This window comes from Arvicanthis niloticus, chromosome 8 (assembly GCF_011762505.2).
Source record: "Arvicanthis niloticus isolate mArvNil1 chromosome 8, mArvNil1.pat.X, whole genome shotgun sequence".
Lineage (NCBI taxonomy): Eukaryota > Metazoa > Chordata > Mammalia > Rodentia > Muridae > Arvicanthis > Arvicanthis niloticus.
Genome location: NC_047665.1, coordinates 10,541,325 through 10,663,220, shown reverse-complemented (window position 1 = coordinate 10,663,220; position 121,896 = coordinate 10,541,325). Strand labels below are relative to the sequence as shown.

At 44.8% G+C, this 121,896-nt stretch overlaps 1 protein-coding gene, 1 long non-coding RNA gene and 2 pseudogenes across 2 annotated transcripts; 2 read left to right on the top strand and 2 right to left on the bottom strand.

The window, feature by feature from the left end:
- Positions 1–2,396: 2,396 nt before the first annotated feature.
- Sptlc1 (serine palmitoyltransferase long chain base subunit 1) lies at positions 2,397–48,233 on the bottom strand. The gene is made up of 15 exons (XM_034510552.2): positions 48,123–48,233; positions 45,073–45,180; positions 44,421–44,515; positions 38,919–39,012; positions 38,369–38,441; positions 29,475–29,607; positions 24,747–24,876; positions 21,644–21,733; positions 14,702–14,809; positions 13,635–13,730; positions 12,991–13,087; positions 11,693–11,747; positions 7,058–7,175; positions 5,179–5,252; positions 2,397–3,634 (listed from the first exon to the last, which is right to left on the bottom strand). Exons 1-15 carry the CDS (start codon positions 48,177–48,179, stop codon positions 3,541–3,543), a joined length of 1,422 nt encoding a protein of 473 aa, XP_034366443.1. The 5' UTR covers positions 48,180–48,233; the 3' UTR covers positions 2,397–3,540.
- A 15,655-nt stretch (positions 48,234–63,888) lies between these two features.
- Positions 63,889–74,605, top strand: LOC143443251 (uncharacterized). The gene is made up of 3 exons (XR_013112053.1): positions 63,889–64,634; positions 65,541–65,651; positions 68,112–74,605. It is a non-coding gene; the product is annotated as an uncharacterized LOC143443251 (long non-coding RNA).
- Positions 74,606–81,157: 6,552 nt separating this feature from the next.
- LOC117713994 (R3H domain-containing protein 4 pseudogene) lies at positions 81,158–81,961 on the top strand (annotated as a pseudogene).
- A 9,779-nt stretch (positions 81,962–91,740) lies between these two features.
- Positions 91,741–92,585, bottom strand: LOC117713874 (non-selective voltage-gated ion channel VDAC1 pseudogene; annotated as a pseudogene).
- Positions 92,586–121,896: the final 29,311 nt, after the last annotated feature.

The window sequence follows — 121,896 nt, the reverse complement described above, 5'->3', positions numbered from 1 at the left end:
CCCCGGTGCTAAGGCCACTGAAGCACCCTCACTTACTTCCTAACTAGTAAATGCCAGCACCACATCCCAGAGAGCACCACGTTTCCTGGGTCTCTGCCCTCATTGTTCCTATGGCTCCGTATCAAGTGGAAAGTATCTTTGTCATAGGTTGAATGTGAAAGGTCTTGTACTATCTTTTGTGTCTATTAGTCCACGTGGATAGTGCTGTTCTGAGAAACTTGTGGATGTATGGCTTGGCTGGAGGCAGTGGGTCCTTAGGAGGTCTGGGAGATTGTCTCTGGGGTAAAACCAATTGCCACACACCCTGCTTGCCAGTGCCACCAGCTGAGTCTCCTTCTATGCTGTCCTTGGCCTCTGAATGCCAAGGCCAAAATAAGCCCTTACTGTCTTAAGTTGCTTCCTGTCAGGGATTTGAGAAAAAACAAACAAACAAACAAACTAGAAAAATCTCATTATTGGTTGTGACTCTGTGATCTCTTGCTGCATCTCACAAGGAGCTATTGTGAGGAGTTGCAGGCCCATTCATATACAATGCTGGGGTTGGGTGGGATGTTCCCGCTCTCCTGCCTGCCCGTGTGTGTGTGTGTGTGTGTGTGTGTGTGTGTGTGTGTGTATGTGTACACGCGTGCGCACGTGTGTATGTCTTGACACTGCAGAGAAGCTGTCGTATGGCTGGTGGACAGAAGTCTACTTGGAGCTGAACATGTGGCGTTTGTTTCCTGGGTCCTTGGTTTTGGTTTGTGAGTTTTGATTTCTATCTTGTTATTGTTTTGGCTTGGGGTTTAGTTTGTGCTTTCGTTTCAGTTCTTATTACCACCTGTTTTGTTGTTAACTGTTCGTTTTTCCTTGACGCTTTTTTCTACTACAGAGATGTACTAAACATGACCATGGTGGCATGAAGGAGGGAGCTATACAGAAGCATTTCTCTATTTTACCAAAACGAAGTAAATAGTAATACAAAGTAGGTTTAGGCACATCATTAAAACAACCAGCACAAGGGTAATTAAGACAGTGATCACACAGCAAATGAAGGGTGTGATATGGAAACCCAACACTTTTTTGTTCCAGTACTTCATATGACACCGAGGCTGTTCTCGAGTCTGTTCATCCCGGTGCAGACTTTAATACCATTTATCTGTCTGCTTTCCCATCTGGGACCATTTCCTCCCACAGCAAAAGGTTTTCTTAGCACTTACAGTGAGGCGACTTAAAGCACAGACTCTTTGTCTGGGAATGCTCTTATGTTCACTCCACTACTGACAGACTGTTTGGCTGGATGGATAATTCTTGACAAAAATTTCATTCCAGTGCTTTGAGTATTTCATCTCAATGCCTTCTTACCTGGGCCCCTTCCCAGGAAACTTAGCCTTACTTGAATGCTGGTCTTTCATATGTAAAGGCTTTGGAGTTTATAGTGGGCTGACCGAGCTGTACCTAGTATTTCTTTGGCTCATCTCACCTGGAGTTTGTTGGGATCTGATGACAACTTTTCAGGGTCAGCTCACTTCCCTCCTGGAGAACTGATGTGTGCCAGTGAAATGTGATGCCCCCATAAATGACATACTCATTGTTCTCCTGAAGCCTCGGCAGCTGTGAACACCACAGTGAGACCACGTAGACTTGAGCCTTTAACAGGCTGTCATGAGGTGGGCCTGGGCTCATGAGGCCTCAGTTTCCCTTAAGGATATAGAAACAGCCCGTATTTTCCTAGTTTGCTGTGTACCTGAAGGTAACTGCAATCAAGGCACTGGTCTACCAAGCTAGACAAGAGTGGGCTGTTTCTTTGGTCTTTTGTTGGTGTCTTGCCTGAAGTGAATAGATGTTTGTTGACGTCTCTCCAGAAGCTCACATGATAACTGGGCATGATCTTGGGGCCACGGGGGACCTGAAGCTTGAACTTTATGTTGGCACTGTGTAGGCCCTGTGGTAAAGGACTTGGGATGGTTTCCTGTGAAGCTGGGAAGGGGGAGTATGCCAACAGAAATGGCGGCCAGCATTTCAGGTGATGCTTGCACTGCCTCTGGGCCTCCTCCTCCCAGTGATTAGAGGCAACTGCCCTGCCACTCAGCAAAGCTTCCTTCCCCAGTTGAGGATTAAACCCAGGGCCTGTGCTTGCCAGGCAAGAACTCTCCCATGGGACTAAGTCTCCCGCCCCTGCTCCAGCCTTCTCATAGTCTGAAGCAGACAGTGGATCAGCAGGAACCTAAGAATTTTGAGATAGTAGATAGTAGATAGTAGATAGTCTTTGGTTGGGCAGGGAGGAGGAACTAAGATATTAAATTATGTTCTAAAACAAAAGAAAAATGCACAGGGAAAAAGAATACTGCCTTAGATTTGCCAAAGGTTAAAATTGAGAGCCTGCTGAGCTGAGAAAGGTGTTGTCCAAACAGACTCCCTTTCAGGAATGTGAGCTCTTGGAGTTTATTTCAGTAAAACCCAAGACAAAGCAGATTTACCCCGACAGGAGCGGAGTGGACCCGCAATGCAGCAGCAATCACAAGGCACGTATGAAATACAAACATTATAAATGGCACACATCACTTAGAAAGATGCCGATCCACGGGAAACATGAATGCACATCAGAAAACAACGTTTAAATGACCTGATTCCTCTGCCTGTGCAACAAGAGAAGGAGTAATGGCCTTCCATGTACACGATCCGTGGCACATGTCACAAGCCTTTACACCACTCAGAACACTCGCTAAGGACAGCAGCCAGTGTACAGCTTGGAAATCACTTTTAGAGCATTCCTAGTTTTCTGAGGCATCTGGAATTTATAGAATGAATGAAGTAAGTTCTCATTTTTCTCAGCTTAGAAAAAGCCCACAGTTCTATGTTCCTGGACAAAACCACCATGAAAAAGGACATCAGACATATTAAAAAATACCAAGGGCATGATTTGTATTTGGGGACCAGAATAATAACCCTCTTCCCAAAACTGACTAGAGAATATATAAAAAATATAAAGTCAATTACACAAAAATAAAATAATGTTTGATTCAGATTATTGCTTAGGAAGCAGTATGAATATTAGTGAAGCTCAGATTAGACATGACTATCCATAACTGGAGCACAGAGTCCTAGGATCAACATGTTATATGATGTTTGTAACACAGAGAGTTCTCTGCGTAGCAGCCACCGCTGAGCTTTGCCTGGAGAACCTGGGAAGATGCAGTCTATCAGTCTCCCACAGTAACTGTAGTACATGGAGAGTTCCTCTTAGCTGCCAAGTCCTTTGCTATGGAATTCGGAGGAGTGCTTACTGAATCATTCCCATAGCCAGGAGAGGGGAAACTGAAGCTCCAGTTTTAAATAAAAGCGAATATAAATATCAGACAGTGAAGCATCCTGACAGAGCACATGGCACCGCATAAACACCAGTGAGTCGTGTCATTTGTCATCCTCTAGAAGACAGCTCCTGCTGGATACAACCATCCATTCTGGCTGTGTATTCAAGGGCAGCAATCCGCTCCCTGGCCAGCTGGAGGTCTCTGAGTAGTTCCGTCTGCAGGTGACATGGCAGGATGCACCGGGCAGGGGCTACAACAGCACAGCCTGCGCTGCCTCCCTGATGGTGGATGCAGCCCTCTGCAGCTCTTCCTCTGTCTGCTCCACGGTGACCACAACCCTGATGCTGAGAAAGACAAAGCACAGGGACATAGGGTCATTCGCTTGTGTGTCAGACAATTCTAGCTCTGCAGGAAGCCTATCATCTATCTACCTGCTGCTGATGTCCTACCATGCAGCACAAGGGAGCAGCCGTGACAGGGATCGGCTGCCTGCAAGCCTAACACATGGTTCTCTGTGGCCACAGGCAGAAGCAATGCCTCCTGGACATCCCCACTCACCTGTATCAAGTCCCAGTGTTTTGTTTTGGGGAAGCCACTTAGACTGAGAAACCAAGCCTCTCAGAAATCTACTCTAAGCAGTCCTGGACTCAAAGCAGGAAGCCAGCATTTCTCACACCAGTGACGGCCTGGGTACTCCTACTTACCAATCCAGCTCGGACTGAACGTCTACTTCAGAAGGGAAAAAGCAGACGTCTTCTAGTTCTTAGGACACAGAGTGAGGCAGCCCTCCTGTCCTCTGCCAACTATGGCGTAAGCACTAGGCATGGTCACCAAGGACACAGTGAAGGTGGGCACAGGAAGGAGTCAGAACTCAAGACATCCTGAGCAGCCAATTCAGTGAGCTTACCTAGTTCTGATCTGGCCATCTGTATGTGAGAAGACCTCGACCTACCAGGGACCTCTGCGCCCTCGTCCACCTGCATCTTACACTCTGTGCTCCAGGTTGTCCCTGGAGGTGTTCAGGCCACTGCATACCTCGGCACACTGCAGTGTCTCATCTGAAGATCATGGTGTCTACCAGGGTCCTCCTGAGCAGATACTGCTTGGTCTGGGGGTGGGGGGGGGGGGGACCACACCCCAACAAACTCTCTACAAATCTAATCCACTTCGGCCAGTTTCCTACTGTACTCAGCCAGAGCATCTAACACCTGAGTTCAGGACACTAGCCTACAGTGTGGGAAAGTCACATACAACAAACTAACTATATGTCATGCTATTAAACACTACTAAAAGAATGTTCTTATGAGTGTGCTTTCCCATCATGGTAAATCTGAAAGGAAACTATCGGAAGCTGGGAATTGTCTGTACTTAAATCTCTGAGGACAGGGTGTCACCTGTTCTAGGAAGTCGCAGCATCAGGCCGGTCTCCTCTGTGACCTGACCCGGGGCTATGGTAGTTGGAGTGTTCATTTCTTTTGATCACAGTGCAGGCCCTTTGGGGTCAGAGTTGAGTACTTCAATAGCCTATTTGTGAGTCTACCCCTCCCTCGCTTTGCAGTTCTGCTGTAGGTCTGGTGTCTGCAGGATGACGCCTGCAGACCCGTGAGCACCACTAGCAAGGAGAGCACATCCAGGCTGCTCCCTTCTCCAGCTGTTAGAGTTGCTGAAGAGTCTGTCACCACAGTTCATTGTTGAGTCACCTAGGAGGACACAGTCCTGTGATGCTTTTCAGTTAAAATGAAAAACATCCTGGCGAAATGAACCCAGGGTGTGTGCTGTGTTGTAAGGGCATTCTCATCCTGCAATAATATTTCAAGTTTTCCCAACGCAACATATTTCAAAGAGTGTAAAGCAGGAAGGTGGTATTGCACTTTTAATATTAACCAACCTTGGAGGAGGAAGGCACTTCTCTTCCTTGTCCAAGTAGCGGGCCTGGGTCAATGCGATGCCCTTATTCATGCACTGCAGAGAGAAAGGGTATGTTAACAATCACCTAGGTCATGGTGGGCAGATATGCTGTCTCTCAAAGGCACCTGTCATTTATATTTCCATTTAGAGTTCCAAGAGACAAAGCTTATGTGCCCCTACTGTACTCTCAGGGCGAACCCTTCTTTTGGACTCAGGCTTTCCTATGATGGTGGCCACAGAGCCTATGAGATGTCTGGATGTGGGAGTGTGAGTGAGAACAGCCCTAGGCCCATAGATTTGAATACATGGCCTCCAGCTGGTAGAACTGTTTGGGAAGGATTAGGAGGCGTGGTCTTCCTGGAGAAGGTATCACTGGGGTGGGCTTTAAGGCTTCAAATTCTCCTGCTACTCCCAGTATGCTCTCTACTTCCTACTTGTGGATCAAGGTGAGAGTTCATGGCTGCTGCTGCTGCCACTGCCACTGCACCTTTTCTCCACTGTCATGGCTTCTGACTCTCTGAGGTTGTCTTGGTCTTGGTTTGTCATGGCAATAGGAAAGTGACTAAGACACTGAGCCATCTCTCCAGCCCCCATCTTCAGGTTTGTGCAGCAGTCTGCCTGCTTCTGTCCACTGCCTGCATGTGAGCCCTGTAGCTCTGAACAGCAGTGTTTGCTAAGGCAGAAGAACAGAGTGGGGCTAAGAGAGAACACATATACAGCCATGAAGATGAGTCCACCCACCGGGCAGTGCACAGACCACCATCAGAGGAGGCTTCTTTCATGGGCCCCAACATAGGCCCACAGCATTTTTAGAGCTTCTAATGTATTCACTGTTGTGAGCCTACCAGTAAGAGCAGTCCTGTGGGAAACAGCAGACCCAGCAGTCACAGGGACATAATGCAATCCTTAGTTGTGCTGGCTTCTCCATTGGTTGGTTCTGAACATGTACACCTGTGTTATCTTTTCTAAAACCTCTAAGCACAAACTTCCTTTTACGTTTGTAGATTTCTGGGGTAAGACACTGAGGCAGTAAAAGGGTGGAGGATGCTGTGCCCCTTTAAGAAAGCCTGTCTTTCCTCAGGCCTGCAGAGCTGAGTCTGAGAGGACATGTGTGACGTGTCCTTTTCCAGCCAGTCAAGTATTCTTAGCCTGACCATCATACTGTGATAAGAGATGAAGGGGACAGGTGGCAGAAATGTATTTACTTTAAGGAGCCCAGTGGTATTGTCTCAGGGCAGCAGCAGAGTGGAATGACCCCAGGTATGCATCTCCTCAGTGCTGCGCCACGCACCCTGGATTTCTGCAAGAGTCTGGAAGAAAGGCAGGGTGGCTTCTGGAGAGGCAGCTACCACTGGGAAGATCAGCCAAGCAACTGGCTAGTGAGCCCAGAGTCAACAACTCAGCAGAAATTAGTAAAGTGAGTGAAATATTAGCAAAATTCATAAAGCAGAAATTTAACTAGGATTAGCAGCTCACACCTGCAATTCTAGCACTCAGGATGCTGAGTTAGGATGGCCCATGAGTTGGAAGTCCAGCCTGGGCTAGGTGGTGGATTCCAGGCTATCCTGGTGACAGAATGAGACCTTGTCTCAAAGAACACAAATGGTGAGCGAGTGAGCGTTCTGCGGGGCTTTAGGAGAGAAACTGAGCACAGTTATATTCAATGCAGCAGCAAGTTCACAATTTCAGGAGCTAGGCTCACACGTGAGAAGCACCTGTGAGCTCCCATGGGCGTGGTGAGCACCGTGAGTATGGAGAGCAGCAGCTGTGGCATACCCCACCTTTTGGGATAGGGAGGTGTGAAAACGAGGTAAGTTAGGGTGGGGCATTGGGTGCCTACTGCATAACTGCATACTCACCTGGTCTACGATCTCCTGAAGCAGCTTCATATCTTTCTCCCTAGAGCCCGTGCTCTCTTCCAGCTGTAGGTGAAGTGCTGGGGAAAAGGACTCCCCCACCACTTTTAAACCAGAAACACTAGAGAAACAAACATACATGACATCAATACACTGTGGGCTCTCAGAGATCTCACCAGCCTAACTGTTAGGGCAGGGGTTAGAGCTCAGGGCATCATGCTGGCCTAGCATGGTGAGGCCCTAGGTTCAGCCCTAATGCCACAGATAGGATACATGAATAAATAAATAGCCACGTCAAGGCCCGCTGAACTAAAAGCAGAACTAGGGATGCAGACAAGAACATGGTGGGATTCCATCTTGAGAAGCAATTGGTTTCTTCCTGTCCAGAAACACCTGTGGAGCTGTTTCTGTGTGCACAGGAGGAAGGCTGCTGTTCATGGGATGCTGTGGTCTCTCTTTTCCAGTCTCCCATGGGGATCTGGACATCCTTGTTGCTTGTCCCTCATGGTCACCCTTCTCATAGCTCCTTCATCCTGGGCTAGTGCTCTCCATCTCTTCACCTAATGTACACTGCTCTCTTGTCCCCAAGAAAGCTGTCCATTGTGAGGTTCAGATCATGCAGCCTTTCTGGGGGTGAGGAGGAGGGGCACTTACAGCAGGATGTGTACCACAATTTTCTATTACCTTTCCTGTTGCTTCCTTCAAGTGTATGTGCTATCATGCACGCTCCTTCCTTCTTATCTACGTTTTAGAGTGCCATAGAGACATGACATAATAATGTTATATTCTGACTAACAACACTGTAGTTTGACTATCAACAATAGGTTTAGGTGGCACGACTGTCTTATCTGTGTAATCTACTTTAAATCTTGTGTGGATTAAGATTTTCTTTTTAGATTAGCACACAGAAATCTGCTTTGTCAGGGAAGAAGGCAGGTTTCTCTAGGGTAAAATCCTGTCTTGACTGTTAGAGACACAGGGCAACTGCATGAGTGGTCCTCCCTCAGGTTCACCTTCACTGCACTATCCATCTCCATGGATACAGCTGTGGTACACACCTTTGAGACTGGGCTGTTCATTTGCTGTTTTCATTCAGCTCCTTGTTCTTAGGCCCAGGTTTCCTCAGAATGAAGCAAAGCCCTAGGCAACCCTTAGAATGTTCTTAACTCAGGATTTGACAGCTTTTAGTGACTGCCACTGTGGCCTGGATGATTGTCTCCACTGTTCAGGGGCCCCTGAGCACTACTGGCAGAAGTTCTGAGGTCACAGAGGTGTACCTCCTGAATGACAACGTGGATCCTAACTGCCTCTTCTGTTCCTTGGCCCTGTCCAGAATTCCCAAAAACTATGGACTAGAACCACCAGAACTATGAAGAAAACTATCTTTCCAACTTATCAGTTAATTGCCTTGAGCATTTTATTAATGATGAAAGCTTGGAACAGAGGTACTTATGTGAGGTGCTGGTGGCTAATTTTACTGGTTTACAACCCACCCCAAACATTACTTACTTGTATCTTCTTTATTTGAATGTAATTCTAGACATTAGGCTCTCTCAATAGAGCAAGGTACAGGTTTGAGTTTAACCTTTAGAACCTAGGGCATCTGCCACATGGGGAAACCTACGGTAGTTTTCATCAACGCAGAAACTAAGCAACGCACTCTCAGGACCTACTGTCTTCTGAGTCTTGAATGGGTACAGGAAACAGCACCAATTTCTCATGTTTCAAGTAGCATCTCAGATGACCCACCTTTTCCTCAATAAGCAGATGAGTCATGCGTGGGTAGGGCAGGTGAGAGGAACGAAACAGAATGCCTATGTTTGTGCTAAGACAAGATGGACACATGTTGGGGGCCGACTTTTAGCAGAAAGCGGCTATCAGCTTTGCAGCCATCTTGAGCCATATACCCTGACATGAGATTTAAATTACAATAGCCTACAACAATTGAGAACACTCTGATAATCTTGGTTTAGATACCTTGAGATTACAGGTGTGTGAGATTAAAGGTGTGTGACTTAAGAAGTATAGAGATCAGGGTTAGAGACAAGACCTAAAGGCATGATTAAAGGTGTAACTTAGAGGCGTGGCTTAGAAGTGAGACATATAAAAGGCAGAGACAGAACAGATCAGAATACAGACATTAGGGAGACACAGCAGAGAGAAGACATGAGGGAGACACAGCAGAGAGAAGACATTATTGAGACGATAGAAGACAGAACCAGAGATCAGAGAATATAGACGGAGATCAGAGACTATAGAGGGATCATCAGAGATGAATCTCAGACATTAGGTAGAATCTGCCATCACCCTCGCTCTTGCTGAACCCCCGACCTAAAGACCGGAGCGGCAGCTTGGGCTGGGATACAGTGGCCGCCCAAACGTGGGTCGGCCCGGGCCTCAACATTTTGCTCAGGCCGAGACATTTACTTTTGGCGCCCAACGTGGGGCTAGTTCGGTTCTCAACAGACACAGAGTTGTAGTTTTAGTTCAGAAGCTGAGGCACTTTGCTTCTGAAAGTATTACACACTTGGTAAACCCATCACTTTACCCAGACAGAAAAAAGCAAACACTAGGCTTGGTCCTAGGCTCAGAGCTATCAACAAGGAATCCATGGCCTCCATTGTGTAGTTCAGGAAGAGAGTCAGCTCTAAACGCCATCTCCACACAAAGTGGAGCTCTCCAGGCTCTGATGGAGGCAGCAGGTAGACGGCTTTCCCAAACCCAACCCCAGAGACAAAGGAGGAGCCTCCTCTTCCTCCTGCTCTTCCTCCTGCTCCTCCCTCTTCCTCCTCTCCCTCCTCCTCCTCTCCCTCCTCCTCCTCGTCCTTACTGGGCACTCCTCCTCTTCAGTGGTTCTTGCCCTCTACACTTGGAAATAGTTTCAGTGATACGGCTGTGCTAATGACTCAAACCATCTCTCCAGAGCAGGACTTTCAAACATAAACCTGAGAACCCAAGGCTGCTCTCCAGTGATTGTCTGGTGGACAGGTGAAGCTTGTCATACACCATACACTGAACCTCCCTACAGAGTACTTCTTCCAGGGTTCTAGCCAGTCCCCAAGTAGCTACTTCTCCAGTCCCTCAGATCTGCATCTAGATCAGCTACAGTTTTGTCTCACTTCTGAAAGAGCCTGTTGGTTCTCCCTTCTTTACAGGCAGAGGCCAAGCACTGTTCTTTGTAACTATGAGGTTGTTCTGTCTGCATGTATATCCTAACTGGTACCCTGGCGCTCTGTCACCATCTGATACGTTACTCACCACAGAGAACAATTTTGTTAAGATTCTAGGGCAACAGTTGCAGGTTTCATCTTCATTCAATCTATGTCCCCACCCACTAGGCTTCCTTCCCTTTCTGTTTTGTTTGCTGTTCCCCTCCACACTGCAGACTGGAATTGTTTATCAAGTTCCTGCAGGGCCTTCCTGATGTAGTTATGGAGTGCAGTTTGACCTGGACTATGGAGTCCTTCAGCATGCCACAGGGAAGACACAAAAACCTGAGCTGTTCATGTATAAGAATTTGAAAAAAATCTGAGGCTATACCGTACAGAGCAGGGTGTTGAAGAAAGTCTTCTCAGGAGACCAAGATGAAGACACCTGAAGTCTCAAAAGGAAGCCTGCAAGTTAGGGACTGCAGAATGCAAAGGAAGACAGGGTGGTCTGACCTGAACACCATAAGACATGCCAGCTGAGCCCTGAGGTGGGTCCTGTTGGTTCTGCACCACTGACACTACTGCTAACCCGTAGTCTGGCCAAATGTAAAGGGAACAACCAGCTCTCAGCTTCTAGTGGAAGGTCAAGAGGAGGACATGGAAAGAGCGGGCACAAATCCTGGCTAGACTAGCAACAGAGAGCAGAAAGAGGGGAGGAAGTCACATGGACAGGATTATAAAGACATGAAGTAGAGCTACCATAATGACCCAGGAAAGGGGAGGGCCAGACAAGGCAGAGAAGGCAGGCCTAAAACAGAAAAGGGTAAGCAAGGACCTGAGTTTGAATCCCCAGAACCTATGTGAAAACTGCTAGGTTGTAGTGGTGCATGCTGGGATCCCGGTGCAGGGGAGTCTGGAGAAAGGCGGAGCCCTCGAGTTAGCTGGCTAGCCAGGCAAGCCTGCTGGGCAGGTTGTAGGCTAATGAGAGACTGTTTCTCAAAACCCAAGATGGATGGAAACTAAGAAATGAAAGCAAGACATCCTCCCAATATACAAGCACACACGTGTGCCCGTGAATACACACATCTTCAGAGGTCCTCCCTATATACAAGCACACACGTGTGCCCGTGAATACACACATCTTCAGAGGTCCTCCCTATATACAAGCACACACGTGTGCCCGTGAATAAACACATCTTCAGAGGTCCTCCCTATATACAAGCACACACGTGTGCCCGTGAATACACACATCTTCAGAGGTCCTCCCTATATACAAGCACACGTGTGCCCGTGAATACACACATCTTCAGCTGAGCTTTGGTGCCACAGGAAATGATCTCACATTGTTCTAGATCTTTCCATTAGCTCCCTAAGGAGATTCATGTACAAGAATTATAAAACAATCTGAGGCTACACCCTAAAGAACAGGGTGTTGAAGAAAGTCTTCTCAGGAGATCAAGATGAAGCTAGTTGGAAGCCACACACTTACCCTTGTAGAGACTTATGGATGTTCTGGCACTTTTTCTTTAAAACCGCAAAAATACCTGCATAGACAAAAAAAGAGTTTGAAGGTAGATTTAAGACGTTTGTTGGTACCAGCTTATTAATTCCTTTAAAAGCTCAGATCCTTCGTTTGAAACGCTGTAGATGCTCTGCGTGTAAACACTCAGCTACACATAGCCTGAGGGACTGGGCTTCATGATGTCACCAACCGGCTCCTTCTCACTGGTGCTGCTTGCTCTCAGCAAGTCCAGGGGTGATGGCTTCTGAGCCAAATGCAGGCCCTCACCCTTACTGAGAGCCACCCAAGTCCAGCTAAGATCACTGGGTACACACTTCCTACTCTGCTCTAACTGGAAACCAGTGGGCAGCACAGTAATTTTGGGGGCTGTTTTCCTTTTATTCAAGGAAAGCTTGAGACACATCTGACCATGTGAGCTGACCCCTCTGCTGGGGATCCTGGAGTGCCAGCTAAGCAAGGCCGCTTCTGTTTTCTTGTCACCTAAGTGTGCTCATTACTAGTGTATTGGAGTCGTGCATGTGTGGAGGTCAGAGAAGATTGCGGAGTTAGCTCTCTACCACCTGGATCTGGGATCTAGGGATCGAGCACAGTCTGCCATGTTGCATGGCATGCCCCTTTACCAACTGAGCTGTCTTGCCAGCCCCTTTTGGGTTTTAAAGGCTACACTATTACAGTCAAGGCCACTTGCTAGATTCCCAGCTAACTTTTTGCTTCGCCCAGAATTGTTTGCTGACAGAGAAGGCAGCAAGCAGTGTTATTAACTGATGCTTCCATGGCTGAAGGGAAAGCAACAGAGAAAAGGACATCTACGAAAGCTCTGCACAATCAGCTAACCTCTCCAAATCACAGCAGCCGTTACACTTGGGAAAGCACCGAGGCCTGGCACCGACCCAGGGCCCCTCCTTCCTAGCACTGCTGCTTGGAGTAGCAGCCAGCCACTCTGGCTCTAGCCCCAGTTTAGAGGTGAAGCCCTCCACAGAGTCCTGGGTTCTCACAATGCCAAGCATGGGTGAGCCCGCCCATCTGAAACGCTGGGATGGAGCACGGTTTGGATCTTCATGTTTCAGACTATGTGGCATTTTCAGACTATAGGTTGAATTTTAAACACTTGTACTCAACAAGTTTGGATATTGTTCTTTTTGTATTAGGGACACCTGAATTCTAAAGTAACTCCGTTTTGTTTGTTAAATCATTTCCTTGGGCTGATTCTTCCAGAAAGCAAGATGGTCCCACAGGTAACAGAAGCAGCCTTTACAAGGCTGTACCTGGATTCTCCTCCATGATGTTGAGGGCCTCAATAGCAGCAGCAGCTAGCAGGGGAGGCAGGGAAGCTGAAAAGCAGTATCCTTGGCCAGAGAGCCGCTAAGGAGAGACAAAGACAAAGATGTTCTCTTTGTGGACAGGGACTTTTAGAAGGCACCCAGTCTCCACAGTAGGGCACACCCATCTGAACAGCAAACATACTGACTGAACCACAAGGGTGCACATGTAACAAAACCAAGATGCTTTCTGAAGAGATAAGGACTTTATATATCTGTAAACACTTTGAGCTACCCTTTAAAAAGAGGCTTTTAGGGAGCTGGAGAGATGGCTCATTGTTAAGAGCATTGACTGCTCTTCAGAGGTTCTGAGTTCAATTCCCAACAATCACGTGGTGGCTCACAACCATCTGTAATGGTATCTGATGCCCTCTTCTGATATATCTGAAGATAGCTACAGGGTACTTACATAAAACAAACAAACAAAAACCTTTAAAACAATGACAAAAAAAAACAAAACAAAAAACCTCAGGCTTTTAAATAAAACCTGTGTAATGAACTATGAGTTAAATCTTGTATTGGAAGCTGTGCACTGAAGGGGTGGTGGGGACAACCGTCTGCAATTGTGTATCATTTCTAAGAGGCATCACCTGATGGTCAACCACGAAGGAGCGGCCACAGCAGAAGCCCCCAACAGAAGCAAGCGCATTCTCCATGTTAGCACTGATAAAGTCGATATCATCAATCTGCCAGGAGAAACGGAAAGCTAGTTACTGACAGGCCTGCCTGAGGACGGTGGTTTTCCTCATGAAATTTGACACACAGTTACAGCTTGCCTAGGTCCCTCCCCACATTTGCTGATGTCAGCCATCGTTTAACTTCCTGTGGAACTGCTCTGCACTCTTTCCTCTGGGGTAGTACGGTGCTCAATGCACATAACTAAGGGAATTTGTACTTTATCCATCAACTAGGTGACACAGGTAGCAAAGCACATTTTGGAGAAAAGCCTCCCTGTCACTCTACCCATGGTGGCCAGCAAGGCAGCTATCCCAGCCTGAGGCACCAGGAGCATAGCCACCACAGCATGTGGTCACGCTGGGCTCTATGTCTCCATAGGGAAAGGAAATGGGTCAATGTTATTTCAACTTTTGGGGCCTTTGGTAGCTTTGCTGAATCCATTCTCAGTGGTGTTTTTGGCAGCATGCATGTGTGTGTCAAAATTAAATATCAAATATATTCACACATACTGCCACCTACACAAACACACACACATATGGCACAACTAAATGTATGTACTTCCACAAATTACATGTAGAATTTAAATACTACAACCATCTTTAGAAGGACTCAGGGAAGGAATCCTTTTGTTGTTGCTGTTTGGGTGTGGGATCATTTGGGTGACCCAGGAAGACCTCAGTTTCCCAACTGCTGGGATCACAGGATTATGTCACTATGCCCGGCTACTAAGGCAATTCTTCGTGATCTTAACAAATGTAACACAAACCTAGCTGCCCCTAGAAGAGACATGAAAAGCCAAGTTACATACCCTACCCCCACCCCTGGGAAACCGAACAAAAATTCCAGAAGGAAGAAGATAGGGTCCTGACTGGGCTGACCAGATCCACCCACACATCGAAGTCTCATGAGCTCTGGATGGGTGATGTTTTTTCCTTGACAGCCTTTTGACAGGGGGAGCTTCCCCAGGGAGAGAACTCACATTGATCCCATAGTGCTCGGTGACACCTCGCCCATGCTCCCCAAGGACTCCAAACGACAGGCTTTCCTCCAGGAAGATTCTTGCTTTATATTTATATTTTAATTTAACCTAGGTTTTAACAAAGATCCAAGCAAACAAACAAGCTTAGAATGATTATCATCAGCAGCATACAGAATGTCTTCTGGAGAAAAAAATTAAACTTATAAAAGTACTGACAGTTGGCCCTCAATATCTAAGAGTAAAATTTACCTACTTGCTAAAATCTGTGACTCCAAAATCAGTATCTGCCCATACACCCTTCAGAAGCTCACAATGTGGGTGTGAAGGACAAGCCAGCTACCCGCCAGTGTGTGCTCCCAGCTGAGGGGAGGAGAGGCCACTGTGTTCTAAGTGTCCTTTGCATTGCACCACTGTGTGCTGTCATGCCATTGTGCTTTGCTAGTGACTCCACTGCTCACACTGGCCCTGCTAATGTGCTTTCCAGTGTCTTAGATGCAGAAAGCGGAGAAATGCCTTCTGGAAAAATGTACACTGGAGAAACTCCCTTCAGCCCGAACTGTGAGGCTGTGTGCAGGAGTGCAGTGGGAATGAATCACCATTCCACACTAGACAGAATCACCCACGAGCAGGCTCCATCTTCCCTCTGTCACTGTGCACAGCATCTCTACAGGCTGGAAGAAGAGCGAATACTAAGAAGCAACTGCTCTTTTCATCTCTGAAATGACCCAGCTTAGCAACAGACAGCACAATGCCTCATTTTAAAAAGAAAACTGTTAAGACATTTATGTGTACAGATATAGAATATATTTGTTAAATACTTGTCTGACTACATATAACCCCCTCCCCCTTGAGAAATATAATTTTTTCTCAGTGGTTGTTTTAATTTGGATCCACAGAAATGTACGAATGTAAAGAAATGTTTTATTATGTTTATTATTATGGCTCATTCATCTGTCTTCCTCTTACTTTTATTTATGAATTTGCAATTTAAGAGAGGAATCTTACTCTGTAGCCCAGGCTAGTCTAGAACTTGTATGCAGAACAGGATGGCCTAAAACTTATGTTGCCCCTTCTGTCTGAGTCTCCTCAGCACTAGGATGCAGACACGGAGACATCACTGACATGGTCTGCTAGGTGGGGTTTTTTTGTCCCCCACCCCCCATTGTCAGGCTTCTAAGTAAATCTTTTCCCCTCAAGTTTTCGTTTTATGAAACAGGTTTTCTCTGTGTAGCCTTGGCTGTCCTAGAACTCACTCTATAGAAACTCAGAGAGATCTGCCTGCCTCTGCCTCCCAAGTGCTATGACTAAAGACATGTGCCATGACCACCTGGCAGTAAACATGTATGAAGTTATTAAATAAGAAGTATTCTTAAAAAACTTACCAACAATGTGTTAGGAAGTGATACATGCACATTTGTATGTATTTCCCCAATCTGTAATTTAATTACATGTAATTTGCATGTAATCAGCTGCACAGCCACATTAAAGGACAGCGTCATGAGCTATCTATCAGCTTCTACTACAGTGAGGAGTTGTGTGAAGCTCTTCCTCTGGTTCGCACGTATGTCTGTTTTGTGGTTGGAGTCACACTTTTAACTATTACAGGTCCAGTTGCTAAGTTCTCTAATCACAGACAAGCTCAGAAGGTGTAAGACGGCTGGCTGTCCCACCTCCTAAGTTTCTGATAAGTGAGTACTATGGTCTGTTCCTGATCATCACTGTTAAGTCTTTGGGGTGACTGGGCATTTGGTTGATTTTTTTTTTTTCCATCAAAAACACTAATTTAAGGGAAAGCTCTTCAACATTGACTTTTCCTTCCTTAACAAGAATGAGATATCCAGTTCTAAAACATGTTTACAAAACAGTAACAAAAACCCAGTGCTTGGAAGAAAGCAGTGGAAGAGCACAGGGTCCCAGGTCAACCTGACTGACTCATCCTGTCATCTAAACAATGAGCACTTCCACTCTCTGCTGCCAGCTTCTCTGTATTTGTCCCACCACATACCTGTCCATGGGTAATGCCCTGAAACTGTAACCCTATAAAAATCAGCTCTAGGGATGGCAAGATGGCTCAGTGAGTCGAGCCCACCTGAGTCCAATCCCAGGACCCACATGGTGCATCCTTCAAGCTGTCCTCCAACTTCCACACACGTGCAATGTGACATACACATTCTTCCTCCATACCATATAAATAAATGTACCAAAGGTCATTGAAAACCCTGCTGTAATAAGTTTTGGTTCCCCAATCCCACTATCCTGTCAGTCCTTGACACCTGTATAAAACCAGGAAGATGAAGAAAAACCCATCCCTTGCATCAGTATTTAGAATAGAAGTGAAAAGCTTTACAAATACCCCCTTGAAGCTTTGAGTCCTTATTCAATTAACAGACTCCTGTCCAGATGCAAGGGTTCAACATGAGAGCAACCACACAGGAGAGCACACTATAAAAACTTGGGAGAAATGCAAGTGCATCCCAGTTGGTACAGAAGCTTTTGAGAAAATCCAACAATCTCTCAGGCAAATACATTCAATGTGTTTAGGAACGAGAAGGGTTTTTCTTTTGTTGTTGTTGTTGTTTTTTTTTCCCCCAGCCTGCCTGAAAGAATCTGTGAAAACCTGCAGAAACCTGTCAGTTGAGAGATACAGAAAGTTTCCCCTGAGACCAGGACAAGGGTTCTCTTCTCACCACTCCTAAGCACCGTGGAGGGAGCTCTACCCAGAGAAAGCAGGCAAAGGAGAAAAGACAAGGGAGAGAGGGAGAAGAAAAATTGTTTACAAATTACATTGTTCTTTTGTTTTGTGCATCTCATACAGCCCAGGCTAGCCTTGAAACTTCCATGTACTGTAGAACCAGCTTGCCTCCATCTTAGGCTTGAAAGCCATCTTATAGTAAACACAAGCTAGGTTCATTGCTGTTCATGGTTAAACCTCTTTTTCTCAAGGACTAGTCTATGTCCCACCTGTAACCTTAACTACAAATAGTTCTGTTCTTCCTGTTCCAGAAATGGCAACCATGTCTTTGTTTTAAAAAGTTGTTTATAACCATCTTGCAACCCTACCTTTGTTTTAAAAGGCTCTATGGCTACTCAGAACTTCCGTGTTATGATGACCTCGTTATGACTATGACGACCTTGTTACATCCAACTTGCAACCATGTCTTTGTTTCAGAAGCCTATGTAGGACTGATTTATTATGCTTATTCTGCTCCTGTAATCCAGCCTAGTTTGCCTGCCAAATGCTCCATTTGTAAACTCCCTACCCCTGAGCCTTGTCTTCCTCATAGCCAATGCTGACCTCTCAAATCCCGCCTTAGAAGGAGGCAGCCCAGGCACACAAATAAAAAGGGTTGCTTTATTTGTTTGCTTTAATTAATTTGGCTATAATGTTTAGGTCAGTAGTATTTCTCCTCACATCTTTGGGATTAACAGTAACTGAGGGTGACCTTGAACTTCTGATCCTCTTGGACACCATGCCTTGCACAGACACTCACTCATTGTCTGTCTGTCTGTCTATCCATCTGATCTCTCTCTCTCTCTCTCTCTCTCTCTCTCTCCATCCATCTGATCCATGCTAAAACAGCATTACTCCACTAAAATGTGATAGAAGATAGATCTATAAAAATGGTTGTAGTCCTGGAAATTAGCAGTGAGTGATCTAAAAAGGAATTTGAGAAAGCAATTCCATTTAAACTAAGAATCTAAGTCTCAGACAATCAGTGAAGGTAATGCAGTGGTGAGGCTGTGCCTGCTGAAGGCTGACTAAAGATCAAAGTGAGTAGGACCTGGCCCAGACTGAAGCCTTACCCAGTGAGGTCCTGGGCCATGAAGCAGCCTCCAAGCCATGGCTGGTTTTACAGGGAAGGAGAAGCGCACCCTGAGATTCACACAGGTGAAAGGACCACATCTTGGCCACGAGCAGTAAAATTAGAAAACTCAGGTGTCATGACTTCAGAGCCCCAGACAAAGTCACAGCAAGCACACAACACAGCACCAGCAGAAGGAGCTACATGACACAGATGGGTGACTAAAACTCCAAGTTCAGACAGATCCCAGTGACATGGCCCAGTGAGCTTAGACAGGTGCCTCCATAAAAGGCAAGAAACTCCACAGCCATGTTTGACAGTGTCACACACAAAATGGTCACCTGAACAGAAACCAAAGGAACTCGCCTTAAAGAAGGAAACAAACAAGAGATTTTATGTAGCTTTTTTTCATGTAAAAAAAACATTTTTAGAAATGACACCACCACCAACAAACAAAACAAAGAAAAAAAAAACAGCAACCAACCAAACAACAACAAAAAACTCATCCAAACAACCAAACCCCAAACCAAACATTATGATCAACAAAGCAGGCAAACTGCACTTCATCAAAATCCAAGACTTTTTGGTGTGTGTGAGATGGTCTCACTGTATAGCCCTGGCTTATATAGGCCAAATTCACTGAGATTCGCCTGCTTCTGCTTCCCAAATACTGGGATTAAAGAAGTGTGTCACCACATATGAGCAACACTTAAAAAGTTTGTGAATCCAAGTTCAGTATTAAAAAGTGAGAGCAACCTCACACAATGGGTGAACTGTCTGAATCCTGTATGATGTGACTGGGTCCCAGTTTTCAGATCACATAAACAACTCTTACAATGTAATAAGGAGATAAGTCAATCAGAACTTTGGCCCAGCATTGGAATGGACATTTCTCTAAAGAAGACAAATGCCCATCAAGTATGCAGACACTCAGTTGCCGGGGAAATGCAAGTAAAGACCAAGGTGAGATGGCTTCATACCTGCTAGAACACACAACAGAGAGCAGCACAAAAATTAAGTAGTGTCATGTGGACAAATAGGGACCTCTGCTCCCCATGGCAATCACCACACAGGGGACACAGCTGCTCACATACAATGCTGTGAAAAAAGGCCTTAGAAAAATATTTGTACATGAACACAATAGACAAGCACATAAAAGCTGAACCCACATGAAGTAACAGGACGTCAAAGGAATGGATGTGTTTCACAATATGATGTGCGTCTGTCTAGAAAGCACCCCGTCAACGAAGGAAGCCAAGTACAGAGAGGATGTCACTCATAGGAAATGCGCAGAGCCAGCACAGCTATGGAGACAGTCAGACTAGTGGAGCCAAGGGTGTGGGAAGGTAGATGCTGACTGCTGAACAGACGTGGGTTCCACTACATGTTGGAGCTAGACAGGGCTGCTGCCCGCACAGGGGACACACTGTGCTGTGCTGTGCAGTTTAGTACAGGAACTCATCTTGATTAGGAAAGCAACAGTGGCGATGCCTTCTGAAAATAGCGTATTGCTTTCACTGTTAAAGGCTGGTTTATAAAATACACATTAGTTGTTTTCATTTATACAAAATTTACAAAGGTTAAAACTAATTTATAGGAATAGAAGATATATCAGTGGTTGCCTGGGGTCAAGGATGGGTATAAGGAAACTTCTAGAATAACACAGTGTCCTGGGTCCTGACTGTGTTGGTGACAGAGTATACATCCATACATATCTATCAAGACTTATCCAACAGTACACTTAAAGTAGGTGCATTCTGCATGTCAATTTTGTCTCAATAAAATTTGTTTTTAGAAATTAAGTATTTGGAGCCTGAACCAGCCATCTCCTGTAACCAGGCAAGACTTCCAGTGGGGGACTGGGCCACTAGGTCAGCCACAAAACCATCAACTGCACTTTGTCCTGTCTATAAGATGTGCTGGGTAGAGTTGGTGCAGAATTGTGGGACTGGCCAACCAATGACTGGTTCAACTTGAGACCCATGCCATGAGAGGGAGCCCACCCTTGACACTGCCTAGAGGGCCAGGAACCAGAGGCTTGAGAGCCCAGAGACCTGCCTAGGATAGAACCAAACACAAATGGGAAAACAAAACAAAACAAAACAACCCCCAAACCTCCTAATGATTCTCTGCTATGCTCATAGATTGTAGTCTAACCCAGATGTCATCAAAAGGCTTCATCCATCAACCGATGGAAATATATGCAGAACCAGAGCCAAACATTAGGCAGAGCCTGGGGAAGCGGGGAAGAGGGGTTGTAGGAGCCAGAAGGATCAAGGATGCCACAAAAAGCCCCATACAGAGCCTGGGGAATCCCACAGAAGAGGGGGAAGAGGGGTTGCAGGGGCCAGAGGGATCAAGGATGCCACAAAAAGCCCCATACACTCAATTAACCTGGGTTCAGAGGGGCTCACAAAGACTAAATTGCCAACCAGGGAGCCTGCACGGGACTGAGCGAGGCCTGCTCCATGTTACAGCTGTGTAGCTTGGTCTTTGTGTGGGACTCCAAACAGTGGGAGCAGGAGCTGTCTCTGAGTCTGCTGGCTGCCTTTGGAGCCCTTTCCCCTTACTGGGTTGCCTTGTTTAGCATGAATAGGAGATGCACCTAGTCCTACTGCAACTTGACATTCCACGGCTGGTTGATACCCACGGGAGGCCTGCCCTTTCTTGAAAAGAAACGGAGGCATGGATGATGGGGGAGTGGAGGAAGGTGGGGTAGGGGAAGTTGAGGGGAGAAACTGGGGGGAAGGAGAAAGGGACACTGCGCGGATGGGATGTAAATTAAAACAACCACTGAACATGGGTTCCTCTTTGAAGGCCACATCCACCAGGAATGCTACTGACTTTCCTAATGTAAGACATTTATGACATTTTCCCATATCCTGCTTTTATTTGTTATCGTTTCTTTGTCTGTGTGTGTGTGTGCACAGCCTGAGTGCAGAGCTGAAACACAGTTCTCAGGGCTCCTTTCTCTCACTCCACCTGGTGAGTTCTCAGGTCAGGCTTAACACAAACCCCTTCATCTGCAGCACTAGCCTGTGTGCCCCAGGCATCATGCTTTAAATGTGATCATAAGTGAGAGGTCTAACTGCAGATAATCAGCACACTGACTGATGAGGGACTCAAGAGGGCTGCTCACCAGTTCTGGAAGAGGGCAGATGGTTCCAGTGTTCATGTACAACCCTTCCACGACGATGAACCGCCGAGTCACACGGGCCTTGCGAGGATTCTAAAACCAAACCAGACATCTTAATTGTCATAACTCCAAATATAAATTGTTACTCCCAAGAACTTGCACCTCATAAGTGATTTATTTAAAAAGGGGAGAAAAAAAAGCCATGATGAATTAAAACTCAATTCTTGAGATCCTATTATTTTGACAGAAACACTAGTGAGAAAAAGCAGTTTCCGTTCTTAGGCAGTTTTCAATGAGTAACATCAACCAGGTGACCTCGCACACCACTGGAGGCACCCTGACAGTATGAAAACATCGTCCCAGCCAGGAACAGCTGGGAGAAAGCTCAGGGGACATAATGATGAAACACAGACTCATGGGGGCAAGGTAAAACCATTCAAGATTACACAGCTAGGAATTACACATTTCAGCATAAGAGGAAATGTGAAAAATCCACAGTGAAGACCACTCTCAGCACCGAGGGCATGGCCTGAGGAGCAGGGTGAGCTATAAATGGTGAAGCAGTGGGAGGGTGATGGTTACAGTGTGAAAAGGGCATGGTGTGTGTGTGTCTAAGTCTCTGTGTGTATATATGTGTCTATATGTCTCTGTGTGTGTGTATATTATATTACTATATTTTCCTGTGTTTTAGCCACCTGTAACCTGTCACCATTGCTGACCCACCAGTTAGGTAAAATCCAGTGGTAGAGTAGAGCAGCCTAGCTCAGACAGCATGCATCAATCACCCTATACCTCATGTTCAGCAGGCCACTAACCTATCACACCTAAGAACCCGGCGAGACTGCAGGTGTGACAGACTGGAGAATATTAAGACCAAGAGCACTCACTCCTACTTCCTACTTGGACTTCATACTGTGCTCTAGGCATCATTACAGCAACACTGTAGAGCACTTCAGGACCAGTGGGCACTGTCTGCACAGAAACACTTCTGCTCTGTAGAGGTATACATCAGAGAGGTTGCCAGGCTCCTGAAACTCACAGCTAAATGCTTTCAGGACGACAGTATGTCAGGTCACTGGGGGAAATGGGACACCTATAATTACACTTACAGAATCCTGACGTCTCCCTTTCCCTGGCTCCTGCAGGGCTTCCTTACACACACCAGGCAAGTGTTCTGCCACATCCCCATTCACGTATCTGCTTGAGGTTTCAATAGTCAATGTAAGAGGCTTAGGATGAGCAAAAATATATGGAAGGATTCTAAAGATTAGGTAGTCATTTTATACACGGGTCGCTTTTGTCGTTCTTTTGAAATTCTTTTACTCAGAACACAATTTTATCTTCTTTTAAAAGATTTATTTTTATGTGTATGAATGTTTTGCCTGCACATATGCATGTGCGCAGTGACCACAGAGGTCAGGAGGGTGTGGCGTCGGATGCCCTGGAACTGGAGTTTTATTGCTGCAGATGAACCTGCTTCTGCAAAGGCAGTGCGTGTTCCCAGTCACTGTGGTTGCGTGTTCTCAGTCACTGTGGCTGCTCTACAGCACTTTAGGACATGGCTTACGGGGACATCCCACCTGCAAGCACACGGCTACCTCAGGACTCAGTGCTGGAGCAAGCAGCTACCTTCACTTGGCTTTTTATGTTGCACTGTAAGAATGAGCCAATCTTTGATATAACTTCTGCTTATCTTCTAGAGACAAAATCTCAAGTAAGAGATATTTCTAAAAATACAATGTGAAGTTATGTAATAGCTACTTCTGGGAAGAAAATAAAGTATAAATTACTTAATAAAGAGTGAAATTTAATTTCTAAGATACTTTTTTTTTTTTTTAGATTTATTTATTTATATGAGTACACTGTTGCTGTCTTCAGATACACCACTAGAAGGCATCAGGTCTCATTACAGATGGTTGTGAGCCTCCATGTGGTTGCTGGGAATTGAACTCAGGACCTCCAGAAGAGCAGTCAGTGCTCTTAACTGCTGAGCCATCTCTCTAGCCCCTCTAAGATGCTTTTTTAAAAAATCCATTAAGAAGCTTCATAGATTATAAACCTTATGAAAAGTACACATGAAATCTGAGTACCACATCTCTAACATTTAGCCATGAAAAACTCAGGCAGACTTGTTCCTTAGTCATACTTTCCAAAATAGAATTTATTCTGGTGGTTGGGATATAGAACTTAGTCAGATTACAGGCCATAGTCTTTTTAGTCTATTGAAAGAATTATTCTGTGGGACAGACTCAATTTCAGAATTTCTTTAGCCTTTTCTTAATTGTGTAAGTATGGAACACTGGCTGACAGCGTATTGAGCACAAAAACCGGTGAGTTTATGCATATTCAATGACTGTGTGCATATTCATGAAGTGTCTATTGCACAGGATGACTCCTAAACACAGATGACAGAATTCTAAATGAATAATGCAAACATTTGGAAACACTGAAATTAACACAAAACGGAAGAAAGTGGTTGAGTATCCCCTCAGTTACTCTCGTTGTCAATGAGCTGCGTGGGCAAGGTCCACTTGAAAGGAATGCTTGACATGTGACAACTGGGCTTCCAAGACCATCCGCATGCCATGGAGTCAGTCCTGCTGCAGAGCCAACCAGCTTGACTCCTCAGTTGACACTACCAGAAAAGTAAGTCATAATCCTCCCAATGATGCTTTAAACACACTCTAATGATGCCAGGGAGACACTATCTAATCACCACTACTAGGGATCCTCAAAGCACCCAGGCATTCCCTCCTCAGGGTGGCTGTTCCCACAGCAGCTGCTTGGAGCTTCAGGAGGCTAAGATTTGATGGCATAAATAAGTATATTGTGAATTTAATCCATTACAGCCTTAGTGTGTTCTGCATCTCCTGAAGGGCAGCAGGCTGTTGCTCTCCTCTTAGCCTCCATAGAAAGAAAGCTGCCCAACTGCCTAAATGTGACAAGGCTCTTCAAGCCGAGATACATTTAATAAGCAGGAACACCCTTACTTAATATCCAAATGCGATCCGCAGGCAAGTTTTCAATGACAAATTACCATTTCATCTATAATTTAGCTGCTTAGGAAGTACAAAGAGCTGCACAGTTTCCTTCAAAAGGATCATACCTTTTGATCTTCAATCTCTTGTTCTTTTAGCAGTCGCTCCAGGTCAGCTACATCATTATGTTTAAATAACTTAATGTCACTGCGTGATGCCTGTAATCCTTTCTGGATAGCAAAGCAGGCCGCACTGTCCCTGCAAGGAGGAGAGGCACCAAATTGGGGTTAAAGGGCCTTGTCAACATTCTCAGAAGAAGAATGCTTGCTTGTGTAAGTGGGCCAGCCTCCAACTGTTACCTGGAACACAGCAAACAGGGCGTCTGAGTGCTCACACACCACTGTTAGCTCTTCACCCCGCACATCTCGTCCACATGACTACTTCACTTAATTTCTTCGAAGAAACACAGCTAGCTGCACCCCGACCACTCTGAACCCGGGACCCACACTGTGGATAGCATCTGAGCTTACTCATGTGCTTCTCTTTCTAAGAACCTTGGTGATCTCACCTCCAGTGGCAGCTCTGTTTACCTAATGGCATCTCATCATGATCCATAAAGAAACACTGCTGGGGGCTAGTGAGATGGCTCAGTGGTTAAGAGGTCCTGAGTTCAATTCCCAGCATGAGGGCTCACAACCAACTGTAATGGGATCCGTGCCCTCTAATGGTATGTCTGAAGATAGCTACAGTGTACTCATATACATTAAATAAATTAAATAAATAAATAAATCTTAAAAAACAAAAAACCCAAGAATTTAAAAAAGAAACACTGGCAGTCCAACAGCAGGCAGAGATTCTGGGCAAAAACCACCTGAGCACAGGCAACCAACACAGGGGATAGGTCTAACCTTGCTCACAGGGGAACTTGGTCTAACCTCACTTGTCCACCCCAGCTGAGGCAAGGGAAGAATTTGCCTTTGGCCTTTGAGGGCTATGAGGATGGCAGCCTGCACCTTCCCTGGGAATAAACTTCTACCCCACATGGTAACAACAAAGCACCAGACATTTCTAGCTGGGTGTTGTCAGAAATAATACTGAGGAAAATCAGAACTGTCACCATCACCCAGCAGCAATGAAGAAACTCTGACCTTGGGTACCAAGCTGAAGCAGGGACAACAAAGTAGCCCCCCTCCTCCTATTTCCCCAGTGTCAATGAAAGCCGACCCAGACAGATGGCACGGCAACACTGTCATCTACAAAGTCCATGCTCCAGAAACACAACTGAGTTAGAAGGGGGGAAATATCCCAGTGCTGTTAGTTGGGCCACACTTATAGCTTCCTCGGGGTCCATGTGCCCTGTGGGTAGCAGTTACACAGGTACCCACATAACACCGAGTGGAACCCGTAACAGGGAAATGCCTAGGTTCCAAGTGAGCACCACCTCCATCAAGTGTCTCCCGTGCCACTAAGCTGACAGGGCCCAAGATGACCTAGGAGCAAACTCAAAGCAGCCAGGAAAGAAATGCTTCAATGAGCAGTTACCAACACACCTGAAACAAGTCAGCTAAAACAGACAGACTGAGCAAACCGAAGCTACAGAGAGAATCCTACAGAGATAACAGTCCAAAAAATAAAATAGCCAAGGAGACTCACATCAGAGCAGAGGGAAAGGATCAGCGAGCAGAAAGATAAAACTGAAACGAGTCACGGCATATCAGAGAGAAACAGCTTCAAAGAAGAGAGCAGAGCTCCAGGAAGCTATGAGCAGTGAGCCAACATCTGTGTCAGTAGTCGCAGGAGAAGGGGACCGCAGACTGACACAAAGAACCTGGCTACAACCCTAATACAAAACTTAAGGACAGTAAGCAAACCCCCACAGGTAAGGCCAAACGAAGAACCACAGGGCTAGAGTGAAACACTGCCCTCTGAAGGCTCTTGAGGCCTCAAATGCATGCATAACCCAACTTGCTTTCAGTCATTTAGCACCGTGTCTAGGTGGGCCAGGGATTGTCTTCACTCATTACAGTGTGGTCCAAGACTTCAGTCATGAAGGTACAATAAGAAAAGCAGAGACCTTCGAGTGTCAAACAGGAGAAACCTAACACAGAGAAGGCACAAATTCTGCCAACTCCCTGCCTCAGGTCTGAGGATAACAACCTGGTAACAGAGGATGCCGTGGTGTAAGAGGAACTTCGGTAGGAGACAGGATCGCCCATGCCAGTTGACTGATCATGGGTCATGAGTCAGTCCAGAGTAGCTGTGCTCTGGTGTGTTGCAGTGATGTGCGGGTTTGGGGCCTTTGGTATCACGTAGTTTGGCAGTGTTAGCAGTACAGGTATGGCACAGGAAGCAGAGTACATCTATGCGTAATGATTATTCCACGTTGAACAGAATTCTTCAGTGCATGACTTTATGCCAGTGACATCCAGAAGCTTCCTGGGCCTATGGCTGGGGCTTGTGAAAACTTACTAACCTTTCTAGGTACTTCAGATTCATCCCTACACAACCCACCATCTATGAATTTGACAAGAACTTTGGCTTGGATTGCCCTCTAGTGTTCAAAGAGTGGCAATACAACAGATCACTTCTGGTAAACCTGGTCTCGGGCATGCTAATTAAACCAGCTTGAAAAGATAAGTCATGATTCCTTCAGTGCCCAGGTGAAGTTTCACACCAAAACCATCAAGAGCTTTCAATAACTAGGACCTTGGGGTGGGAGAGCTGACTTAGCCATGACAAGCACTGCTGCTCTACAGAGGACCTGGGTTCAATTCCCAACAGAACATGGTGCCTAGGAGATCACACGTTAACTCCAGTTCCAGGAGATTTGACATCTTCTTCTGACCTCTGTGGGCACTGCACACACATGGTGTGAACATATATACATTCAGACAAAACACCCACGTGTTAAATAAAAATCTTAAAAAGTAAAACTTCACTATGCCAAAATAAGGTAGCAGAAGCTGACTACACAGTAATCAGTGATGGGGAGGACTCATGGGAAGATTCCCGACAGCATTATCAGGAAACCTAAGGAGCTCAGAGAAAGCACGGACAGACTTCTCAGTATTCTAACACAGAAACTGACAGGGAGAGACAAGAACTGTGTAGAGCTAAAAAAGCACACTGAGCAAAACAGAAAGCATGACAGGAGGTGTCAGCAGCAGAGAGGTCAGACATGAGAGAGTGACTGAGCTGAGACAGACCAACTATTTGCAAACATTTACCTGGAGCGGAGGAAAAGAAATGGTGGTGAAAATAACTCTCACAGGGGCTCTGGGGCAGCAGTAAAAAGCAAGTATCTAGGCCAACGGGGGTAACAAGGGGTACGAGGGTGCCAACCAGGTAGAAAACTTCCAGAAAGGACGCACACACACACACACACACACACACACACACACACAACACACACACACGAAGATCAAAGGTCAGCATGAGTCAGATTTAACGAAGATAAAGGTAAGGAAAGGTATTTCCAGCAAACCAATAACAGGAAGAGTCTGTCTCCACCCAGAACTCCTGGAAGAATTCTGAAGGGAATAAATAGTTCTGCATATGCACAGAGAGGCAATGCTGTAAACAATCAGTATGAACCACGCATATCTTCAGTATAATTTAAAAATGGGAACAAAACCCCCTGAAGTGATTAATATTTTAGTAGGTTAAGATAGTCAACAAGGAAAGATATAAAATATATCCCCCAAAGTGTACATAGGGATTGGAAAGATGGTGCAGTGGTTAAAGTGCTTGCTTATAAGCATGAGGACTGAAGCCTGGACTCCCAGATCCCATGTAAAAGCCCCTGTAAGGAGAAGAGCTCCCCAGGGCAAATCAGCCAGCCAGACTAGCCATCAGTGAGCTCAGGGCTTCACTGCGTAAGGCAGAACAACAGTGCTGGCTGACTCCACATCAACCTTGGGCTTTCCATACATGTGCACACATGTAAACGGGAAGGAAGAAGTCAAGAGCAACATCTCCTTACTAGCTTACCTTCATTTTGTTTCTGTCCTCACGTTTAGGATGTATAAGTTCAGTCATTGAAAACAGCTTGTTATAGTGAAAAGATGCTTTGTAAACCTCATGATAAATGCAAAGATGCTGGCAACTACTGACAGGAGCTGCACAGCCAGCAGCTTTCCCCTTACAGTAAACAGCATACCATGCACTCAGGGAATACACCTGAGTTTGTGGACTTGCCGTAGGCAGTCAGGGATATCCCTACCTGGTGGCCCTTATATCCCTTTAAAAACTATGTTTATTTTATTTGTATGAGTGACTGTCTGATCATATATATGTAGATCATGTGTGCCTGGTATCCACGTAGCCAGAAGAAGGCATCGGATATCCTGGAACTGGAGATATAGACAGCTGTCGCTGTTCTATGGATGCTGAGAACCATCCGGGTCCAGTGCAACAGCAGCCAGTGCTCTGAAGCACAGAGCCACTGCCCCTGCCTCAGCTCTTATCCTGAATGAGCACTGAAGCAAGATCAGCAGAGACCTGGAGACTAGGAAGGTTGAGTGATGAGGAACACGGGACGTTTCCAGGCACAGTAAGCAATATGAGGCTGTGACCATGACAGGGCCACAGAGCTGATAGGGAAGGAGATAGCATGCCTCATTTGGACATCATCAAAAACAATCATGGAGAGTGAGACCTGCACTGCCAAGCATCTTATGGATGAGGGTCTTGACTGGGAAAACCAAACATGTAACAAATAAAACAAAACAAAACAAGAAGCCCAACAGATCCCTTCTTTCTTTCAGCAGGTAACTTCCAATGAGGACCTGCTGACCCTGGCAGCACAGTGCTGTTTCAGACAGAATGCGGTCAGAAGCGTAGGTGAAGGCGCTTACACAAAAATGATGTCCCCTCTCTTAGAGTACGCAGGAATCGCACTGGCTATGGTGGAGAAGCCATACGAGTAAATGATGGCTTCTTCAGTCTTCATAAATTTTGCCAGACGCTCTTCCAAATCCAGATGGACATCTATTTTAAGAAAAAAGTTAAAACAGTTAAACTGTCTTGTAACTCTTTTTCGTTTGCTAACAAACGATAAAAATTACATAGTGTTTAATTACTACCCCTTTCACCTTACAGACAAAATGAAACTTAAAATATGTATTTGCATGTGTGCATGTGTGTGTCACAGTCCGTGTGTGGTGGTCAGAGGACAACTTGTGAGAATTAACTGTCTCCATCTAGTATTTTAGTTCTGGAGAATCAAACTCAAGTCTTCAGGTTTGGCAGCAAGTAAGCTTACCTACAGAGCCCTTTTACCAGCCCTTAAAATGGAATAAAAAACCAAAACACCCCCCCCCCCAAAAAAAAAAACCCTAGAAGATTAAGATAACTTTGGTCTCAAAGTTCTTGTAAGACATGAACTGAAAGCAGTTCCCCGTCTCCCTATCTGTAAGCATGGCAGATGGAGATCCCAACTTAGGTATAGACTTAAGTGTTCCAGAACTAGGTGCCGACAACTGATCCCATTGTGATGGGGCAGTGGCAGACCATGAAGCAGGTCACCTCTGCCACCAGGATCCTATATCCAACAACTTTACTTACCTTACCCACTTCACCTCCCCTTGACACTTTACTGAGGCTTTGCCTCTTTCATGAGCGGCCTTTACACCTTAGCAAAAAGATTTGACCTACTCTGCACCAAAATATGCTAGTCCTCATGTGGCCCCTTCTCCAACAGCCCAGGTTAGCACTCAGGTACAGCAAGTGTATACTGGGGAAATTCAAATTCACAGTACCAACAGAAATTAGGTAGAAGCAGCTTAAGAATGCTGGTATAAACCCATAGAACCACAGAGGGTAGGTATAAAGTAAGGGACTAAGGGGCACAGGAAAGGGAAATAGAATAGATAGTTATGGATGGACAGGAGTGGGGGGTGTGCTGGAACAGGAGGATCAAGTAAGGAAGAGGAGGGGAGAAGAGAATGAGGGAGGGAACACAGGGAGAAACAGTTAAATAAGGGCCAATTGAAGGGTGGCACAAAAGCTGAATGGAGTAGAAGCTTTCTCTGATATATACGGATATGAAGGCAATCCAAATGAAATCTCTAAACAGTGGGGGAGAGAGAGCTCCAGCTGGCTATCTCTTGTAACCAAATGAAGCTTTCAGTAACAGGACTGGGTGGCATTTAATGGGGCCAAAAGGATCCCATGGAAATCCCAAACAACCCAGGCTGTTGCTAAGACTATAGGCTACTCTCCACAAACCGATGCAAGGTTCCACTGCTGATGATAACACATAACTCACTGAACACGAGGAAGTCTAGCTGGTCTCTACATAGAACCTCCATTCTTATATTCTAGCATCTTTGGTACAGGAACGTTCTCTTGCATGGTACGAAAAGAAAATGTAAACACCACACCAGTCACAACCCTCCAGTCTACAATGCTGGCCTGCATGTACGATGGTAGCACAAAATTTGTGGGAATAAGCAACCAATACTTGATTTGACTTAAGGCCCTTCCCATGAGATGGAACCCATACACAACACTACTTGAAGGACCAAGCACCATACTCAGATTAATACCTTGCTCAGCCATCATCAAAAAAGCTTCCTCTATAGTAGATGGGAACAAATATAGAGGTCCACATGATATCTATTCTTGTTGTCAACTTGACTATACCTGGAATGAACTAGAATCCAATGGAGGGCACACCTGTGAGAGATAATTTTAGCTTGGTTTGAAGTGGAAGAATTCACTTCTAGTCTGGATCTTTGAGGTAGGAACACACACACTTTTGACCTGGGTCTTGAGGTGGGAAGATGCACCTTGAATCTGGGCCACACCTTCCACTAGAAGCCTATATAAGGCCATGGAAGGAAGCCTTTGCTCATCGTCTGCTTGGCCCAGCCTTGCTAGCACATATATTCCTTCCCTGGCATTGGAGCCTATTTCTTTGGGATTCCAGCATATACTGAAATGAAGACCAGCCAAGAAATCCAGCCTTGTGGACTGAGCAATTACTGGATTTTTGGCTTTTCTTTTCACAGTCAGCCATTATTGATTAGCTGGGTTGTAGCTTGTAAGTCATTCCAATAAATCCTCACAATGTGCACACACACACACACACACACACACACACACACACACCCCTCTCTATGAGTTCTGTTACTCTAGAGAACCCTGATTAATATACATCACAGAGAGGCAGAGACTCTGATTCTTGTGCCATCTCCTGGGCTCCTTTCCTACTGTTTGTCTCACCCACCTCCACTGTGTTAGTGCTTGTTCCATCTTACTCTATTCTGTCCTATTGTATTAGTATCCCTCAGAAGCCTGTTTGTTTTCTAATGACAGACAGAAAGGGAATTGATCTCGATGGGAGTGGAAACCATAATCAGGATATATTATATGAGAAAAAAAAAATCTATTTTCAATAAAAGTGGGAAAAAGGGATGCTGGTATAACAGATACATTTTAATCATGAGTTGACATATTTAGTCATTCTAAAATCACGGTTCCTTGTATCCTTTTAATGCAGTCTGAGCCATTCATTCATGTCCAGGAGGAAGAATGTCAGTCTCTGGGACAGCTCATCATCAACTGGCTCAGTCTTAGAGCATCAAAGTCCCTTAAAAATGAGGCATTCTGAGGGAGCACTGGGTCATAAACTCCTTTACCCTGCCCATGCTCATGCCTGAAGGAGACCAGCGTCACCACATGCTCTGTGCAGAGAGTACTTCCAGCTCAGGGAGGCACACTGGCTCTGGTCCTTACCACTAACAGAGGCAGGAGTAGGCAGGGGAGTGAGGCAGATTCCAAAGCAGTGGAGGAAGGAGTCAGGGTGTGTCAACTGAGGACACTCTAAGTAATGGTAAGGGCAAGACTACTTCAAGGAACTGGAGGGAGTGGCCATGGCAGATTCCAGATCAGCTAGATTCTTTAAAAGGTCCTAGAATTTTGAAAACAAACAGCAGATCCCATTTCAAACAAGCAGAGACACGGCATGCTTGTCCACACTCCCTGGCTACTATGTCTATGGGTTACCTCACTGTAAGGAACAGGATGCCCTTGCTGGAAGGAATACACTGCCAATGGCCTCAAGTCAAATCACAGCTAAACTTACCTCAACATTAAGTAAATGTGGCTTCCATACGACTAAGCTCAGGTTCTTCAGCAAGTCCTAGATCTATGACATTAACACAGATAGAGCCTAAGGCAGGTGGCTGCCCAGAGAAATGTCACCAGGAAAAGGCTTCAGGTAAAATGGCCAGAAAGAAGAAAGCAACAAGGACTTTATAGCTGCTTCCTCCCCAAGTGGCTAAGCAAGGGTCAGTCTGAGGCATATCTTCCTTCCATTTTCTACTAGGGTCTGGAGCATCATAGCCTGTGCCTCTCAGGTCCAGACAAAAGACCCCTTTTAACTACAGCCCTGTCTCTGGCTGGGAGTCTACCATAACCTTCACTGTATAGCTGGCAGGTAGTTAGTCCAGGCTACCAGGTCAAGGTGAATTACTCTCGTTTGAGAGCTCCATTTCAGATGCTATGCAGCCTGTCACTTAGGAAGCAGATACAACATTGTTACTAACACTGAAAGGGCTTATCAGCTCTCCAGATTCCTGTCACTGGTGAGAGATGAGGCTGAGAAGCTGGGCATACCAGGGCTTGTCCCAGAGTCTTGGAGGAAGCCCCGCAGCGATAGGAACTGTGTCAGAGCATGCTCATCACTGTGTGCTTCAAAACCTATGTACACTCAGGTGCAGGGGAGCACACTCACCACTGTGCTCACTGATGGCCACTCACATCCAGCTAGCTGCAGCACACTAGGCTAAAGAATCAGAGAGAAGCCAATGACTTGCCTAGTCCTCAAAGTTTCAGAACCCTTGGCCTTTCTTTCTATCTAACAACAGATTTTGCCTGGCGTCAGTCTTGCAGAGCAGGTTCTGTGAGGGGTCAACATGGGCAAGTGCGGAACTTGTTCCTCCTGATGCTGGAGTGTGAACGAACACACGCCCATCCAAGGGAGGGGACAGCAGGAAAAACTACCAGGTGCTATTGGCTGGCTGCTGACAGACCTGTCTTCTGTGCAGATCCACCCAGGCTGGTGAGGCCCCAACTACAACGGAGTACAAGTCAAGCACTCCAGGTTATAACTCGAATCAGCAGAGGTGAGGCCAACACGAGGAGGTCTACGTTCCACACTCCCCAAAGCCACAGATGCTTCACGACCCTCCAGTCCTTTGTCAAACCTCACCAGAGCCTGAGATGGGAGGCCTGACCACTGAGATACCCCAGAACTCAGGCCACAGCCAGGACCGCAGGAGGTTTTTGCTTGCACCCACCATTGGGTGTACACCCACACAAGTCTGAACCTCTTCCATGCCTCACAGTATCTCCTCTGACAAGCATGGAACAAGCACAACTTCTTCAGAGGGCCACTGAGAGGACACCCTGTTTAACGTCAATAAAGCACTCAGCTGTGAAACCGAGTGCTCTGTCAACTGCCCGGCTCTGAAAAAGACTGTTCAATTAAACTAATATCTAGGAGAAAAGGTTTTACCTCAAAAAAGAAGTCTGGTTATCCCTTATCTTTTAATGGTTATGTGAATTTACAGTAGTTAACACATTTTCTGTAGGTCACTTGTCTGGCTTCATTTACAATGAAGAAACAGCATACCCTGTTGGTTGGCTTCAAAGGAAAGCCTAGGAAACAACTAACTTCACAATAGTTCAAATTCAATTTAAGACATTTTCTATTGAGAACTTTCTATTTTTATGTAAATACTATTCTTTTATTTTTGTGGGTGGAGATGGTGGTCTGAGACAGGGTTTTTCTATGTAGCTTGGCTATCCTGAAGACCAGGCTGGCTCAGAATTCAGAGATCCACTTGCCCCTGCCTCTGTAGCACTGAGATTAAAGGCATGTGCCACCATGACCCACTTAATAAATACTCTTCTAAAAAAAGAAAAATCAAAAACTTTCCTTGGCCACTGAGGTGGCTTAGCATGCAGAAGCCTTTGCTACCAGGCCCAATGACCTGAATTTGGTTCCCAGAACATACATGGTGGAGGGGCAGAACTAAGCCCCGCAAACGGCCTTCTCCCTCCACAGGAGCTGTGGCACATGCCCTTCCCACACATAAGCAAATACGTGAAAATCTGAAACTCCCAAGATACAGGAGACATTAGGTCGGCTACTTGGGAGGCTGAGGCAGAAAGATTTCAACTTAAGGCCACCCTGGACAACTTAGTGAGACCCTGACTCAAAATAACAGACACATGCACACGCACATACTTACTTTTTCCTAAAAGTAAAACCAACAGTACTTATGTATTCAACCGTCAGGATGAATGTTTGGACCCTGTGACTCTTACTAAAATGCTCTGAGCTATGTGCCTGAGGACTGCTCCCCACACCTAAAAATCATCATCTTATGACCACAAGAAAAGCAGCCGTTGATCTAGGAATCTGAAGAACATGTGTTCTTGGCCCTCAGTGGCAGCCCCACTGACTACTCTCACACAAAAAAGCAGGCATGTTAAAGCCCATCCACTGGAGGTTTACTGCTGTACAGTGATGTCTTTTGACTCAGCGTAAGACCAAGAAGTCAGTGAGGATCGTCTGCATTAGACCACTCCCTAGGCAACAGAGGGCAGCACAGGAGGTAAGTATGGCTTCCATGCACCCAAACAGGGAAAGGTTGGAATGAACAGGCACCAATACACCCTCCTGAACACGCAGGACCTAGGTACCCTGAAGGGAAACAAGGCTCTCTGCCCAAACCACACAGAAGTATGTGAGAAACATTCCAATCCTGACTCTGTAGTGGCTTTAAACCACAATTCACAACATGTATCAGCAGTACAAATTAGAAGATTTGCTGTGTGGTGTCCACACATGACATGCATGTTGTGTGCTGACCACTTTAAGAACTTGATGTTCAGTTCTCTCAGTCAGACTTCTGGGAGGAAGGCCACATTTTCCACATTTTACATACACTTTACCTCGATCACTGCCCTACCATCTTTCTGTTACAGTAAATGGTCAAAAAGAATTAAAACCAAAACAAAACACTTATTTTGCACGCATGCACACGTACAAGTGTGCATGTGTCATGATCAGAGGATGACTTAAGAGAGTGAGTTCTCGCTTCCCTTTCCTGCTGAGCCATCTCACAGGCCTGGGAGGATGCTTTAACAAGGAGACTTATTCTTTAAGGGGTTTATGTTCACTGTCCACAAGTTAAGAAAAGACCTAAAAGAGGGATAGAACTTTGAAAACAGATGCCCAAATGTACACCAAGGAGGGAAGAAGATTAAATTAAAAGCAACCTTTGTGGGTTAGGGAAAAAAATTCTAAGCCCTGAGCTATAGAGTTCAAATAAACCCAACAAGTACAAAGAAGAGGGTTCTCACCTCTGCCTCAGGGCTCAGTGCAAAGGGTGTCTGCATACTCAGGGTGACAACTCAGGGCTGTTGCAAAGGTTTGAAATTTAGCCTGAGACACTCAAGTAGTGCCTCTGATTTTCCTGAATGTTAGAATTCCAAGGCAGGTCACTATAATTATTATGAAAATCGCTTCCAGAGTAAAAGGCAAAACTCCCAAACAAACAAACAGAAAAAAAAAAAAAAAAAAAAAAAAAAAAAAAAAAAACTACTAGAAAACAGGCTAAGAAGTCTGGATTGCACATGCATACACAGAGGAAGCAGACTGACGGGTGGGAGGATGGACCAGCCAGTCCCGTGACACAGCCGCCCTGCTGCACACGAGCCTGCAACCCTGCTCAAATGAGCCTTCGGTCACAGACAGAGGGAGTGACTGGTCTATAAAGCCAGTTACAAGTATTTCTAAACCTGTATATTCACTATATGTCAGACTCCAATTTAAACTTACAATATACTCATTTGTGGAGCTGGGGTACAGCTCAGAGGACAACATATGTCTAGAACAACATATGTCTAGAACACTGTGGTTTTAAATCACACCCACCCCATCTACGGAAGCTACTTGCAACTGACACCTGCTTGGCAAAAAATAAGAATAAAAAAGCTACTGTCCCCAGTGGAGCGTCACTTGTATATCACCCACACTCCAGGGCAAGGCTCGTGCCCAGGTATAATTGGCAAACACAAATCAGACTGTTGTGGGGGTGTAGGGTGGGCTTTATTTGCTTTACTTTGTTTAGGCATTTTTTTTGTCTTCCTTTTCTTCTTTTTTGAGAGAAAATGGACATGACCTAGGAGGAGTCAGGGGAGGGAACATAATCAAAATATATTGTATGAAATTGTTTAAATAAAAAAAATTGAAAAAGAAAGCAAAGAAAAATTAGAACTCAGAACATGTAAGACAGTCTTGTTTTTGCAAAAATGGGAGAAATGCACACGTATGGACGTCATCTGCGTGTGCTTAGAACAGTCCACAGCAGAGCTAACAAGAAATGGCTTTGTTTTAAGGGTGAGGTGGAGGCTTCCATAAGAGGGTCAGGTAGGGTAAGGCCTGAAGGCTGAACCTCGTACTGGGTTCCTCAGCAAGGAGAGCTAAGTGACCGCATGTAATGCATGCCTGCTGAGTGTCCCCAGGGAGAATGGGGCCATTCTAACCACACTTTCATAACTCTGGGAAACCATTCTTAAAGTTCCACCCTCTTCTGATACAGCAACGTATTTTATCTGTCCTTCCAGATAACTCCTAAGCAGCAATCAAGGCCATGTGACAAAACAGACTGTGAAGAAAGCAGTTTCTGGGCTAGGGTGGTGGCACAAGCGCACTTTTAGTTCAGAGAGACAAAGAAGAAAAGAGGAGGAAGGAAGGAGGAGAAGGAGGAGAAAGAGGAGGAAGAGAAAGCGGAGAAGAAGGAAGAAGAGGAGAAAGAGGAAGAGGAGGGAGAAGAGAAAAGGGAAGAAGAGAAGAAGGAAGAAGAGAAGGAAAAAGAGAAGGAGGAGGAAGTAGAGGAGGAAGAAGAGGAGAAGGAAGAAGAGGAGGAGGGAGAGGAGGAAGGAGAGGAGGAGGAAAAGGCAACTTCTTTCCGATGGCAAACTCACAGTGAGCCTCGTAAATCAGGTGACAGCCTACAACCCCAGTAAAAAGCAGCCTTCCTGTTTTCTAGTCCTACGCCAAAGAAGCAATTCCCTATTCGTGAGAACAAGGCAAACCCCTCTGCTAGCCTTAGACTAGTCTCTCACACCATCTGGCAGTGGTACTGGCCTGAGCTCTGTCCTCTGATGCAGCCATTTGAGCAGGAGCTCACACACAGACACTGGTGACCTCCACCCTCAATGAATAAAGAAAAAAAAAAAGCTACAGTCACAATCTGGTAAAGTATTCCCACTTCCTCCATGGTATCTGCTGCCCAGGGCTCTCTGTCAGCCTCGCCTTTGGATCAGATGTAGCCTGCTGTTAGTTCTTGCCAGTGGCTGGTAGGAAAGAGAGGTGCAGTGCTGCCTGTCTTGGGGGAACACACCGTTGCCTGTCCTTTCGTCCCATAGCACCGTGACACCAGACGTGGATCCCCATGACTACAAAGAGCGAGCCCCAGCAGTTGGCCCTTTCATCCCACAAGAGCCATGCACAACCAAGAGCCTGTTCCTAGCACATGCACTGGGACTCCTGCAGTAGAGCCTACCCCAGCACATCCTCAGCTCTTACGGCTCCGCCCTCTATGTCCCACACATGCTCCCAAATGGGACTAAATGAAAAGTGCACATGCACAGCTTGACAGTTAGGAATACTTCCAAGAGCTTCAAATTCAAACAGATCCCTCATGGGAGTCTGAAAAAATGCACTTACCAAATGTGCCATAGAACCCTCGAGGACCACAGGTCCCCACGCCATACTTCTTTAAAGACGAAAATGCTGCGGCCTGTACGGAAGCAAATCTGTGATGATTTCCTGTGCACAGTGCACACAACCCTCCCTAATCTTGGTCCCACATGGCTCCTCCTCCCTCCTCCCACTTTCCCTTCCTTCTTATAATTCCAGCAACTTTACTAGAGTTAGGAAACAGACAAAGCCTGAAGGAATGGAGAAATGACATGTCCTACTTCTGAAAGCTCACTGACTACCAGGCTTTTCTGGAAGATGTCTGCTAGTCCTGATCCTAATAGGGGCTGGTGCAGCTTCTTGGATGCTCCGACTTCTACCCAGGCCTGGCTTCCGAGGTTCTCTGGCTATCACTCACACTGAGCCCACCAGTCACTTCTGCCCTGCATGGTCCAAGTCCAGATTTGATTCTGTCAGATACAGTAATGTGAGACACTGTCCCCTCTGACGATCCACCAGTCTCTTATGTCATTTCTTCGGCTAGCAGTGTCTTGACCTGGTATTATAAGCTACTCACCTTAACCCGAGGGTTGGCCAGCAACCCAAGGAAATTAAAGGAGGCAAAGTTGACACACTCTTTTCCATTCACCACGATGTTATGGGTTGGAGGTCTGGGGAGAAAGAGAGGGCACAGTTTACTTCAGCACCCATCTGGGCCTGAGACAGCAGGCCCAGCAACACTGTGGAGCCATCTCTCTCCACCCCTTTCCTTTGTGCTTTCTGATAAGTCAAAGAATGGTAAGTTAAAAGTCAGACACTTTCCCATCAGTTCTTTAATTTGTTCCCTTACAACTTAACAGAGAAAAAAAGTGGGGGATTGTGGGAAAGACAGCAGATGGCTGGGGTTTGGTTCTCAGCAAGATATGGTTGTTCCCACTACTTCTACTCTAATACCAGGAGACTTGATGCTCCCTTCTGACCCCGTGGACACTGCACACACGGGGTGCTTATACACGCCAAACACATATATACAAGTGAATTAGAATCAATGTAAAATCTGTTTTTAAAAAAGGAGAAGAATGATAAATCTTTGATTTTTAAAACTTAAAAGGAGAAAGTAGCTAAATAAAATGTCTAAAACTATAATAAAACAATAATGGAAGAAATATAAAATGATCAAGATCAAAGGCAAGAATAGGCAAAGTGAGTTATGATCTTAAAGTGTTTTAAAATGTTATCTACAGCAGCCCACTGAAAGAATACTCATTTCTGAGTGACTGCTGAGATGACCTTTTAAAGGCTCTCTTGTGCTTGCTCACCCCTCGGAGAAGAATCACGGGAGCCAGCTACATGAGTGCAGATGTGAGCACAGCTGAGGTGAGAGGCAGACCCTCGGGGAAACAAACGATGAGTCCTTAGCTGACAACACAACAGACAGCCAGACAGATGCTGGCGAACTCCTGTCCAAGTGAGGAAAAGGGCTGTGTCCAGAACTGTGGCTTCAGCTACACTGCTGCCTGGCTATCTATAGTGAGCCAGACAGAACTGGCACTCTGCACTCAGGGACACTAATTTATTTATTTTTGAGCAGATCTGGCAACTTAGGAGGAAAGAGGTACACAATTCTGGAAAGGTAGAGAAGAGACAACCTGAAATCAATTCACAGGCATAGACTAGATCATATACTACAGATGAAGACTCAGCATTCAGGAGGCAGAAGCATGAGCTCTGTGAACTGAAGGTTAGCTTGGTCTACATAGTAATTTCCAGGCTAGCCAGGGCCACATAAAGAGATCCTGTATTAAGAAAACAAAACAAAGGGAAAGAAAATGTAAAAAAAAAAAAAACCCACACAAAATATAAAAGAGCACAAAGGGACATAGAGTAGGAAAAAGTCAAAAGGGCAGTGACCACAAGTGCCAAAAGCAGAGTGGGGGAGAAAACAAAACAGAGACACAAGGCAGGTTGATGGAGAGAGGGAGGGAGGGAGGAAGGGAGGGAGGGAGGGAGGGAGGGAGGGAGTCCTGTCTACTCTTCTACTTGTCAGTAGGGCAGACACGAAGTATCTGAGATGAAATGTCTGAGCAACAATGAATGCAATAGATACAAGACACCTCAGAAATAAAGCAAATGTTTGCTTTATTATAAAATATCTAAAAAGATACATGTCATAATACCCAGTACTATAAAACATGGCATTTTCTTTTTTATTTTGGAATAGGGTCTGACTTTGTAGCTCAAGGTGGTAAGGTAGTCTTAAACTTATATAGCAGACTACCCTTGAGTTTCTGAACCCCCATCACTGCCTGCCAAGTGCTATGGCTGATTACAGCTGCATGCCACCACGCCCAGCAACACTATGAGTCATGATATTCAAAATGAGTAAAGTACTTGCAAAAACATAAAAGACACAAAGCCAAACTCAGCAAGGACACGAGAATCGTTCAGAAAGGAACATACTGCCCCAAAACAAGGCAATGAATCAGAAACCACTAAAAAGACAGTCTAAGGAAAGCAACATTCTTGTTTTAAAAAATAAATAAATAAATAAAAACTTAAACAAAATCAAAGTAAAAAGTTGGGAATACTCGGGTTTCAATAGCAAGAATTATGGCTGGTGAGATGGCTCAGTGGTCAAAATGTTCACCACAAAGCCTGCTGACCTGAGTTCAGTCCCTCAAGCACACTCTCTGAAAGTTGTCCTCTGACCCCCACAGGCATGCAGCAGTCACTCTCGCACACACACACATATTTAAAAATAAATATTCTGCTTAAAAGTGTCCAATTTTTTCCAGCACACATTAGAGCAGAGGCTAGAGCTGGACAGAAGAATGAACCATCATCGCCACTCTCTAAAGCTCTAAAGCAACAAAACTCACAGGGGCAAAGCCGTCCTGAGCAGAGAGGAGGCCGTAAGCTGCGCCTTTCCCAGCGAGGGGTACATTCACAGACTGTCCCAGGCCAAGCACAGAGCTCTCATATGGAAGAAGTAAGCACCGTGTCTTTCAAAATCTACAAAATTCTGAATGCCTGCTCCTAAGGTATCAGAAAAGAGGCTGAATGATTACTAGAGAAAAGTAAACACGGATAAAGCGAGTGTTCAACTAAATCAGTGAATCTTTGAATCTTAAAAATGCAAAAAGGCAAATCCCAAGCATGACTCAATTTTAAAAACACAGACATGGAAATGACACTGGACAAAGTTCAGCATTGCTATCTAAACTCTTAAAACCAAGATCAGAAGGAGATATCACAAGATGGTAAGACACTGCATGACAAACACAGAGGTAACAAGGCAGACAATGAAGGCGTTCTCTTTAAGAACAGAAAACAAAGCGGCTGATTTTCTTCCTGTTCAGCTTATCACAAAGCTCACACTGTGTGCAGTGGGACTGTGTGCAGAGGTCAGTTACATAAGCAAGAGCAGTCACGCTATTACCCGCAAGGCCTGGCTCACATCACATATGGACTCCAGACTCATGAAACTACTGGAACCAATGTGGGAAGCATATGGAAAATGTGCAATACTAAGAAAAATATTAAGGAAAGAATGTATGACATTCATCTGAAAGGACTGCTTAAATCAAAATTCTGTTAGGGTTTCCAAGGAAATCTCACAGACTTCAGTAATGACATTGAAGACAGAAGGCCATCTATGGTTCAAAGGGTTTAGAAACAGGCGGGAGGTTACCTCACAGGAAGGTTAACGTCGGGCTCAGTGTGGGGCAGGAGGCAGAGACCAATGGGAACCTGGCATGGTGACAACTGTGTATCTACTCAGACTTGGTAAAGTAAGATAGTAGTATGTGACCCACAAGCTATCAGGTCATGTATCAGTTTTTCTATTGACAAAGCTGAGAAACCATACACAAAGGTGACTTCCAGACCTTATGGAACATAAAAGGCACTTTAAAAATGATAGAAGCCACCTCAAGGTGGGGTGGACACACTGATGGCTGCTATAGCAAAGATGGCCCCCAAAGGCACTAGGCCTAATGGCACAAGATGTCACACTTTGCATAACTTCTTTCATATGAAATACCTAGAATGGCCTAGTCAGTAGAAAGGGTATATAAACACTGTCAGGGCCTGGGAGCAGGGAGGGAGGTGGGGAGAGATGGAAAGTTCTAGAATTAAGATACTGGTGATAGTGGCATACCTATGTTAGCACAATGAAAACTACCTATTTAATTTTAACTTGAGATTTTAAAAGACTCAAATTTGTGCTCTGTGGTAGCTCAGCAAGGCATGTCTTCAAAGACAAAACTAAAATGGCACTTTCATGTCATCTCAGAACTAAAACACACAGGCGTTACCTCAACTGCAGTAAGACTCAGTGTATCGATAAAACATCAGTCCAGACAGGGTCATAGTTCAGCTGGCATACACGAGGCCTGGGTTCCATTCTTAGCACCACAAAAACAAGTGACTGCCATGGGTCAGGCCAGAGAGACGGCTGAGCAGTGATGGACTTGTGGCTCTATTGCGAAGATCAGAGCTTGGACCCCAGCATCCATGCTGAGCAGCTTCCAAACGTCTGCAGCTTGAGCTCCAAGGGGCCCAGCACAGGCGCCTACACATACACACACGTTTGCATATCCCAACACAGGCGCCCAAACATACACACGTTTGCATATTCCCTCTCTCTCTCTCTCTCTCTCTCTCTCTCTCTCTCTCTCTCTCTCTCTCTCTCTCTCACACACACACACACACACACACACACCCCTAATCTTATCAAACTGAAACAATTTAAACTACCTAATGTGTTGTTCCCTCCTAGTTCTCTACCATTGAGCTACATCCCAGCCCATTTATTATCATTTAAATCTGTTTTTTTTTTTGAGGGGGGCTGCTTTGAAGTGACTCTATAGCCCAGGCAGGGCTTGAACTGGAGATCTATCTGACAGCCTCCTGAGTAGCTGGGATTCCTATGCCCCAGTCCTAGCCTCTCAGAGCTTTTCTAAATGATACATGTGATGCTCTTGACTTTAATAAAAATTGTTGAAAAAAATAATAGACAGTGAGGGTCAGCAGAGCGTACATGTGTGAAATAAACACAATTTTAAGTATGAGACATGTTCCAGACTCTGTCTGTCTGTCCTCTAATTGCATAAAGAAGAAAATCAAAGAGAGGCCTAGCACAGTGGGTGCCTAGAACCCCAGTGCTGGGTTTTGTGCAGACAGGAGGATTGCTGGATCAGGTAGCCTAGCCAGAAACCAATGACAGTTTTTCACTCAGTGAGACACTGTCTTGGGGGAAAAGGGTCAAGAGAGGCAGACAAAGACACTAGACCCAGGGCCTGCAAACATTTGCATATGTACACACTGGATGTGTGGATCTGCCTCCCACTTAGGGAGAGAGACAGAGAGGGTGAGGAAAGAGAGGAAGGAAGAGAGGCCAATATAGGAGAGAGACCAAATTTTCAAGCCAACAGATAAGATCACAAGGAGTCTATGAGTGGCAGGACTAGAGAAGGACAGAGGTTCAAGAAAGAAAAAAAAAAAAAAAGAAAAGAAAACCCTATTGGCTAACATGAGTGAACAGACGAGATGAAAAGTCCTGGAGAAAGATGTGGATGAACTGAAGACTGTCAGAGAGAACTAACAAGTAAGCAAGGACAATACCCAGGAGAAAGAGAACATGGCTGCACAGCACTGGGCCCTTTAATGGCAACGTAGCCAGAGTCAGAATTAGCAGGGAAGGAAGAAACAAGGTTGAGAAGGCAGCATCAGGGTTCCTCCTGCAGGTACCCTGGGTGCCGAGCTAGTCGAGGGCCACAGCATGCTGCTGTATCTGCTCTAGGCTACCTGTCCCTAACCGGTACAAAGACCTGACCTGATAATGAATGCTGTGGTCCAGTGTTTAGTCCCACCACCAGCAGTAAAATAAAAACTCAGAACAAGGGGGAACCAAGAAACAAGAGTGCAAGTTAGGGGAAGAAAGACTTGCTTTTTAAAGAAAAACAAAAAGATGAGCCCAAATTAGAGTTTAAAAAAAGATTCCCATGCCATCCCTTGAAAGAAATGTCTTCATTTAACAGGGACACCACACGTTTCCCAGGCTTTGGCCAACAGTTACCCGGAGACGATGTTGTAGTTCAGAGCGGGATGGTTCTTGGAGACCGGAGGCACGAGGGGCTCTGGCTGCCACTCTTCAATCAGTTCTTCCTTCTCCTACAGAAGAACAGGCGTTAGGGTGTGGCCCACTGCAACACTGCCACACTCAACAGAGCAACCCAGAAAGCTCCCTGCCATCCTTCCTGGGTTCAGGGTACTTTCCTCCCTCCCCTTCCCTTATTACAGCTTAAACCTCTTTTCCAAGCAGTTTTTGGGTAAAGTGACAACTTAAAAATCTTACTTCTATGTTCAGAATTTCCTCTTCCCTGCCAAACAATGTATCAAAATTCCACTTCAGATGTGCATAGGTAAGATTATTTCCAACACTGAGCCTCCTTTGTGAAGACACATGGAGACCTCTCCTCTGCGTCTCAGGGACAACTCACATAGCCTGTGTGTAGTCCCTAAAGTATGGCAGCTTCACATGTGACCCATGACCCACCTGAGCAGAATGCTGTCTCCTCCAGTGTGGCTCACATTTTGTTTACTCTGACACTTCTTGCCCCCTGCTCTCCCTTTCATGAAGCATTTTGACACACCCTACAGGGTCGGGTTCCATTCCTAATTAGACGTAGTTTCCACATACCTATAGTGAAACAAGCTTAATTTCTTACCTTGGCTGTAAGATCAGAACGCTCTTGCAACTTGTAAGTTTTAGAGAAAACAAGTCTGATTATCCAAAGTATTAGGATTCCTTCCAGAATAAGGTGGTATGCTGGAGCCTGAGAGGGAGAAAAGCAAAGACAAAGTAAAGAAACCAAAGAAGCTATTTCAAAACCTGCAGGGAACTGGAGCCCACCGCTGTGCTGCCGCCTCTCCTGACCTCCACATTCTTCCCACATAAACCTCACTGCCAGGACTTCCTCAACAGTCCTCATGCCTTTTCCATCCTATTGGCCATTACTCCAGCACATGAAAACCCCTAACACTGTTACCTTCAAAAGCTCCCATTAATGGAAACAAAAAAGATGTGGGACCTGACACACAATCACAAAACTTAAAACAATGGTCTCTTATCTTTCAGATAATTTAAACTTTGATTGGCAGGAAATGACTGTAAGAGAACAGTACATACCTGAACACACCTTGTGCACCTCAGCCTGCCCATGGACACCTGAATGCACTACCGTCTGCTACCTCAGTCCACCCACAGATAAGTTAACTAAGTCATATGGAAACCAGCTTCCATAAGTCACAGTTTAATATACCTCACTTATTTCCAGTACACAGCTAAATCTCCTTAAATCTTAGACAGTGTAGTGGGGAGTGTGGGTGGGGTGGCAGTAACAAATGCTTAAAGGAACTCAGTTCTCTGGTCTCTAAGTTGCTCAAAGAATGCCAACCTGTTCCATGCTGAGAGGTACAAAGATAGCTTTATTTTCATTTGAAGTTATTCATTTATTTTTTATGTGTACAGTATTCTATCTGTCTGTATGTCTGTGTACCTATGGCTGCCTGATACCTGCAGAGACCAGAATAGGATTTCCCCTGGAACTGGATTCAAATGGCTGTGAGCCACCATGTGGGTGCTGGGAATTGAATTCAGACCCTCTGATGGAGCTGTAAGTGCTCTTAACATCTGAGATGGTCTCTTAGCTATTCTAGTATCTTGTCCTCTATATATTTTCAGGATAGAGGCCTGGCTGAGTTTACATAGAAGAATCTAGACACCAATAACCATTCAGTCAGTTAAGTGCTAAATATTCTATTTCAGTGGGTTATTACCAGAAAAATCATTTAAAACAGGCATGTTAAGCTGGGTGTGATGGCACATCCCTTTAATGGTCAGTACTTGGGAAGCACAGGGAGGCAGATCTTTAAGTTTAAGGCCAGGATGGCCTCTGTATTTGGACCCCATCTTAAACAAACAGCAATAATGGAAACAAAATACAAACCCAGGCCTTTGTTTTGTTTTTGAGACAGGTCTCACTATGTAATCATGGCTGGCCTGGAACTTGCTCTGTAGATCAAAAGTGCTGGGACTAAAGGAATGAGCCACCATACCCAGCAAGCACAGGCATTTAAAAGTTAGGCACGCTGGGGTGTACCTGAAATTCCAGGGGTATTTGGAATTCAAGGAGAGCTCAGGCTACCCAGGAAGATTTTTGCCTCAAAATGCAGATAAACTTACTTACTTACAAACTTAAATACAAAAACAGATTAACAATGAAGGATGAATGATGGTATTTCCCCACTGATAAACAAACAAAAAACATACAGACTGTGGAAACTGGAAAACTGCTGACAGATTCACAGACGAACTTTCAAGTCAATTCGAAAATACCTCGAAAACTATATAGATCACACATGCACACACAGAGATTTTTACTTTTCAGGGATACTATACAAACATCAAATTGTACAAAAATACACAGAAACTGAGAAGAACAGAAATCTCTCTTTGATATGACTTAAAAATTTTGCTGACTTCTCTTAAAATTAATTTAGAAATAACTCCAAATAATCTTGATTTTCTCAGTAACTGGATGATTGCAGGCGAACATCTTTTCAACCCCACCAACAGGCTATCCCACCATGAAATTACCCTTAGATGAAAAACTACCAGTCTAGGGAATGCATCAAATCACCATTGGGAGCTGCACTGGGTTTTGTTTTGTTTTTTTCTTGCTCTCTCTCCTCAGGAAATGTGATGCACCAAGAATTCTCCCAAATCTGGTCCATTTTGGGGGAGTGAGAAGTCACATTGTACAACAAAAAATTATTCACTTCTTTTTTTTAAAAAAAAAAATCAATTTGAGTAACTTAGTAGCTATAGCTAGCTTAGTATCGGACCTCAGTACAGAACAGGCAAATTAAGTGTGCTCTCGATTAATCTTCATAAAGAAATATCAGGTAGCTCTTATGATGGAGCAACATCATTACAGATTCCCGTATGCAGCAACTTTTGCAATGTTAGCAAAAGAATTGAAATTCACTTTCAATTTACGTGATTTCTCTATGCACTGTGATCAATCTGCTTGCTCACAGTAGGAGCTCCAAGTTTTGCATCTGTGTGGTCCAATACAAACCCACTAGTCATATTTGGTCAACGACATTTACATTAAAGTGCAATTACAAATTCATTGCCACACGTGGCATTAGCGACTGCTGTAATGAACAGCCCCTGAGACAGATGACACAGATACTCTACAGGGTAGAGCAAGAAGGCTCAGTTGTCCAATAAACTAGCATTCTCCCAAGACCGGTATTTGTCTTGGGAAATATTTCGTATTGTCTTACATAGCTGAATAAAACCACTCAAGCCCTTCAACCTTTCTTTAAAAATCTTTCAAAAAGTTAAATGTTTATAACATAGAAACTGTAGGCAAAGGATAGGCTCCTCATTCATCAATCCCCAATTATTCTGCTTTTGTAAACTACTCTGTCCGTGCCCTGGGCAAAGTTTACAAATGATAAGGCATTTCTCACACCTAAGACTTCTCACTCCCACTAACCCCGTCTCGCCATCAGTTCCAACTGTGGTTCTGAGGACTTGCACCCCTCCCAAGAGCTGCTTTCCCGAGACCCTGCCGGGCTTCAGGAGGCAGGAACAGCCAAAACCTCGTCCGCTGTGCTCCGGGGAAGCAGGAAGCACCGCGAATTCGGGCGCAGGTCGCTAAGCCTCGGCCCGCGGCCTCACAAGAGGCTCCGTTGGCGAACGTACCTCGTACAGCGCCTGCACCATCTCCACCAGCACCCACTGCTCCGCCACCGTCGCCATGGTCAGCCACCCGACTTCCGGCAGGCGGGTCACAGCGCGTCAAATAGTGCGCGACGCGAACTAGTGACGCCATGAAACTCGGGGGCGGGACTGCAGGAAGTAGGGCGGGGCTTCCTCGCGCGTGTGTGGTGTGCGTGGACCCGGCTGGCAGAGACAGAGGTTTGGAACTCCTGAGATTTGTAGTGCGGCACGTGGTGGACTTTGTGTTGAGAGAATTAGCCCGCGGCCTTTGTCCTGGGCAGTCGGCTGGGCTCAGGGTTATTAAGATGAACGAAATTAGATCGGGCGTGGTGGTACAGGCCTTAAATCCTATTTGGGAGGCAAAAGAAGGCGGATCTCCTGAGTTCTGTCTAGACTAGCCTGCCCCACATGGCTAATTCCAAACCAGCCAGGGCAACACAGTTACATCCTGTCTCAAAACACAAACACATACAAACTGAAAAAAAAAAAAAAAAACCATGAAGGAAATATATAATTCCCCTTTAAATAACAAGCAATCTAGTCATGCAGCATTATAAAAAATAGTAACAGAAATTTACGAAGTTTAAGCCTCAGATAGGGGAGTCGGGGAGTAGTATTTAAATAGTGTGAATATGTCTAGTTATTTTCATGGTGAAGTATGGTCAAAAAGCTGCTACAATCGTTTAGAAAACAAATTTTATGCGCATACCAATTTGCATTTCCTGAGACTTGTCCAGACTACCGCTGACACAACAATTTTACTTTTTAAAGGGCATGGGGGAAGAAGTAAACTGGATCTGGAGAGAGTTCAGTCAGTAAAGAGGGCCAGAGCTCAACCCTCAGCACCCATACAGTACTGGGTGGGGGGAGGGTAGAGAAAACAAATCCCAGGGATTCTTTGGGCCAGCTACCCTAACCCACTTGAGTTTCAGGCCAGAGATAGCCCCTTGTCCCCAAAAACCAAGGTACATGATTCTTGAAGAAGGGCATCTAAGGCTATCCTTAGGTGTATACACACACACACACACACATCCAATCTATTTCCCGAATGACTGTACCAGTTTTGTATTTAGCAACCATATTCAATTTCTCTTCACCCTCACCAGGATTTATCACTTTTAAAAATTTTGACCATTCTTACAAGTGTGTGTTTATATCTCATTTTGGTTAAATTTGTTAGTTTGTAATTAGATGGTGACACTGAAACTTCTTTATATGTTTATTTGACATCAAATAAAGGTATTGGGTTTTTTCCCTTCTTTCTTCCCTTCCTTTCTTTCTTTCTTTCTTTCTTTCTTTCTTTCTTTCTTTCTTTCTTTCTTTCTTTTTATTAAGTGTACAAGTGTTTTGCATGAATGTATATGTATGTGTACCACAAGTGTCTGGTACATGTGGAATCCAGGCATCAGACTCCCTAGAACTGAAGTTCCATATGGCTAGGAGCAGCAGTGTAGGTGCTAGGAATTCAACCTGCGTCCTCCACAGAGCATCAAGTGCTCTATACCGCTGAGTCATCACCCCAGCCACCAAATAAAGCTCTGTAGTGAAATGTCTATTTGTGTCTTTTCTCCATTCTCCAGCTGGATTATTTCTGTTTTGGCTGCAATGCTTTGAGAATTCCTTTTGTCATTCTAGATGCTAGGCTTTGGTTCCATATTTTGGAGAGTAAACATTTGTATCTCCTGAAGCTTTTATGTTGAAAACCGGATTTTAGCACAGTGATGCTATCATTTGAATGTTCCCTCCAAAACTCCCATTGAAATTTAATTGATGTTGTTAAGATATTAGGAGGTAGGGCAGTGTTACACATGAAGGCTCCGTCCTCATAAGTGGATTACTGCTATTGCTATGAGAGCAGACCAGTTATCACAGCGTGGCATTGTTCTATCCGCCAGTTCTCGGGTGGCCTCACTTGTCACGTGACAGCCTCTGGCAGGTTGTGACACAGTAGAAGGCTCTCATTAGGTCCTACCACCAAACTGGACTTTCAAGTTCCTTGAATTATGGAAATTCAGTTTCCTAGTTTTATAAATTCCTCTGTGGGGAAAGAATGGAGGAAGCTATGTAGTATTAGGAGCTTGGGGCTTTGGGAGGTGGGCAGATTGTGAGGGCAGAACACTCTTTTAGAAAATAGGCCCCAGAGAGTCCCCTTCCTCCTCCTGGCCCCAGATAGCCACCACTCTGCTTTATTTTCTTAAGAGTTTAGTCAGCCATCTTATTCCTGGGACCATGTAGTATCTTTGTCTTATAACTGTCTTGTTACACTTAAAATAATGTCAGTTTCAACTATACTAGAGTATATGACAGGATTCCTTAGTTTTAAAGGCTGAGGTCCTTATGTGTATACCATGCTTTCTTTCTTTGGTCAGACATTGATGGGCACTTAGATGGCTTTTACCTCTTTGCCATTATATGTAATATTGACGTTTTTTGTTTGTTTGTTTGTTTTGATTTTTGTTTTTGTTTTTTTTAAAGCAGGTTGTCACATAGCCTCAAAGTCCCCATGTAACCAAGGATGACCTTAGATCCCTGAACTTTCTGCCTCTGCCTCTTCAGTGCTGGAACTTACCTGCATGGATCAAACCCAGGGCTTTGTGAATGCTAGGCGGGTGCTCTACCAACCAAATTGAACCACAGCCTACTATATGTTTTGAATTTTTAGAAAATCCTCCCACCTCCACCCTATGTGTGCAGGTGTGTGTGTGTGTGTGTGTGTGTGTGTGTGTGTGTGTGCTTGTTCAGGTTTCTGTTTTCTCCTACTGTGTGAAAGCCAAGGATTCAAAGGCCCAAGTCTTTAGGCTTATCCACTAAGCCATCTTGGCAACCATAAATATTAATATTCATACAGCCATGTGGGCTGGCTTTCTTTGTCTTCTCTCGTAGGAAAACTGCTAATTGTGGTCGAAGTCTATTATTGAACAGATAGCCTTCTGGGGCTTGGTGTGTAATGGAGGACTCCCTTCTTGAGCAGAATTTCTCCTTCTCTGACCTTGTCTGGGGCATTCTAAGCCCTCAATACTCGATTTTATCTGAGGAATGTCAGGTAGCCTCAGTTAGTTTATAGGATCAATTTCCTTTCTCCTGAAAAAACCTGTTCAGCCAGCATCCAAGATTCTTGAAATGCTTCCCCATACTAATGAGTCATTCCAGGTACCTCAAGCCCCCATCCAGTGACCTTTGTCCATCCTGCCCTCAGTCCCCTCAAACTTTATAAGCCTTCAATCACCCTAAGTAAAGTTGATCTGCCTCCTGACAGGCTGTCCAGGTGTGGTCCTTCACTATATGCATTCACACATGTACTCACTGGGCTTTCGAACCCCCCTGTTTGAAATCTATAGTCCCACTGCCCTTGTGGACTGAATCGGCCAACTATCCCTAAAGAGTGGGAGACCCACATTCTCCAGTGTTAGAGATCCAGTCAGACTCACATCGATAGGCAAACACTACTGAGCTAACCATATTATTTATTATGTCTTAATACAATGGTATTACTCCCTTAGTAGTTACTTAGTAATACTAGGGAGTAAAGTAGTTACTTTCAACTTGCTGTGTCCAAGTACCTGGCAGAAGCAGTTTGAGGAGAGGTGGGCTTATCTTGGCTCACAGTTTGAAGGGATACACTCCATTCGGAGGGGAGAGCAAAGCAACGAAGGTGAGAAGTAGCTGATAACATTGTGTTCACAGTCAGGAGGCAGAGATGAAAGCTGCTTCCTCCTCTGTCTCTTTCTATTCAGTTCAGGATCCCAGCTCACAGAATGATGTTGCCAACACTCATGGTGGCTCCTCCTGCCTCACATAAACCCTTCTGGAAATTCTCTCTTATTCATGCCCACCTAGGTGTATGTCCTAGGTGATTCTAAGTCTGCTGCAGTTGGCATGTACATTCCCCACCACAAGTGCACTCCTGGACAGCCCCACATGTTGAAGCATCCTGGTCCTCAAAGAACCATTTCCATCTGATGAGGCAAAGTCTGTTCTTTACAAATGTTCTAGAAGTAAAATGGCTGGTTCATGCGGTAACTCTGTATTTGCATTTTAATGAAATACAAACTTTTTTTTTAAGTTACTGGGCCATTTTGTATCCCCCAAAACAGCATTTGAGGTGGACATATGTTACGTATGCCGTGTGTTTCTCCTCAGATCTAATGTATATATTCCATCCACTTATTGAAATCCTGCTTTTTACAACTAAACCTATATAACTCCTGTGGCAAGAAATAAGTTGAAAACAGTATGTTTAAGCACTTTATCAAATAGTTCGATAAATACTTAAACTCACTGACATCTCTTAAACGAGTTCTTAGAATAGTCCAGCATGCATACGGCACACACTGTATTCACAGACATTGCTTTCTGATGCTGTGTTGAGTGTCCTACTGCTGGACTGTACGTGGTGGGTCATGGTTATGATTGCATTTCTATAATTACTACTAACGTTGATCATCTTTTCCTGTACATTTTCACTGAAGGAATCCCTACAAAATTCCTTTATTCAATTTAAAACTACACCATTTTTTGTACCGTGTCTTGTTTGAACGGTCATAGTGAGTAGATATGCAACTTTCTTCAGCTTTGTTGAATTACGCTTAGCATATCTTAGGCATTCTTTACCTTTTGTTCTTCTGTTTCGAAACAGCTATTAAAATAGTTTAGATCTTCCAAGTTTATCTTACATGTTTCTCAAGTTTACACTGTGCCTCAGTTCCCTTGTCTTCTTCTGAACCATACACGATTAAATGGAGTCTCCAATTCATCTTTTAGTCATTTTTTATCATGATATTTAACTATCAGATAGTTTTCAAAGGTCTAGGCTATATTTTTGTTGTTGAGAGGCCATGATGTCTCTTATTTATAACGTTCCGTTCTTTCATAAGATGACTTTCCCCTTCTCATCTGCCACCCAACCAATCTCTTGAGCGCCCACAGTGTGTCTGCCTCAGAGGAGAGGAAAGGAAAAGTAAACAATGAATCAAGAATCTCTTCCTTCCTGAACGGTATACTCTCCCAGAGGTCCAGGACACAAACATGATAGAATATATTCAGTCCCAGGAAATGCTGAAATGAAAAACACAAAGGACAAATGAGAAACTGAAATCACCGTGGTAGTTTGAATAAGATGGGACCTATTGGGCTCATATATTTGAATACTTAGTCATTAGGGAGTGGTGCTATTTTAGTATTAGGAAGCGTGGCCTCGATGAAGTTGGTGTGACCTTGTTGGAGGAAGTGTGTCACTGAGAGTGGGCTTCACAAAGCCTACACTGTGGCCAGCATCTCCCTCTACCTCTGGATTGGGATGGAAAGGTCTCAGATACTGCTCCAGCATCTGTTCTTATGCTGCTGTGCCCCCTGCCATAAGGATAACAGACTAAGCCTCTGAAACTATAAGCAAGCTCCCATCTAAGTGCTTTCTCTTCCAAGAGTTGCCTTGGACATGTTGTCTCTTCAAAGCAATAGAACAGCGACTAAGAGGCATTACAGGGCACATGATTTTAGATAGGATGATTCAGAACAAACACGTCTTAGTTTCTCTGTGGACTTTGCAGGTAGGAGAGAGAGAGTGATAGAGAAAACCAAGGTGGGAGCTTTCCTTGAGTGTCCGAGGAAGTGAGGAGAGTCAGCAGTGACATGACGAGGGCGAAGCAGAACAGATGACGCAGGCACTAAAGAGAGAGGAATGAGCAGAGAATAGGGTCTGTGGGGCTCTGGGGTCCTCTCAAGAACTTGGATTTTTCTCAGCATATGGTGAGAGCAGCTGAGGTTTCTAAAGAGCCTTGTAATATGCTCTGACTTGTGCTTTTCCTGGATGCCTTGCTTGTTGGGTAGAAAATCTACCAAAGGGTGCAGTGTTAGAAGCAGCATTTAAATTTAGAAATGTAACCACTTTATAGTTAATTTAGTATTAAGTCAAGAAATTTGATTAACCAGTATGCTCGGCCCAGGGAGTGGCACTATTAGAAGGTGTGGCCTTTTGGGGAGGAGGTGTGACCCTGTGAGTGTGGGCTTTAAGACCCTCATCCTAGCTGCCTGGAAGTCAGTATTCTGCTAGCAGCCTTCAGATGAAGATGTAGAACTCTCAGCTCCTCCTGCACCATGCCTGCCTAGACACTGCCATGTTCCTGCCTTGATGATAATGGACTGAACCTCTGAACCTGTAAGCCAGTCCCAATTAAATGTTGTTTTTTTTAAATAAGAGTTGCTTTGGTCACAATATCTGTTCACAGCAGCAAAACAATAACTAAGGCAACCAGGATCTGTTTAGAAAGTGAGAACCACTTTTGAACATGGAGAGCACAGTGTATAGCCTTGTTCACCACCCACATTTGTAATGGGCCCTTTAAAGCACTCTTAATATTAGCAATACCATGAGCAAGCAGGTCTACTCCCATGCAGCCTGATGGTGCTGTGTGAATTGCCAGGCATAACTCATTTGACCTATTGGTAAGATTACACCAGTGACAGAGGGGGAGAGACTGGTATGTATCTATCTGAAGCTAAGGTACATCTGGAAAAGATTCCCAGCGAGGACTTCCTCTCCTGTCTTCCAACTTAGAAGAAAACCAGACCCTAGTGTGCTGAGTGTTCTTTGCATCTTTTCACAAAGGTCTGCTGCTGTGAGCATGCAAACAGAGATGGGTGTGGCCATATCTTTCTGTGTCTGAATTAACAGAATGAGAATAGATTCATAAGATCCAGCAGTTTCAATGGCAGCATTTTGACTACTGTAGTAATCAGGCGGAGGCAAATTTAGATTACTTTATTCTAATCTTTATTACTAATAATAGCTCTCCTATCACACAGCACACAGGAGGTTTGCCTATGTATTCATAAAAGCCATTTACAGAACAAATATAAGCTAGAGACTATGGCAGAGTTCAAGAGGCTTCGCAGAATTGAGCGGCATGGCTGGAGATGGCTCAGCAGTTAAGAGTACATGCTGCTCTTACAGAGGACCTGGGTTTAATTCCCAGCACCCACATGGCAGGTCTCAATTGTCTGTAACTCCAGTTCCTGGGTATCTGATGCCCTTTTCTGGCTTCTACAGGTACCAGACATGCACTTACTTGTACACAGAAATACTTGCTTTGGGGATGATGATGATAAATAAACTTAAAAACATTTTTAAAAAGGAGGTGGGCTGAAAGAAATGCAAGTAAGTCAGTATTAATAAGCTAATGAATAAGGCATACAGGCAGCAGGAAAGAGGCTGATGCTGTAGAGATCAGGCCAACAGAGAGGCAGGGTCTGAGCAAAAGGATGTAGTCAGCTTCAGAGATGAGAGGGGAGCCCGGTTACAGAAGGAAAGCATAGGTTTCCGTCTAGACGAACAAGTTCCTGGACAGCAGATGACAATCAAGAAGCCATGTCAACAATGAGGAACTGACCCAAGACGAAGCCTCAGGGACAGTTGAAATTTCATCACCTGTCTGTCCTTGATGCACACACCAAGCATCAGATAATAGGTTGTGTGTGGCCAACATTAGGGGTCAAATACTTCATGGGATTCAGATGAAGGAGTTACCCTTCCCCATGTCTGGCGTGTGTGATGAGTTCTTCAGATTAGCGTCTCTGATATGATTTTGATATGTCCACGTATCCCTATAGTCTCAATTCATCCCAATAAATCAATAGGATAGCGCCCCTTGTAGTTTCAGGAATAAGTCATTGGTCAGTCATGTGGGTGGTGCTGGACAAATGCCCTTGTTTAGTTGTCTGCCAGGGGTCCAATCATTCTATACCCTCAAAATGGGGTCAGAGGCTGCTTATGAAACAGTCTCCCAGGGCAAGACGTAGGAGTTCTTGCAGGTGTCATGCCTGACAGGGAAAGGCTCCATGAATGGGTCAGAATGGAAACTCTGTTTGGTTTGACTCAGGCTGGATCAAACGTCTGGAGTCTGATGTCACGTGGTTTACTGCCAACATATTTAAACACATTACATTTGGAGCAGGGTTTCCAGGCAACAGTCATCACAATTCCAGGACACGGTAAAGCTTAAGGAGTGACTACAGAGAAGCTCCTTTGCTAAGCACACCTGACATGAAGATGGATTAAAAGGTTAAAGACTTAGATCCGGTGTGGTCTCTGACAGAGGTGGCACAGAGGTCAGAAGGCTATAAAACACATGTGACATCTCTCCCAAGGATGGGTGCTATTAAATGGGTACTAAAGATAAAGTTTTAGAGAGGAAGAGTCTAGAATAATTATCCTGGGGAATTTGGTTGAGACTCTGCTCTACAGATAGCAAAAGGTCACCCAGTTATTAACAGCAGCCACACTCAGCTTTCTGGGTGGAATGCAGCTATTTTTTTCCCCAGCGAGAAGACACCTCTGTGTGTTTAACATCCCCGGTTTCCTTAGGGATTATCTGTGAATACAAGGATCTTGTGCCCTTTACAGCAAGGCATAGAGTGGAACAGCTGTTCACACAAAGTGAACATGCCTTAGGAATTGAAATTATATAGAGAGACTTTAAAGCATACAGGAAAATACATGTAAGTTACTGTATACACTCCACCATTTTTTGCAAGGGATTTGAGCATCTCTGAGAATGGGTTATATCCAATGCAGACTCAAATCTAAACATTGGGAAGTAAAGCCCTTCATATAAAATGGCAGAGTTTTGTAAATAACCTATGCACACGTGACATATACTTCCAACCACTTCAGATTACTTCTAAGACAGAGTAAGTGTTGTATGCATAGTTGCTAGACTGTATTTAGTGGATATTTATAAAGAATAAGTTTGTACATGTTCAATATAGATGCAAATTGTTTTATTAATATTTTTGTTTTGAGGCTGGTTAAATTCCTAGATGCAGAACCTACTGGAGCCCAAGACAGATGGTGTGTGTATCTAGGTACATACACTAGGCATATATCTATGCACACACACTAGGAGCACATCTAGGTACACACACTAGGTGTGCATCTAGGTACACACACTAGGTGTACATCTAGGTACACACACTAGGTGTACATCTAGGTACACACACTAGGTGTACATCTAGGTACACACACTAGGTGTACATCTAGGTACACACACTAGGTGTACATCTAGGTACACATACTAGGTGTACATCTAGGTTCACACACTTAGCATTGTGCTTATCACTCTCCATATTCTACTGATAGTCTAGTATGAATATCTTCAGGTAATGAAAAGCCTTAATGTAGAAGATTTGCTTTAGCATTTCCCCCTTTATCACTTGTGGTTTGAATAGTTATGGCCCCCATAGACTCATGTGTTTGAATGCTTGGCCATAGGAAGTGGCAAGATTAGGAGGTGTGGCCTTGTTGAAGGAGGTGTGGCCTTGTTGGAGGAGGTGTGGCCTTGTTGGAGGAGGTGTGGCCTTGTTGGAGGAGGTGTGGCCTTGTTGGAGGAGGTGTGGCCTTGTTGGAGGAGGTGTGGCCTTGTTGATGGAAATGTGTCACTGTGGGAGAAGGCTTCTATCACTGTGGGGGTGGGGGGTGGCTTAGAAGCCTCCTATGTTCAAGCTATGCCCAGTGTGGAACACAATCTTCTGTTGCCTGCAGAATTCTCAACTCCTTCTCCAGCACCATGTCTGTCTGGACGTTGCCATGCTTCTCACCATGATGATAATGGATTAAATCTCTGAAACTGTTTTTCAGCCCCAACTAAATATTTTTCTTTACAGGAAGAGTTGCCTTGGTCATGGTGTCTCTTCACAACAATAAAACCCTACTCAGATATCTCTCTTTGACCTTCTCTCTCTCTCTCTCTCTCTCTCTCTCTCTCTCTCTCTCTCTCTTTCATCTACTATGGTACTTGCCTAGAGTAGACACAAGAAAATACTTGAGTGAACCCTCCCTTGGGTTGCCAAAGACTCTTAGATCCAGTCAGGAGTGCCATTGTGGTGAGTGTATTCACCTGCTTTCCTCAGGGTACTGGGCCAGGGAGGGGGAAGAACTAAGGTAGTCAGGCCCATCTCCAAGGTTCTGTCTTCAAAATTTACTTTAAATCCCACTGCACATTAAACAGGGAGCCTGCTGGGTTTTGCTTTTTCCTTTTTGTGCAACAGAGCTGGAAAGTTGTGAATGGTTTAACCTACAGGAAGCAGCAGGCAGCAGCCAGTAGTAACCAGCAGCAGCCAGCAGTAAGTAACAGCAACTGCTGTCAGTGGGAAATCTCGGTGTTGCTTGAGAACAGAAGGGCTGGGAGCCTTAAAACACCTCAGAGCATGAGCCCAGAACTGTTTCTGAGAAGATGTCTTCTTGGTGACACAACACAACCAACAGTAGTGATGGCTCATGGCTTGCCTTAGATGACTTTCTTTGAATCATTGAGGATGAGGAAAGCATTCGGGCTTAGCCAGAGCAAACACGCCCACAACTGATAAGACAAAAGGACTCCAAAATAAGCTAAGCATTTCAGCTCCCTTCTTTCTCCACAACAACGGCCCACATTTAATGAAAAGATTTGCAAACCTTGGCACACTTCACCTCGACACACTGAATGTTCCTTGGCCGAGCCCTTTGGCCCTGACCTCTCTATCTGCCATTTCTGCCCTCGGTGCTCCCAGGTGAGTCAAGTGGCCTCTCTTGGCCTTACTTTCTTGAGTGTGCACCAAGGGACTTTGAGGGGTGCTTCCTAAGACAGCCTATTTCGGCTCACCTTTCAGACATCAGCATCTCCGGTGGTGAGGCTCTGGATTGGTTAAAAAGAAATGAACCTACCTGGAAAGACAGTCCAGGCAGTCAGACCTGTCAAAGGAAAAAGACAAATAAGGGTGTATCCTAAGTTGCCTTCTTGCTAGCTCAGTGGGCAGAGACCTGAAGGCTTAAAGAAGAGGGGTCTGGGCTGAGCAAGAGAGTTCACTGAGCTAAACCCTTCATCCTCCCTGCTTCGCCAGTCCTCATTCAGTACTTTGAGATTATGTTCTAGCCTTTCCCAGATGGAACCTAGACATCTATTCTTTACCTGAAGTCTAAACTAAATTGGATTAAATTAAATTTTTGTATATTCGGTATATGCATGTGTGTATGTATGTATGCATGTATGTAAGTATGAATGTAGGTATATGTGTGTATATGTATTATGTATATATGAATGTGTGTATATATGTGTATGCATGTATATATGTATATGTATGCATGCATGCATGCATGTATGTACATATGTATATGTATGTATGTATTATGTGTGCACATATGTATGTATATGTGTGTATTATGTGCATGTATATATGTGTGTCTATGTATGCATGTGTATGTATTATATATAAATGTAACAGTGTTCACCCTACGGGGTGCATGTGATGCCTACAGATTGATTGGACTGTCTTCCTCTTCAAATGCTTTCCCATCATGTGTTGACAACCTTCACTGTATCTGGAGCTTGCCAGTCTGGCTGCCCAGTGAGTGCCCAGGATCTGCCTGTCTCCTGCCCTTCGGTACTTGGGTTATGGATACCACACCTAGATGTTTCTTTGGTTGATAGGGATCTAAACCCAGACATGCCTGCTTTTCCAAAAAGTACTGTATCTGCTGAGCCATCTCCCCAGCTTCTAAATCAGGTTTTTAACCTGAAACACTTGTCATTCTCCGTGTTGGGAAACTCAAGCCCTTGCAGTGGCTTGTATTTAATGTCACTGTTAGTGGGGTGTAATTTACTACCACTCTTTCTTTATTCTAAGCATTTGTACATGTGAAAGGTTAGTTCCTGATCACATCAGGCTTAGGAAAAGGGGTGAAGGAAACAAAGAAAAGCAGCAGTCTGTCAGGTCCTCTCAAGCTTCTCTGTCAGAATCAAGTGTGGGCTTCTGTAAGGACATCTGGGGTCCACAGGAGTAGGACAGGTTTGGCAACATCATGTTCTCCTTTGGTGCTTTTGTTTCACCTGGATTTCTTAATATCAGACTTGTGCAACAGCATCAAGGAGTTAATGTCTCAATGTGTTCCATTTGTTCCTGGGATTCAATGGGGATTTAAATCCTGGAACTGAATTTCTATTTAGAATAAAGGGTTTCTCAATCCAAGCCATTGTTAAGATGTCAGGAATTCTAGGCCTTCTGGAACTTATAGTAAAGTAGTGACAGCACAGGCTCCATCTATGTTTCTGTGGGTGTGCCTCTATTGTCTTGTCTATCACATACATCCTTGATGTGAAATGCTCGGGGCTGTGTAATAAGGGGCAGAAGAAAATCTAGTGCATCTCAGTCCACGTGCTCACCTAACTCTCCTCCCAGAAGACACTTCACACACCCTGGTGCAAGTATCTTTTTTTCAAAGCATTTCTGCTTATATTCATGGGCACACTACACCCTCTTATGTCATTTACAGGAACATTAATGTTACCTTGATATAGTTTTAAACCTGTATTAATTAATTTAAAATGAATTAACAAGGACCATGAGACTGAGCCAAAGGCGAGAAAACCAGATGCAGGGGAGTTATGAATTGCCAGATGCCTGTAAAACCTTAGTGCCAGCAGGTGGCAGAAAAGAGGGAGGAAAGGGCAATCCAGACAGGAAGTTGCAATCCAGACAGGAAGTTGCATGTGCACAGGTCTGTCAAGTGAAGCAGAGATCCTGGGCCAAAGTGAGGCAAAACTGCACCACAATTTCCTTTCTAAGGTTCTGAGTGTCTTGGAGATATTTTGTCAGTGTTGTATGACAGGTAAACCAGGGTCTTGTGAGGAAATCATGCAGGAAATGAGTCAGATTTGAAAAGAATGTTGATGCCATCTGTGCTGGAGAGGTGTGTGTGTGTGTGTGTGTGTGTGTGTGTGTGTGTGTAGATGGAAGTGTGAGAGAGAGACAGAAACAGAGACAGAGAAAAATAGAGGCAGAGACACAGCGAGAGACAGAGACAGAGAAAGACAGAGAGATAGACAGAGAGAGACAGAGGGACAGGGAAATGTCACATTTGTTTGACAATGTTTGCTGAGAATCTTCTGGTTGCCAGGCTCTGTCTTAGGCCCTGAGAAGCCAGCAGTTGAGAGAGAAGTAGGGTCTCCTGCCTCAAGGAACTCACTTTGGAAGATCACCAATGTAACACCCATGGTGCCTGGACACGGAGGCACAGTCGTGAATTCACAAGGAGTGTTGGATTAATTGTGACTCACATGAGCCTTCCCATAAGTTTTCTTCATAGAGACTCAAGTCTGTGCTAAGGAAAGACACTAGTAGATGTCTACTGAGCCCAGGGAGTGGGACAGATCGGAAGCTAAATAAATTCTATGTGAGGTCATCACGGGCTGAGTCGCATTCTTCAAATTCCTTGGATATCCTAACCCCCAGAAGCTTCAGACCATGATTTCATTTAGAGAAAAGGACTTTGAAAGATGAATTCAGTGAAAACAATGTCTCCAGTGAGGCCATAATCCAAGGTCACCAGTGTCCTTAAAAGGGAACGAGGACACAGACACCACAGGAGGACGATGCTCAGGGAAACGGAGAGGCCATGCCTAAGCAGAGGGAGTAGAATTCTAAATCCAAGGCCAATCTAATCACTTAGGGAGACCCTGCCTCAAGAAGAAAATAAAATGGACTTTTAAAAATGGAATGGGAATACAGCTGAGCGTGGAGTGTTGCTCTGAACACAAGGCCCTGAATATGTACTGACTCCTCCTTCACCCCCTCACCTAGAAAATACAGGCTAGCCAGTGTTTATGTAGCCTTTACACTGAGTTATAAGTAATCTTGAGAAGCTGTAAAGGGTCTGGGGCTTGTACAGATGATATTCAAATACTATTTTTTTTTTAAGTGGTGGGACCATCCCTAAGTTTCAGTTCAGTGGAGGTTCCTGGGGCTGATCTCACTCATGCCTGTGCTGAGGGCAGCTGGATGTGGGTGACACAGTCATGGGAGGAGACCTCTCCTTTCTCACAAGCACACTGTTAGAGGGATGCTGAGGTGACAGTCTCATGTATGGTCAGAAGAAGCCCCACAGCCTAAAGCTTCTTACATATTTTCCACTCCTGACCTCTCTTTTTCCACATGAAAAACTTGCATGACCCTAGGCATATGAGTATATAAAATAGATAAACAAATTAAACTAAGTCTTGGCTTTATAAGGTGTTTCAAAAACCCATTCTAGGGCCAGTCTCTCTCTCTCTCTCTCTCTCTCTCTCTCTCTCTCTCTCTCTCTCTCTCTCTCTCTCTCTCTCTCCTTGCAGATCAAGATAGAGCTCTCAGCTATTTCTTCAGCACCAGACCTGCCTGCCTACTGCCATGCTCTCTTCCCTGATGATAACAAACTAAGCCTTTCAAACTGGAAGTAAGCCCCAATTAAACGCTTTCTTCTATAAGAGTTGCCTTGGTCATGGTGTCTGATAGGTTATTTCTCCACCAGTGAAATGAGCCGATTCAAGCCAGAATAGAATATATTAAAGGCAGGTTTATTGGGGAGCTGTTCTCAGGCAAGTTCACTGGGCCCAAGGATTGAGGGCCCAGTGATTGGGAGAGGGGGTGGGAGAAGAAAGAAAGCGAGAAAGGGAACACACAGAGAAGAAGAGGAGGAGGAAGGAGAAGAGGAGGGGGAGAGACCAAATGTCTGGATTATATAGGGAGGAGCCTCTGGGGAAAGGGCAGTCCAGGTTCTGGGCTGGCAAGTTCAAGGTTGAAAGTGGGGAGGGTATGTTAGGTAGGGGCTAAGGGATGCTGGGAGAACCTGGAGGCCAGACCTGCTTTGATATGTAAAATATGCACCTCAGTCCCTTGTCCTTGACTAAGACAGACACTCTGTAGCATATGCTAGCTTTTTTTTTATGCTAGCTTTTTTTTTTTTTTTTTTTTTTAATGTATGGCTGTTTTGTCTAGAAGAGTGCAGGATTCTCTGAACTAGAGTTATAGGTGCTTGTGAGCTTCCATGTGGGTGCTGGGAACTGAATCTGGGTTATTTGCAAGAGCAGCAAGTATTTTTAATTGTTGAGCCAGCTCTCCAGCCCCATTGGCTAGTTCTAGGTCTTTACCACCATCCATCCATTGACTGCTGAGCTGTCGGAGACCAGACCTTCCCTTGACCCCCTTTTTTTATTGGATATTTTATTTACATTTTAGATGTTATCCCCTTACCCCATTCCCTCCCCCTGCCCAGGAACCCCCTATCCCATCCCCCCTCCTCCTGCTTCTATGAGGATGTGCCCCCACCTACTCCCTCCCACTCCTACCTCCCCACCCTCGAATTTCCCCACACTTGGCGTCCAGCCTTCATGAGACCAAGGACCTCCTCTCCCACCTATGCCCCACAAGGCCATCTTCCCCTACATATACAGCTGGAGCAATGGGTCCCTCCCTATGTCCTCCCAGGCTGGTGGTTTAGACCCTGGGGGCTCGAGACCAGACCATCTTGTTGTTGCTTTGTTTGACCTGACTCGCAGTGACTTCTAGGAAAAACCGTTTCCTCCACATTTTATAATTTAATAGTCACTTCGAAGATTAAAAAGTTCATTAGTGTTTACTCTTCCTGCAAAACAGTTAATTTTAGAATGACACTTTTGTCCAAATTCCTTTCAAATTTGAAGTTTATATATTTAGTTTAAATATTCTTTTTTTTTCTAAAGGTAATTGTACCTCTATCCATTTGGGGGGACTGATAACGTTTGTATTCACATGATCACCACACAGAGTGAACTGTGTAACTGGTCTTTCTATAAATTGTACATTAATGTCACAGAATAACCTTGAAACCAAACCATCCAGTCAGCCAATCACAGCAATGATGTTTCAGCCAATCACAGACTAACAATGGATCACATGGTGCCTGCTAGACCTGCGGCTTAGGAATAGGCTGTTTTCGACCGTTTATCCCTCTCAGGCTGTTTAACTGCCAGGCGTGCAATGCCGCTGGAGTAGAATAGGTCTGGACCTTGTTAATGCAACTGCTGGAAGCTTTCCTGTAAGGATGTTCACCCAGGAACCAGCAGAGAACCTATCTGTGTTTCCCATGACATATAGGGGGAATTCAGAGGTGCTGGGGGCTGCTGAGACTTGAGTGGGAAGCTGAAGTGCCTGGCAATATTGAAGCCATAGCGTCTGGGGCCGCTGCTTGGGGTCACATTGCTAACTGTAGCCCAGCCTGAGTGCCCTCCAGCGTCTGGCACAGGGTGGGGAGGTCAGGGCCAGGGACACGACAGAATGACAGCAGAGTTCATCATAAGAGAGAGCTGGAGCGGGGCTGTGAGGACCAGAAAGGAGAGGAGGTTGCTAGGGTAATACGGGAGCCAGGCTTGGTTAGGGGCCGGGAAAGCTGAAGGAGAACTCTGGCTCTACACCGCCTCCTGTGGGCTTCAGGAAAAGTGCAGGCCTTCAACTTTCTCCTCATCTCAAGATGGTGAGAGGCCCTGTCTAGAAGAGCGAGCTACACCAAGATGGGGAATGGAGCAGTGTGCAGCTGCTGCCAGCCAGGCGAAGGCTTTAGGATTCTCTTCTGGACAGGGAAGACATTTTCCTTTCAATGCCTCGGTGCCCTTCAGCCGTTGTAGGAGTGGACGTGGTGTCGTCGCTACTGTCAGATCCTGGACATGGCAGCAGGTAAGTCAGGGGACCCTGGACCCTACACAAGGAACAAGTGTACACAGGCCTTGTGGAGAAATATAGTTTGGAAGAAATGGACCCCGTGAGGCTTTTGTGATGGCTTTAGGGTTGCAGAAGTGACCCTTACCATCGGAGGAAGTTACAGAATCCCTCTGCGTGCCATGTGCCAGGAAATGAGGCGCGCGCGCGCGCACACACACACACACACACACACACACACACACACGCACACACACACACACACGACCTGAAAGATTATCCAGATTTTTTTGTCATGTGGACTGTGAATCTATAATACCTTGATTTTATTTTGGAATTTTTTTTCAAGATGTATTTATTTGTGTAGGCATACATACTCTTATCTGCATGTGTCCCTGCATGCCAGAAGAGGGCATCAGATTCCATCATAGATGGTGGGAAACCACCATGTGGTTACTAGACATTAAACTCAGGGCTTCTGGAAGAGCAGCTAGTGCTCCTAACCACTGAGCCATCTTTCTAGCCCCGGGGAAAATATATTTTTTTTATATTGTGTGTGAGTTAGCCAGTGAAAATCACATTAGTGATAGTGTCATAAAAAAAATAAATAAAAGCAATGATAGAAAAAAGAACTTGAGACTGGAGAGCTGGCTCTGCTGTTAAGAACACTGGCTGTTCTTGCAGAAGACAGAATTTCAGTTCCCAGACCACAGCCAACCCTAGCTCCAGTTTCAGGGGCTCTGACACCAGCCTCTGGCCTCCCAGGCTCCTGGCACATACATGGTCCACATACAAGCATGCAGGCACAGCCTATGCACATAAAATGAATTTGAAAAAATGACCCATATATTGCAACCCCAGAGTGTTTTAGTTTCGCTGCTCATTCCCCTTCATACAATATTAACAACATTCCCCATTTTGTAGCTGAAGCAAGGGAAGTTTCAAGACGAGCAGTAAAGTTTGCCTCACTCCAGGGACCACAGTGCACAAAACCCGAGCATGCTTTTCTCTGAGCTCTCCTCCATGTTGAAAAAGGTATGTAAAACATTCCCAGGGTCAGGTTACCAGATAATAAAACTGGGGGAGGGGTTGGTGCTTATTTTGAAGCTTTAGAAGGATCCCGAACTTGAGAGGCATCTTGGGGTTGTGTGATCATTACTGAGAGGTGATAAAAATCCTTAAGGCATCAGTGAGAGGCTAGTGTCCAGGGCCTGAACTAAGCAAGCCAAGTGCTTCAGGCATGATTGCAGCAGATGAGGGTGAACTGTCGAAGCCAAGTGAACACAGAAGAAGCCCTGTTGGCCACTGTTCCTAGAGGACAAGTTAGCATCTTCCGTTCCTCCTGAGATGGCTGTCATGGTGGAGTGAGCATGACTGTGTGGGACCATAAGTCATGTAGAAGCCACTCTGGAAGAGGTATTGGATCTTTGAGGTTGTATATGTCTCTGTCAGTGGTGTTTGTCAGAAGTGTGTAAAGGTCTCTGTGAGAACTCTGGAGTACAAGCTCATATGCCATCTCTGTGTGGTGTCTGTTATTGTAGAGTGTCTCCATGTTGATCGGAAGTCTCTGTATTCTCACTGTGAGTACTGTGCCCTCTGTGCAGTGAGGGAGGCATTTCTGTGCAGGTCCATGGCCTGGTCTAGAAGGCTTGGTGAGAGTGACAGTGAAGGTGTCTGTGAAAGGCCCCGTGGGAGGACTACGGGGCTCTCTGTGGAGGGGTCTGTAAAGGTTTATGGAAGGGAAGGTCAGAGGGAGATTTTTGGTGCTCTCTGTGTGGGTGTTCCTGATTGTCCTTGTGGGAGGGCAACTTCCCAGGTGTCTGTGTAGGGAATGTAAAGGTCTTGGGGGTGTGGTATCTGAGGGGAACCTTGGGTGTTTTTCTCATGGGGTTCTATCATAGGAGTCTTTAAAGATGAGTGTGGAAAGGCTGGGAGCTAGCCCGTCAGTTAAGAGCATACACTGAGGATTTGCTTCCCAGTACTCAGATCAAGTGACCCACAACCGCCTGTAGTTCCAGTTCCAGGGACTGGAAACTTCCATAGGCACTTCAGGTGCATACACACACATGCACACACGCATGCACACACACACACATTAGGAAAAAGGTTACTGTGGTGTTCTGATAGTGGGAATCTTTGTGGAGGACTTTGGGTAAATGACTGCTCCCCAGTTTTGGCGATGGTCCTCATGTCCATGTTGATGGACCCGGGGACGTGAAGCTTAGCTGGAAGCTGAGTGAGGCCTAGCCAGGACCCTTTCTGGCCTGCTTAGTGACCAGGCAGAACCTGCATTTTGAACAAGTCCCTTCTCTTGTATGAGCCAGCCCAGTAGGATAGCCTGGTCTCCTGCTGGTCTTGTGGGAAGGCCAGTGCTGGAAGCCCAGAATGACTTATTGTTTGATCCCAGGTTATGTTCTTGATCACATCAGGGACCCTTCTCTGCCCCGAGTGTAGTACTAATGCCATGTGTGTGTATAAAAGTCACCAGGGTAAGAGTCACATTCAGAATTCGTAGCTCTGGCTTTCCCATCAATTAGTGACCCATCCTTTCTGGAATTAAAAGGGCAAGAACATGCAAAGTAGCCAGCTCAGATTATCAGAGTTGCTCACATGTCAGCATCTCCTGTCAAGGCCAGCAGCACACATTTCTTCTTTACAAAACATGGTTATGGAATTTCACCATTGTAGACCTTTTAAACATTATTAAGAGATTTGCCAAAGGTAAGGTAACTCATGTCTCTGCTTGTTCTCAGAAATCTCAAGATAGAGATGAAGAGTCTGTTTCTCCAGGCTTGTGGTTTAGACCAAGAGCAAGGGTCACTGGGATGGTGTCAGAGAGAGGAAGACCCATCACAAGAGTTAGTGCTATGTCCTATGAGGGCAGAGGCTCCTTGCTCATGGTAACCATGACTGCACACACAGGCCTGAGAAGATGGAAAGGCAGGAGAGCCTTGGCCAGGGCGACACACCTTTCAATTGCCATCCTGTAGTTACCACACCTACACACCACAGGAATGCAGGTTCAGTGTGGCACCTCGGAGGGTATGGGGAGGAGACAAAGACTGGGGAAGATGACACTACTTTGTCACCCAGGCTGAGCCAAGGGGCTTCCAGGCTGTACTTCCACAGGCTCCACCATGGAGAATGAGATTCTGTCCTGGGGATTTCATTTCTCCCAAGGAATCCCAGGACCTAGGAGACTACGACAGCCCCAGCATTCCTGAACCCTCCATGTGATGTGTGAGACACTGGGCCACCTTTTGCCTCTACACACATATACCTTCACCTGCACTAACGTAGAACATAGCCAGAGGGTCAGGTTGAGCAATACCCTGAGGTGGGGTCCCTGGAGGGATGGTGCATCTCCTCATATGTGAAGACTTTCTACCTTGTTTCTCTGGTGCTGGGATGAGAGTCTCACAGTGCAGCTAGGGAATATGGGTGAGTGTGTATGTCAGTGTTATTGTCACGTCTCTGTGTGCCCTTTACTTCTAGAAGCTTCTCCAAGGATGACCAAATGCTGACCCTGCCTTGTGCCCAGCTCAGTGCAGACAGAAACCACTGCACTGAAGGAGAAACACAACCAGGAAGCAGTCCCCATCCTGAGGAAGCAGCCATTAGGACACAGATGGTATGCTCACATAAGAAGTAAAGCTTTTCCTTTGTGGGGATTTATTTTCATTGAAAAATCTTTCATCTGCCGACTTGTGTGAGAAGCATTGGGTTGATCAGACGTGCCACCTTACTGAGTGACTACCTGATGGACATGGTAAAGGTACCCAGAATCCTGTCTTTTGTGGACTATGTGGGAAGAGTCTCCTGGGGACACAAAATTTCTGGGAAACAAGGCCTGACTGCTGTCCCTGTTTGTGAACAACTTATTCTTCATTGGATGGCTGTGGCCTCTGGGGCTGATACGATGGCCACAGCTTATGTCTCTCATCACTCTGGTTTACTGTAGGTCATAGTGACACCACTGTTGATGGGAGTAGCTGCCCTCAGAGGGCTGGTGGTTCCTCAACTTGGCATCTTCAATATGATGGGCCACTATGTGTCAGAGCCCATCATTTGCACTAGGCTGTAACGAAGTCATGAGCATCCTACTGCCCCATGTATAGGAAGAGATTCCTTTGGACGTAGTCCCTGCAGCTCTGTAGGGACTTTCACATACTGCAGAACTTTCCTAATCCTCCTCTTAAAATGCCTTTTTGGGGGACTGTCACTTCTTTGATGGGCGTAGGGAGGACTTACTCCCCACAGTGCCCACCTAGTTTCCTGACCTGAGCATGGGCTCAGCTCACCAGCTTGGGAGGCCCTCACCCCTGCAAGTCTTTTTCTTGATGTTCTGCTCTGGGCCTCCCATGGCCACCTCTTTCCTTGTAGAAGAATCCTGCTGGGACTCCTTCTGAAACCTTCTCTTTGGCTACCAGCTCCTTCTGCTCTCTGCTGTACCTAAAGCTCATCCAGAGTGCAGAAAGTCACCAAAGTCTCCATGTTGTTTCTAGGTGCTCTGGAAGATGCTCAGAGAGATGCAGAGAGCAGGCTGGCTGGGTGGGGAGTGTGGCACGGAGTGGGGGAGGACCAGGCAGCATTCTTGAGACTATTTCGTTAAGTGCATACCTGTCACTATTGTGCTTCCAGGCCTACATTCTAAAGTGGAGGAAAGGTTTTTACTGGTCTTGAACCTGACCTCGCCAGATTCATTGATAACTCAGGCAGTGACACCATGTTGTGAGGGACTCAGCAATGACATCGATGCCACACCTCCAGTGACTTCACAGTCATGGTGGTTCCATCACTAATGACTGGAACCCTATTTCAGTCTCCATGGTGGTCACACTTCTTCACTGTCTTCTGAGGCCACACCCACCCACTCACCTGCTGTGTGTCACCCATCTTCTTTGCAAGGCTCAGACTTGAGTACATGCTGAGTCTCTGGGTTCTCTGGACAGCCTTGCTCTGGCAGGTTCTGTCCAGGAAAGAACAAGCATGGTTATGACAGGGCAGGCAATCTCCTTGTGCAGTTGGATGGTTCAGGCAGAAGCAGATAGGGTCCTTCTTTGAGGCCCCTGAAACCCTGCAGATAACCAGGAAGAGAGAGGATTCTGCAACATGGCAGCTGACTTGTGCTGCCTGTGCCCTGGACCACCTGTTCCCAGACCCTACTTGTCCTTAGGGGTTGGAGATGAGGTGGTGAAGAATCAACGGCACAGACTCTAGGGAGCAGGTGAGAATGTCGCAGCAAGCACATATGAATGCTGCTGCAAGCTTTCTAAATAATCTGGTCTCTCAGGCAGTCTTCAATTAGGTCTTCCTGCAGAAGTTGCCTTTGCGGCTGTGCGGGCCACTGGCGTTTATGCAGAGGTGGCCACCGCTGTTCCTCCTACAGACTTGAACCTTTTGATGAAGTTTTTCCAGGAACATGGCAACCCTAGCAAGAAAAACAGGTGGTAGAGGTGTGAAAGGCAGCCCAGGGAAGGGATGAGGCTGGAGCATCCCTCAGCGTGGGGTCCACTGGCTCCAGAACCCTGCAGGTTTGGGCCCCACCTGAGCCTCACAAGATACTGGGTGTCTTGTTTTCTGACTTAGGTGAGACCTCAGGTCAAGTAAGGAAGGCTCTTGGGTATTCTCATGGGATGTCTAACCCTTCCAGGATGCTGGGTTTATGGGCTGAGGAAGCTGGGCTTTGGGCAAGCATGGTTGACGGCAGGCTGTGATCAATACACATTGGGGATCACCCCGATTACCCTGCTCCAACTTCCTGCCATGATTGACTTGCAAGATGTCCTATAGATGTTTTTTATTTGAGTCACTAGATAAGGGACTTCTGGAGTGACACTTGCCAGGTCTCACCAGGTACACCCTGAGCCTTTCTTATGTCCTCCAGCCCCTTTGCTGGGTGATGGTTCAATCCCAGTGTAGATCTTCTGTTCTGCCTCATCTCCCTCTAGTCTCTTCCTTACACCTTTCAGTTTCACCTCTTAGCCTTCTTAGAGGGCCTTTCAGAGCTAAAGGTCCCCATCATCTATGCGCCCTTGCTGCCTTCACAAGCAACTGTGCACTTGTCTGTCCCTGACATTGACATGCCCTGAGAATCTACCCTTCCCACATCAGGCCTGTCCCATCTGAAATGAGGCCTTGCTGCCGTTCATGTCTGGTGGCTGCTTCTGGCTGTGTTGCGTCTTCACTGCTGATGATGGAATGTACAAGAATGACAGAGACTGACGTGGAGGTCTGTGTGGCCTGGTTGCCCAGGGGAAGGTTGAGAGTGGGCTCACTGATTGAATTTTGGTAGTCATGGAGGAAAGTTTTACCTTCGTCCATTTCAGTCACTCCAGGAAGGACAGTTCATTTAATTGGCACCTTCTGCTGAGATAGAAGGCCGTTACAACACAGTCTAATCTAGGATGATTTTTAATGAGAGTGTAGAGTTTGGCCTGGGTCTGGACCTTAGCCACAGGCCATAAGTTAGGACTAGGCCTCATTGCGAGGCAACACTAGGCCTGGGAGGATAATGGAGGTCGCGAAGCCTCATGTTGAGGTGGGAAAGAATGAGAGATTGTGGAATGAAGCAGCTTAGGGTATGCAGAGGAAGAGTTTCCAGAGACAGGCAGGAGCCAGCAGTGACTCACTGAGCAGGGAGCACATGTCATAGCAGTACCTGCTGCATCTCTGCTCCAACTGACCCTCTGAGCTCTTGTGGGAAGAAGGCTGCTGAGAACTGGGGAGTTGCTCTTCCATTTCGTGCTGCAGAAGAGGGAAGAGTGAACTCATCATGGCTCTGTTGTGAGCTCTTGTGGTGGCTTCAGGAGACACGGAGGTGCAGTCTGCAGCCCGGGGCGGGTGAGGTCAAGAGGCCTGGTAGGCAGAGTAGGGTCAGCACCTATTGCCTATGGGCCCACAGCTGCTCTGACCTCAGATGCCCTTCCTATCTCATGCACCATAGACGTATCCTACCCTGCCTTGACTTTCCCTACAAGGTAAGGCCCAGGCCTTGGGGTCCCATCAGAGATACTGGTAAGCATTATGCAGAAGTGTGGCAAGTTCCTTCTTGTATTTACACAGTTGAAGGCAGGTTCTGAGTCTCTTCTACTACCAGCCGTCTCTACAGGCTGGGCTCAGAGGCTGGACAGACGACGGACCCACAGACTGATAGGACAGTGTCCTTTAGGGGAGCCCAGGAAAGCGAAGACCCAGCACTGGTGTCTCGGGACAGAGGCCAGTGGCAGTGATTGCAAAGGTTCAATGGGCCACATCACGGATAAGGTGCTTCTTTTACCAAATGCTGTGGTTTCCAAAGCTACCGTTGGAAACCACACTCGCTCATCACTGTTTCTCACTGATGAGTGAGAAAGAAGGAATTCTTTGAAAGAGGATTAGTTCTAAGGGTGTGAAATAATTTGTGCACAGAAGGACCTGGAGGTCCTCCTCCAAATCTGGGCAGCATGGCTTTACTCCCCCCACATCTCTCGCTCTCTGAGCATTATCTATGAATAGTTTCTTTCCAAGTGTAGAACCTAGAAAGTATTTCCAAGCTTGATTGCCTTCCCAGCAGCTTCTCTGTTAGGCTTCTGCACTAACGTTCTCTGATACATGGCTCTACTCAAGGACAGGAAAACAGGAGATGAAGGACAGAGCCTACCTTCAGTGATGGGGTTGTTATCCCCTCTTTGCTATCTGCTAACAAGACTTAAAAATGCCAGGCTTACGGACTAAGGGTGCCTACTAGATTATCAATGTCCAATGCTCTCATTTCGCAGTCCATCCTGATAGTCCCGAGAACACCATGTGGCATGACACTTGCCTGCCATATAACCCCCAGGCAGTAAGGTTGGTACCCATCTTGGCCAGTTGGACTGAATCCTTTGGAGAAACATAAGCATTGAACCATCCCACATGACTGTCCCTAATGCACACCAGGGGCTCTGGCAGTTTCCCCGAAGACTGACCCTGTCCTAGCTGCACCCAGATGACCCACTGCCACAGCTGATGGGTGAGCAGAACATTGCTTTAGTGTCCAGAATGCCTCAGGTTCCAAGCAGTGGGCAACCCAGTGAGCGTCAAGTGGCTTGTCCACCAGGGGATGGGTCACCTAGCTCATGTCACAATGTGAGCAGTCTCTGGCTTTCCTAGCTCAGTGCTCTTGAGATCTTCTCTGTTACTGGTTGTGTTCTGAATAGGCTAAAGAAAATTCCCCAATGTCACAGTGGCCTCCTGGTCCTGTGCAGCTCTTTGCTGTCAATTCCAGGAATGATGCATGGGCTCCTCATGTTAGCAAGTGTGTGGTATGCTCCGTGGTTACACCCCCAGCAGCTTCCAGCATGGTGTCTGTGGGAAGGTGCCAGTGGTGTTGTTTTTTACATTGTATAGATTGACTGTGGCAATTCCCTAGTAATCACTTATTTTCAAGTCCATTTCTGGTCGCCTCTACCTCTATATTGTATGTAGAAAGTGCTGTTATCAGGACAAAATGCATCATCTCTGATGTCACAAACTACGTCACACTAAGCTCAAATTAATGCCTTGTCTCTGCACGGATGATGCTGAATTGTTGGCTTTTTTGATCCTTTGTCTCCCAAGTGTGATACAGTTGGCTGCTGCTCTGGTTGCACAATTACTTGATGCCTTGGCAACCCTTGGCTCCCTATGGATGTGGGTTTTGTTTACAGGGTGCACAAATTACTTCCTGGCTGCGCTCTACAGCCCCCTCGCAAGCTCAGTGAACACTGCAGAAGAGTGTGTGTGAGGTTGTAAGAGCCTATAAGGAAAGGTATAATATGTAGATTCCAATTACCAGGACTGTAGCAGGCTTGAGGTCAGACTGCTAGGAGTATTCCAGAATAATCCTAGCTACATTTTCCCACTTATTCTCTTGCCAACTACAAATGGACAATGGGTAGAGTGCTGTGGGCAGCTCTATAGTAAACCCTTGCTCCAGGAGTGAGACTCACTGGTGTCAGGATAACCATACCCCAGGAAGGAATGGAGATCCTTGTGTCCTCACCTACCTCTGTGCTCAGACTATGGGCAGCTCACTGCTGCTGTCACTCAGGCCCACACTTCTGTAAGTCCCCCTAATAAACTGTGCCTGTATAATCTGAGTTCTGTTACCTGTTTACCTGAGTTCTTTCACTTGTGGTCTCTTGCTGCTGCTGCTCAGGCATTGGGTATTCTACAAAGAATTCCCAGGAGATAAATGAGAAGGCTAGAAGGGCTCCATTTTTGGCTAGAATAAGTTCGTTTCTTAAAAGTTTATAGCACATTCAATAGCACATTCTAAGAAACACAATTTTTTTTTCAGGTCAGACTCTGTGGAATTTGTTCCATGTGTGTCCTCGGGTATGTTTTGCTTTGGTTCTGTGTTCTGAGCATTGAAAATTCATTTAGATCCACATCAAAGGTTAGACACCGTATCTAGGCTTGCAGATCACCCTTTCCATAGATAACATTTGGTTTTCTTTCTGATTCTCCTGCTCATGTTACCTATTCTATTCCAGATCCTCTCCTCACTTGAGATTGACTGTGCACACATTTTCAGCTTTCTGATGTGGAGAGTTCACAACTGTTGAGGTTTGATCTACTGTTATGTATTGCAGTGCTAAATACTGGTCCCCAAGGTCTGGTTGTCTCGGGGATGAGGAAATCCTCATGTACACTGAGTGATGCTATGTAACCTTGCTCCTTAATTTAAAACTATTGGTTGAATAAAAGTGCCTACAGCCTATAGCTGGATAGAAGAGAAGTGGGTGGGGCTTTGGTTCCTAGGTTTGGGGTTGGAAGCAGGAGACCATGAGAGGAAGAGAGGAAAGTTGGGGAGAGGAGAAGATGCCATGGGGTAGGTGAGTCATGAAAACATGGCCACAATTGGAGTAAGAGCAGCCCAGGGGAACATGGCAAATTCAAAACGTGGGGTTACTGATAGGGAAGTAGACATAACAGCATGGAGGGCAGATATCTATCCAGCTTTAGTGTTGATTAAGGCTTATTATAAATATAAAAGTTGTTTGTCTTTTATCTGGGAACCGAATGATCCAAGACAGGGTAGAAACCCCCAACTAATATTAAATATTTACCACAACACACAACTATCAACTCTTCTATGTCTTTCAGGACTATGTTTAAGATTGAGCACTTGATTATAAATGAGGCTTTGTGTAGCGTGGCTTTGCCTTACTGTGATTAGTTGAAGTGTTCTGAACACAAGACAGGCAGGACTGAGCTGTGATACTTAATAGATCTGTCCATTCCAGTTTGAAATCAGGAAAGTTATAACTTGAGGGGTCTTGGCACATGATCCCAGCTTGAGTTGAGAAGCATATGTATATGGCTCAGTACTTTAAAAACAAACAAAACCCAACAGTAGGGGAAGGTGATAGTTGTAGAATCAGAGTCTCCCCCTCCCTCCGTCCCTCTGTCATCACACCTATCTCAAAGGAGTCTTTGCAGGGGCCTCCCAGTTAAAAACCACACTTGCCCACTTTATTGTTGACAGTTTGACTACCTAAAAATTGTCTTCATGTCTTCTTGTTTTTGAGACAAGGTTTCTCTGTGTAACAGCCCTCCCTACCTGTAGTGGAACCAGCCCTGTAGACCAGGCAGGCTGTCCTTGAGCTCACAGAGATACACTTGCCCCTGCCTCCTAAATGCTGGGGTTAAAGGTGTCTTAATTTGAAAAACACTTAAAGCCAAAATGAGAAAGTAGTTCTAATTTAAAGATTAACCAAAGTTTAAACAGTGGGTCAATCCTGAGGAATCAGGAAGATGGGGATCCACTGTAGCTCCTACTGTGGCCGAGTTACCAGCCAGTGCCCACTCAGAAAAACTTCGCAAGGAACTTGCCTCTGTCTCTCTGCAGCTGCCTGGGAGATATCCCACTGCAGGATGGGAGGCCTGACAAGTCCTCTGCATTGTGTTCGAACAAAAAATGGGAGACAATGGCCCATCAAGTCAGGAAGCAAGTGCTCTGTATATGATGAGGTCAGCTCAGCCGAGGGGACATTCACTGTGGAGTCAAGGAAAGCAAAGCAGCACAAGCAGTCCATGAGTCCTCCTGTGTGAAGTGTGTATACATCTACAGGCAGTATGCCAGTCCTACTATGGGAAGTATAGACATCTACAGGCAGTATGTCAGTCCTACTATGGGACGTATAGAATTCTACAGGCAGTATGTCAGTCTTCCTAGAGTGCATTATTTACAGATACAGATGTGGAGAAAAAAATCAAAGCAAAGACAGACACAGGGAGGGATCCATAACCCTGCCATCCCTTAGGCCTGTTTGTGGACCCATGTCTCATCATACTCTTTCTTGTGTCTTTTCCATAAGATGAGTTATTTTGAATGCTTTGTACAAAATCACAGTGTAGATTCCAGAAACCCAGAACTTGATTGAGAGACCCATGTGTTATCGTAGGACCAGTCTTGGAAACACACATTATTGGCCATTACTTTCCAGTCGACCACAATGCCATCCGTGTATGGTGTGTCTGTGTATGCAGAAGAACTGAGAAAGGGAAGTGGAGTAAGGAAGGAGGCATGAAGAGACTCAACATTGGTAGGTGATGCCATCCCTGGGCTGGTCATTCTGGGTTTTATAAAAAAAAAGTAGGCTGAACAAGCCAGTCAGCAGTACTTCTCCATGGCCTCTGCATCAGTTCCTGCCTCCAGGTTCCAGCTCTGCTTGATTTTCTGTCCTGATGTCCTTTGGTAATGAACAGCAATGTGGAAGTGTAAGCCACGGTGTTTCATCCCAGCAATAAAAACCCTAACTAAGGCACATTGAAAAACACAGAAATATCATGGGAAGGTATTTTTGTTTTTTATTCCAGGTGTGGGGCTATGGGGCTGCTTCGGATTGTCTACAGCAGCTGGCTACAATTTGCCTCGTGCTCTAGCAGAGGCATGATTTTGCCAGCTGCAGATACTTTCTGCAGTTGTGTGATATGTGGAATTCTGGGGACTTTTTAGAGAGTATATAAATGGGGGGGGGGTTGTTGTTTGTTAGTTTGTTGCAATTTGTTCAGTAGTTGTTTGCAAAGAAGAAACAAGAAGAAGAGATTAGATCAAATTTGCCCCAAGGAACTCAGTGTTCCTCATCAGCAGGAAGTAATGTAACAATGCCACTCTCTTTCCAACCCTTGACCTTATTCAGGGATCTCTTTCCTCTCTCCCCTCTGTCTTTTCCTTTTATCAAATGTTAGGGGGTTGAAAGAAAGGGGATGGAGAAGGGTGAAAGGAAGAAGAACCCAAGTCGCCAAAGTCCAGCTACAAGATAGTACATACTCAAGAGATAGACTTCTTCTTTAAGACAATCAGCTCCTTAAAGTCAGGAATATTTTCAGCCTCTTGATTACGGGATCTATCATCTGGCCAGGAAAGATCTGCACATAGTAAATGAATAGTGAGTGTTAACCGATTGCATAACTCATTCCCTTTCACTCAGAACTAGAAGCTGGAAGCAAACCCAAATTCAGACTTTCAGAAAGCAGGTGGGCTTTGGGGGAGTAAGAAAGGACCTGGGGAGGTGTGGTGATTGGAACGAGAAGGCACCCAGAGCCTCATACATTTGCATGCTTGGAGTAGGAAGGTGACCACATGCTGAAACAGGGCTTAAAATGCAGTCCTAGTAGGAGCTTGGAAGACAGTCATACTGACAGCAATGTGGACTATGGAAGCAACCAGGTTAGAGATAATTCTTGTGATAATTTGGCAAAAATAAGAAACACAACAAACAAAAACATGGCTGCTTTCTGCTCTTCTTTGAAGAACCTGCCTGAAGCTTGAAGCTTTGAAGAGTTTGAAACTAACTTCATAGATTTTAATAAGCAGAGCAGAGTTCAAGAGAGTTTAGAATTGACTCTGTTGTGCGGTTATTAGAGGTTACTACTGGCAGCTCTACAATGAAAAGGAGCAAGTAGGGCAATGAATACAAAATGAGAGATTCTGGAGAAAAGCTTTGGGGTCAGGGCTTGTGCTAAAATGGATGAAGCCAGACGAGAAACGGAATAAAGGGCAAGGCGCCCTCAGGGCAAGACTCCATCCACCTGAGATTCTGGTTTGTAAAAAGGAAAGCTAGTGCCACAAAGGGAGTGACAATTCAAAGCTTATGCAAGTGTAATTCAAGGAGAGTTCAGGTTCCAACTCAAGCAGGCAGCAGAAGTTTGCAGCATCAACCATGTGGTTGTGGCTTCAGAGAAGGATGCAGGGACACTTGGTTTGTGAAGTCTTCATCTGTGTTTAAGGAAAAGCTGCATATAATAACCAATGAAAAAAGTCATGACTCTGGGGGAGCAAGGAGTGCTCCATGGTACCATTTGAAGGGAGGAAGGAAGGGAGAAATGACATTACAACCTCAAAAAGAAAGAACAAACACTGAGCTTCACAATTTCTTCTTGTTTAGCCCTAAGTTTATTACTTACTTACTGGGCAAATTCCTTCTCTTTAGTGCTGTTTTTTGAATGTGTGTGTGTGTGTGTGTGTGTGCCTGTGTGTGTGTGTGTGTGTGTGTGTGTGTGTGTGTGTGTTTGCCTATGTAAGAATACCTGTTAGAGATTATTTAATCTGGATGGGGGTTTATACCCCACCTTAGACCCTTTAGTGCCCAGATAAAAGACACATGCAACCTTTATATTTACAATAAGCCTTAATCAGCACAGGAACTAGGCAGGTATCTACCCTGTACACTATTGGAATCTACTTTCCTATCAGTAGCCCAGAATTATTACTTACTACTTACTATGTTTCATCTGGGCTGTCTTAACTCCAATTTGGTCAGCCCTCGGGGCCATGTTTTCATGATTCACCTAACCCATGGTGGCTCCTCCTTTTTCCTCCTGCACCTTATTATTCTCCTTGTGGTTCTCCTTCATCCCCAAGCCCAGGAAACCTAAACTCCACCTCTGTCCCTTCTGCCAAGCTATTGGCTGTTGGCATCTCTAACAATCAGAAATAACTTGGTGGTTGGGTCACTTGAGTCTATGTGCAGACTCCAAGTCTTAGGGGCCTGCACTTAACATTACATACAATACACAGTAAAAGACTAAACCCAAACAATTTCTCTTTTTAGTCCGATAAAAAGTTCCTTTCCACACAGATATAAATTAAATACACTTAGGAAAATTATGCAAATTATAAGATATGATATACACTTGTAATGTCCAGTCTATTATATTTGGCAGTTTGGGTATTTTATCATCTATCCTAACTTAATAAGTTTACAATTCTGTACCTCAATCATCTTTAATTTTAACTTGTATTACCATCTGAAAATCATCTTTTAGACCTAGAACATTTAAAATCCTAAACAACGTAAGTTTCATTGTGAGACTATAACTATCTAGTCTTCAGTCGTGTCAGAGATTTGAGAAGGAATAAATATATTTGTGTATGTAGGAACTCAGCTTTCAAAATTTAAATAATTGGCAGAGACAGCTGACTACCCGGACAGTCCAACATTTCTTATAATGTTGGATCATCTACCTTCAGCCTTCTGGCCCAGAACATTGGACAGGAATCGTGAAGAACTAGCTTACCCTCTCTTGGCAGAGCTTAGCAACCTACTATCCTGTATCTGGTTTTGGACAGCATTCTGTCTGCAGGTAAAATGAAGGCATTTGTCACCCAGCGACTAGCTTGGCACAATTGAAGCAACTCCACATGGAGATATTGGTGTGTATCACCTTCTTTGAAGTGGGTTGGGTATACTGTCAGGAGCAGGCATGTCTTGTAGACACAAAATCTTTTAGCAATGAATAAACCCTTAAATGCCATAGTCTGTGGATCACTGACACTTTTGAAGACTATCTATATATAGCATAACAGAATTGCCAAACATTATTTTTTAGCTATTTACTATTTGAATAACCTTGAAGACATTTTATTGTAATTAAATTAGAATCTGACATGACCATGAGTTTGACCATCTATTAACTCGTATTAATTATCCTAAACAGTTTGTAGTAGCAGCTATTAAAAGCACTGGAATGAAGTCTTGTATTCTAAATGAGTTGCACAGGCACAATGCCCATCTAAAAGCAACAAATTTAATTAAAAATTTTGTATCAGTATACAAAGATTTATACCAATGAAAACATTAAACCTGTATCAATATACAAATTATGTATCAATGTAAGAAAAATAACCTCAATTCTGCATCAAAATATAAAGCTCTCTATCAATGTAAGATTGTGGCTAAAATACTGCTTTTGTTTCAGAGCAGATTTAACAATCCATCCCTATTTGTGGGATATTACTATATCCAAATTTTTATTTTCAACTCTCATCCCTTTACCTAAGAAAGGAAGAAGGGTAGAGAAGATGAAAGGTAAAAAATCCCTGAGTCTAAGCTCTTTGTTTAGTTTTCTCCCTGTCCAATAATATAATTATTTGTAAACTATCCCATAAAATGACAACATACATAGAATTCATAAAATAACTAAAACTTCCGGGTTTGGGACAATGGTCTTTAATTGTTTCCTGCTTAACTGAGGCAAAGAATTCCTAAACCAAAAGGCAACTGAACAAATGGTTAAGTCAAACAAAGCAAGCTGGCATTATCTGTTGTCCAGTCTTTATGTGTTGAGAATGTTCAGGGCTTAGCTGAAGTCCTGACTGAGAGAGTCTGAAAGGCTGGATGAACTGAGTCAACCGGGATCAGCAGCCATGTCTGAAGCTGTTCTTGAAGCAGGTCTCCGGAAACAGCATGAGTTGAGGCAGGGTCAGGCAGGGAGCTGCAACAGCAGGTCATTTCAGCATCCCCGAGGGGGAATCTTGTCCTCTTGGTGTTTCATTCTGTATATATACATCTTATAACCAGTATTTAATTCTACAAAAATTTTTCTATGGATTGTGCAAGGTGCACAGATCAGGTAAGGATGAAGTTGTGCTCCTTGTTTGAGCAGGTGAAAGACAACATTTTTATGAGTTAGTTTGATCAATAAACAAATTTTAATAACATCCACTGGCTATTTATAGTTGAAGTTTTGGCTAGAAAAAATTTTAAAGGTTTTTATTATATATAAGTACACTGTAGCTGTCTTCAGACACCCCATAAGAGGGCATCAGATCTCATTATGGATGGTTGCGAGCCACCATATGGTTGCTGGGATTTGAACTCATGACCTCCGGAAGAACAGTCAGTGCTCTTAACCTCTGAGCCATCTCACCAGCCCAAATTTTTTATATTTCAGTCAGTTTCAGGGCTGTTCCCACTTAACGTAACAATGCATGCCTTTGTCTTGTAAGCATTGAGATCAAAGGCCTGGATTTATAGATTCATCCATGTATTCTTAAAACATATCAATTTTCATTTACTTCCTTCTATCCTTAAAAAACATGCATATCAATTTCCATTATTTTTCTTTCTTTGGAGATTAATATCCTATAAACAAATATACTTAAAGCCCCTTTCTCTTTATAGACATTAAATAAATATTCTTTTCTATATTTAACATTTCAATTCCCTTCTATTTACTGTATCAGCCTAATTTTAGGCCAACATATATGTGTTATGGACTAGGCTAAGCAGCCCCAAGATTCCTGTTGAGTTCTTGTTAAAAGAATGCAGTTGCGCTCCGCGGCCTCCGGCTCGGCTGCAAGCCAACCGCAGCTGCAGGCCATGGTGGCTCTGGATAACCCAGAAGGCGGCCCGGAGGCTACCCCGAGCGAGGGGACCAGGCTGTCGCTCCCTGGCTGCCTCCCGGCGCTCAGCGGCTCACAGGTGAAGAGGGTCTCAGCAACCAGGCGCAAACAACATTTTATCAACCAAGCCGTGCGGAATTCAGACCTGGTGCTCAAAGCCAAGTGACGGAAGAGTCTGCAGCATATGGAGAACACCCAGTACCTCCTAACCTAACGCTGCTGGAGACAGCTGGGGGGCCCTCCAGGGGTGGAAGATGGGGACCTGACTCCTCCTGCAGCACCTGGCATCTTCGCAGAGGCCTGCAGCAATGCCACCTATGTAGAGGTCTGGAATGATTTTATGAACCGCTCGGGAGAAGAGCAAGAGCGAGTGCTCCGTTACCTGGAGGATGAGGGCCAGGGCAAGCGGAGATGTGGGCCTGGCCGCAGCGAGGACCGGTGGAGAGAGGACCCTGTCTTCACACACCACGAGAACCTGGACAAGCTTCGTCTCAAGGGCTCATTTTATGCTTTTTTTTTTTTTGTGATGTGTGTATCTTGTTCCCAGCTCCCTGGGCTGTGCCTGCCTTTTAGTTCCCTCTCCTTATACCAGGGGTCCAGGACTTCCAGCCAGAAGCCTCTGACCTTGTGTACCTTGTCTCCTCTCCTGTCCCCTCTGCTGCCCGGCATAGCTGTGGTCACTGCAGAACCCTTACATGTTTAGCAGGCCTGGCCCGACTCCCTTCCCTTTCTGTGTGATTCTTTGTGCTTAGGGGAAAGGGACACTTAATAAAGCCTTGGTGCTCGGAAAAAAAAGAAAGAAAAAAAGAATGCAGTTGCTTATAATAGCATTGACAACTTACATTTCCATTTCTTCCTTCTTAAAGATTTAATGCAATTTCCATGTATTATTCCTTTCTTCAGAGATTAATACTTCTGTGGATGAATATACCTATATTGAAACCCATTCCTTAAGATAGCACTGATGTCTTACATTTCCACTTATTCACTGTAATATTTTGATTGCAGGGGGCACGTAGCCTTGCTTTCTGGAAAACCTTTTGAGTAGGCGGCCTTTGCCTATTTTATTGCACAGCAGGAGCCTTGAACATATGCACAGTTATGCTGCATCTCCAAGGCAGCAGAGCAGCATTTGAGAAGACCTCAGGCTGGAGTCAGAGCCTGCTGCTTAGTGTGTTTGGTTCAGTTTGGGGGGCACAGCTGTGTCTTAGCTTACACTATAAACCCCAGAATCATGTGAACAAATTAGCACTTTGGTTTTTCTAGTCTAGAAACCCTCGGTGGATTGGGGAAAAAAAAAAAACCACTCAACTACGAAACCAATTCTCCCTGACTCCTAATCTTAAAGGGACAGTGTGTTTGTGTTTCCATTTGGGAATCTGACATTTTTAAATTGAGATTTGCCCCACATTGGGTGCCAGTATGTTGTAGAAATCATGGATTACAATTATTGGACTAAAGAAAAAAAGGAATATTGTTGAAGTTTTGTCTTTTACTGTGTATTTTAAATGTGAGTCCCCAAGACATGGAATCTGCACGAAGACTCACATGACCCTTTCCCCAAGTTATGGTTAAATAGAGATGCCAATAGCTGGGCAGAAGAGACATAGAGGTGGGATTTAGGTTTTCCCAGTTTGGGGGTTGGAGGAGAACCACAAGTAGAAGGTGGTGCAGGAGAAGGAAGGGGAAGCTGCCATAAGTTAGGAGATCCATAAAGCATGGCCCTGAGGCATGGTCAATTGGAGTTAAGAGCAGCTCAGAATAAACATAGTAAGAATAAGTAATAACTTGTGGTTATCTATAGAAAAGTAGATTCTAATAGCCTAGAGGGTTGATATCTGTCTAGCTCTTGTGCTAATTAAGTCTTATTGTAAATATGACAGCTGTGTCTTTTTTCCAGGAACTAAAGGGTGAAATATAGGATGGAAGCCTGGGAGGGGATTAAATTTTTTTACAACATATACATGGGTACACAGGTGTGTATTGAGGTCAGGGGTCAATGTTGGGTGTCCTCTTCAGTCACTCTCTACCTTGTGTTCGGGCACAGGCTGTCTCACTGAACTCTGGGCCTTGCTAACTTGTTTTGACTTGTTGTTCATCAAGCCCAAGGAATCTATCTGCCTGTGTCTCCTGTTCCACCTCTTGAGTTACAGGTGTATCCCCTCAACCCTCCTCAGGTGTCATCCCCTCCTTTCCCTTGGGATTAATGCTGGCACAATATGTGTGTCCAAAGACCACCAGGCTTTGAGTGACACTGAGAATTCCTAGCTCTGGCTTTTCTACCAGCTCAGTTTATAGAATTCAAGAGGCAGGAACATGCAGATTATTAGATATGTTAGACAACCTTCTGTGCTTTCTGGGTTTGTTTCGAGGCACTGAAAAGATAAAGGTCTCCTCTAGCCTGTGGTGGAGAGCCAAGGCGGAGGACACTGAGTCCGCAGTCTGTACCGGGAGGGCAGAGGCTGTACCTACATGGGAACTTTTAGGGCATCCTCATGTTGCATGGCCTCCTACCTTGGCTCTAAACCTATTTTCCACCACCCTCCATAGGCTCATTCATGCCTCAAATCAGATGGGTATTATAGATAGACTGGACCTGAAGGAATGGCAAATGACCAAGGGTCATGAAACCCTCAGCAGACCCTCTGTAGCTTCCACCTTCATGTACAGATGTGGTTCTGTAATAGCCACCACTCTGGAGTTGAAGGCAGACGTTAGACAGTGTGAGCACTGCTTCGTCACCCAGGAATGGCCTGGAGGACTCAGCTTGTTGACAGCCTCCGTCGGGGTGAGTAGGGGTTCCTAGGACTGGAGTCCTTAGTTTCTTAGCAGGATATCCAAAGATCATGTGATTCTCCTGCTTTGAACTCAAGGCTATCTCATGACCACCATCCTCCCTGTCCCCTACTTTGTGATTTGCAAAGGCACTGGGCTCTCTGATGGTTCTGTGAATGCACCCACACGGCCTACACAAAAGTCAGACTAGAGCAGATCAGAAGACATGGCAAAGTGGCCCCTAGGGTGGGGGATGACTTGCTCAACCCCTGAATTCAAAAGACTTCCTAACTCTTGTGATGGAACTGGAGATGGTGAGACTTCAAATGTCACTGACCCCTCCCTGTGTAGCTTTCTTTTCTCCAGAAGCAGATGCAGATGTTTCCTGTGGTCTAGCACTGCAGACACAACCTCCAGAGTAAACAGGCATTCAAGGAAGTGATGCCTACCTTGGAAAACAGAGTCCTTCGCATTCAGAGACCATATATATATTAATGGAGACATTTCCTATCAGGGTAGGTATGGGAAAGCTTTTGCTTTTCTAGATAGTTCACTTCTGTAGAGACAGTGCCGGGGACAGTGAACAGAGGTGCCTGGGACATGTGGTGGCTGGATCCTGTGCTGACAGGTGTTAGCTCTGGTCATAGCCTTTCTGGACAGCTGTGACTGACTATGATAGTCCATCCATTTGTCTGTGGCAGGTTGGCTGTATACCATGAGATTATGTCCATGTGCTTTGTTTCTTTCTGCAATGGCACGCCTGTGGAGGCAGACATGCCTACCCACAGAAGCTTGGGGTGGTTCTTTGTGCAAACTTTTCTTTGAGGCAGTACTGGCAGGGCCAACTCCCACTTTCTCCTGTAGATTAGGCCTGACAGAGGGCATCAGGTCTTGAGCCTCAGCCACCTGTGGGCCTGTGAATACCCTGCGCATGACTGAGCCTTGACTTTGGGGAGTGGCTGAGGAGGCCTTGACTTTTTGCAGGGAGTTCTCATGAACTTGGCTTTTGGTGGTTATAACTGACATAAAGTTTTTCATAAAGTTTTTTATGTTGTTTCCCAATGTCTTTTCTGTAAGAGGGGAGGAATTGCCTTCATGAGTATCTGACCTGTAGGCTTGGGCAGGCCTCATCTCTGAGAGGTATATGTCCTTTTTGAAACCCCTACACTCTTTTTTGTCAGTTGGACTAAAGATATGGCTAGTCCATGGTTTTTCAGATTTGGGATTCTTGGGGACACTCCTTCCTCTTGACAAGAAAGGGTACATGTCCTTGGAGGATGTATTGCTGGTAGTAGACACAGTTTTGCAGCTAGTTTGAGAGGCCCGGGAGGCTAGGATATCTGTAGCCAGCAGGACCTCTGGGGAACAGTCTTGAAAGAACATGCCAGTGGTACAGTCCTGCAGGATGATGCCAGTAGCTGACTCCTCTGAATCCTGGGAAATGGTTCTGGAAGGGGATTGTCTTTCGCTGGTTTGCAGGGATTCTATATCATTCAGATGTCCATTGTTAGTTTGAGAGTTTGTCAACTCCCTGGTTTCTGTGTCGAGTGCCCAGTCACAGGACCACTCTTCCTCCAGCTCCCTTGTGTCTGTGTTAGTTGCTGACTGGAAGGCCATAATGAGCTCCTGAACTGACAGCCCATGGGAGAGATCTATGGCCACGCCCTTCCTCTTCTGTGGCTCACACCCACTCTTGACTAGGTTTGAACCTGGCTCTGGGTTGTCATTCCAAGTTCCTAGAACTATATCGCTGTGCCAGTCTCTACCCACAAGGCTGTGTGTGGTGCACAAGGAAGTCACACTGTCCTTCTGGGCAGTTGAAGGGGCCTCAGAGGGCCACAGGTTGTCATTAGATGGAATGAGGGCAGACAGAGGGGTCTGTGTATGGGAAGCTGTTTTTTTTATCAGATCCTCTTCTGAACCTTTTTGAAAAGATTCTCCCGGGACACTAGCTATTTTGACAATGGAGTTATTTCTAGAATTCCAACAAGTCTGAGAGGGAGTTGAGGGTTGTGGAAATGGCAAAGCTACAGGCTTGTTCATGTTGAAAAGTTGTATGGTCTTGAGGCCTTTGAGGGGCAAGGCCCATCTGTGCCTCACCAGGCGTCTTGTAAGATGTGTTTCCAGCACCTGCTGAGCACCAGGATCTAGGAAGGAAAGCCCAGGAGAAGTGTCCTTGAAGGTGGACCCATCATTCAGGGATGTCTGCTTCTGAGTTTCCACATTTGTTTCTGGGTTTTCAAAATTTGTCTCTGAGTTTTCCATATGTGTCTCTGAGTTTTCCATATGTGTCTCTGAGTTTTCCATATGTGTCTCTGAGTTTTCCGTATGTGTCTCTGAGTTTTCTGTATGTGTCTCTGAGTTTTCAGGAAGGACCACTGCATGGCCCACAGGAATTCCAGGACAAGTGCCCACAGGCACTGTACTGTCATCGTAACAGCCCCAGTCGCTGCTGAAGTGGTTTCTCAGTAAGCCTTGTAGCTGCTCTTCTCCTGGTCCCTCTGGCTGGGGACTTGGTGAGTCACTACTTGGTTGTTTCACACAGCAGTTTTCCACCTCTGTCTCAGACATCACCTCTAGAATATTGCCTAGGGACCCCTCTGTGATCCTGTGGGACTCTCTTAGAGATCCTTCTAGACAGTTTGTCAGATACCTGCATGGGTCCTTCTCTATTTGGAATATCTCTGGACTCTTTGATGAGACCCTCTGTGGATGCTGGCTGCTTTTATCTGCCAGTGCGGAGGAACATGATATTCCTTGGTTATCTTCTGCATGGCCCATCCCTGGGCGTTTGCCTTCAGACTTTATCGGATCGGGAGACAGCTGGGTCTTATGGCCCGCGTGTTTCCCACAACTGTTGTTTAAGTGTTGTTCCAGCTGCCCCCTGGGCTCAGTGTTAGTGAACTCCTCCAGGAGGTTGGGAACAGACCCCTGTCCCTGGGAAGCCAAACTGTCAGAAGTGAGTTGATTAAAGATTTCCTGTGACTTTTTAACCATGTCAGGTAAATCACTCCTGCTTTCTTGGTACTTCTTCAAAAGGTATCTCTCTAGGCGTTGAACAGCAAATGGAATCGTAGATTGGGATCTTGAAGCTGTGGGGCAAGAAGCTCCATGATCATCCTTAGTTGGAGGTGGGTGGGGTGGTGGGCTAGGGATAGAGGGTGGGTCATAGGCCTGGGTTTTGATTCCAGACACTGGTGGAGAAGAGGGCCAGGATAGGTTTGCAGTCAAAGGAGGAGATTCAGCCACATGTTGAAGCAAGGGCGTTGGAGAGAGGAGCTGTTGAGTTACAGCCCTCTCGACTTGTGTTAAGTTGTAAGTAGAGAGTCCATTGAATAACATGGAAGGGGGATCTAATGGAGAGGCTGCCATGCTGACAGTAGTCATAAGGGACTCACTGTGGAGAACAGGGAGGCCCCAGAAAAACTGCCTATAGTCCTGCCGTAAGTTGTTCCCTAAGACCTTCTGGAACAAGAGCTGCTGATGACCTGACAATGGCTCTGGCTTGCAGGTAATGGCCTGCTCCCTGCTCCATGACTGTACCCTATCACCTACAGAGCTCAAGGCACGGTCAGAGCTTTCTTTCCCTTTCCCTTCCCAAAGTTTCAGTTCGACCCTCTTGCTAATCTGCAGTTCCAGCATCTTCTGCACATCAGGGTTGATGAAAGCAGGTTCTCCAGCCTCAATCTGCCTGTATCTTGGGCCTGTGCAGAAGGAGGCCTCTTGGAAGCTGAGAAGGAGATCCTCTTGCAGGGTCTCACCATGCCATGAGTTGGAGTGACAACAGGTTCTGGCAGCTCCCTTGTACCAGGAAAGTCTTGAGATAAGCCTATTTGAATGCTCATGGCCTGGGGTGATTGGGATGGGAGAAGGCAAGCCTGGCAGAGGTATGCTGTGTGAGGTCACCAGTTGTGTTTTCCAGCCACATTGAGGAGGAGGAAGAGAAGGAGGAGGAGGAAGAGAAGGAGGAGGAGGAAGAGAAGGAGGAGGAGGAGGAGGAGAAAGAAGAAGAGGGGGTGGTGGAGGAGGAAGAAGAGAAGGAGGAAGAGGAGAAGGAAGAGGAGGAAGAAGAGGAGGAGGAGAAGAAAAAATGCTAGGATCTGTCTGGGATAGAGAGCAGGGCCCTGGATCTGGAGGACGGGATGGGGAGGGTGGTCCACATGGTGCTGGTGAAGGATGCATTTCAGGAATCAAGGTCACTGGTGGCCTAGAGGCACACATAAGTGATTGTGATTCCTTAGAAGCCAGGGAATTTAGCAGGACAGGTGACAAGGTCAAATCTTTGGGCAGCAGGTCTTCCTTGAGCAGAGGCAAGGAGGCCACTAGAGGCAAGTTGGTAGCTGTAGACTGCTGTGTGAAATGCCTAGGCGGCTGGTGGTTCTTCACAGCTTCTGGTTTAGACACTTGAGCTGAGGTTTCTCTTCGTAAGAGCTGGCAAAAGCTGATGGTGTCAGTCAGCTTTCCCAGCATGCTGCAGGAGACAGGACATAAGGTTGCAGCTTGGAGCCCATGGGAGCAGGAGGCTGGGCAGGCTGAGTAGGAAAGGCCCCTTGCAGCTCATCCCAGCCACAATTCCACACTCTGACTTGCACCAGGCCTTGTTCTCTCAAACAGTAGGGCAGAGCTCTCACCCCACCCATCCAGAGGGCCCCCCAGCCCCATGATCAGCCTGTGCCCTGGTCAGGAGTGATCACATCACAGGAAATGGGAGTGAGGAGCCAGAAAGCACGGGAGACTTCTCACCTCTGCAGAAGTGAAAGCAGAAACTTGTCTTTCTTCCTGCTGTAGAGTCTGTAAGCTAGAAATACAGACCAGGTTATGGTGGGTAAAGGAGGGACCTGAGATCTTACCACAGCCTGAATGAAACGTCCCTTCAGTGCAAATGATAAATTAAACAGGAGCTCGGGCATCCCTGAACAAGGCCACAGGCCCCAAAGCACCGAGTGCAGGGCACATGTGGGACAGGACCATGCCATGGACCAGAAGCTTCCACTCCCACTGAGCTCCATGGGCTTCATAATGTCCCTGTGGAGGTGAGGGAAGGACCAGTGTTCTGAAAGAGGAAAATGTCTTTGAGAAGTGAAACAGCCAATTTGCCTGCAAATCCAGGCAACATTGGCCCACTCCTACCCACACCACCCTCTTGGCAGCACCCAACCATGGCTGTCCACAGCTTCATTCTGAGCACAGAACCTGGGCAATGCCTTCAATGCTGGTTCCTTCTCAGGAGCAGCATCGTCAGGATTCTGCAACTCATTTGGTGTTATCACCGGGGGACGGGGATGAAGTCATCTCTCCAGGGGAAGGAAGGCGCCTACCTTTCAAGGTCCTGATTTTCTTCCTGGCCTTGTTTTGGTTTCTCTTCACCACCTGACAGAGACAGACAACACCTGCAGCCCCATTTACTCACCTATGATGTGGGTAAGTGTGCGTGTGTTTTTTTTCTCTTGAAAACCCCAAATGTGGACTGTCTGAGATCCACCATGGATGTCATGGGTGAGTGTTCTCAACAACCAGAAGGTCATCTCTGAACTTCCAGGTCGTTTCCTGAGGCCAGAGGTGACTCAAGTCCTGATCTCGTATCATGGAACTCATCCTCCTCCACAGGAGCGCAGCTGACCAAGAAAATGTCATGTTAACATGAGTGTTAGGAGGGGGACAGAGGAACAGAACTTTTCCTTTTTTAGTGGTGCCTTTCCATCCCAGGTAAATGGTTACCTGACCACCGAGACACAGTGCTTTTTCCTGATCTAGGAGGTCTGAGAGCAGGCATCATGGAGCCTATGGTCCCCTCTGTCCTACCTGTGAGTTCTCAAGCAAAGGGGGTTCCTCTGTCTGTTGAGACGCCCTGTCAGCCACCTGCCTATTCGAGTTGGAAAGTGGTGCCTTAGTAGAGAAGTCTCTTTAGTTTGGGGCTAAGGCATTCTTACCTGTTTGTTGTTAGTGGTTGTCTCTAGTGCAGGTGGGGGTGAGGTAAATCGGAAGAAGTATATTAAAATGTGGAATAGCCCCAGTCCACACACAAAGGCAAAGACCATGTCCATTGCCCACATAGTAAAGCTGAGACTTATCCATGGGTTTGGAAGAGGTGGAAGTTCCTCATCTGTAGCATAGTCCTGTCCTACATGTGCCTGGCACTCCATGAAGTTAGGTGTGTGGCCTTGTTCCTGAATTCCTAAGCTCCTGTTTTAACTTAAAGAGTATTTCCTTCAGGTTGCAGTAGGGAGTGAAGGAAGGTTCTCCATCTGAATCACACTGTTGGTCTCAGGCAACTGAACTCTGAGAGTTCTCTCTGGGAGTTGGCAGCTGGGCCCAGGCCTGCATCATAGAGCTCCTGGAGCCCTGTCACAAAGGGCTCCTGAGGGCGGGGGAGGGGTCATAGGAAGAGGTGACTAAACAATCTCCCCATCCTCCAACTTCCGTCCTCCAGAGCTGTTCACAGCTCTGCTTCCAATTCCACCTGCACACCCTGTCAAAAATAGTCTTGCCCACTTTCTGTTTCTGGCCGCTGTCCCAAGAGAAGGGCTTGTCTACATTCTGTGGGCTTTTGAAACCTCAAAGATACCGCCCGCCCACCGTGACATGCCTCCTCCAAAAGGCCACACCTTCTAATCCTTCCCAAACAGTTCCACCAACTGGAACTAAACATTCAGACAGAAGAGCCTTTAGGGGTTTATTCAAACCACCACATTCCCCTCTTTGGCCCTCCATAGGCTTGTAGCCATATCATAAAAGTAAAATGCACTAGTATTGTGGAAATTAAGTCCTGGCCTGTGTTTCTACCACACCTTTGGTATGTAAGTTGCCAGATAAAAGACACACAGTTTTTTTTTTTTTTTTTTTTGAGGTTTCAGTATTTTATTCAAGTTTTATTTTAAGTGATGTTAATTATAGCATTTAAAGGGGAGGAGCTAATTCCACACAAAATGGAAGACTCTATAATGTACCCGTTAAACTGCTAGAAAATAGTGGTGAGGCTACAAGAGGAGTCAGTTGAGATCCCTAGTGTTGTCAGGGTGTGACCACAATCACCTGCCCAGCTCAGAGCCGGAGAACCGGGAACCTATTTCATACTCTGGTATGAAATGGCAAAAAAAAAAAAAAGGAAAGAAAAGAAAGAAATAAAACCACACCACAACACAAGGAAGAATTAAGTCCTGAATGACTGGCTCCATCATGGCCACCCTCTCCACTCTAAAATGGCACAAAAGAAATAGCTAATCACACCCTAAAGACTACTTTTGGTGTAAAACAGGCCATTGATGAGCTAGGATGGGAACAGGGCATGATGGGAACAGGGTGTGACGATCTGTCTAAAAACATCCCTTTCACGCACGTGTGTACATGCTTCCGAGCAGATAGGATTGGGACACCAGGGTTCGATGCTCGGGAAGTCACAATTTCATCTGGGGACTGGGTTCAGATTTACAAAGGACCCACACATTCCCACCTTCCACATGCAGCCTGGCATCTCTAGAGGGGCTCCTCCCCATCCCATGCCTACAGCTAAAACGGACCCTTTCTGGAATGGGGTTTCTGCTGTACCTCTGAAATGGTAAACACCTTAAAGCCGAGCCATCCTTAGCCTGGAGGGTCTAACGTGGTATTTATCCACTCTAGCATCCCCAACATACAACATTAAAAGGTACACTAAATTCTGAAGGTAGCTATGCTGCAGAATAGTTTAAAATTGAACGATTGTACAATCTTCATTTATGCTTGAAATTCCAGTCTTAAACCAAGCTTGTGTCTGCCCGCCTTGACATTCTTGCCATCCAGCAGGGCCGACAGCATCAGTTTGATACCTGGTTTTAGGGTCTCCGTGTACCCTAAGGCAATCAGGCTGGAGTTGTTCACTTTGGCCAAAAAGCAGGCATCAGGGTCAACCTGATACTTGGCTGCTATTCCAAAGCGAGTGTTATTGTTTCCTGCAGTCCAGGCGAGATTGACAGCAGTCTCCAACTTCCTGTTCACCTTCTGGTAAATGGAGCCACCAAACTCTGTCCCATCATTCACGTTAGTATGAAGCTGGAATTTGTCTGTCTTGTAGCCAACTGCAAAGTTGCTCTGGGTCACTCGGGACTTCGAGGTCTCAAAATTCATCTGGTAGCCAGCCAGCCAACCCTCATAGCCAAGCACCAGAGCGCCCCGGATTGAGGGTCCAGCAATGTCAAAGTCCACATCACAGCCCAGGTTGATATGCTCTCTCTTGTACCCTGTCTTGATTTTAGCATTTTTTTCCCCAGTGTTAGGTGAGAAAGATGAGTCAAAGGTCAGCTTCAGTCCACGAGCAAGCTGGTCTTTCATGGTGATCTCAATGCCTAGGGTGTTGTCTGTGTTCCATTTCTCTGTAAATGTTAGCCCATACTCAGTCCATCTGTACTTGGTTTCCAGACTGCCGTTCACTTTGGTGGTTTCTGTGTTGGCAGAACCTGAGCTGGTAAATTCCAGTCCATTCTCAGACTTCGTTTTCAAATCAAGTTTTATTAAGCCAAAGCCTTGGTGAAGACATCCCTGGCAGACTTGCCAAGATCAGCGTATGTGGGCAGCACAGCCATGTTCTCTGAGGCGGTGTTGGCGGGAGCAGCGGCAGCTATGGCGGGGGTTGTGGCAAGGATGACACACAGTTTTTAAATTTGCGATAAGCTGTAAAAAACACGAGCTGGGCAGATGCCTGCCCTCCATGCTGTTAGAGTAGAATCTACTTTCTTATCAATAATCCCGAGTTATTACTATATACTATGTTTCATCTGGGCTACTCTTAACTCCAATTGGCCAGTCCTCAGGGCCACATTCTTATGGGTCACGGTGGCTTCTCCCTCTGACTCCTGCACTCTTCTTTCCCTCATGGTCCTCCTCCAACCCCAAGCCTGAGAAACCTAAACTGTTGGCTGTTAGCATCTTTATTTACCAATCAGAAATAACATGGGGCTAGGATTCACTCAGCACCTTAGGTCTTACCGGCAGATTCATCTCTGGGACAAATCTTGGGGTCCCCAAATTAACGTTAGAATACAAGCAGTATTAGGCCAACCAACTACACACTTAGTCAAACTTCAAAAGTCCCCATAGTCTTTCACAGTCTCACTGTTTTTTCAAAGTCCAAAGTCTCTTCTGAGACTCAAGACAATCTCTTAATTGTAACCCTTATAAAAACAAAATTACATATTTTATCATGCAGTGGCACAGAGTATATATTTCTATTCAAAAATGGAGGAAAGTGGGCATATAGTAAGGAAATACTGGATCAAAGTAAGACCAAAACCTAGAGCCTGGCAAACTCCTAACTGCATGTCTGATGTCAAAGGGCTCTTAAGATCTCCCACTCCTTCCAGCTTTGTTGACTGCAACACAGTTCTCTCTCTTGGGTTGATTCTGCACCCTGCCTGCATCTCTCCAGGGGCAACTATCTCATGATTCTGGTCTTCAACTCTTGTGGTCCCCAACACAATCCAGGCATAAGCCTCACAGCTTCATGCAATGGCCTCTCTGGGCCTTCATGCAGGGACGTCCCTGTCACAGGCAGGCCTGGCTTCAACAGTTTTCTTTAACCCCAGAGGATGATTCCACAGCCCCTTTACTCATGTATGCTTCGTGATTTACATCAAGAACTACATGGCCAGTGCTGCCAGGTTCTTCTGCCTGCTTAGGATGAAACCAGGACCCTTCTTGAATTTCACTTATATAAGCTTCAGTTTACTGTTGCTCTTTGAAATAGGCAATTTGGTTTTTATTTTTCTCAATATTTTATTTTTATCCACTTTACATCCTGATCACAGACCCCCTTTCTCCTCTCTTCCCAATCCTGCCCTCACAGATCTCTCTCCCAGTTACTCCCTTTCCTTCTACTCAGAGAAGGAGAAGCCCTGCTTGGGTACCATCCCAACCCCAGGACATCTAGTCCCAGGACTAGACACATAGGCACATACTAGGCAGGCAACAGAATCTGAGGCATCATCTGCTTCAATTGTTAGTGGACCCATATGAAGACCACCCTGCACATCTGCTACAAATGTGTAGGGGGCCTAGGTCTGGCCCCTGCATGCTCTTTGGTTGGTGGTTCAGTCTTTGTGAGCCCCAAGAACAGATAATTCTTTAGTCCTTTTTGCAGGTTGCAGGATGAGTTTGGGTGGGGGTCTCACCCTGAAGGCACCACTTCCTTTACTCCATTTCTTTTTATCTTTCTCAGCACCAACCAAGGCGACAGCGTTACATTTCCGGTGCTCTTTTGCTCCTTAAACTCGACAGTTCATATTTCTTTTTGCCCCACTTGCTCTTTTTCATTGTAGATCTGCTAACCATGATCTCTAATAACCAAACAGCTGAGCCAATATTAAACTGTCTTGAAAGCTCTAGTCCACTAGTCCAAAACTCTTCAATTTAGCTTCAGGTAAATTCTTCAGACAAGGACAGAAAGCAACTTCCCCTCCCTTCCTTTACTATCACAAGAATTGTCTCTAACCTGGTTTGTAAAATTAACTTTTGTTCACCAGATGTAATTGTTGTCTCAGAGATCCCTTTTATAAGCCCCAAATCCACAAACATGTGCTAAGTTATTTCAGCAATCAAAAGTTAGAGACAGGGGATTTCCTTAGGAGCATGCCTTTGTTGTACCTTTATCCTGCTCCCATTGGTTGGGGGTATTCAACTGTGGCAGTAGACTCGCCTTGCCTAATATTCATGTCCTAACTTGTCCATCAGGATGGGACTTGTCTAACATTCATGTCTTAACTTGCCAACCAGGGTTTCAGGTACCTACATACATGTCTCTTTCTGTTAAGTAGGATGTCAGTTTCCAAGGAAGTCTTGGGAACTTAAACTTTACTGGACTACTATTCAAAATGGAAGTCTTATTCCAAATAGTTTCTTATATTGGGACGGGAGTGTCTCTTATGTTGGGGTCTATCCCAGGGCCAGCTTATATCATAAAAGCTTAGACATAGATGCAGGAAGTGTTGTTGGGTGGTTGGTTCAGGTCCAAGCTTATTGTGGGTAACTATACAAAACAGTCCTATTGACCTTTATTATGATTGGTTTCCAAGGGCACAGAACATAACAGAATATATAATCATAAATCTTGGTATTACAAATTTAATTTAGTAACAGCAGAAACATAATGAGAAATTTTCCTTATAATGGCAGGCTAGCCAAGTACCTTGGCTTTAACATTTTACCTAGGACTTAACATTACACCTAACACTGTCACTTTGTCTTCCCCTAAATTAGATGTCACTTTCAAACAAGGCTAATTCCTTCTATAAACTCACTTTACCTTCATTGTTTGGGATTAAAGGTATGTATTAAGGGTGTGCCTATATTCCAGCCAGAGGTATTAAAGGTATATCATTCCAGCTGGATCCCACAGATCTAGAAGGTCTTTGGGTGTGATCCCCTGCCAGAGCAGCCATGTTGCTAGATTAAAATTTTTCTATACTGGTTGCTAATATCATTCGCCTCTGGAGCTGGGCCTCCATAGTCCACATTGCTCTCAGTTCTTCCAAGCTTGTACTAAGACTGTGCTTTAAGCCATGTTACAGCATTCAGTCTCTTTCCTAGTCCAGTTGTCCCAAAGTCTTCCACATTCATCAAAAATCACACACACAAACAAAATGTCCTAGCATGATCATTGTGGCAGCAATACACCATTTCTGGTACCAACTTCTGTCTTATTTACTTTTCTATTGCTGTGAAGAGATGCAATGACAAAAGCAACCTGTAAAAGAAGGTGTTCAGTTTGGTGGCCCTTGATTTCAGAGAGTGAGTGAGTCCATGATCCTTGAGGAGGGGAACATGGCAGCAAGCAGGCAAGCACAGCACTGAATTGGTAGTGGAGAGCTTACTGATCTACGAACAAGAGGTAGAGGGGGTGGGGTGGGTGGGTGGGGGTATTGCACTGGTGTAGGCTTTTGAAACCTCAAAGCCCACTCCCAGTGACACACTTCCTCTAACAAGGCCACACCTCCTAATCCTTCCCAAACTCTTTTACCAATGGACCAAGCATTCAAATAGCTGAGCCTACGGGGCCCATTCTTATCAAACCACTACAATGCTGGAATTTTTTACACTGAGTCTGTATATAGCAAGGAGGGAAGAGCTGGCATCTCTACAATGTTCTTTTATCTATGTGAACGTGAACCAGTTTTCCATTTCCTCTTTGATTCCTTCAGCTACATTGTTTGTGTGCTTTCCCTCTCATAGATCTTGTGTGTGTGTTTAGATTTTTATTTGAATACTTAATTTAGAGATAATAGGATTTGTTTTCCATTTATTTCATGTGTTCATAGAAGGAAGAGACTGCTTTTTATATATTAATCTGAACTTGTATCTTTGGTTTTTGTTTGTTTGTTGGCCACTTATCCCTTCAAGATGTTTTTCTTGTTGATTCTGTCAGTTTCTGGCTGGACAAACTTGTCTGCAAGAGAGAAAACTCTTCTCTTTTCCAAACCTATGCACTTTTCATTTCATTTTCTTGTTCCTAGTTCATTAACTATGACCTTCAGTATGATCCTGAAGGAACTTTGCTTTTTTTTTAATTTACATAAGGAAGTTGTTTCCTACTGTCCTGGTAATGTTATCTGTCAGTGTTGGCTGCTGCATTTACATTTTCTGAATTTACTGGCATAACCGTGCGATCTTTCTTGTTTGGTGTGTGTTCCAGTTTCATTCCTGTGGCTGTGATAAAATACCTGGCAAAATCAATTTAGGAGACAAAGGGGACTATTTTGTATTACAGTTCTTGATTAGAGACCATCACTGTGAGGAAACAAAGGCCAGGATTTCAAACAGCCAATCACCTCACATTCCTAGTCAAGAACAGAGAGAAATGGATGTGTCCATGCTGCCAGCTTGCTTGCTCTAGCTCTCCCTGTCCTTTGGAGTTCAGGACAGGGAATGGTGCCACCCACAATGGTCTGGGTCTTCTCACTTGATTAGGAATGATCCCACAGGCCACTTGATCTAGGTAATCCTTCAACAGAGACTACATTCTGAGGTGGTTCTAGGTCAGTGGTTTTTTTAACCTTCCTAATGCTGTGACCCTTTACTATAGTTCTTCATGTTAATAAATATTACCTGAGTGTGCAGGAAGTGCTGGGATGCAGCTTCCAAAAAATATCGGAATGACAGAGACAGCTTGACAGCCTGGACAGTCCCCAGTATTGTGTCTGTAACACCATAAATTAGTTTTGTTGCTAATTTATAGCTTTGATTTTGCTACTGTTATGAACCATAATGTAAATATCTGTAGTTTCTGATGTATGTCAGATGTAGTGTATGGTCTTAGTCAACCTCAGTGAAAGGGTCATTTAACACCCAGAAGGATCACAATGCACAGATTGAGAACCACTTTTCTAGACTGTAAAGTTGACAAATAAAACTAGCCATCACAGGGAGGAGACATGCAAGTCAGTTTCAGCTCAGGGGTCTCTGAGCCTTGCTTCTGAAGTACATGGTGTCTTCAGCATTAGAAACTTACTTTCTACCTCCAGGTATGGGGGTGAGGGTGGGGGACAAGAGCAGTAAGCTGTGTTGGGTGCCTCTTGGACATCTCTCACTAGCAACTCAAAAGAAAGCCTTTTATGTCTAAAATAGTGAGATTTTTGTTAGATGGTTTTTGGTTCTTGGAGGGACCACCATCAGCCCAAGTGAGAAAAAATAATCCATGAAAACTATATGTGTATACTTTATATATTACATTTATTATAGTTTTTAGGTAAATAGTTAAGGGTGGCCTTTACAGATATCCTTGTTATTTTACCCTTCCCATACTTCTTCTCCATTTATCTCCCTAGAAAGCTTTTGTAGAAGTGGTTCTGCCTCCCATCCCTGTGCTCCTAGAAATAATACTCAGAGTCAAGATACATTTACAAATACCCTGGCCATATAATTAGGCTCTTCTATGACTAGATCATAACGTAGATAACCCAGTTACTTTAACTTACGTTCTGCCACATGGCTGGTTTCCTGTGCTCAGGTTTCATTCCTCCATCTCCTCACATCTGCCTGGGCAACTCTTCTTATGCCTGCTCTTTCCCAGAACTCTTTCTCCTCCCAAATGTCCCACCTTCCATTTCCTGCCTAAGCCATAGGCCATAGGCCATAGGCTTTTTAATTGACAGGTGATGCATCCATATAATACACAAGATATTCTTTCTACAATTCCCCTTTTTAGTCCAATAAAGGGCTCTTTTTCTTTCAAACATAAATTGAATACAATTATAACAATTATGAAACAATTATGAAAATTATAAGATATAATATACATTTATAATGGCCAGTCCATAGTATTTGGCAACTTTAGAAAATATTCTATTATCTATCCTATTTTGGCATGTTTAAAGTTTTATATTTAACTCAATATAATTATCCTAATTTGTATTACCATCCTAAAAACATCTTATACCTAGAACACTATCTTAAATCCTGAATAACTTAAGCTTATATTAAAACTATTATTATTTAGTCTTCAACCCCATCAGAGACCTGAGAAGGAATAAATATTACCTGAGTGTGCAGGAAGTTCTGGGATGCAGCTTCCAAAAAATATCGAAATGACAGAGACAGCTGACAGCCTGGACAGTCCCCAGTATTGTGTCTGTAACATTGGAGCGTCCATCTCCAGCCCTGTGGCCCAGTGTATCTGGTAGGCATTTTGTGAAGCAGGAATTATGAAGGATTTACTTACACTGTTTTGGCAGAGGTTGGCAGTTGCCTTCTCTGAGTCTATTTGTCTTCTGTGGACAGATTTGTCTGTAGTTGAAGCATGGGTCTTTTCCTTGCCCAGTGGCTAGCTTGTCACAATTGAAGCAACTCCATTATAGACAGAGGTTATTGATGATTATCATCTGCTTTGAAGTGGAATGGAGTACTGCTAGGAGTTGACATGTCTCAATGTCAAAAAAAATCTTAAATTCATAAAATTATGTTTAAATGACATATTCATGAGTCTCTGAGGTTTTTGAAGGCCATCTGTCCATAGCATACCTGAAGGAACAAACATCAGCGCTCTCCAGCTACCTATTCTCTGTGCAACCCAGGATTTACATTCCTGTCATGATCTAGACTAATATCTAACATGACTGAATTTAATTGACTATTAACTTGCATTGTTTAATTATCCCAAACAGTTTATAATATCAGCTATTAAGAAAACTGGGACTAAACCTTGAATATTTAAATGAGTTGTATAGACACAATGCCTATCTAAGAGCTGAAACATACATTTATCATGTTGTAACAATCTTAAATTTTGTATCAATATACAAAGATTTATATGAAACTTTAGAAATGTATCAATATACAAAATTCTGTACCAATATAACAAAATATAACCTCAATTTTACATCAAAATATAAAGATTTTTACCAATATAAGATTATGGCTATAAAATGTTTTTTTGGTTTAAGAGTAGGTTTAATAATCTACCACTAATTGTCTAATTTCTTATAATATTTCTATATCTTCCCTTTTTCTTTTCAACCCCTTTTCTCTTACCGAGAAAAACAACAAGTACATAGAAAAGGAAAGGGAAGGCAGAAACCCCTGAGTCTAGGCGCCCTATTTAATTTTCTCCCTGTCCAAGACCGTAATCATTTGTAATCATCTAAATAACAACATATCTATAACTCTTAAAATGACCAAAACCATTTACCCCAACTTAAAGGCCTGAGCTGATGGTCTTCTGATAATTGCTTCCTGCTGAATTGGGGCAAAGAATTCCTTTTTGGGGTCTAAGAAAGTTAAAAATTGGTTACACTTAAGAACGCTAGCTGTAGCTGGGTTTGTTGTCCAGTGTCTGTCTGTTGAGGAGTTTAGGGATTAATTAAAGTTCCGACTTGACCAGTCTGAAAGGCTGTATGAACCAAGGTTCTGGATTAGCGGTCCTTCCTGAACCAAGCCTCTGGAAACAGCATCAGATTGAGGCAGGATCAGTCAGGGAGCTGGGACAGCAAGTCTCAGTATTTCAGCATCTCCGAGGGTAAATCCTGTCAGGGCTGCCCTCCTGGTCATCTATTCTGTATTATATAAACCTTACAAGCAATGCATAGAGCCAAGTGGGAGACTTACTGGGAAGATGTGATGTGACGGACACGCGGTGCCTGAGTACAGGTAACCAGCCACATGACAGGATGTAGGCTAGAAGAAATGGGACAGTTCCAATTAGATCTCGTCAGAGAAGAGCCTGGCCATATGACCAAGGTATTGGTAAATATACTTTGAGTCTGAGTCTTATTTCTGGGAGCGTGGTGCTGGGAGGAAGAACCATGGCCCAACTTCTAACAGAGAACCTTACTTCCCCTATCAGATCTCTTATATCATGCAAGTTTCCAACAGTCCTGCTTAGCTATGATACTTATAAATCACATCAACAACCAGCACGAACACATATTTTGGTAGTAACCAACAGCTCTGTGATTGGTCTTAAGACCTTTCCAACAAGAGGGAAACCATGCCTGCTACTGGAAACCTAGCTAACTACTCAGTGCTAGTCATGGTTATTGGAAGAGACATTTGTCCTTACACTCACAGGTAAGTGTAGTCTTCACCCCTCATCTAGGAACCTTCCCTTTGCAACAAGTGGAAACCACTATAGAAAGCCACACCCGATACAAATGCAGCGCTGTGGAGCTCAGTTGCAAGGATCCATCTACAAGACGACCCCACACCTAAGGCTCAGGGAACACTGCAGAAGAGGAGACAAAGATTGCAAGGGCCACAGACCAGGGAGTTTGCTGTGAGACCATGTCTCCTAATAATGTCAGAAACTACACTCATATAAGTCTTTCCCAACATGCCTGCTCAAACATAAACTGAACAAGAATGTCACCAATAATCAGGCCAAAGAGAACAGGAAAAAGCCCCTGAGGCCTCAACTTTACACAAAGAACCAAAGGCAACTGCAGGAACCTGGGAGCGAGGGGAGAGGTGGTCTTCTCCAGGGAAGAGCACACCAATTGGTTGTTCAGTGTCAAATGGTCAGCCTCCAAAACATACATACAGGTACCATTATCCAGACTGAATAGTTTAGGTTTTACATATATATATATATATATATATATATATATATATATATATATAATATTATATATTATATATTATATTATATATTATATTATATATCATATTATATTATATATAAATAATATATAATATATATAAATTATATATATTCTGAAAAAATATATATAATATGTATATATATGTGTATATATATATATATATGTACACATACACACATGCTTGCAACAACAGTAAAAAATAGAAGCCATGGCTTTGAAAAGTGAAGAGGGGTACATGAGGAGGGGGGAAGAGGGAAGGGAGAGATGTAAATATAATTAAAAAAATTAGAAAAAAATGAGAATATTGCCTGTATAGGCATGGTAGAGTCTTTGAAAGAAAGGGTGGTTTCCAAAATCAACGTTGTTGGTAATAAAGTAGAAAATGAAAGAAGCAGTTATTTAACCAGAGCTATAATCATGATTACCCTGGCTGGCTTGTGAGCATGGAACCAGCCCTTCAGAACAGTAAGCCTCACTTGCTTGTTCCATATGATACTTACTTACTTTCAGGTAACCGCTAACACGTTACTGAGGTTTTTATCTATTCTTAGCTTTATCGTGTTATATTCTCGTCTAGTTCTGGTATGGGGGCAATACTGGCTCAATAGAATGAGCTAGGAGGCAGCCTTTCTGTTTGTCCTCTGGAGTCCACTGTCGAGAGCTAATGTAACCTCCCGCTTAGATGCATTGCTAATGCTTCCTAGAAGCGTGGCTGGCACTTTCTGTTAGGGAAAATTGTTAATTACTGATTCAGTTTCTTTGGTGGTCATAGCCCTAATTGGCTGTTGTGTGAATTTTAGCATATTTATCTTCCCAACATAATTGATCCATGTTATGTAGTTTGTTGGATTTGGGGCACAGGGTGGTTCGCAGGTTGCTTTTTTTATTCCTGCCATGCCCACAGAATTCCCACTAATGCCGCCTTCTTAATCAGTGAGCTGGGTTCTTCTTTGTTACGCAGCAGTAGTTAACTGAGCCATGATGCTTGTTTCTGTGAGTTATGGCTTCAGCATGGGTAATTTGAGTAAGACTCAAAGTAAACTATTTTAATATTAAATTATTCATGACAGCTCATATAATACCATGTGGCATCTTATCTTACTTAAATGCCTTTGCTAAAATACAATATTTTTGATTTCTTTGTTTCCCCCTAGATACTAGGTTATTTGTGAATTAGAAAAATCTTGGCTCGACATTTCCAGTTGTCTTTTTAAAAGATTTACTTATTTATATGTATGTGTGTGTATATATATGAAAGGAGAGAGAGAGAGAGAGAGAGGGAGAGGGAGAGAGAGAGAGAGAGAGAGAGAGAGAGAGAGAGAGAAACAGAGAGAGACAGAGAGAGTTAGTTTATATGCACCACATGGATGGAGTCCCCATACATTGAGCCTCCATGTGGGAACTAAACCTGGGTTTTTCTTTCTAGCTGTTTCTACCTCTCTCCCTCCCCCATCCCCCCTCTCTCTCTTTCTCTCTCTCTCTCTCTGTTTTGTTTGCTTCTGTTTCTTAAGACAGGGTTTATGTGGCCCTGGCTGTCCTGAAACTTGCTATGTAAATCACGCTGGCCTTTGAACTCAAAGATCTGCCTGCTTCTGCCTTCTAAGTTCTTGTACTAAAGGGGTGTGGCACCATGCCTGTCTTCTAGCTCTTTTTAAAACAGGTTTGTGGGCTGAGTTTATCTGGTAGAATGTTTGCCTAATATGCACCAAGCTTTGGGTTCCATCCCCAGGACTGCGCATAACCAGGGAAGGTGCTGCACATCTGGCTCCCAGGAAGTGGGAAGATGAGAAGTTTAAGATCACCCTCTGCCGCACAGCCTTGGCTACATGAAACCCCAACTCAGTAAAATAGTCTTAAATGTATTTCAACCTTGCTTGAGTAAAGAGTAGACCTCCTCTTCCAGAGATAGAGGACCAGGGACACAGAGCTGCACTGCTTTCTCTTGGACAGCAGAGGGAAACCCACAGGAAGGAGGACTCCAACCCACAATGGGTGTCCTACCCCATAGCCTGGACTCCATCCCAAGACTTCTAGTCTGCATCTGGTTGCTGCCATCAAGTACCACTATTTTTCAGTAGTAAAAGAACAATGATAAGAAACACAGGAAACACCATGTGATGGGAATTATTTGTTAGATGCCAACACATGAGCTTATAGTAGCATGAATGTGCTTAGCTGGGCTCGTAAAACTTATTATATTGACGACATTAGAAAGTCAACTACCTCTTACCCACACCACATTATTCACACCAGATGTTGGTGTCTTGTTTTAACTAGTCCCTTCCCCAGCCCAACAGTGTGCCCATCTGCATGTGGCTGTGCTGTTTTGTGAGCACTTGGGAGAATTTGCTCCCCGACCCCAACCCCATCTGCCGCCCCCAGCTTCCTGTTTCTCTGCTCCCTCTTCTCTGGCTTTTAGAACCTTCTGAGGGAGAGTTCTTGCTGGAATATTCCTGGTATACAAACTCTTCCATTTAAATATAATCCATGGCCCCCAAGGTTATAAACATGCCTGTGACTTACCACATCTTGGCTCTGGTCACCAGTTTCTCCATCTGCCTTTGTAGCAGCGCTGTAACGCCCCCATCAGCTTCCTCACGGAATTGTCTCTGGATGCACCCGGCTTTTCTTCACATAGTGAGTTCTGAGGTTCATGGGGGCCGTTTTCAGTAATTGTTGTAGTTTTTTTCTAAGTCAGCTTCTTTCACGTATAGCGGTCTGTGTAATGTGCAATGGGAAGCCAGCGACCTGCTGAAGGAAGCCAAGAAGTGCTGCTGCAGGAGGACAGTCCAGGAGCTGCTGGGCTTCGCCCAAGTGTTTATACTGAGTAGAGCTCCTTCAGCAAAGAATACACGTTTGCTTTCTTTTGCTGTGATAAACACGAGGACCAAACACAACTCAGGGAGGAGATGTTTCTGTGGCTTCCAGGTTACAGACCATCACTGAGGGAGTCGGGGCTAGCGTTTAAGCAGGAACCTGGAGGCAGGAACTGAAGCAGAGACCATGGAGGGACACTGCTTACTGGCTCAATCTCTACGCTTTGCTCAGTCTTCTTTCTTATACAACCCAGGATCACCTGCCCTGGAGTAGCACAGCCCACAGTGGGCTGAGTAAATGCCCACAGACCCATCTGATGCAGGTAATTCTTCAACTGAGATTCTCTGTTCCCAAGTGACCCTATTTTCTGTCAGCTTAGCCAACAGAAGCTAGGCCACACACTGGGTTTCTGGGGGTGAGGAGAAAGTGTGTGACTGTGACAGTACTGTGAACTAGCTGGACTCAACAAGTGGCAGCCATCACCTACCTTCTGAAGACCTTCAAGTTGCAATATGAGGCCCCTATTTCCTGTAGCTGCTGTGTGTCCTGGGTGAGGCCCAGATGGGCTCAGCTTGTTTTTTAGGACAAGTGTCCAGGTCATACAGCCAGTGAGGAGCATGTGGAGGTTGGCTCCCAGTCTGTTACTCAACCCCTTAAATAGGGTTTCCAACTTAGCCAAAACCTAAGATATACCTTTATACGCGGCTTAATAACCTGTGGCCTTTGCATTTGAGGACGCTGTGTCCTCTTGGGCTGAAGGGAACGGCACATGGCAGACCAGGAGCAACTGAAGTAAGCAGATGCCATGCTTACCCTTCTGAGACCATCTGCCCTGGCCTCAGGAACTCCTCCCCCGTCTTGCACTGACGGGCTTCCAGAGCTATGGAGCAGAGGCCGTGTTGTCTGTCCTGAGAACTGCACACATGGCTTTAGCTTTCCCGTGTCTTAACATCTGCTCACTGCGAGCTCTGACCAAGATGATTATGAAACACATTCCCAAATCATTATTAGATCAGAAACCTTTCGTTTACTTGAGATGTAAATTTTATTCAGGCAAAAGAGGTGGAAGAGTAACTAACCCTAAAGGGTAATTAGCCCCTAAAGTGTAATTAAAGTAATTAGCCCTTAGCACTTGGATTCAGGCACAGGTCTCCTCCCTTCTTGCTGTTGCAGCAGCTTTGCCATGTGTAGATCGCCCCCTAGTGGTACTCAGGGTGAACGTGCAGAGGCGCTAGTTTCCAGAGAACTGCCACCAATGATCTAGCTCATACTGACCTCATTTCTAACTGGAAAATCAGTGCCCTTCCATCTGTGCTTATGGCTTTTCTTTGTAATTTGTCCCTGGTTTTCCTTATGAAACACTATTTTCTCCAGAGGCAGAAGAAAATCACCACTAAAAGGCCCAAGGATGGGGCATAATATAGGTTAATACTTTATATTTTTGTAAACTATCATAACTGCAGCCAAGCTGGTACTTAGTGCTTCCTCTTGAATCTAAAATCATGTCAATGTGGATTTCATTAGAGATATATGACATGAATCTTACAATTTAAACCATTTAAAATTACACTTATTTGTTTATTGGAGGGTGGGGGACTGTCTGTACCACACTGCACATGTGAAGATCAGAGGACATTAAGAGTACAGTTCGGTGGCAACAGGCACATTCACATCACCCCTACAGGCCTTTCACAGACCCTGACAGGAAGGAGTCCCTCCCTCTTCACCTTTCTCTCAACCCCCCTGCAGGCTCTGTTGCACTCTCTGACCCCCTCACCCCGTCTATTCTAAAGCAGAGTGCAGTCCTGTGGGACCAGGTCCTAGGCCACACCATAGATGTGTGAGATCTGCAATGTGTATTGAGTTGAAGAACCTTCAGAAGGCATCTCCCAGAGAACTGGGTGTCGGTAGAGAAGACCACTCCCATTTCTGGCATACCAGGGTTTTGTACTGAGTGATGAGCATTGGGGGTTGGGGAAAATAGCTGGCCTTTAAAATACACTCCTAGGACCAAAGTTCTGGATTTAAGGAGCCACGAGACTTACATTCACAGTGGAGATGCCATTTCCATTCCCACCAGCAAAGAAAGGGTTCCCTTTTCTCTACATCCTTCATCTAATTGCTTTCCCAGTGGATATGTGACCTCATTTTGGTAAGTTTATTTTCTTCTTGTCTTTAGGGCAAGCATACCACACATTTATAAAGCAGTTACGCTTTATTTTTCTTTTATGAGTATAGATGTTTATCTGCATCTATGCGCTCCATGTGGGTGCAGTACATACTGAGACCAGAAGATGGCGCTAGATCCCCTGTGAGCTGCTTGATGTGGATGCTGGGAACTGAACTGGAGTCCTCTGCAAGAGCAGAACATGTTCTTAACTGCTGAGCCAACCCTCCAGTTCCATAAATCCTTACTATACAATAAGAAGCACTGTATAAACTAGGTACTTTTTAAAAAACTAAATGCCTCCTTTAGTAAATAAAATCTCTCAATCTAAACTCACTTGTAACTTTTTTTTTCAGATCCTATTTTTAATGATGGTTCTTAAATGCTTTAACCTCCCTTGTAGCCCACCACCCACCAGAGGTAGTGAAAAAGAAAGGATATGGGGTTTTGGAGGAAGTGGACCTGTTTAGAAAGGTTCTTTGGAGCAATTCTCATCTGTGTTGTCTGGAAATCGGCAGTTCAGTTCACAGGTTAGCAGGCAGCAACAGCTGGATCCACTCGCAAACATTTTGAGGATACACCAGCAGTCCAGTTCGGTAGAGTTGGGTTAGCAACAGCTAGGCCTTGGCCTTGGCTCAAGTCAGCAGGAGGGTTCAGCAAGAATGCCAAGAGAAGTTCTCAGCTGTGTGTCTCTCAGGGAAGCTAAGTGAAGATGTGAGACCCACAAGTGTTGCACAGCTAGCTGTACCAGCAAGCCAAGCTCTGTCTCAGTCACTCCGTCAGTCCTATTTATACCCTCCAAACATCACGTGTCCTCCATGTGTCATGCTTCAGCATGGCTCTTGTCCAAGCATGTGTCTCCAATCAGCCCAAGTCCTTGGAAGCAGCAACAAACTGTAGCACACCACCAGAAGAGTTTTTTTGTTTTGTTTTGTTTTGTTTTTTGGTGTGGTTTCTCTCTATGGCATCCCAATAAATGCAGCTCAACTACACAATGTAAAGCAGACCGATAGATACATGTGTGTTGTTAGCAAAGAATCCTTCGTCACATGTCCTTTCATGTGTGTGCTTTAGCAGAACATCCTCTCTCCTGTGTCTGCTTCAGCAAAATGTTCCTCCATGAGTTTGCCTTAGCCTTGCACACCTGTGTCCACTTTAACAAAACATTTCTTCACGGCTTTGCCCCGGCAAAACACCTTCCAACCAACTTTCCAAAGAACCCTCAAGTTTCCAGTTCACTCATTTATTGTTGTTTTTAATTGATATGAATAGAATTAAAATTCTTCTATCAAATCGTACTTCAGAAGTCTTGCCTTTCAACTATGATTCCAAAAATTACTTTTTAGAAAAGATTTATTTTATGTATATAGGTGTGTTTATATGCACCACTTGCATGCCTGGAACTGGATGCATGGATGAATCTGGAATTGTAGTTACGAACAGTTGTGAGCTGCCAAATGGGTTCTAGGTATTGAACATGGGTCCCATAGAGGAGCAGCCAGTGCTCTTAACTGCTGAGCCATCCCTCTAGGTCCCTCACCCCCAAGAATGACTTTTGTGTTGAGGTTGGATTTTTATTTACTTTGAATGAAAATAAAATATTCTTAAGGATATTCAACTTGTGTATCCCTCCTTACCCATAAATATATACATGATGAATCACTAACCAGAGTCTGAAGAGACCCGTGCTACGTCACCAGCCACTCAGGCTGACTTGTGGTCTGTTCTGCACATCTTATCATAAGGGGCTCCAGTGATCTATGTCCAGAGCTGCAGTTTTGTAAGATGCCAGGGATGGAAGAACTTGAAGGGAGCCACAGTACCAAAAAGTTTAGTGACACTGTGACAACTCACAATAGCTGCATTTTTGGAGCTCTCTGCTAGATCTTCAGATGACTTTTCAGTCAGAGTCTTCTCTTTCCAGCAGTTGTCACTTCCTAGGTAACCTTGGGAACCTTTGACTCTTGTAAATTTCAGGAGCTTCCTGTGCTTCCTGAATTTTACTCACCTTCTGAGTCTTAAAGAACCTCCCTCCTGGAAGGAACCTTTCCATTTGGATGAGACACGATGCAACACATAGCTTTAACTTTTGGGGAAGTAATTGGTCCAAGGTTAGCCTGTAGCCTTAGTTGTGTGGGTAACCAAGATGCGATAAATCTATGGAACTAGAAGGAGCTCACTTCTGTGTTACCAATTTGTGAAGGGTTAATTCAACAAGGAATTTTTCTACATTAAACTCATGTCCTCCTTCTCTGGGACCTGTGGGTGGATTGGCTGTTGGCACATGGATAGTTTTTTACATGCTACAAATTCTGTCTGTGGTGTCTGTCTGTCTGTCTGTCAATCTGTTTCTATGCTTATATCTAAATTTCAGTATTTCTGAGAGGCATAAAATCAGATATAATTTTTCTCCCAAAATATAGATACCCCCTTTCAGTTTGGATTCTACTGAAAGAATCACAGGCATTGAATGTCATTTGTCATGTGTAAGGAAAGTCACACAGTGGTGGGTGTCATTCTGCCATTGGCCAGCCAGGCTAGTCTCCAAGGATGGGAGGATGATCTAACGACCTGCACAGGGAGCCAGGGAACTCCAGGCCTTTGAGCTCAGAAGGACTACAAACAACACACTTGAAGCTTTTATTATTAAAAACAAGCAAAGTGGAGGACATGTTTATAGTCAAACACAAGCAGAGTGAGAGGATACGCTTGCTGTTACATCTTGTCTTTGGCCATGTGTAAAGAGCAGAGAACATTCCCCTAGACCTTTGCCTTTCCCACAGAGATGCCGTAGGCACGCCAGAGCATTCTCTTCATGGCATTGCTTTCAAGTTCATCCACTTATCATAGTTTTGGCAATTCTTTGGAAAAGGCCACCTTTCGGGAAGAACAGTCTTCCCTCTGCTCCGTTCATAGTTCAGTCACTTTACATCTTTCTTACACAGGCTATCAGAGCAGGTATGTCAATGGTCTCCCAGTCCTGCTCACGGGCTTACCAAGGTCCCCACAATGGCTTTGCTATCTTGGTTGCTGTTCCTGCTTCTTCTGACTGACCTAGTTACAGTTTGGTTAGCGGTTACATACGTTCTGATAAGTTGGTCATTTCATTTTTTTCAGGCACAAAAATCAAGTCCAACAGTATTATTGCTTTGCAGGACACAAATCTATCTTGTGTGATCAGTTCATGAATGAGCAAGCCTGTGGATCTTGCTATATTTGCTTAAGGCTATCAGACTTCTGCTGATTCGTTTTTAGCTTTTTGGAAAGCAGAGGAAGACACATATCCAAGAGGTGTGTCTGTGGCTTTGTGACAGTCCTCTGCTTGGATATTGTCTCCTTTGTCACATACTCCTTATGCCGGATGTCTGTGTGGTACCTAGAGAGAAATGGAGCTAAACACTCAAATACATAGAATAAAAATAAATAAAAATTTAAAAATCAAATAGAATATGAATGAATTTATTTTTTGCCTAATTGTCAAATTATATATTTTCCATATAAATTATGTTTATAATTATGTAAACCTTATAAAGTGGTTAAATTGACTGGTTCAACATATTACTACACACGTTTGGGTGAAATCTCTTGAAATCTGCACTTAGCAATTCTCAAAGGCATGCTAAGTCGTTACTAACTAGTCCCTATGTTGCATAATGTATACATCAAACTTACCCTTTCTAACAAGGTGATATTTTGTATCACTTTATTAATGTCTTAGCTTCTCACACACCTCCTCAGATAAGTACCTCTTCACTCTGTGTGTCCAGCTCTCTTAGCTATTACATAGGAGGCCATGCAGCATCTGTCTTTCTGGGCCTGACACCAGAGTATAGCATCCTCTAAAGTACTTCAGTTTATCACAAATGGCAGCATCCCAGAATTGATTCTTTAAGCCTGAGCTTTATTCAGAGAACCGCTGACCTGAGACACACCAAGTTGGAGAGATCAAACCTCCAGTGATAGTTTCCTTTACTGATGTTGCAAGGAAAATGTCTGAAACCAGAGTCCACACAAACAAGACAACTGTGTTCATACACTTCAGAGTCAAACACCTGTTACAGAGAGTGAAGCGATCCAGTCTGAACTATATATATAGTCCACGGCTGAGAAAACACAGTATTGTATTTTTGTGGCCTATGAATAAGATTCTGATCGCAATAATGTACTTACTATTCTTTGTCTTAATGAATGACAGTTCTAGTGTGTTTATTTGAAAACCTTATTGTTAAGAGGTTGACATCAGTATGGGGGTGTTGACTTCATTGATTCTTTGTCAGGGACCAGATTTTTCTTGTATCATGCAATGTGAGTGAGGAGGAAGTGGAATCCTGTCCCACGAAGAAGTATACATTTCAGCTTGAAATCAGCACACAGGTCATTACCATTGTCCAGGGAAGCCTCTGGGTTTGTGTTTTTCCCTTTCCTGCCCTAGAGATTTCATGCACACAGGGCCACCCACAGGAACATGAACATCCCACCAGCTTCCAAAGCACTGAAGAAAAGCGACTTCCCTCCTCCAGCAGACATAAGTTGCAAGTGGCTGAGAATGGAATGGCATGGTCCCCACCTCCATCGATGCTGGAATGCGCGTGGCTTGACCTTGCGCAGGTAATCATGTCTGTTCTGAGTCCATGAGTGAGATACCTCACTGACAGATGGTGAAATTTTCATAATTCCTCCTCATCACCCACATCTCACATTCTTTTCTTCTGGAATGTTCTCTGAGCCTTGTGAGGGATGGTTAACATAGATGTCCCATTTGGGAATGAGTCCTCATAGTTTCTTGGTGGTGGTGGTAGTGGGGTGTTGAGACAGGTTTTTTTTTTTTTTTTTTTTTTTTTAATGTAGCTTTGGCTGTCCTAGAACTTGCTATGTAGACCAGGCTGGCCTTGAACTCACAGAGATCCACCTGTCTCTGCCTCCTGAATTTTGGGATTAAAGGCATGCACCACCACACCAAAACCTCAATCATTTCTTATTCTCAGCACTTTAATCAGCTACAAGTCTCAGCATTAACTGCATCCCATTGCAAAAAAGAAGCTTGTCAGACCAAGGTTGAAAATAGCATTAATTTGTAGGTTCTTAAGTAAACATCTAGAAGGCAACTCAACAATGTATGCATTCTGCCCCATCCATTTTGGCAAGTTCTTTTTTGCCATCCTTGTTCTGCTCACCTCTAGGCAGTCACGTTGGTGAGACTTTATGGGTGGAGCTTCTGATATTACTGGGAGATATGACCTCACAGCAAACTCTGTGGTCCCCTGGGTCATACAGGTTTTCTGCTCCCTCTTCTGCAATGATCTCTGAACCTGAGATGTAGGGGTTGTTTGTTGATATCACCCGATTCTTAACTGGTACTCAGCCCATTTCACCATCACTGTGAGCAAAAGTGTGCCATGTCTTTTGATGATTAGCTTGCTTATGTTGTGGGGATCTTTCTGGAATTATCACCCCAACATCAGTGAGAGCAGAAGAGGAGATCCTGAAGCCAGGATAGATCCTGAAAGGCTTCAATGTCCAATTCAGTTTTCATTCTCATTTTGTACTCTAAAATCACAAGGTGGGGTTGAAAAACATACATGGCAGATTGTTAAGGGCAGCGACCCATGGTGTGAACTTTCTCCAGGTCATTCTGTTCCAGGCAGCAAGCAAAGTTGAGCTTGGCAAATAGACAAGGACAAACCGTGCTTTAAGTGTGTCACTAAATAAATGAACAAATTAGGATGTAGTAATTGATATTTCTACCTTATTCTGGTTCCTTTGTTTTCAGACTTTCTGAAAACAGGGTCTTAATTCTTTTCTCCACAGTGATCTGTTGGCAGCACTCAGTAGGCCTTCACCAGATACACTGGAGAATTAGGGCAATCTTGTCCCATACAATGACCCTTCAGTTAACAGCAGTCTGTATATAGGGCTGCAGTCCCATAAGATGGAACTGAAAGCCCCATACCACCTGGCATTTTCTGTGCCCTTGTGTCTGGGCACATGAACACTCACTGTGGTGCCTCTATTGCCTGCTGCCTTCTGCAGTCACACATTTCAAGGTCTGAGTTCTAGGAGTGCTGTGGTGTGTAGCCTGGATGTGCAGTAGGGCATGCCAGCTAGGTTTGTGGAAATGCACTGAGATTTTCACAGTCATGAACTCCCCTAAGAATGCCCCTCACAGCATGTGTTCCAATGTCATCAAATGAGCATTGTATGCAATGATGGAAGCTACACAATACCCATGTGTCTGTCAAAAGCACTTTGTAGACAGTCTGTCAGAAATACAAGTTCAGGACTATGTCTCTGAGCTCTCAAATGCTGACCTATTGGTCCGCAAAAAGATCCACTGGCTGATTATGAATGTGATATAATGGTTTGGTTTCTGTCCCCCATACCTTTCATAAGAAGTGTGTCATCAGTACTGGAAGAACCCCTGAAGGACATCTGTGTCAGGGAAATACAGGAGACCGACAGCTAAGACAGTAAGACAGACAGCCTTAAGGCAGGCAGGTGGTGTTAGGCAGACTTGTTCTGTCTTGGCAACCCCAAGAATTGGTCTGGTCTGAGTGAGTTCCCATTCAGGATTTAGCAAGCATGCCTGAGGGCAGTGTGTTCCTGGAATTCTCTAGCACCCTGGTTTGTAATATCTACATGATAGTATATATATTATATTATATATACATAATATATAATATTATATATTATATAATATTATAATATTATATAATATTATATATTATGTATATATAATATAATATATAGTATATATATTATACTATGTTCTTAAGAGAACAGAGCCAGGGCTTGCGAGTGGGAAAGATTGTGTCTGTAAGTGCAGAGGGGACACTAATAAACTGAGTGCCACCTGCCTCCCAATGTCAGGCTTAACTTATCTCTTTCACATCCTGGAATCTACCTTCCCATGGGGTCCTTAATGTCTCTGGGCAGCAGAGTCATAGCAAGAGCAGTGTCTCAGCAACCGCAAGCTAATCCTTTGCTTTCTTGAACACAGCTGCTGTGGGTTGAGGAAATCTGTTTCTGTTCATAGCTGGTCCTTATCAAAACCATCAGCTGAGGAGATTTTCACACGTTTGCTTAGAGGGTGCTTCTGGTCCCCATGCAGGCTGTTTAGCATTTTACTGTGAGGCTTACCCCAAAGGGCACGGTGGGATTACAGAAATGATGCCTTCAGCACATCACCCTTCCCAGCAGGCAGTGGAGGGACAGGTGACAAGCAAAGGGTCTGGGTGCATTTGTGATCTCTGGTCACTTGCTTTTTCTTCATCTCAAACAAAAGGAACAGCAGAATTGTAATGCAATGACTAAATCAATGTGTGTAAATAACACTTGAGCATAGTTAAGTTCTCAGCGCTATTTAGTGAGTTACTACTGTCCACATTGATCTTGAATATAAATCAGGATTCTGATCTTGCTCCCTGAACTGACATGGGTGGACAATAAGGTCGGCAATGTTGTAGGAAACATACTTATATTAGGTATTCCTATTATCCAACGAGTGTCCTCGCTAGTCACACAGCATTGTGACAGGTAGAGCCAGGGCCAGCCCAGGCTCTGCTCTGTGTCAGAGCACAGTCTACGGGAACATGAGGGCACACTGCTGGCAGTGATCTATCTCTTCAGGGAAGAGAGGAGAGTATGATGGACTTAGAGAGACAGCAGGACGGCACAGCGGTTAGTATGAGAACGTGCCCAGGCAGCTGTCAGAAACACAGCACAGATTTCCTCAAGATGCCACTTTATTCTGTCTTCCTATTTTGCTATGTTGAGTCTCTAGCTTCCGGATGCAATTTTGTTGTTTCCCTAAACTGTTCTTGTTGTCAAAGTGCATCCAACCCTAAGAGAAGAAGAAAGGCTCATATGTAATCTAAATCTTTCATTAAGAATCTGACAGTTGTGCACACTTGAAAACAATCAAGGTAATTCTGCCTGCAGTTCAGTTTCAGTGAGAAAATTAAGATACATGAAGTATAAGAGTCTATCTGGGGCCACAAAATGAGTTATTGGCCTAAGAGCCTGCTGCTCCAGGAGGCAGTGCATAACCAGTAAAAGGTGACCAAAGCCATGATTAAAAGTACTGTTTTAACTGACAGATCATAATTATATAGTTTATGAGGACTCAATGATATTTGACATATTATAAACCAAGGAATGAGAAAAATAATTGAATAAGCCTGTTACATAATTACTATAATTAATTAGTCATTTATGTGTACACACACACACACACACACACACACACACACCCTTGGCCTTCCAATATTTTAACATAACTAACAAAACGGGAGTTGCATACTTTGAGTAATTCATGTGGACAAATACATGAATGGGGAAATTTTAAATACTTAAGACTGGCTGGCTTTGGGGACTAGCGTAAGAATTTGGGCAGAAGCCGAGCACTTCATATGACTGTGTAAAGTGAGTCACTTTAGAACTGACTTTAGAATAGGAAATGTCAACAAAACCCAACCATACTGGGGTGCAGGGGGAGGTATTAAAAGAGAAACGACTGGCAGGCTTCCCAGCTCTGCTGCCAACCAAGTTCCCGCTCTATACCCAGGAATGGCTGACCATCTCAGTCCCACCGGCCCTGGGGCCCTGGGGCCCTGGGGCCCTGGAGACATTGACATGGTTGCTGCCTCTGCCCACCAAATCCACGGCCTCCACGGCTCTAGGCCTGGCCCCTAGGACAACTCTGCCACCGCCACGGTGCTAGTAACCCAGTAAAATCAAAACTCTCAATGCTTATAGTTAACCACACAAATTATATATCAGCAAATACTCAAATCACAAGATGCCCACACAGATTAGACAAGGTATCCCAATTATCCTAACCTTGAGATATCATATTTACTTAAGGCTAGTTAAAGCCACGCTGCTTCTTGTCTGCCTCCATTTTCGACTCCTTCCCCCTCTGTCTTTGTCCTCCTTCCTCAGCGACTCTTCCTCCACCCCCTTTTCCCTGTCTAACCACAGACCTCCTGTGCAAATAGATTGGAAAGGAAATTCCTGCCACACTGGGGCAGTTTTTGGAATCCACACATTTACTCCCAAAGCAACTGCGTGGAGCTGGTTTCTAGTGGAAAGAGTCTTAGGGGAATTGCTACGCCTATTCACGGCCCAGAACTTGACTCTCAAGGAAACAGTGCGAGGAGCTTTGAATTTGTGGATCCAAAGCTGCCTACTGGTGGTGGTAGGATTTTCTTGACATCCTTGTCTAAGAGGGACAGATGTATCTCCTTAAATGGGTGCTGCTTGGGAGCCTTTCCTGCTAGCCAGGTGGCCCTGATATCACCTCCTACCCCTCTCCTTCCCTGGACAGTTAGTACCACATAGCTCTCTTCTTGCAGCATGTGTCATGGCTGAAACATAACCCAGATATGAGGTTGGAGCTGTATAGAGATGTCATGTTCCAGGTGGCATGACACAAAGACAAGATGGATTCTTTCCAAAGATACCATGCAGGTCTCTTTTTCTTCTTTGGACTCCTAAGCAGGAACTTGGGGACACGTCACATGTGTGAAGTCTAAAAAAGGCTTAAGTTTTATCTCCTTCTCAGGAAAGTGTCTCCAATGGCAGAGCTTTCTTCTGCTCTTTCCTCATGTGCACACTTTTGGGGTACTCACATTTGAACTTAGGACCTCGAACAATGTAGGCCTTTACCACAGAGCCCCATCCCCAGCTGTTTCGTCAGCCCCTCCTCCTGAGTGCTGTGATTACAGGCTTGTACCACCCTGCTGGCTTTGCGGGGCGGTGGGGTGGCTGAGGGTAGAACCCAGGCTTTATGCGTGCTGGACAAGACACTCCTCCACCTGAGCTATATCCCCAGTCTCAAGAGAAAACCTTCTTGAAAGACAGATTTTGTGAATTTATCCCAGGTTTTCAGAAAGTTCAAACACAGATGTTACACAGGTAACCCTTTTATTTTAAAAGTGTCTGTGTCAGATCCCAGATTTGGGGACATCTTTATAACCCCATTTTCTTTATAACTTAGAAGTTTCCTGAGCTTTATGTAAGACGCTCTCACTGATCCTGTGCTCTGAAAGGGAATACTCCTGTGCTGTGGACGGCTGCATGTAAACTCTGAATGTATGACGTGAGTGAATCTGCTCATTGACACACCTGTCTGACCGAGTTCTGGCAAGGACGCCATCCTGTCCTGTTCGCAGGATGAGTACCTCTCATCGGAGCACACGACATGTCAGAAATAACTCTTGTCGGCTGGAGAAATGGCTCCGGGGCTTACTGTTGTTACAGATAACCCAGTTCAGTTCCAAGTATCCACATTAGGCTGTTTGTAACTACCTAAAACTGTAGCTGCAGGGAGTCTGATGGTCTCTTCTGGCCTCTCAAGGCAGCTGTACTCATGTGGACATATCTTTACACAGACCTATACAGGCATACACACAATTTTAAAATAACATAAATCTTTTTTTTTTCAATAGAGTTAATTGTCACATGCTCTTCCTTTCCTCGAGTTGACTTGATCCCTGGGACCACTCTAGCTACAACAGGTACAATAGAGCGAGTCTGCTCAGCATGTTCCAGTTGAGTCGGCTACTAGCTAGCTCTCAGACAGCACAGACAGTGCTGCAGACAGCAGCCTTTTCCAGAGAAGAGGATGTGCAAAGGGGCCTGTCTTGATATGCTAATGGCACCAATGTGCTGGTTCTACAGTAACAGCACCCACTGGTCCAGTGGGGGGTGGGGGCTCTCTCTATGTGCTAATGGCACAGGACCCTCTCTTGACATGCTAACCACACAGAGTGTGTTTTTTTTTCTCTGCTGACTCCTGTGTCTTTCTGGCCTCTGCCTTGGGGGCAGGCAGCTTAGCAGTTTCTCACAATTTTCTCAGCCAGGCTCCTGGATTTGCCAGTCTGGAGCAAAGAGATGGTGGGTCTGCTACTGCCCCCATGTTGATCAATGACAGGGACTTTTCATTATCGGTTTTTCTTTTTAAATATGGGTGTGCTGTTTCCCTGGGACCCAGAGGACATCCTTGGATAACATCCTTAGGAAATCTATCCATCTCCTATGAAACAGAGTCTCTCACTAGCCTGGAGGTTAGTGACATTAGGCTAGACTGACTGGCCCACGAGCCTTAGAAACCCTCTTGTTTCTGCCTTTCCAGTGGTGGGATTGAAAGCTTACAAACACACCACACCATGCCTGGTCGTTTTTGTTTATTTTTGTGCTTCCTTCCTTCCTTCCTTCCTTGCTTCCTTCCTTCCTTGCTTCCTTCCTGCCTTCCGTCCTGCCTTTATCTCTCTCTCTCTCTCTCTCTCTCTCTCTCTCTCTCTCTCTCTCTCTCTCTCTCTCTCTCTCTCTCTCTCTCTCTCTCTCTCTCTCTTTCTTTGAGGCTGAGTTTCACTGTGTAGCCCTGGTTGTCCTGGAACTCACTCTGTAAACCAGGCTGGCCTTGAACTCAGAAATCTGCCTGCCTCTGCCTCCCAAGTGCTGGGATTAAAGGCGTGCGCCACCACTGCCCAGCCATGCCTGGCATTTTTATGTGGGTCTGTAGAATCAAACTTAGGTCCTTGTGTTTGTAAGACGAGCACTCCACAAATAAGCCACACACACCCTAGCCCCATCCCTAGGGTGGTGGTGTTGTTTGTAGCTCAGAGATTAATTATATAGCATCTTACTGGAAGAGAAGGAGCCAAACTTAAGACTATCAAAGCCCCGCCTCCAAAGTGGCATCCTTCCTCTAACCAGGCCACACTTCCTAATAGCGTTACTTCCCTTGGACCAAGCATATTCAAACTACTACAGATGTATAAGCATATTTGCGCTGTTCAGGTGTCATTGGGTAATTATATGTTTTGTTGGTAAAATAATACTTCAGTAGACTGAGCACCGCAGTAACTATTTTGGTCTGGTGGCTACTGTAGTGTCACCATCTCAAACTCCCACTGTTTATGAACGGTGTACTAGTCAAGCATGGGCGTTAACTAGAGCACAACCTCAAAGGCTTCTTCTGTATGGCATCTCTTATCTGCAGGGACACGTGTGTCTTGTGTGTCGGACCCTGGTTGCTGAGAAAGTTACACAAATTAGGTAAATGCGGACAATACAGGTGTGGCTGATTACAATGACGGTCGTAGTTCCCACAGCATCTTCAGGTCTTGGAAATGTTCCTCATGCTCTAGTAATGGGCATGTGCCAGAATGTGTGGTTGATGCTCAGATGTCCCTGCACCACCTCCTGTGCTTTCACAGAATCATACTGATCTGCCTGGAAACTTTCTTGTGGATCTTTTCCTGTGAGAAACTGCGTCCCTAAGACAGGGTGAAATGACAAGTTTAAAGTGTCTCAGGAGGAAGCAGATTTTCTTCATTATGTCTTTCCTGATGGAATTGTGTATTGGTTCTGGTGGCAGAGAGTTTGAGCATTTGCCGTCAGCCCTTTACTCATAACAAATGTGTAAATGCAGGCTCTTGTCTTCATGGTGGTGGATTCCCAGCTGACTCCCACAGAACATTTCCAACCATGGATTCACACTCAGTTCTCTCTGCTTCCTGAAAAGTAAAAACAAAACAGACTAAAGGAGTTGGGAGCAGTGATACCCATCTGTAATCCTAGTATTAGAAGGTTGAGACAGGAGGACTATGTGTTGGGGCTAACCTAGAGTACATAACTTTTCCTGGAAAGAAATGAAGAAATATCTACTCTCCCTAAACAGGGTGCTAACACAGTAAAAAAATTATCTTACCCAAGTCTTTTTTGGTGACCCAGTGAGTTTATTGGGTGTCTTAGTTATGGTTTTACTGCTGTGAACAGACACCATGACCAAGGCAACTCTTATAAAAATAACATTTAATTGGGGCTGGCTTACAGGTTCAGAGGTTCAGTCCATTATCATCGAGGCGGGAGCATGGCAGCATCCAGGCAGGCATGGTGCAGGAGGAACTGAGAGTTCTACATCTTCATCTAGAGGCTGCTAGCAGAATAATGGCTCCAGGCAGCTAAGATGAGTGTCTTAAAGCCCACACACACAGTGACACACCTACTCCAAAAAGGCCACACCTACTCCAACAGGGCCACACCTTCTAATAGTGTCACTCCCTGGGACAAGCATATACAAACCATCACATTGGGGTTCCATAGATGCAGAGGTGAGGGGTGACTCACAGGAACATGGGTGGCTCAAAAGCAGCTACATCACTGAATATTCCCACCCTGGCGTGGGTGAGGACCACAAAAGCTACATGGCTAGAGAGTCCCACCCTCGGTAACTTCCTACTTTCCAAATATTCTAGACTCCCCCACCCCCCAAGAACACCTGCAGCTGAGGGGTAGGCGACAGTAATGGCCAGAATTTCAGATAAGGGCCCTGTGATCGTCACCACTGTTGCTGGAGAATAGTAAGGCTCTCAGCTCCATCGGCCTTGGCTTATTTCATTTCTGTGCCTGTGGATTGGTCACCAAGGCAACCTCTGCTAAATGAATGATGCGTAAGACAACTACACCACACTGGGGAGACCTTGTCTCAGACAACGAAACCCGAACCCAAACTCTACTGCAACACCTTCACCAGAATAAGACAAAGTGAAAAACACTATTGATCACAGTTTATTGATCTTAAGTTAAACGGCAGGTCTTGTTTCTGTTCATGGTACCCAGTAGAGGGCGTGCGGAGACCATTGGACTTGTGTCTGGTTCTTTGTCGGTAAATGGATTATTTTCTGTCTCCAGAGCTCTGTTGTGTGTGAAACAGTGTCCTTCAGCTTCAGCTTGAATTGAAACCCCAGCCAAAGACCTCAAGGTCAGGGTTGCTGTGGTTGTCAAGAATCTGAGCGGCTTCAGGGAGTACCCTTTGTGAGGTTTCATTGCACCCACGAGCCTTGCCGCGCACTGAATCACGTCAGGATGCATTAGAGCCCAAGTGAAGTGAGCTACAATGTGATGTAGAAAGCCAGTGTACAGAGCATAGGGATCCGAAGGGCTGGGTTTCTATTTCCTGTTCTTTGAAAGTGCCTGAGGGCAGGGGCCTCCACAGGTGAAGACTCAAGCCCGAAAGCCCTGCATTCTATCCCTGGAACCCCTGAGCAAAAGTGGAAGGAAAGGACCGATGCCATAAAGTTGTCTTTTGGCCTCTACCATACCCCATAAACACAACATGCACACACCTAATAAAATTTTTTTTAAACATTCAGAAGCACACCAGGGTTGGAAATGAAAGGACAAAGAGAAATTAACACAAAACATTTAACTACAGGGATTTTGTAAAATCCTCAATTTTTTTCATTTGATTTTAAAAGTCATAAAATAAAGTCTTTAATATTTAATGATTGAAAACCACAGGACAAAAAAATAAAAACAGAAACAAAAGTGCTATCTGTCAAATTATCAATTCTTCTATAGAGAATACAAATTAAACAGCTTTATAAAATAAATGATACATAGAAGACAGGGTTCGGTGATTTTATTAGTGTTTCTCATTACCTTGTATTTTGCATAGTCTTTATATCTTAGGGATAAAACAAGAGCGCTCTAACATTTTCATATCTGTACATGAACATTAAGTATTCAATGTGAGAAACGCCTCATAATTTTTCTGCATCTCTGTAGCAAGCAGACCTCCCACTAGGTGGCTTAGTGGGAGTAACTATTGAAGATGGGGGTGGGGGCCGCTTGAGTGAGTCACTAGGGAACACACAGAGGGCCATGCTGAGCTGTGATGTGTGTTACCCTAAGCAGAAGGCTTGCCAGAGATGTCTCAGTCAAGCAGAAGGGGTCCAGACGTTGCATCCTGCTTCTATTACATCACCGAAGGTTGGCTGTCCCCCAAGAGGACCAGTCCTGAGAGATAGTCAGCTTCTTTCAGCCAGGGCAACTTCTGAGGAGGCCTGGCTCAGTCCTGGAAAGGGGCTCGTGGGGGATTCTATTTAGACCGCTCACTCACCCCAATTGCCTTATGCAAATGATCAGTGCAAGTGCTGAGGGCTCTCGGCCTCTGCTCTCTGCTTCCCTTCCTCTTGTGAAGGCTAAGAGGCTGTGACTAAGAGTGCTTAGCATGGGGAGGAGAGCATGCAGGTGCCTGTCTGCTGTCCCCTGTGGCCTGTAGGATGTGCCTGGAGAGATTCAGCTGTGATTTCTGTTTTCTATCCCTGTCCTCACCTTTAGTTGTTTTAAGAATTCGGCTTTCTCAATAGACATCAAATGAAAGCCCTGCTATAGACATGGTAGTTTGTAATAAGTAGTGGCCAAGACAGCAAGACTTGTCAAGTTTCACTCTTAAAACCAAGAAGAGGCAAAGGCCTTTAAAACAGCAACAGTAATAATTAAAGCTCAAGCTGACCAGAAACTTCCTGTGTAACTTACACTGGTTTTGACCTCTCAAGGATCTCAAGGACCCCCTGCTTGAGTCTCTCAAGTGTGGGAACTGGAGATGTGAGCTGCCTTGCCTGGCTTTAAGTATCTATCTAAGGGGATCATTTTCACAGAACTTTTCTCTGTTACTCATCACTATGAACGTTGTTTGTCTTGGTTATGTTACTGTTGAAAAATGAAGTTGAAAGAGATGGAAGTGAGGTGCCCAATTCGAAAGCATTTTCAGAGCTAGGTATAAATACGGTTAGCTTTGCTTAAATGATAATTATTAAAAATGTCATTAAATTATGCCCATGTGTACATGTACATGTGTCAGAATAGACAGTTAATATATTGAGATGAATACAAGGAGTCTATTTTATGTGAGAATAATAGATATTTAGACAAATACAGAACATTAATTTTCATTTTCAATTTATGCCTAAGCATTTTTACCTTAGTAGAGCCTAGTAGGAGGGTACATAATTTTCTGATTTCAGCATCTCAAGCCTT

Excerpts from the sequence above, each read along its gene's own strand:
- Sptlc1 (XM_034510552.2), bottom strand. The coding sequence starts at position 48,179 with ATGGCGACGGTGGCGGAGCAGTGGGTGCTGGTGGAGATGGTGCAGGCG. Across the intron at positions 24,877-29,474 it reads AGAGGGGACATCATTTTTGT|GGACAGTGCGGCCTGCTTTG; the intron begins GTAAGCGCCTTC and ends TCCTCCTTGCAG. Across the intron at positions 11,748-12,990 it reads CATCATGGAGGAGAATCCAG|GTATTTTTGCGGTTTTAAAG; the intron begins GTACAGCCTTGT and ends TTGTCTATGCAG.